Source organism: Anabrus simplex, chromosome 4 (assembly GCF_040414725.1).
Source record: "Anabrus simplex isolate iqAnaSimp1 chromosome 4, ASM4041472v1, whole genome shotgun sequence".
NCBI classification, from domain to species: Eukaryota; Metazoa; Arthropoda; class Insecta; order Orthoptera; family Tettigoniidae; genus Anabrus; species Anabrus simplex.
In genome coordinates, this window is record NC_090268.1 from 139,676,447 (window position 1) to 139,820,625 (window position 144,179).

The following is a 144,179-nucleotide window of genomic DNA, read 5'->3' on the forward strand; positions in this document are numbered from 1 at the left end:
CATAAATCAAACGAACTGTGTGCATTATTGGTTTTAATACGTTTTGTTACCTATACAGGAAAATTAACTTATTAGCTGATTCCAGAAACAGTGAATTTCGCCGATCCGTTATGATCTGCCCAGCCGTTGAAAAAATTATTTCGGCGGGTACCGATATTGCTGGAACAAGAAGATACCAGAGGGCTGCGTCACTTAGACCTCTCGATGTATTTTCCTTCACCCAGTAAGCAACTGGGTCTCTAATCCCAAGCGTGTGTGGTTTTTCTGTTCACTATTGCACACATATAGCTGCGTCAGACGTCGGTACGTTAAATTTGCTGAACCCAAGTTCCCAGTCAGCACTATGGAGCTCAGGGCTCAAGAGAAGTTTCGCGTACTATACATTCATTTGCCATGTGCAACGGAAAGGTAATAAGTACCGAAATTCATATCTTCTCTTGAAATTCTTCACTTTCGACAAGAATAAATGACAACATACCGGCTACAATGAGTCTCCGTAGCATTTCGTCAATCTTTTCCTTTTCCTCGTTAACTTCGCAATATATCACTACGGTGTTAACATTGTCATTATCAGCATTTGATTCAATATTTTCTACATGGAAACGTCTTAAATGGTCCAGAAGATTTGGTGTTCCCCCACATGTTGCATATAACTGACAGCATAAAGTACATTTTGCCTGTTATCTACCGACATCTCCTTCAAAGAAATGCCATATCTATGATTTCCGTTTTGGCATTGGAAAATGTCCGACGCACATTTAACGCAACGAGCGATTGCACGAATCCGTTCCATTGTTTACTGCCGTGGCCAGTTGTACCTCATATAAACTTCGCAGATCCCTCTCCGAGCACTGGCTAGTGTGTAATCGTATGACTATCACCTCCGCTTGCCTTCCCCTCTACGATCTTCCTCGCTACCTTCATTCACAGTTTCCCCTCCGAAAATATGCCCGTCATCCATCGGTAGAAGATGTGATTTATACTGCCAAGTGCCTGTCCACACGATCATATATTACATTCAATAATATAGAGGCGATAGAGATGCTCAGTCGTACATAAATGATTTAAACAGATCCATACAATTGAGGTAATACGACGGCGAGTGTATTTTCCAAAAGCGAAGCACGGTTTGTTACGAATGCCATTCATAAAAGTGAATAGGTGTTTACCTCTCGTCTGTGAGGATCGACGCCATTCCGCATTCCACTGGTCTTTGATGAATCGTCGACGGTGTACCCATAAGTCTGTATGTGGATCTGCTATGTAATAGTCTAATTCGGTACCCATCGCTACCTCGTTTGCTAGTGTGTCAACTTTGATGTTGCCCTGCATTCATAATGTCCTGGAATCCACGTGAAGTTTAACTTAACATTACGGAAGAACAAGCCATAGCTTAATTTGCGTAAATTCTGAATATACCAGTTATTGGTATGTTCGGGGTTGTCTAATGCCACCAGAGTGCTTAATGAATCGGTGCATATTAGAGCTTTTAATATCCCGGAATATATTATATACAATAAGACCTGGCGGATTGCAAATATTTCGGCCGTAAAAGAAGAAGCTAGGTGTGATAAAGTGTATTTCTTTTCCACGCCTAGATGTGGCGAGTAAAATGCTGCGCCTACGCCAGTTGGAGATAGATGCTTTGAACCAACCGTGAAGAAAGTAATACACTGCTCGCGATTGCTTAAAACTAGTTGAATGAGACTTTTTGTAACGTGAGAATTTTTTCTTAGTGGTGAAGTACTGTCTTCGAAGATAGTGTGAAGAATGTCGGCTTTAAATGTGCTAGCTCGGAAAGTATGGAGTATGTAGGGTGGTTTAAGGTTTGTACCATACTAGTATGAAAATGGCCAAATTGGTAAATTGGCTAAATGCCCATAATAGAACCGGTTGATGGTCTTCATTGACATTCCATTTTTGATAATATTCCTGTAAAAGCTGTAATTCCGGGAGAATGGGATGGCAATATTTATTTAATTTGTTTAGAATATATTTGCTTGCGAATAGTCGTCGTCTGAACTTTGATGGCGGTTCCAATGCTTCAGCTAAACGTGCATTCATTGGGGATGAAAACATAGAACACATGATGAATCGGATTATTCTTGTTCCGGGGATACCCGTGGAGCAGAAAGAGATTAAAGAAGGTGCCGGGGTGAATGGGTCTATCTACAATATCAAAATTAAATTAAAACTTTAAAAGGTTATATTTCTTTTCCAAAAAATACAATATTTTTCACTGAGTGAACATAACAACGAAATAGCAATCCTGAAACAAGACAGAAAATCCAAGATTAGAGAATTTTACAGATTCTGGGCTTCAAGCCCCTCGTTTTACAATTCCTCAGCTCCCAGCTCAAATTTACAATTCAAAATGAGAAATAATTTAGTCAAGGGCACATACTCCCAAAATTACAACATCTAGATTTCAAGAGGCATTCGTTACTCTTACAACATTTTGGAAAAAGAGCTAACAGGTTCCCAGTTTCTCAAGCCTACTCAAGGTAACATTCCATGAAAATCTGACAATCCCTGGCCTTTCAAGGCACTACTTACAAACTGAAATATTATTACACAGAGCTATCTCGTACCCAACCTACAGGGCCTTTGCGAAAAAGAACAGGTTTAATAAACGGCCCAAACACAAACATAATGGAGGAATACACTGCCCTCCAGATAATGAATAATAGAGCTCTAGGCCGAAGAAACGTGGGCTAATCCCAAGCTACTTGACGTAGCACGCATGGAAATAACTGTAATACATTACAAAAAAAGGTTGCTAAATCGCAGGCACCTCAACCCAAGATGAAGGGGAGCTCGAGAGGGTAATTCACTCTCTATCCCCGATTTACAATTAAATATTTTACGAAGTTTTTACATTAGCCGACAGAAAATTACATTTTAGAAAAGTATGTTTATATAATTTAAGAGTCGGACCTTCCACTCGAATTAAACTGCGGAGGTAGCAAGAAAGAATTATTTTATGTGGCCATTACCTTATAAATGTTCTTGTTGACCGAAGAAAGAGGCGGCCCCTCCTCTTCGGGGAAGGTTCGAGATCATTAAAGATTAATCAGGACACACCCTCTTAAATTTTATTGGCAGATTCAAAGTGAACATGAAATGCAGGATTGGTTGAAATTTAATCAAAAATTCGTGATTGGCTAGACTCAAAACAGGCGGAAAGAAAAGGAAGTATTGCCAACCCAAAAATAAATGAACATAAATCAGTTATGGAAAACCTAGGAATATGAAACTTCTTTAAGTTATTAGTTCTTCCACCTTGACCAAGAGTGCATGATCATGGTTTTTGGTAGTGTCATCTGTAGAAAAATGACCGAACTTCTTGATGTATAACAAACAAAACAAGGAGAGGTTCAGTCAGTTTAGGAAACTTCACAATGACACGATTCCTGAATATTTAAGTAGTGACATCTTCTGATTAAAGTTCCTAGTTCATGTTGTATAATTTTCCACGTTTGTTCGATAGAGGAGTTTCTTAAGGCGTTGAATTTGAATGCGTGGCGTTCCAATTGAAAAAATTCTAAGTTTTTTGGAAGTTGATTAGTAGAAAAAATTTGTAGATCCAAATTTAGAGTGTCTTTGTGGTCGTAGAAGTGCATTAAATGCTGATAGGTTTGACGGCAAGAACTGCCGCCGATGCCGATACACAGGTGAGGTCGCCCGGACCCCCCAGTACACTCAGATACACCTCTCCCGCTACTATGAGAGGGGTAGTCGTAGTGATGGTCGCCGCAGATTAGAATTATATGTACAGTCTCCAGATGTGTTGGCGGTAGGGATACCGCACTTCAGCCTTTGCCGGGAAGATGGGCTTCGGCGCGCCGTTCCGAAGGAGTCTTCACCGGAGTGGAGTGGGCCCTTACCCCACCACAGTTTCTTTCACCCGATGTTGCAGTACGGCAGCGAACGGCTGAGGGGGTTACTGAAACAGTAATATCTAGACGACAGAGAAGTGTTGTTGCTTGAGAATGGACAGTACGATCTTTATTTGAGAGGTCAAGGAGCGGGCGGCATTGGTGGTGATGTACGTATGAACAATGAGTGGATGCAGGAGGCGGGGGCTTGGTAATGGCCACCAGGGATTTGACAGCAGGACGAGGAGAGGGGTAGATCGTACATGACAGGTCGTATACATAACTAAATAAAACCATTGGGGCACAAGGCCTCAAATAAATAAAGAATATAACCTTCAAACTCCTGCTAAATTGAGCGGGTAACGAAAATAGCAATGCAGTTATACAGGTTTCACCTGAGAGAGGTGAACCCTAAAGATTCTCTCTGTGGCTGGATTACTGACTAATAATGTGACCGGCGTTAAGAAATAAAGAATGACACACGGTCCATGGAATCTGGGGGCAAGCTTGCCCGCAGGAACAAAATTTTTAACCATGACTTGATCTCCGAATTTTAACTTTTAAATTGGTGGGCCTCCGTCCACGATCATATCATTCCCTAACCTTTTCATGAGAAACCTTCAAGTTGTGCTTAGCCTTCTTCTATAGATCTCTAATATTATCGGGATCTATTGTCTCTGGTAAAATATCATTAAGTGATGAGAGGTTAGAGAGCGGCGTGTTAGGAACAAATTTAAACATAAGAGAAGCTGGAGTAAACTTATGGGACTCATGAACTGCCGAATTTAAAGCAAAGGCCAACCAATGCAGGGACGTATCCCACCTGAAATGATCCTCATGATGAAATGCGATGAGAGCCGACCTGAGATTACAATTGTCCCGCTCAGCCAGAGATGGTTGAGGATAATACGCCGAAGTAGTTACATGTGATATAGACAAATCAAAACAGAATTTACGGAAGAGGTCGGATGTAAAGGCTTTAGCATTATCAGAAACTATATATTGACAGGGACCAAAAGAAGCAAATATGGTATTTAAACAAGAAATGGTGGACTGAGCCGTTGCCAGGTTAGACGAAAATAACCAAGAAAATGTAGTGAAACCATTTTCATACACAAGAATTAATTTATTGGCGTTCACCTTTGATTGGGGGAAGGGTCCGACGTAGTCGATATAGAGGCGCTCCATGGGGCGCGACGCTTGATGAGAAGATTATAGGCATAGCTTAGTGGACAAGGTCGGTTTATCAAGCAAGCAAGGTTTACAAGATTTTACCAATTCACGAATTTCACCGTCCACACCTTTCCGAATAAACATCTCTTGGATCTTTTCCGGAGAGTTGAAGATGCCTAAATGCCCCCTAATGGGGTCTCATGATAGTACTTGAAGATCATAGGCACAAGAACAGCTGCAACTACAACTTTCATTTTTTGATCATGCCTCGACGGGCAACACAAAACCCCGTTTCTCAATACATAAGGGACGACATGTTCCCCAGAAGAAAGAGTTTCTAAAACAAGAACCAGCACAGGATCTTGACGTTGATATTTTTCAATATCCCTAAACAACATGGGGGCATCAGTTAGAATGGCATTAATACCCGAAGGTATGGTCGTGGGAAGAGAAAAATTATCTTTCCTCTTCATTGGTCTCCACATCATGAGAAAACATGCGGCTTAGTCCATCCGCAACAATATTTTCAGATCCTCTGATATGCCTCACATGAAACTGGAAGGCAGAAATCCTGATGCGGGCTATACGACCAGTACGACGCGGCCTAGCTAATACCCAACTTAAGACTTGGTTATCAGTTTCTAAGTCGAACTTGACGTGTTCCAGCTAGAGTCGGAACTTCTCTAATTCAAATAAAACTGCCAAACACTCAAGTTCATAGATGAAATATTTGGCTTCTTGAGCCGATAATGTCCTCCCGAGTTCAGTTTCCTGAAGAAGCACAGCAGCCACCGCCGATGATGAGGCGTCGGTTTGAACAATGAATTTCTTCGAAAAATCAGGCATAGAAAGGACAGGGCCGTTGCAGAGAGCTAATTTCCGATCTTGAAAAGCGGCTTGTTGAGAAGGCCCCCACTCAAATTTGACGCCTTTCCTACGGAGTAAGTTCAAGGGCGCCGCTCTGTTAGCGAAGTTAGGAAAAAAATTCTGAAGAAATTCATCATACCGATGAACCTGGCAATACCTTTGATGTGCTTAGGGGGTTTGAAACCACCGATGGCCTGTGTTATAGAATGATCAATAGAAACCCCATCGGGCGACACAACATGCCCTAGGAAGGCTTAGCAAAAGCTACCTTAGATAACTTCACATTCAACCCGGCCTTACGAAGGCGATTGAGTACCTCCTTTAGATGATCTAAGTGTTCTTCAAAGGTCTCAGAAAAAACGACGACATCATCAAGAAGATAGTGATACAATATTCAAATTGATGTCGGAAAAGACTCTATCTAGCTGTCTAGTGAGCACAGCTGCCCCCGTGGGGAGCACGAAAGGCACGCGGTTGTACTCATACAAGTTCCAATCCGTGGCGAAAGCAGTTAGATGTTTAGATTCTTCAGCCAGAGGGATCTGGTGGTACGCCTGATTAAGGTCTGAGATGGTAAAGAACTTGGCATTTCGAAACCATGGAAAACAAGAATGAAGATCAGGAAGGGGCACAGATTGTAACACCACCTTACGATTTAAAGCCCTATAATGAATCACAGGCCTGAAGCCACCTTGGGGTTTCGGCACCAGAAAAATGGGCGATGAATACGCTGACTTAGAAGGTCGAATAATACTATCTTTTAGCATTAGATCGATGATCTCTTCCAGAGCCTTCATTTTGGAAGGAGACAGTCTATAAGGTGGAAACCTAACCGGGATCGAGTCCGTCACCTCAATCTTGTATTCAATAAGGTCAGTAACACCAAGAGTATCTGTACAACTTCATTAAATCGGGAAACTCCAATTACTGATTCAGAGGTGGACAAGAGTATCAAAATCTACGGATATACAGCTTTACATGTTGAATTAATCGACTCAGAAGGCGGAATTACGTATTATATCGTGATTCAACTGATTCGTTAACGTGTCTTTCAAACACATATACAGTACACCGATGAAAAGAATATGTGTGTATTATTCAACATGTGATTTCCCTTAACAACCTTATGACACAAGTGTTCAAACGCGCTCTATGATACAGCAGTAAAATACTGTAAACGATGGAAATATTGAAGTTTCTACTTTAAGTACTCCTCATGCGTGTCTGCTGCCATACAGTACACAAGCAACTTCAGAGGGTGAGCAAGTTGTTATTGATGGCCAGGTTAAAGTTCATTAGATCCTAATGGACATAGGGGCATAGATTTGGGGCCATGTCTGCGAAAGACTTTCCAATGTATTCTGTTAAATAGGCTGTTTAGGTGTTTGGAATATTATAATATGATTCCTAAATATGGCTCCGTTAAAGATGTAGGGGACTGGAACTAATAATGATATAGCATTCAAAATTACTCACATATGTTCAGCACTCCAGTTTGAATATTTTTAGGTCCCGAAATGTAGCATTTTTAGTGATTTTGTGATAATACTGGTAATACACTAGTGTCCAAAATTTAAGCATAATCACTAAACGAGGCCATACCGCCTGATAGGAATATCAGACGGATTGCTGAAAAACGGAAACTGAATCACACACTATATGTCACACAACTTGTCCAAAAAACAGTATGAGAAAGGTTCTGTCAGCTAAGGTACACATTTGACAACAACTAACAAAACTTGGCAATGTCTTCCACAACAAAATATGCTGTTAATATGGCGTTTGATTACTCCTAACGGCCACACGTGCTTCGCAGCAGCGGCGTGGCATGCTCTCTATCAGATGGTCCAAGAGCTCTTGTGGCAGTCGATTCCATTCCTCCAAAAGGACAATGCGAAGGTCTTGGACGGTCCTTGGTGGAGGCTGACGGGATGCAAATCGCCTCCCCAATGCAGTCCAGGTATGTTCTATAGAATTCAGAACCGCAGACCTCGCCCGCCAGTCCATGCGATTAATATCTTCCCCAGTCAGAAATGCATCCACCAGAGCAGCGCGGTGCGGTCTGGAATTATCGTCCATTAAGAGGAACTTTGGACCAAACGCACATCTGAAGAGTCGAACATGTGGTCTCAGTACCTCATCCCTGTATCTCCGAGCGTTAACAATGTTCCTCGGACCACCCATGAAGATGTGCAGGTCCGTACGTCCATTCAACATGATGCCGCCCCACACCGTGACGCCACCACCAACATACTGGTCCCGTTCCACGATATTCCTGTGGTTGTACCGGCTACCCGGTTGTCTCCAGATTAATGTGCGACGGGAATCGTTCTGCAAACTGAAGCGGAATTCATCTGTGAAGAGCACATGCCTCCATTCATTCATGGTCCAGTTTCGATGAAGAATGCTCCATAATAAACGGGCTCGTCTCTGTGCTGGAGTGAGCGGGACGCACACCGCTGGAAGTCGGGAAAACATCCCTGCTGTTCTGAGCCTCCGGTACACAATATCCCGGGAAACGGCAACCCCTGACACGGCTCCAAGCTCCTCCGACAACTGTCTCGCAGGTGCACTCCGAATTCGTCGGGCAGTTAAGGCGATATATCGGTTCTGCTGTGGGGTGGTTACCCTTGGTCGACCAGGTGCTGGCCTACGACTAACACATCATGTGTCTCGAAATCGTCTCCAAAGCCTGGTAATGACACTCTATGGCAAGTTCAAGGATACGGCGACTTCGGTCTGTGTCTGGCCTGCTTCCTGGCGGCCGAGAATTCTATCCTGCAAAACGGAGTCCATATGGCGTCGTTGTGTCATTATGTTGTCACTTCCACCACGACGCCACACTCCGCACACTTTAACAGGGCAAACACCACTGAGGGTATATGGGGTTCAGGCACTGGCTGTGTTTTTTTCTTACGGTTACGCTGCTAGTCAAAGCAGGGAACACTCCTATCTTATAGAGAGCGAACACTTAATATTGGTAGGTGATATGTCGTGCGATTTGCGGTCTATTTCCTGTTGCCCTGCTTACTCATAACTTGTGCTTAACTTTTAGACACTAATGTAATTACTCATGTGAAGTAGGAGGATGTATTTATGATAGCCATCTTTTTTCCAGAGTTGTTATGGGAGAGACATGTTACTTCGACTTTACAGCATAGCATGTAACTTACAGTAGGTGAGGAAAGCATGGAAGTTACAATGCAAAGCAGGGATGTTACAACATAAAGCATGGAAGTTACTACAACTTTTTATGTTATTGATATAAGGCAATATATTTTCATAGGTTGTGGCAAATACAGTAGAGACAATACGTGACACTGAGCGAGATATCGAGGGACAGCTATTGGAGCTCACTCTAGCGGATAGACCTGAACAGTACTGATTCTGTCATAAGAGCACGCGTATTTTGGGGGGAAGTTTTTTGTGTTATTTATGCGTTTTCAGTGAGTTGACGTAATTAAATAGTAGCGTGTATCATTCCTTGATATCTCCTCTCAACATGAGGGGAAAGGTATGTGCTGTGTTTGGCTGCAGTAATCACGAAGTAGAGAAAAATGCGCGGTCGTTCTTCAGGTTCCCTCGTGACAAGAACATGAAAGTAATATTGTGTTTGCATATATATTCTTCCATTGACAGAGATTTTTATAGTACTTCATAATCTTCTGACCTGCTCGACCCATGTTTTAACGGGCTTAAAATATAATACGCATATTTTATTGTATAGTGCAGCAGTTAACCTTCAATACCGATGTGTTGTTGTAGGTGTGATCTTTGGGTTTTTGAAATGTCACAGAAGCGATTTGGATAAAGTGTACAAGAAAGAAGGGACGTTACGCTTGTATAAGGATTATAAGATCTGTTCAGATCATTCCCAGGCCAGCGACTTTAAAAATCCTCGACTATACAGCCAAGGGTATGTTTACATTTTACTCTAATTGTACGTAAATATTCCTCAAAGCATCACTATCGACAACATTTTCAAACTTTTCTTCCTTTTATCCCTCTTCTCAGATTAAAGCCGGGATTTTATAGATTTTCTTTCTGTTAGTAGGCTTCATGTTAAGAGGAAAATTGTCCAGCTATCAAATGTTAAGTCATTGCATCATATGTGTAAGGAATGTGCCGATATTTTTATTGACAAATGTCTTAATGTGATGATACAATGTTTTTAAATGAGGAAAAAAGACAAATCCAACCGTAAGATTTCAGGCAGGTATGCTAAAGCTAAAAAAGCAATGCATAAGTGAAAGATCAAGCCATTTCACAGCAGTCCATTTCACACCTTGTTTATATGTCTAATTTCAGTCTTTGAATAATAACCTTTTAAATAATTCTTCATTCATTTATCCAGAATTGCTTTAGCAACTTCGAAGTTAATATCTCAATACCACTTTCTTTCTAGACGTAATTTATTTATCCATTTCCGTATATACATTTCCATTGATATTTGAATTTAGCGCGATTTGTTCAGGTCAAGTCACTAGGAGCGCCACCGTCGAATTGTCTCCCATTTTAGCAAGGCGAAATCCGGAAGTGTCGTGTATTGTCTCTACTGTATTTGGTTGTGGTATGGTGTTGAGAAGAGCAATGACCTGGAGCAAACTTACGCTCCCAGGTTAGAGCCGTGAAGCGGCTTTAGGCCTGTGGTTTGCACGGAAATTACCATTGGTCTGGACAGGTTGAGGTAGGGCCTGGATTAGGCCACTGGCCTGGACTGGTGAGGATAGAATCTGGAGAAGAACATTGGTGGTGGTGGTGATTATTTTTAAAGAAAGGGAACTAGGCAACCATCCTCTACATAACACTAAACAGAGAGAGAAAATTGAAGGGATCCGACACTCGTGAAAAATGAAGGTATCGGCCAAAGAAAGACAAGGGCCACGAAGGGCGTGAAAATGAAAGACTCCCTAGCCCTCGTAAACCTAATAGCGTCGGGGTCGGAAAATAACAAGAGTAGACCAAGGAAGGTCGGATAGGATAGATGAGAGTGATGAACTTGGCACAAGTAATCGGAAGCAATGGCAGGACTCAGCTAAGAGCCCCGTGGTCGCTAACCCACGCTCCAAAGTTCAGAGCCCCTGGGGCCCTTTTAGTCGCCTCTTACGACAGGCAGGAGGCACCGTGGGTGTTATCCTACCACCCCCACCCACAGGATTAACATTGGCCTGGATAGAGAAGTTATATGGGGACAAACAAAGGGTGCCTGGGGGCTTATGCCCCAGATTAGAACTTCTAGTTTGCGCTGCAAGCAACATTGGTCTGGACTGGTTAAGGTAGGGGCTGGACTAGACAATTGCTCTGGATTCGCCACTCATATGGAGAGAAACATGGAGAGGTCTGGGGGCGTAAACCCCCACGTTAGAGCTGCGAAGCGGTTTTAGACCTCTAGTTTGCACTGCAAACACCATTGGTCTGGACAAGTTAGGGTAGGGTCTGGTTAGACCATTGATCTGGACTGGTTAGAATAGGATCTGTCAAGAGCATTGGTCTTGAAAGACCAGTCATATGGGTACAAGAAAAGGGGATCAGGGGGCGTAAGCCCCCAGGTTAGAGCCGCGAATCAGATTTAGGCTCCTAGTTTCCAGTGCAAGCACAATTGTTCTTGACTGGTTAGTGTAGGGCCTGGACTAGGACATTGGTCTGGACAGTTTAGGTTCAGAACGGGACTAGACCACTGGACAAAACTTGTTAGGATAGGGGCTGGGCAAGATCATTGGTCTGGATAGACCCGTCATATGGGGACAAGCAGTCAAAACTAGAGACCCGAGGCTGGTTCGGGGCATTAACTTTGCCCACTTTGCTTATTTCCAAATCATTGCCTTTCTCAACACCATACCATAACCTATTAAAATATATTGTCGTATATCAATAACATAAAATTTGAAACTTCCATGTTATCCTCATCTTTTTTTAAATTTCCATGCTTTGGAGTGACCAGTATATCCCATAACATCTCTGGAACAAAGATGGGTATGGTATATACATCTTCCTACTTAATTATGAGCAGGGAGTTATTATTTACTCCCTGATTATGAGTAATTATTGCCAATATTACCCATGAAATGACTAAAAATCCTATATTTTAGGAACTGAAAATATTCAAAATTGAGGTGCTGAATCCATCTGAGTAATTTTCAATGCAGTGTTATTATTATTTTCAGTCCCCTACCTCTTTACCACTGTCCTACATATCAACTTGCTTTCACAAAAGGTCGCAGTACACATGACGCCATCAATATATATTTTTAAACCGATATTCTGTTGGCTAAGGCAAGAAAACAAGTTCGCTTGCAGTTTTCTTGGACTAAAAGGGGCTTATGACCTTGTAGATATTGATATCTTGCTGCAACTATTAAATGATATCAATATCCCATCAAATGTCTTAAGCATATTAACAAATATTCATCAATAGAAAGATAAAAATTCGAGAGTTTGAGCCAGTCTTATGAAACAGAAAAACGTCTGTAAGTTTACCACAAGGTGATATATTGAGCCCGATTTGCTATTTAATATATAGAGCGGAATTAGTAGCCATTGCAAAACGTACCTCCAGAATACTCAATTTGCAGATGGTATAGTCATCTATAAAATTCAAAATTCTGCCAACGAATGCCGTCTAAATATTACACAAACTTTAGGAGAAATAACTGTCTTACATTACCTTACTTAAAAATAAATGCATCAAAAAGGTAAAGCCCTTATATTTGCAAACAAAGGAAACCTTGACCTCGAACCACTCCACATAGAAAATTTGGATATTGAATTTACAACACATTTCAAGTATTTGGGAATTAATATCGATAACAAATTTAACGGTTGGGTTTATGTAACAAATTTATCCAGAAAAGTGGCAAAAAGAATTCAAATGATAAGATCAGTGACTGGACGAACTGGGGGGAAGCGACCCTATTACACTTTTAACAGTGTATAAAAATAATATCCGATCCATTTTCGACTATTGCAGCCATTTTACTCACGTAATAACTGATAAAGATCGTCGAAAATTAGAAATTCTTCAATACCAAACCCTAAGAATAATAACAGAAGCTTTAAAATCATCACCAACTAATGCGATTCTCGTTGAAATGGCTGAACCTGCCTTTGCCATTCGCAGAAAACATATGTCGATAAAATATATATTAAACTAAATGACACTTGTTCTATCTCCTATCCTGGCTAAATTAAAATGGTTATGAGAATATGACAACAGAAATTTACTACCAAAAAATAAAATGCCATCACTAGTATGGGCCTACAACCAGAAACGATATTCTTCAAATTAGATTAAATGTGAAATTTTCATTCCCGTACAGACAAAGTTTCTTCATACCACAAATCATAACATCGACCTTCGCTAAAAAGGAATAACATAGTCATCAATAAACTATTTTTAAATAGTCTGAATCCTAAGCAATTTTTAAATTTCTTTACCGATGGTTCTGAACTTCAAAACCCAACACGTATAGGTGCCTCATTCTACTGCCCACAACTTTCAATCAGTAGTAAATATACTTTACCAAGTTCGCATCTTTCCATAAAGCAGAATTATTAGCAATACGACAATCTATAGTATTTATAAAACAAAAAAAGATTCCTACTGCGGTAATATGTCCCGACTCAGTGCATTAAATGCATTATCAAATAGCCGAAATATTTACTGGTATCAACGTGCTCGATAATTGCAGTCACTTAAGTGCGACCAGTGTCCATTTTCACAAAAGGCAAATGCTGGGGCTGTACCTTAATTAAGGCCACGGCCACTTCCAGTACACTCCTAGCTCCTTCCTATCCCATCGTCGTCATAAGACCTATCCATGTCGGTGCGACGTAAAGCAAATTGTAAAAAAAGTAACTGGTATGTACAAAATATACGAAGTATATATGATGAACTTAACACGAGAAACATAACTATCACCTTCACCTGGATTCCGGGACATGCAGGGATATATGCTAAGGAAATCGTGGCTCAATTAACCAACGAAGACACAAATGGTATTGGGATCCAAAATTCTATCGCTGTTCCACATACGGATGTGTGGGAGGAAATCCATAAGTTAACTACAGAAGAATGGAATACACAATGGCGACGGTCGACCACGGAAAAAGTAAACATCTATGTCGTATTCAGAGCTCTATTTCAGAACGACCTTGGTTTGTCACAGTAAAATATACGCAACGATACATCACAACTATCATACGTCTACGTCTCAATCATGCATGTACTTCGGCGCATCTATTTAGAATCAACTTACGGGATAACAATTGTGTCAATGCAAAGAAACGGTAGGTAACATCAAACATATTATGTTTCAATGTTCATTATATGAACATGCACGAAAATGTTTGCTACGTTCCTTAAGAGCAGCAGGTATGCAATTACCTTTAAAAGTGTCTCGTTTAATATGTAACCCTACTTTCCAGATTGCCAACGCGATTATGCAATATTGAGACGAGTGTAACCAAATGCAGTAGAGACAATACGCGACACTTCCGGATTTAGCCTTGTTAAAATGGGAGACAATTCGTAAGTGGCGCTCGTAGTTGCGTGACCTGAAAATCAGCTGTAAATTCAATTATCAATGGAAATGCATATACGGAAATGGATAAATAAATTACGTCTAGAAAGAAAGTGTTCCTAAGATATTAACTTCAATGTTGCTAAAGCAATTCTGGATAAATTTTAACAGTTTATTATTTAAAGACTGAAATCAGACATATAACCAAGATGTGAAATGGACTGCTGTGAAAGGGATTGATTTTTCATTTATGCATGAGTATTTCTACCTGCAATTTCACGGCTAGATTTGTCTTTTTTCTCGTGTAAAAGCACTGTATCATCACATTAAGACACTTGAAAATAAAAATATCGGCACATTCCTTACACACATGATTCAATGAATTTATATTTAAGAGCTGGACAATTTTCCTTTTAACTTGAAGCCTACTAACAGAAAGAAAATCTATAAATTTACCCTCAAGAACCTTCAAAATTTCCCTATAGGTAATACTTGCCCTTAAATTAGGGTAAAACAAATTTGCATCGTCATATTGTTTCAACAAAATATGTACATTTTTAGATCACCCATATTTCCTTCAGTGCTTGACAACGGATTACGGCATTCCAAATGGGGTAACTTGGAACACAACCAGCCACGCACATATGCATATGCATTTTCTTGAATTAAATCAAAACCCACAGATCACACTTACAACAACACATCGGTATTGAAGGTTAACGGCCGGACTAAAATAAGATTATATTTTTATCCAGTTAAAATATGGATCGCGCAAGTCAGAAATATTAGAAGTACTATACAAATATATTTGTAACTGGAAGAATATCTATGTAAACACAATATTTACTTAAATTTTCATGTCACGAGGGAAACGGAAGAAAGACCGCGAATCCTTCTGCATTCATGGTCATTGCAGCCAAACACAGCATATCTTTCTACTCATATTGAGAGGAGATATAAAGGAATAACACACGCTACTATTTACTTATGTCAAATTAATGCAAACGCATAAATAACGCCAAAAATTCCACAAACAAATACACGTGCTCTTATGACAGAATCAGTAACTCTCAGGTCATTCCGCTAGACAGAGCTCCAATTGCTGTCCCTCGATATCTCGCAGAGTGTCGCGTATTGTCTCTACTGTATTTGGTGTAACATTCCTATCTAAATGTCTCCTTAACTAAATGGTTAGCTTGCTACTCTTTGGTCAAAGGTGTCCCGGGTTTGAATCCCGGTAGGGTCGGTAATTTTAACCATCATTCGTTAATTTCCCTGGCACGGGTACTGGATGTATATGTTGTCTTCATCATCATTTCATCCTCACCACGACGCGCAGGTCGCCTACGGACGTCAAATAAAAAGACCTGCACCTGGCGAGCCGAACCCGTCCTGGGATATCCCGGCACTAAAAGCCATACGACATTTCATTAACTTAATTGTCTGTTTTCCCTTATTTGTGACCGGGTCAGTTTGTCAGTAGGGTCACCATATAGGTCAATGGAGTGCAGGCTTTTACCTTGTGTCACTGTGTTGTCTTTTATATTCATGTGTATACCCAGTATATGTAGTTCGAACGGTGAGACTTCACACTAACTCGTAATGGCGCTATATATAGAACCTAACTGAACACAGCAACACGACCGAACACGACTGACTTCTTCACGGTTCGCAAAGTTACAGTAGGATAACGAAAAAATCACGTCAGTGCTATCAAAGTACCAAGACCGACTACAATATATCCAAGACCGACTCCAATCCTAAGACCGTAATATAAAAAACATGGTGGCCGAAGTAGCCGGATTACTAGTATTGGCTAACACGATAATATAACGTACATATGTCAGACTCCATGGCTAAACGGTTAGCGTGCTGGCCGTTGGTCACAGGGGTCCCGGGTTCCATTCCCGGCAGGGTCGGGAAATTTTAACCTTAATTGGTTAATTTCCCTGGCACTGGGCTGGGTGTATGTGCCGTCTTATCATCATTTCACCCTCATCAAGATGCGCAGGTCACCTACGGGTGTCGAATCAAAAGACCTGCACCTGGCGAGCCGAACTTGTCCTCGGACACTCCCGGCAATAAAAGCCATACGCCATTTCCATTTAATTTCATCATGTACCTATTATATAAAGGGGCTGCCTGGCCGAGGCGGTAAAGGCGTTCTCGGTTCGCCCGGAAGGACGTGGGTTCGAATGCCCGTCAGGAAGTCGTAAAATTTAAGAAACGAGATTTCCACTTCCGGAGGTGCACACGGCCCTGAGGTTCACTCATCCTACACCAAAAATGAGTACCAGGTTAATTCCTGGGGGCAAAGGCGGCCGGGCGTAGAGCTAACCACTCTACCCCAACAAGTGCCGAGGTTACGGATAGTGGAAGCCTTTATTTTCCACCCCTCCAAAGGCCTCCATGGCCTGTACGGAGAAGACTTTACTTTGCTTTGCTTTGCTTTGCTTTTACCTATTATATAAACGGCGGTAAATTAATATGATAAATGTAACATCATAGGGAAAATCACTTTTACGCGCATGAAAACGCTTCGCCAACAAGAATCACATGTATTCTACTAGAAAAGAGACCAACAAGCTGATTATTTCGAAATTTCAATTCGTCAAATAACGCTTTTTCTTAGATTTCACTTCGCTGCATAGATGAATAAACATGATAAAACTGTTAAAATGATACTTCTAAGACCATTTTGAATGTTTCAAAATAAATTAAGGTACGAAATTCCTCGACTTATTCGCTCTCGTCAGAATTGTGAAACACAATTTGTTGCCTTAGTTTTGAAGTGGTTGATAATTTCTTAAAATCAGCACCCAACAAATAGGAAGTACACCCGAAATAATAATGTTATTGGCTTTACGTCCCACTAACTATATTTGTTACGGATTTCGGAGATGTCGAAATGCCGAATATTAGTCCTGCAGTAGTTCTTTTACATACCAGTAAATCTACCGACACGAGGCTGACGTATTTGAGCACCTTCAAATACCACCAGACTGAGCCAGGATCGAATCTGCCAACTTGGGGTCAGAAGGCCAGCGCCTTAGCCATCTGAGCCACTCAGCCCAAGTACACCCGAAATGATTATGTTAACCCAATGAACGGCCCTGCTTATGTTAACATAATATTGACATATGGCAAAGCAGCACTTCACACAATGGTGGCAAACTTAGTAATGAAACGTTCAGACACTAAGGAAATAATAGGTTTTTCCACATTAAGAAACATGACTGCAAAAACTCTATTGACTAAACATTGATATTCAACCACATGCAAGAGATTCAGTTCGGCGAAATCTGCTTGATAACAGACAACCACAGAATGAATCGGAAGGTATTGGTAGTGTAAAACCTTACGTTACAAACCTAGCTAATCCCTTAAGTCACTGTTTCTTCTGTGTAACAGTATACAGATTGCTCCAACCGTCACACTTATAACTTTTGTTATACTCCAAGATCCAGCCAAACATTTCCACAGGCAAAGCGCAGATTATTGTAAAATAAACTTGCATCTAAATCACTCGACACTTGAAGCACATAGACACTGACAGGATAACACAATACCAATTATATTCTATCTAAATATTTTTCAAGGAACACGAATGGCTTGGAAGTAGAGAAATGGCTTCCCTAACCTCAGACTTATTCTCAAAATGATGTATGCACGCTGCAGTTTTGTCATGGACTTCAAAATAATCACGATGTATATTCCTAATTCATTTCTATCTTAATGTTCTATTCCGTAAGAAACTTAAGAATAGTTGTATGAGAGGCATTGCCATAGTTAGACTAAAACCTGGTCCACCTAGTGCACTCATGTTCTTTAATGGGTAAAAACACGATCAAAACAAGCATATTCTCACATTACTGCGTATAATTACAGATCATATGTGTCCACTGACTCATATAAATACACTCGCACACTTATATTCTACAAAGAAACTAACATTTATCGTCAACTTTCATAAAATTACACCGACAAGATACGATAACAACAAACCAAAACAAAACCAGTTTTCCAACAATTCCGGCTACTCGATTCGCCATCTTTGAACGATAGAGAGTAGCATTAACCCTCTTGGAGCCAGGAGCCGATCTAGTCGGCCGCTCCCCATCAGCTGGAAGAGGCCAGAGCTCCGCCTCCACTCTACTACTGTAAACTGCCAGGCCGTTTTCAGTGGAAATACATGTATTTTAAAATTCGCGTTTATCTACCGGTGTATAGCAAATACCGGCAGGAAATTTTCTACATATCGACTACGTAGAATATGAAACTGGTTTGGAGTGATATAAAGAGTCAAAAACGTTTTATTGTTGATTTATAGTTGTCGATAACGTTTATTTTTGAGATGAGAAAAATATTTTCGCACTTTCTCTCTCAATATCTACTTTGAAAAAATAATTTACGATACAAAAGAATATACGTAATTATGTATAATGTATTTCTAAATTCAATTCTATAGAATAACTAATTTTAACGAGAAAAATAAAAACGTAAAAAATAAAAATTCAAACATATGTCACTAATAAAAACAAGACAATTTTACTCACCGATAAAATTCGCGTGTATGTATCGATGTTTGGCAAATACTGACAACAAATTTTCTACGTGTGGACAACACAGTATTAAAATAATTCTGAATTATTAAATAAGTAAGAAATAGTAGTTGATATTATAGTTTTTTGTTTTCAGAAAAAGTAGTTTCTCGTTTTCGGTTGTAGTATATATTAGAAAAATAATTTTACAATACAACAGAATTTACGAAATTAAGAAATGTATGGCACTAAAGCCGTGATTTGCTTTGAACTGCTAAGTGACCGCTGCTCAGTTCGGTACCTGCACTTTACGAGGTGAATCGTGGTCAGTGAGACAGATCCTCTCAGTAATTATTCTTGGTTTCCCAGACCGGGGTCCCCTACCCTCAGATATCTCCTCAATTGCAATCACCTAGGGTCACTTAGATTGAGTGAACCTCGAACCAAACCTCAGGACCAGGCGAAAATTCTTGACCTGGGCTGGAATCGAACCCATCACCTCCGGGTGAGAGGCAGGCACGCAACACTTCGCCCGCGGAGTCCGGCATTTAGGTAATGATAGAGGACTATATGTGACTATAAGGTTTAGCAGAGAGTAAGTGAAAAGTAAATAGAAGTGTGATACGGGCGGAGAATCAGACGGTAGGGCATGTTTAGGTCTAAGAACTTTCTTGAAGGAGACAGGAGGTTGAGGAATGTTGTCGGGTTCATTGGGACAAATTTCCACAAAATGTTCTCCAGAGACATCATCATCATCATCATCATATTCGTTATCACTAGTTTCATCTACCACCATATTCAGAGCAGCTTTAGTGCTGTTAGACATAATTAAACGTCTCTCCTTTAGCTGCGGTGATTCCGCGGACGTGTCCGGTATAATTTCGTCGCTACTCTCTGAACTAAATTCCCTATCGCTATCCGATAAATCATCAGCGTTAACTTCGCACTGTTCTAAATACTGCATTAATTTATTGTCATCAATACCTGCTGAAAAATTATCACGTGAATAACATGCCATTTTCCTGTCACAAAACCACTCACTGCAAGGAGCAATCTCTTACTGACCGGTTAGCGGTATTTGTAAACACAGGAAACGACTCTTGTGAAAGGTATAACACCCTCTTAGAACTGCCAAAGCAAGGCCAGGCACACAATGACGTGTAGCCCCTTTACTACAGGTTGTAACAAAAGTATGCACTTCACTATAGGTTGCCTCAAAATTACGTATATCACAGAATTTTAAGCCGGCCGATGTAATCGGCTCTGGCAACTTCCGACTGGATTGTTAACGGCCGACCAGATCGGCTCTGGCAATTTAAAGGGTGGATGCTCGCTCTACCGCCTGGCACCAAGAGAGTTAAGGTCTGAGGATTGGAGTCTGTCTTGATATATCAGACCTTAACACTACTATCGATTGGAAGGAAAATGGTGCTTCGAAGGGCGAACGTTTGTAACATGTGGTTAGTTCATGACTGTGTTTAAATTGTGTTAGAAGTGTTATTTTGATCGAGTGATTGAAGTATAAAGTATATATTTGTTGAAATAGTAATCTATAACGGTTTATTAGTACGATGCAGTGTTAGGAGTGTATATAATTGTATTGTTAGTATATCACTGTTTATATATTGAAATATTGTAACATTCCAAGAAATGGGTCGTTCCTGCTGCGTCCCTGGTAGTAGATCGAGCTATCCTGTTGCGGATACTTCAACTTCTTAATTCCCCAAAGATAGAGCTTTAAGGGAGAAATGTATAAGGAGTATTCATCCGGAAAATTTTGAAGTCAAAGACCAAACTGTAGTATGTGTGAAACAATTCGAACCAAAGTTTGTGATAAGGGAAGTACTCCTTCCAACCGAAAATGGTGTGCCTTTTCGTATCCCTCGTAAAATTTCTAAATTAACCCCTGATGTAGTTCCTACAGTTTTTCCAAATCAACCTTCTTACAATACAATTAGCCTCCCCAAAGGTAGGAGAAATCCAGAAGAACGATTACAACAAGTGATCGACAGGGAAGAGAGGAATTTTGCTAACTGGTGCGAGCAGGATTTAATATAATCTTTTGAAGACTTCAAAAGAATTCTCGGCAGTAAAAAGGTGGCTCCGTTCACAGTAATTTTGAGTAAACTAGTGTTATTTTTATGAAGATAAATGATGGTGGTAAATTTAACGATGTACCATCAATGAATGTGTGTTTCAAAGTATCGAGTTCCTTAGATGTAAAAGTATTGTATAAGAATCTCCGTGTGCCTACTGAGAAGTTTAAGTAGATACTGCAGTGTGAAGGAAATAGTGATCTGAAGTGTAATAGGTGGAGTAAGCTGGACAATTTGGTGAGTCATCTTTCAAATTACAGTGATAAACATGTTTCCACATCTGATAGAATGTATGTCCTAGTGAATTATTTAAAGGAGGCCTTGGTTCCTGACAGTGATCTGGATATAGTGAGACGTAGAAAAGCTATATTTTGCTCTAGAACTTGGAATTGTCAGTAGTAAGTCATGAACAGTATTCGTCAGAAGATTCTTATAGAGCTGCCACAATTTCTTACTCATATCCAGGAGCCTATCCGCCCAGTCGTAAATCTAACCGCATGACTCTCCCTCACTATGTATATCTTCGTCAATTATTAGGTAGAATATGTCCAAAAGGCTGTGGTATTGGTTCTTCTCAAAAATGTTTCCTACTTGAAAATTATAAACTTTTGAATGATGAGGATGAAGTTGTTACAGTCATCATGAATGAAATTTATGCCAATACCAAGCTGACATATAAAGCAGGAAAGATAATAAGGATTGCTGAAAATGGGTCTGAGTCTGAGGCAGCCACCACTATGCAGGTTTTTATGTCTTCATCCTTACATTCGAAGAACAAGGATGTCATAGGTCTCTTCCCAGTAAAAACATGAATGCTGTGACACCACTGAAACTAACAGTAGATGTTCTCAAATTCATGAATGAACTTAACTATGATGTAGTGTGCTTAGTCTCTGATAATCATCGAACAAATGAGAAAACATTTGAACTATTAAGCGGTGGGATCCTAAAAACTTGTGTCCCTAATCCATCTGATCCTTCCAAGTCTGTTTCTTCTCTTTGACAATGTACATTTTTTGAATTGTTGATTGCGATAATATGGGACTGTTGTATGAATCTAACCTTGTTCTTTCTCAAACAGGAATTCTATGGGCAACCGTAAAGAGGTGTTGTTTTGAACTTAGGAAAATAGTTGGAAAGTTTATTAGTATCCGGGTGGTGCATTGAGGATTTCTGAGGTCTGCATAACGTTTTGCGTTTGCGTTAATGAGTTTTTTACGAGTTCGTGCGGAGCATTCAAGCTGTTCACTTCAGTTCACTAGTGCGCTAATTGTATCACGTGTGCTTCCTATACAATTGTAATACTGTGTGTGTCCTTTAATAAATATTAATTGTTAGTTATTTTGGAGGAGGCGGACATATTTTGAGTGATCAAATACCAATGAATGAGGAAGTAGAAGTTTCAATGGAAAATGAATCACTTCAAAGTTCTGAAGCTCAGCATCTTCATAATGAACAAACACCGGATCAACAGAATAACCAAGTGGATAATGGTGCTAATGTTCAAATGGAAAGGGAACTTTTATCCTTCGAATCATTATGGCCCATTTAACATATTCGCAGAATCCAAAAATAACCAGCATCTTGGACAGTTACACCCTATGGAACTTGGGCGATATTTTAATGAAAATGCTTTAAATGTGTAATCCATTACCCGAAAGGGAGGAATCGTTTGCAGGTGACATTTAGTACTGCCTTGCAAGCTAATTATTTTTGTGCCATTCCATTCTCGACACACTAAAGTTAAAAGCATATATTTCCTCCTCAAATGTACTAAGAGTTGGCCTGATCCGAGGCGTTGATAAAAACCTCACGGAAGATGAAATACTCAAATCTACCGTTCCCACTAATTCAGTACAAAGACTCAACAGACGGGTAGTCAATAATGAGCATATTGAGTATATGCCTACAGGGTCTGTTAAATTATTTTCCAAACAATTCGAACAGTTCATTTTCGCAGCCATATTACGTAGAAAATGCCAACGGTATGGTCACACAGAAAAACAGTGCAAAGCTCAATTTGTCAGATGCAGAAAATATTCACATGCACTTCCTACCAATCAACATACCAAACCGTTTCAACAATGTGCGTACTGTAAGAGTAGTCATTCAACCGGATCCATCGGATGTCCAGAGCATAAGTACCAGCAAGAAATAAAAAAGTGATGAGTACGGATTACCTTTCGTTTGAAGAGGCTAAAGCGAATGTTGCGCTACCCATTTACTATCCACAACAGCATCAATACCACTTCCCCCCATTGAACGAAATGACCCCTCTACACATCTTCCTCGGGAAATCCTAGAAAAAGGAAATTCACACAAGTGGTAATGCAATCTTCATGACCCACTCCAACCCTCGGGTTTAATACGGAGGAATATATGGCAATTTTACGCAATGAACGAATCCCACCAAGTAACCCCTACTGAACCTTCCCCCGCTTCTTCTACCGCTCTCACTTCTATGAGTATCAGCACTTCAGAATCACAGCAAGCAACCATTCTTGGTCAGATAAAAATCACCTTCAACACGAAATTCTAAAAATCATGGGACCCCTATTACAAAGTGCCGGAGAAGAGGGGCAACTCTATCATGCTATATATCATTTAAGGGGACAATTTTTGTCAGTTTTATGTTTTAGATCACGATATTATCGTCGGGGACTTTAATTTCCACCATAAGTTATGGGGAAGTCATCGTGATACGCCAAGGGGACTTCATCTCCTGTCTGAGTTTCATCAATATGATTTCACATTATTAAATTATGGATCTTGTATATTCGACAAGTTCTTCTCCCGGCCCAGATTCAATAACCTATACTATGCTTCAATTGTTGCCATCTTCAACCCATAAGATAATACTAGAATATTTTAATAATATCTTAGCTGCTGGACATATCCCCACAGAATGGAACATCCTTCATCTTATACCAATACTTAAACCTGGAAAAACGCCAACAGAACCGGTTCATTATAGGGGAATCGTGTTGGGTTCATGTGTAAGAAAAACATAAACATAAATAATATGATGGCATTGTATGATGCGCATTTTGCAGGGGAATGCAAGAAGCATAGCTCTTAAAATACATGAGTTATAATTATTAATCCGCGAAACTTCTTCTAATATCATTCAAGAAACATGGTGTTCTAGCTCTTCCACATTTCGTTAACCGGGTTTCAATCTGGAACGACAAGATGGACCAGGTAGTGGTGGTGTAGCGATTTTTATTCAATAAAATCTTACCTACCATATTTTACCTCTCACTTACCAAATTCCTCATACTTTCGCCATAGGTGTTACGCAAAATAATATTCATTTCATTAATGTCTACTGCCCTCCTGATGTTTACATTACTGCAAATACACTGACTGACAGAGCAAATGCAACACCAAGAAGGAGTGGTCAGAACTTTATGCCAATTGCAGAGTAGACTGACCTCACTGAGGTATGCTCATGATGTGAAATGCGCCGCTGTGCTGCGCACGTAGCGAACGATAAATGGGACACGGCGTTGGCGAATGGCCCACTTCGTACCGTGATTTCTCAGCCGACAGTCATTGTAGAACGTGTTGTCGTGTGCCACAGGACACGTGTATAGCTAAGAATGCCAGGCCGCCGTCAACGGAGGCATTTACAGCAGACAGACGACTTTACGAGGGGTATGGTGATCGGGCTGAGAAGGGCAGGTTGGTCGCTTCGTCAAATCGCAGCCGATACCTATAGGGATGTGTCCACGGTGCAGCGCCTGTGGCGAAGATGGTTGGCGCAGGGACATGTGGCACGTGCGAGGGGTCCAGGCGCAGCCCGAGTGACGTCAGCACGCGAGGATCGGCGCATCCGCCGCCAAGCGGTGGCAGCCCCGCACGCCACGTCAACCGCCATTCTTCAGCATGGCTGTTCCAATATTGACCAGAACAATTTCCCGTCGTTTGGTTGAAGGAGGCCTGCACTCCCGGCGTCCGATCAGAAGACTACCATTGACTCCACAGCATAGACGTGCACGCCTGGCATGGTGCCGGGCTAGAGCGACTTGGATGAGGGAATGGCGGAACGTCGTGTTCTCCGATGAGTCACGCTTCTGTTCTGTCAGTGATAGTCACCGCAGACGAGTGTGGCGTCGGCGTGGAGAAAGGTCAAATCCGGCAGTAACTGTGGAGCGCCCTACCGCTAGACAACGCGACATCATGGTAGGTGCACTATTGCGTATGATTCCACGTCACCTCTAGTGCGTATTCAAGGCACGCTAAATGCCCACCGCTACGTGCAGCATGTGCTGCGGCCGGTGGCACTCCCGTACCTTCAGGGGCTGCCCAATGCTCTGTTTCAGCAGGATAATGCCCGCCCACACACTGCTCGCATCTCCCGACAGGCTCTACGAGGTGTACAGATGCTTCCGTGGCCAGCGTACTCTCCGGATCTCTCACCAATCGAACACGTGTGGGATCTCATTGGACGCCGTTTGCAAACTCTGCCCCAGCCTCGTACGTACGACCAACTGTGGCAAATGGTTGACGGAGAATGGAGAACCATCCCTCAGGACACTATCCGCACTCTTATTTACTCTGTACCTCGACGTGTTTCTGCGTGCATCGCCACTCGCGGTGGTCCTACATCCTACTGAGTCGATGCCGTGCGCATTGTGTAACCTGCATATCGGTTTGAAATAAACATCAATTATTCGTCCGTGCCGTCTCTGTTTTTTCCCCAACTTTCATCCCTTTCGATCCACTCCTTCTTGGTGTTGCATTTGCTCTGTCAGTCAGTGTATATGGGCACAAGTTTTGTCAATTTTATGTTTTAGATCACGTTATTATCGTCGGAGACTTTAATTTCCACCATACGTTATGAGGAAGTCAGCACGATACGCCAAGGGGACTTCATCTCCTATCTGTGTTTCATCAATATGATTTCACATTATTAAATTATGGATCTCCCGCAAGAATATCCCCCCTGGCGCACACATTAGTCCTGTAGATATAACTCTTTGTAGGTCCCACATGGCTCCCATAATCACATGGCAAACACTATGAGACACATATTCTAGTGATCATTATCCTATATTTATCACACATGGTATTGAAAAACCATGCTTAACGCAGAGAGCAACTCAAATCCGTGGCGATGTCCGCTCATTTCACACTTTCGATAAGCAAACTTACTGCACATTTATACACAATGAACTTAGTAACCTTCAGCAAAACTCCTCTCACGTATAGTAGGTACACTTCATTCTATTATTAATACCTACATTGATATATTTCATCCTTGCAAACCTTGTTTGTTCACGTATTTACGACCCTATCAGTATATACACTGGTGGGATAGTGAGTGCCACCAATTGGTATTAAAACGAAAACGTTTATTTCATATGTACTGAAATGATATGAGGTTACAACATCATTTATTTTTAAAGCGTCATATTGCAATAATGAAACAAGTATTCCATGAAAAGAGACGGACAGCCTGGGAAACCTTCATATCATCTTTGACTTCAAATATGTCCATTGCCTGTTTGTGGATTGCAATTATAATTCTTACGCATGCTGCCCAACAAGGCCCACATTCACCCATTACGGGAGAGATTATTACCCCCTTTCTCACTTCTCCTACTCCAGACTACACCGTTCCCTTCCCTTTTCCTCAAACTGCTTCCCAATCTACTCTATATTCTACTTTATTACAACCCATTCAACTTGATGAATTAACTCAAACACTTGTATATTCGACAAGTTCTTCTCCCGGCCAAGATTCAATAACCTATACTATGCTTCAATTGTTGCCATCTTCAACCCATAAAATAATACTAGAATATTTTAATAATATCTTAGCTGCTGGACATATCCCCACAGAATGGAACATCTTTCATCTTATACCAATACTTAAACCTGGAAAAACCCAACAGAACCGGTGCATTATAGGGGAATCGTGTTGGGATCATGTGTAAGAAAAACATTCCTAAAAATACTATTAAACCGTTTTGTCTGGATTATGGAATATTATCACCTCATACCCACATCATAATATGCTTTCATTAAAGGAAGGTGTACACAAGACCCCCTTAATATTTCACCGTTGATCTTCTGTTAGCTCGATATCGCAAACATAGTGCATATCAAAGGTGCATATGATTCCGTCCTCTTACATTTACTATGAGGAAAAACTTGGATCAGATGGATTTCCGTATAGGTTCATCTTACTCTTATATCAATTACTTATATACCGTACTTTTATCGTTAAATCACCACATACTCCACTTACGGGTCGAAAGGCTTCGACCGGCTTACTACAGGGGGACATTCTAAGCGGTGTTCTATTTGCTTTTTATATGCGTGAATTAGAACGGATAATTTCACCATATGCTAGAGTTTTGTCTTACGCTGATGATTTTGCAATATATCTACCATGAGAGCATCCCCGAGTGCAGGAGGATCTTAGCTGGGGTAATGCGTGACGTAATTAGGTGGTTGGATACTCATGGTCTAACTCTATCGATTCCTAAATGCACAGCAATGCTGTTTACGCATAAGAGGTCGTATGACCACTCCCCCTTAATACTTGATGAATTTCTAGTTCCATTCTCACTTCAACACACATACCTTGGTATCATATTTGATCATAATCTCACGTGGAAACATCATATTAATGCAATTAGGCAAAAAACGGACGGGTATATCCAAATCCTTAAAACAGTCACGCGTAGGAGTTGGTGAGCAGATCCATTAGTAGCTTTATCGCTTTATAGTGCTGCGATTCGCTCTGTATTCGATCATTGTGCATTTTTATAGATATGGCCGCACCTTCTATAGCAGCGCATCTCAATTCCATGCAATACAAAGTGCTTCGAATATGTATAGGTGTATTAGAAACGACTCCAACGATTGCCTTATTTTTGTGGAAACAGGTGAATATCCTTTGTGGATTCGAAGAAAAACTCTAGCGTGTAAATACCTTCTAAAGAAATTTGCTTAGGCCCGGTCACCATTAATTCCAAAATTACAGTTTCTACATGAATATTATACGAAACACCCTCCGAGAGGCGAACGATCTCCTGCTCTCTATCGGGCATACAAACTGTTGTGCAAACAGAGCAATAAATCTTTACGTTAGCCAAAACTTCCTAGGTATTCAATCCCTTATAATAGCCTACATTTCCAACCTAAAATCATAATATCTTCGGCAAATCATTTTTCGCCTTTAGAACACAATTCTTTTCATAGTCCTTCCGCTTCAAAAAAAATTTCCTTACCTGAAAACGAGATCAGCATTTACACCAACGGTTCTAAGTCCGCGCAAGGTGTAGGAGCGGAATTCTTTACTCCCAATTTCAATATAATCGAAACCTTCCATTTACCAAATATTTTTTCTATATTTTCTGCAGAATTATTTGCGATTAGACAAGCACTTATTCACGTTCAGCAACAGCATTATAAACGAACAACTATATATACGGATGCTCAAAGTGTACTTTATGCACTAACCTCTCCCAAGTTCTCTTATAATTGGTTTCTCTACAATGTGAAATATTTTTGTATCAACTCGAACAATCAGGAGTGCACATAACAGTAGTGTGGATCCCAGGGCATTCCGGTATTTTTGGAAATGTGCTAGCTGATTCTGCAGCTAAGGCAGCTAGTACTCAAAATACAGCACCAATGATTGTGTATCTTCCTCCGCTGGACTTCCTTCCTGACCTTTACGATGCAGCATATAGTTCGTGGCAAGAGGATTGGCAATATTCCACGCATACAAAGGCAACCTTTTTAATCAAATTCAGCCGTAAATTCCTCACAAACCTTGCTATTTTTATGGATCATACACTCGTCGGCATATCACAAATATCATACGTCTTAGTTTCAACCAGCACTTACAGCGCAACATAAGTACCCTTTCCACTTGTCTAACCTCTCTACCTGTGTGCGTGGCCACCCACATGGTGACAGTAATCACATTTTATTTCAGTTTCCACAATTTGATTCTCCCCGTCCTCACTTTATGCAATGCCTTGTAAATTTATCTATTCCCCTTCCTACTAGTGTTCTCTGTTTATTGTCAACCCTCACTCCCACTTTAATTGATATATTAAATAAGTTTATTGATGAGTCCAAATTGCAGTTGTGAAGGATGAGGTATTCCCTCCTCTATATTGTCAAAATATGCTTCTTTTTTCCACTGTAAAATTTATTCCAACCTCTACAGATAAATGCATGCAATTCATACAAAGCGTGTGAGATTTTTACAATAATTGGCCCCATAACTTGTATTATCTATCTCACATTCTATGTAAAAGATATATAATAATATTCTGTATTCAAGACACTTGTGTTTACACCTCAGACATAGTGACTGGACGAAATTAATAGAGTCCAACCCACACCCTCAAGAAGAAGAAGTAGAAGAAGAAGGAATTGTCTGTAGTAAGTCATGTACAGTATTCGTCAGAGCTTCTTATATGGGGTGCCACTGTTTCTTACACATATCCAGGAGCCTATTCGTCCGGTCGTAAAACTAACCTCATGACTACCTCACCATGTATATCTTCGTCAATTACTAGGTACAATTGCTCCAAAAAGCTGTGGTATTGGATCTTCTCAAAAATGTTTCCTAATGGAGAAGTCTAAATTTTGGAATGATGAGGATGAAGTTGTTACAGTCATCATGGATGAAAATTTTGTTAATACCAAGCTGACATATAAAGCAGGAAAGATAATAAGGATTGCTGAATATGGGTCTGACTCTGAGGCAGCCACCACTGTGCAGGATTTTAAGCGTTCATCCTTACATTCGAAGTACAAGAATGACATAGTATCTTCCCTGTAAAAATCACGAATGCTGAGACACTACTGAAAATTACAGAAATGTTCTCAAAGTCATGAATGAACTTAACTTTGATGCAGTGTGCTTAGAGTCTGATAATCATCGAACAAACAGAAAAATGTCTGAGCTATTAAGCGGCGGGATCCTTCAAAGTCTCTATTTCTTCCCTTTGACAACGTGCATGTATTGAATTGTTGATTACGATAATATGGAACTTTATTCACAATTCACTCAGCTAAACAGAGGTGGATTGAAGCATCCTTCAGCTTTCCTTCTATCCCTTACTTTTGACATATATTGCCTTTTGCTACCTTTATCCGTGTTGAATATGAATAACTTTTTTGAAATTAGACGAACAGAAAGATGCTGTAGTGAAACTAGGTCTCCAAATGGCTGAAAATACCTTAAGTAATGTTGACTATGTCTGCAAGTGTTGCATGTCATTAATAAAAACTTTGAAGAAGTGCATTGAAGTTATGGCCAACATTCGTGTCAAAAACTACTCAGAACTTCTGCATGACAAAAATGTTTGCAAAGACATTGCTGAAACATCTCACATTCAACAGATTAAGAGGAGAAATACTGAGGACTTAGGAGCGAAGCAGAAGATCCACAAAGGTCTTAAGTTCAACAGCATATAAACTTACCAAGTAAACTGCTATTTACATAACATTACTTTCTATGTTCTACCTGTTCTCTCTTAATAGTCATGTACTATTTATTTGGGGAAAGTTGTTCATCGGAAAGAAGCCTATTACGTGTGGTATTAATGTACTTGGATACGGTATTTCTTTATGCCAGTGTGTGTTATTCATAATGTACCTAACGCTAAAGCAAGTGATTAGACATACCTACATGTACGTGTGTATTTATCTTCAGTAGGTATCCTCTTAGGTACTTGTTCTTTAATGTACATCCATTCAATTATCTTCTTCTAAGTAAGAACGTTTTAACATTAAGCTTGAAATGAAGGTGTTCAAACACGTCAGTTTCGCATCCGTAGTTTTACGCTCGTAAAAGAACTCCTGCGGAACAAAATTCTGACATCTTCGAAAACGTGAACAGTAGTTAGTGGGACGTAAAACATTATTATTATTATTATTATTATTATTATTATTATTATTATTATTATTATTATTATTATTATTATTATTATTATTATTATGGACATGTGGCGGATTATCGTTGAAATTAGTTATTACGTGCTACTTGGTTACGGTCTTGACAGAACCTATAGCAAATACAGTAGAGACAATACACGACACTTCCGGATTTCGCCTTGCTAAAATGGGAGACAATTCGACGGTGGCGCTCCTAGTGACTTGACCTGAAGGAATCCCGCTAAATTCAAATATCAATGGAAATGTATATACGGAAATGGATAAATAAATTACGTCTAGAAAGAAAGTGTTATTGAGATATTAACTTCGAAGTTGCTAAAGCAATACTGGATAAATGAATGAAGAATTATTTAAAAGGTTATTATTCAAAAACTGGAATTAGACATATAAACCACAACCATTTACTAATTATCTTATATACACAAACTATATTTTGATGTGTAAGTGCCCGCCAGTATGTAATGTCCTGTACAATTCTTATGTATGAGCCTGCAGGCTCGTTGGAATTAATTGAAATAAATAAATGAATGAATGAAATGAATGAATAAACAAGGTGTGAAATGGCTTGATCTTTCATTTATGCATTACTTTTTTAGCTTTAGCATTCCTGCCCAAACTCTTTGTCTTTTTTCTCATTTAAAAACATTGTATCATCACGTTAAGACACTTGTCATTAAAAATATCGGCATATTCCTTACACATACGATGCAATGAATTAACATTTAATAGCTGGAAAATTTTCCTCTTAACATGAAGCCTAACTTACTAACAGAAAGAAAATCTATAAAGTCCCGGCTTTAATCTGAGAAGAGGGGTAAAAGAAAGAAAAGTATGAAAATGTTGTCGATAGTGATGCTTTGAGGAATATTTACGTACAATTAGAGTAAAAATATAACATATCCTTGGCTGTATAGTCGAGGATATTTAAAGTCGCTGGCTTGGAAATGATCTGAACAGATCGTGTAATTCCTATAGCGTAACGTCCCTTCTTTCTTGTACACCTTATGCAAATCACTTCTGTGACATTTCAAAACCCACAGATCACACCTACAACAACACATCGGTATTGAAGTTTAACTGTTGCACTATACAATAAAATATGCGTATTACATTTTAAGCTAGTTAAAACATGGGTCGAGCAGGTCTGAAGATTATGGTGTACTATAAAAATCTCTGTCACTGGAAGAATATATATGCAAACACAATATTACTTACATTTTCTTGTCACGAGGGAACCTGAAGAACAACTGCGTATTCTTCTCTACTTCATAGTTACTGCAGCAAAAAACACAGCACATACCTTTCCCCTCGTGTTGAGAGGAGATATCAAGGAATGACACACGCTACTATTTAAATATGTCAACTCACTGAAAAGGCATAAATGATACCAAAAACTTTACACAAAAATACACGTGCTCTTATGACAGAATCAGTAGTTTTCAGGTCTACTCGCTAGAGTGAGCTCCAATAGCTGTCCCTCGATATCTCGCTCAGTGTCGCGTATTGTCTCTACTGTGTTTGCTTATAGCAAGACCAACTCCAATACTCAGACCACAATGCAAAAAAACATGGCTGCCGTACCAGGCCAAAGCTGACATGGCGACGAATAACCTAATAGTCGTAAGAAATTTGTAGTACGAAAATATTTATCCATGGTTATCAAACACGCAATATTTGAAAGATAAAATAGCAGTGGTAATTTAAATTGGGTTTTTTGTATGAGAGTATGTCACACAGAGCGGACTTTGAAAGCTTTACAACAGACTGTAAGTTATAAGTACGACTTCATTTAAATGTAAACACATATTCAAGAAAATTACAGACTAGGTTAAGTAACATAACACCAACAAAAAAATCAGTTTTCCTTCTCTTAACACTAGCACAACATACCTATTAGGTCATTATTCACCCCTCACCAAAATATTGCAGTCGAACAAAACTAGTAGTGTACACTTCCAACAAACAAATTACAGACTCAGTGACATAACACCAAGCACAGAAAAAAATAAGTTTTCCTCCAAACTTATGAACACTAGCACAATATACCCATTTGCTCGTTATTCACCCTTCACCAAAATATTGCAGTCAAACAAAACTAGTAGTGCCCACATCCAACATACAAATTAGGCCTACAGACTAAGCAACATAACACCAAGCACAGAAAAAAATAAGTTTTCCTCCTAACTTATTAACACTAACACGACATACACATTAGCTCATACACCCTTCACCAAAATATTGCAGTCAAACAAAACTAGTAGTGCCCACGTCCAACACACAAATTACGCCTACAGACTAAGCAACATAACACCAAGCAAAGAAAAAAATCAGTTTTCCCCCTAACTTAATAACAATAACACAACATACCCATTAGCTCATTATACACCCTTCACCAAAATATTGCATTCAAACAAAACTAGTAGTGCACACATCCAACAAACAATTTACAGACTAAACAGCATAACACCAAGCACAGAAAGAAATCAGTTTTCCTCCTAACTTATGAACACTAACAAAACATACACATTTGCTCATTATTCACCCTTCACCAAAATATTGCAGTCGAACAAAACTAGTAGTGCCCACATCCAACATACAAATTAGGCCTACAGACTAAGCATCATAACAACAAGCACAGAAAAAAATAAGTTTTCCTCCTAACTTATGAACACTAACACAACATACCCATTAGCTCATTATACACCCTTCACCAAAATATTACAGTCAAACAAAACTAATACTGTGCATATCAAAAAAAATTTAAAGAAAGTTTCTACACCAAAAAATAAACATTATTTAATGACCCTAAATTAATTAATTTATTACCTTAATGTTACTTGCTGCTGAGTTTCAATTCTTTCCTAATGTGCTGTTTCTGCCTGAGAGTTGTTTCATCAGTCTTTCTCTTGGCACCCTGCTTTTCAAGTTTATTGGCAATTTCTTGGGAGATTTTCTTTTCATTTAAGACCTTTGTGTAATTGTTAATAAAAATATTGACCAGAATTTTCACACACTTCTTCATAATTCTGGTCAAAGGAACACCACACTTGCATACATTACTCGCATTATCAATACTACTTTCAAAGGCTTCAACTCCTAAAGCAACTGTCGCATCCCTTTGGTTTTCTAATTTTGAAAATTCTGCTTCATAAGCACTACTTATGAGGACCTGAAAGAGCATGAATATTTTACAAGACACAGAAACCATGATTGGTGATGGGCACTTCAAGCCACCTCTGTTTAACTGCCTAAAATATGAGAGCATTTGGTCAACATCACACTGTATCACCATTTCTTCTTCGGACTGTAGCATCTCAACACAATCAGCACAGTTATTATACTTCTTAAGCTTCTCAATAACCTTCATACTAGTATAGCTGGCAATACAAATGAGAATCCTCTGTGAGTGGGGTGGGATTGTTACACACTCTATGTCACCTAATGCTAGCTCAATCTTGTGTAAATTCTGAACTTGTTTCTTCTGGACATTGTGTAGTTCAGTTGAAAAATCATCGAGTGTGAATTCACCAAGTTTATAAGATTGCATTTTTAGTACGCTCAGCACTTTCAATTTTCTCTCCGACTTAAGAATCTGTTCAACTGAAACATAATAAGCACACCCACTTAACCTTCTATAGGCTCCAAACTTTTCTTCCAAACTATCAGTTTGTAACTTTGCTGTAAGTACATATGACCAGTTAAAATTACTAGAAATGTACCTACACAACTGAACTATTGCTGTCAAAGTATGTGTCAAAGCAAGGTAAGCTTCATTATTCAGTTTCCCTGCAGCATGCGACATGTGCCAAACATCAATGTAAACTTTCAAACTTTCTGGGAAAGTAAGTTTAGGAGCATCAGGACCAGTAATAGGATTGGAGTCAGCATTTTTGGTATATTTTCCCTTCATTGGATGCTGAACATTGGATATTGCCCACCACCTACCAATCAACCTCAAGAACTGAATTGTGCCAAGAGAAATATCAACACCTTCACTCTTCAACACTTCTAGAGCTGCAATATTCTTTACATCAAAAATATTTACTGCCAAGGAAACATTCTGCCGTTCCACTGAAGTAGGAAAAAGTGCTTTTCTTGATAAACTCGGTGCCAGTTTCAAAAGCATGTTTCTTTCTGAGTGGAATACATCTTTCAAGTCTGAAAATCTAGCTTCAAATGTAGAATACTGACAGGTAGCAGTACAATCAGGAATAGTGAGCATGTTACTAATTACTGGAAAAGTCTCTTCAACATTTGGAATAGTGAATGTTTGATTGGACCTATTGAGCCAGTTATTTCTGATACACTTGAGTATGTGAACACTATCAAAAAGAAGATAAATGACACTCGATGAATTAAATTGGTTTGGAATACAAGGTTTTAGAGAACCACCACACAACAATTCAAACATTCTTCTGTTTGTACTAAGATTGTCCGAAATCATACACACAACTTCAAACTCTAATTCATTCATAAGTTTTAAAACCTCCATTGTGAGTTTCCAAAGTGTTTCTGCATTTAGTTTTGTTACCGGGAAGAGACCAATAACATCTTTGTGGTCAGAAAGTATTGAAGAGGACATAAAAACCTGAATGGTGATAGCTGGATCCAGCTCAGAACTATTTTCTGCCACTCCTAAAATCTTTCCAGCTTTATATGTCAGTTTAGAACTGACAAAGACTTCATCCAACATAAATGTCACAACTTTATCATTGTGTTGGAGAAGTTTAGCCTTCTCCTTCAAAAATGCTTTTTGAGAAGGTCCAATACCAGTGCTATTTGGATCTATTTTTGTCAAAAAGTGCCCTAAATAGACAGGATGTGGTAAAGTCATCACTTGTGTATTCTCAACATGCAATAAGCCCCAGGAAAAGAATAGTAAAAAGTTGCTGCCCATATTAGCAACTCAGAAGTATATCTCACTTCGTTCAGTAAACTAAGTTCCAACTGTTCTACTGAGCCGTATCCTGCCATAATAATAATTAGAGTATTATTTGACACAATATGTAAAATTTATTCATAAAAGTTGCAGTCTAATATGTTAAAGTATCGTATCTCAAGATAATTGATACCGGATGTTGAGCAAAACAGTAAGTCGCTGGATATTGCTTCATATTTCCATTTGACCGTGAGAAAGGGTGGCGTAACCAAGCGGTGGCAAGGATCGACACGTGTATTAGATGCTGACCAAGCAAGATATTTAAGCCAATGGGAACTTAAGGATTTGGCAAACATGGAGGCCACACCGCGCCAAATCTTAATTCCAGAATGACCAACGTGCTCAGTTGCTAAAGTCAGTTTCTGTCGGTAATCGGTTTTCCACAGTTTCAGAAGTCAGATATATTTGGAAATGTAACATAAAAATTGGTGGAATCGATTTGCTAGTGTTTGAGCTGTGTTTTGTAAATATATAACATAAATATTGTGTCATCATATACGACGAATTTTCTGATTGGTGGTTGGTTCAGACACCCGGGAACCCCAGTACTGAAATGGCGTCACCGAGGCCCCTCAGTAACCCAAGCTCTGGAGAGCGTCACTCTGTGTTAAATGCTTGGATAGTGCGGAAGCACAAACTCTGGTTGGTGATCGTGATTAACGTAGTGTTATTCCAGTAACAGTAACTGGTTTTTAATTATATTTAAATTGTGCAGTTGGAAGATTTTACTGTTCTTGAGTAAATGGAAGAGTATATTTTGGCAGAGTTTACTTTCAATATATAAAGACGGTGTTTAGTGACCGCTGTGTAGCAAGTGTAGAGGGAACGTGCTATTGTTTCACTACTTCGCGACGGGCGCGTTTCGCGAGGAACTTCCATAACGAACCGTGTGCTGCTTTTCAAACTGTATTCTCACCCTTTAAGTGAAGTGTGTATTATAAAGGTATCAGTGTGTTTAGCTGATCTTGTAAAGAGAAAGGGTATTTCGGCTCGTAGCATTAAGCAGCAAAGATATTGTCAACCAAAGTCTTCTGTGTTCCAGTGAATTATTTTCCAGCAGGATGATGGCTATGCATGCAGAAGAAGGAAGTGCATTCCCACAGGTTAATGCTGTGATTAACATGGTGTAAATCCCTCAATCAGCGGGGATGTAAGATGCTATCCTATCTCGAGAGTCGTCGGATGGAATTCAGTTAAGACGCATGTGTTATTTATGGCATGATATATAAATTATGTTAAGGTACTAGGGCAGTGTAGATAGGATTTTAATTTTCATGTAAAGTAAGCCTGACGGCATGTGTTTGTTTAATTTTGTTATTATGATAGATTCGGATACGAGAATAATGCCTGTTTATTTTATTTTCATTTTGCTTTATGATTAGATGATTGGGAAAATGAGGGATCGATAGGATTAGTTATTGTTTATTTATGCATGTTACTTAGTGTAGGATATTCCGAGTTTTCCTTATATATATGCTAGAAGGGCTAGATTGACAGTTTCATCTTTATACAACGTTAAATACGTATTATTTCATTTTATTTCGGTTATTCAGAGAGACAGGTATAGCTATTCTGCATGATGCATGATTTTACAGAAGCTGATTGAAGGAACTGCAGATCGTCGTAGTTAGAATAAGATCTTTGAAGTTAAGTTGGATTCTGTTTTGCCTGATGGTCTGCAAAGGACACGAACTGAGTCTCATAATGTGGAAGGCCAATGGGATTTCTGAGAAATAAGAGATAAAGATCGCATGCTGAATTATAATGTATTGGTGCTTGCTGATTGTATGCCTGACAAGAGAAAGAATATTGTGCAGATGTGTGTGCCTGCCTAGTGTCTTCTGAGTGTATATTGTGATCAGAATGGACAGTGTTAATTCCAGACTATTGAGTCAGATGTTGTTAAATGGCACAAGCATGCTAAGAAGGTATGAATATACGTGAGTTTCCGTGTAGATGGTAAAAGACGTTATCTCGTGGCAAGCTGATTTCTGGTCTCTGTTTATCTGTAGGCGTGAATGAGACGATATTTCCTTGCGGCAGCCTCGGGAGACAGAATCCAAAATTTAGCACAGTGTTGAGTTCAACATTTCTTTTCAGCTCGTAATCGACCCGGAAGTACATGACGGATGACCGCGCTGTTGAGCGCTCAAATGCAGCAGAAGGAGGCAATGTTGTCCATTGCTTTCTTCATGATATGAAGGGTTATTTATATGTTTTTCCCTTACAGGATGATGTTTCACATTGTTATTTGTGATTGTATACCTTGTCTCGTTGTTTTAAAAGGGAACAGCCCGAGTGCTGAAGTATTGGTGGTTTATCTAGTTCTGTCTAGATCTTTTGCAGTGAACCGGGATTCACATTAGAATCTGTGTAGCATTTGAGATTTTACTCCATATCCGATGTATATATATGTTTAGTTTGATTATTTGAATTGTTGTGAATATAGTATAGGATATGCCCATAGTATTTTGCATAACTTACATAGCGTCTTATGCGTCTTAATTATTTTCTTTGCGTCGTAACTTTTCTTTATAATGTAACTTTTATTTAACGGTAACATTGCGGCGACTCTCGGACTTAACTTTGGAAACCGAATCGTTGTGATGCGATAGTGTGTAACTCCATACGGAAATACCATATGTCAGTGTTTGCGTACACTTGTTGCCATACAATATAAACAATGGACTATAAGAAGAAGCCCAGTCTTGATGTATATAAGTGTTCTTTGTTGAACTTGATCTTTTATTTCAAATTTGGTATTATCATTCAAGTAACGTTTTTTAAATTTCCATTTATTTTCTCTATTTTGAGTTCATTTTTGACATATTATTATTCATTGATTGAATTGTTTTCTCGTAATATGATTTGGGATATTTAGCAATAAATCCATCTTACCCCTCTGATTGTTTCTCGTTCGTGTTATACCTCCATTTCCTGTCATTGACTGATATTTTAGAGTAGAAATTCGACTTTTATCCTGACCCAACCGACAACCAACCCACACTCTGCCCAACCCTGAGTTAGTCGGATGTTCATACAGGAATGGAGGCATCGTCCTAGATGGTATTTACCCTTGGGTACGGTACACTACTGGAAACTTAATTTTATTGTGTTTCAGTTTTTCTTTTTCACAATCTAAAATAAGGGCTTTTTTCAGAAAGTTCACCAAAATAAGTACTCTATCACTCAGTTCAATTCTACTTTCTTTATAATTACCAAGATGACTTACCATAGTTTCGAATTTGCTCCATCTGTCACGCTTCAGGCCATCCTGTCCTTCACATCCTAGTATAAATCTTAATTTTTCTGCAGGTAAAGGAATGTTTTTAAAATGTGCTTTCACTTCTAGGTCACTCATCACTTTAAACCTCACCACTATTGATGGAATATCTTGGTCTTGAAGTTTTAAAAATAGAACACTATCATCTTTTACAATCACACTGAATGGGCTCACATTTCTCTTCTTCACTTGTGTTCTGAAAGCCTGAAAATTATCTATCTTGTCCTCTTCACACCAACGTTTAAACGCTTCTTCCTCTCTCTGTAGCAATTGCTGTTTACGCACCTCAGGGTCCTTTCTTTCTCGAGGCAAACTTACGGTATTATACGAAGGCTGATTGTCAAATATAGTTGGATAGGCATCAGGTGCTAAGGATTCTTCCTAGGGTTGCGAATCGGTTCACCATTCTCAAGGGGAAAAACATCTTCACGCACAATAAACTTAGGGTCAAAATGTTTAATGCAGACAACAGACTTATTATTTACAGTGAACTAATCACGATGAATACACCGAATCCATTTCTCTCGTAAGACTTTATCCTTCGGAAATGTGAAGGCAGAAATTCCCGAAGAATTGCCATAATTAGACTTACAGAGAGGTACACAACACGATCGAGCCATGTTAATCTAAAATATGTACATTGCATTCTAAGACGACACTAATAATATTTACAATTACACACGAACACAAAGATAAACAAACACATAACCTATACGTGACCACGTGTAAATAGGAGTACCTATACTAAAGTTCCAGGGAAAAAAAAGAATCCGACGACTCCTATACTTCCTTGTCTCTATTGAAAGCTATTAAATGCAGCCACAAAAGTAGATCCGAAATACTTCAGTCGCAACGATTACTTTAAACTGGCATTCACGATCACACTGATTTCACTTATGGCCCGCGCTCACCGCCATCTTGCCAATAATCGAAACCTGCCTTGAGGTGTGAGGATTGGAGTTGGTCTTGCCAAATACTGTATTTGGTCTTGCTTATAGTGACTGGTCAAAGAGGCAGTGTTGCCAACTTAGGGGTTTTCCCCCTAAATTTAGGGGGATTTATTCGTCTTAGAGGGCAAGTTGGGGGGATAAAATAGTCAGGGGGAATTTTAGGGGGAAAATTATTTTTTGAGGAATTTTGAGGGGCTATGGGAATGACTATTTATTTATTTATTTATTTATTTATTTATTTATTTATTTATTTATTTATTTATTTATTTATTTATTTATTTATTTATTTATTTATTTATTTATTTATTTCATTGCTATAACATGCTTGGGTCCGCTAGTGTGTCAAATTTATCTTGAGGTTTAATTTTTCACTGTCAGCCAGCCTGTCTCAGACACTGCGGTTCATCATGCAACGTCATATTTTCTCTTCTGCAGCTCTTAACGTACGATCCGTTCACGTGCCTTGGTATTCCCTCTTCTCGCCTCTTTTACGAACCCAGCAGCCGCCTTATTCTTTACATTTTTATTGAACACCAGCGGAGAGGTGTATTCATATAAAATCTACTGATTTTTCAGTTAATTAGAGCTACAAATTACCGATACATCAAAATATTACAGATATGCATATCTCTCACTTTCTTTCTCTCTGTATCTCCTTCTCCTTGGTAACCGCAGCAGCATTGATTCCTATTGGTACATGTTGAGGGGAAGCACAGACTTCGGGCCTCGCACATAGTTCATTGGTCCGTTTTGTAGAATAAACGTCATGTAGGAGGGAAATCCCCGCAGTACCTGATTGTAGCAGTCTGATAGCGTAACTCGAAGCAGTTTTCACTGTGACTGCGCAGTTTATGCAGATGCAAGCTTATTTGCGTGATCTGTTAATAATTCTGTGAAGTGATTTACTATTTTTTATGAATGTGTAGCGGTGTAATATATAATGGCATCCAAAGAGAAGAAGAAATACGTACAGAAGTACACAAAGACGTGGGAAACAGATCCCGTATTGAAAGGTAAGTTATATATGAAATTTATGTAGGGTAGAAGGTTACGTATTTCAGCAATTTGAGTATACCGGTAATTAAAATGTGTTAAATACCACGTTAAAAATGCCGTCATGCGATATTTATTTTATTATCATCTCAAACAGAAAAGTGTACATTTAAACAATATGGTACGATATTGTTAGACATTATGTTTCTAATAAGGGTAACGTAGACCCTACACGGATACAGAGGGTCAGTTTGGTGTCCGGACATTTCGTACCACCTAGGTCGTTATCTGCCTGCGAACGGTTTTCCCGTAATCCCCAAATATTTACTTCAGGACAATCCATTCCACTTGATGTCAAATTGGTATTCCATTTCCACGCCAGCGGGCGTAATGAGTCTGACAGACACACTTTAGAAGTCAGAAACAAAAATAATTTACAACATTTGCTGAAGAAAATGTCTATATTATTTTAATAACTGCCCTTTAAACTATACTTATCACTTATACTTACGTAAATATTATCATAAGAAAGTCGATTGTTTGAAGTATAAATGCTGAAACAAAACAATACAATAGAAATATACATCGTGTTCGGGCGCAATGTGCCTGACGAGCATAAGGTTGGATAATATTACTATTAAAGTGAATATTTATAAACTACTGCATTATTTCATTATCAAGTTAGTACAATAAAATATTCTGATGAATTGGTCGATATGGGCTTGAAGGTCATGAGGAAACAGGAAACTACTGAAAGGTGGAAGTAGCTAGGTCCCGCTAATGACGAATACGAGATAAGAATTAACACGTGTGCCAGTCAGATCAGTTGCGTCCGACGGAAGGTTAGCATCAGTAGTGGTCACACCGTGCGCCACTAGTGGACAATGAATATACAAATGAATACATTATTTTCTTCTTACATTCTGTTTTACGTCGTACCGACACATATAGGTCTTATGGCGACGATGGGATAGGAGAGGCCTAGGAATAGGAAGGAAGCGGCCGTGGCCTTAATTAAGGTACAGCCTCAGCATTTGCCTCGTGTGAAAGTTTTCTGGGCTGCCGACAGTGGGGTTCGAACCCACTATCTAGTGGATGCAAGCTCACAGCTGCGTGCCCCTAAACGCACGGCCAACTCACCCCGGTATTGAATACATTCTTTAGGATATCGTTTTTACTTCGCAATACTTCCCATTCTTTCAAGCGGTACAGAACGTCCTCTCCTAAATACTTTTAAGTCATCAGCTGACACTTCGCAGGTGATCAGCCGGTCAAATGGTACGAAATGTCCGTGGTACGAAATGTCCCAGAACCGTCAATTTTGCTGTTATGGTTAGTTTATAAACATGTTCATTTTCATCTTTGATAATTAGTGAGTAACAACTCTCTTCATCACTTTTCAGACTGGTTAGCACCCGACCCATCTGGCCAGGATTCCAAAGCATTCTGCAGATATTGCCACGCTAGTCTCAAAGCTCATAAGAATGACTTGTTAGATCATGCAAAAACGAAAAAGCATTGCGATAAAGTTCAGATGGAGAGGGTCGTAAAATCATGCCAAAAGATCAAACCTGTAGAAATTGGCAGCACTGTTAAACAGGCAGAACTTAAAATTGCTCTTTATGTGGCTCAACATTCTTCCATTAGGAGTGTTGATCACCTGGGGGAACTTCTTCCTCTCTTAGAGTGTTCTACGTCTACCACTTTACAAAGTATAAAGATCCATAGAACAAAATGTACCATGCTTATTAAGAACGTTATAGGGCCTTCTCTGCAAGAAGATTTGGTCCTCGAAATTAGAAATTCCCCTTATTCTATTATTATTGATGAAAGTACCGATCTCGCAACTCAAAAGCTGCTTTGCGTTATGTCACGGTACTTTTCTCTTATTAAAAAAGACATTGTTTCTACATTTTATTGTATTTTGGAACTGGCTAGTTGTGATGCAGAAACCATTTACAGTTCACTGAAAGGAAAGCTTGAAAGTGATGGCATTAATCTTGAAAACTTAGTAGGCATTGGGGTGGATGGTGCAAGTCTAATGGTAGGGATTAATAACTCTGTAACAGCTCTTCTGAAACGCACTGTCCCTGACCTTATTGTCATGAAGTGCGTGTGTCACTCTCTCCATCTTTGTGCCGAAAAAGCTACTGGAATTTTTCCTCGTCAGTTGGAGTTTCGAATCAGGGAGACCCACAACTGGTTTTCCTACAGTCCTAAGAGACTAGGTCATTACAAGCAACTTTTCAGAACAATGAATAACAATCGCAACCCCAAAAGGATTCAAGGGCTTAGTGGCACCCGATGGCTCGCGAGATATGCTGCCATTGAAACAATTCTGGAACAATGGGAAGAACTGAAATTGCTATTTTCCTTAGCCAGAACTGAGGACAAATGTTTCATGGCTGATCAACTTTATAATATAATGGACTGCTCTGCGTATAAAGCCCTTCTGGTGTTCCTCAAAACTGAGTTAAAAGCTGTATGCAGGATTAATATGATATTTCAAAGTGAGCGAGTTGAAGCAGAGAAAGCACTGGAGGATGTCTTTCTACTCTTTAAATCAGTACTGAAAAAAATTGCTGTTCCCAGTCAGCTGGAAAAGCAGAAAGATGTAGATCTCCCATACTTTGACTTTGAGAAATACGTGATGCATACTTCAGGTATGTATTTAGGATATGATTTTGAATGTTTGGCACAAACTCTGAAACCTGATGAACGCAACGACGTTCATGAAAGATGCAAGAAGTTCTTAATTGAACTGTGCAAGGAACTTCAGAAAAGATTACGAGATAATATAGCAACTTTACAGACGATGGCAGTGCTACATCCTTCTACAGCAACATCACAGAAGAAACCTGAAATACTTCAACTTGTTTCCCATTTCAGTGGTCCTAAAGTGGCTGGGAATGTAGATGACATTGTCTCAGAGTGGAACAGTCTCCAAGATAAACAATGGCACAACACATCAAGTACTACGGCTTTCTGGGCTGAGGTTCTTCAGGATAAAGATGCAGCTGGAAATGATCGTTTCTCTAATATTGGTAACTTTGCAATTAGGCTGCTAACGTTACCAGTATCAAATGCCACAGTGGAGCGCGCATTTTCAATCTTTTCGATTATAAAAAACAAATTAAGGAACAGGTTATCGTTGGAACTAATAAATTCTCTACTTGCAACTAGATATTATTTAATTAGGGAAAACATATGTTGTACTCGTTTTCAACCATCCCCACAAATGATGAAAAAGTTCAATGCGTCCATGTATCATCACAAAAACGTTGAAATAAGTGAAGAAGAAGAGGAGGTGCTAGAGGATCTCAGCAAATTTTAAGACTTCTGCAGGATCATTGAGCAGGAAGACAAGAAAGACAAACTTGTGAGTAATTTTCTGTTAAACAGTAGCATGCATGTTGTCTAATAATTTTCTTGTATGCATCCAATCAACCTTTTGTGTACCGTAGTATTTATGTAGAATTTTGAAAAACATTATGTTTGATCAATATGATGGTGACGAAAATAATAATTATGTTTTGTTTTTTTTTGCCTCATTTAGAGGGATTTTAGAAGTGATCTGGGGGGAATTTGGACTTAGGAGTTGGCAACACTGCAAAGAGGTTCAGTTGAAAGAAATAAAATCCTGGAGGCGGTGGAGGAGGAGTAGTAGCAGAGAAGAAGAATAATGCATTCTTCACATTCTTTTTGCACTGTATTTACAAATGGGAGTTTCGGTTTCGGTTATGTCAGGCTCTAACCTATAGCGTTGTATTCTATTCAGTTTGGTACATGAAGATGTATTTGGCTTGTGAACAAAATTATCGAATTTTGCGTTCTATCTATAAATATTGTTATGCACCTAAGTAAGTGAATGCCTTTAAATAATGAATCAAACAAACTTCGTAAGTGGTAACATCAAATCTCAGATGCAGTTATTACAACAGTTGTACGATGAGGTATGTTAGCTTATTCAGCGTTTATTTATGAAGCAAACTTATTAATGCTTTCTCCTCTGCTGCTAAGTGCGCGGCGTGTATAAATATGTAAAGTGGAGGGGAAATGATTTCGTACATAACCTCTGCTTCTCCTTCATTGTAATCCTAGGTTTCATTAGTATAATAGACATTTTTTTGCATTCAAATATCGTTACACAAACGTGAGCTTTTACTTAACCTTTTACAAATGTGGAAATTGAAAAGGTTTTCCATGGTTTTTATTTTAATGATGTTTTATTATTGCCGTTCAAAACAATCAAATTGAATAATATTTGCTGTTAATAAACCCATTAGTGCATAAAGTTAATTTTTGTGTTTTATTTCAATTTATCTGATTATGATATCCATAGAAGTATTTTAGGTAAAGTCCAATCTGGTCAAGCTGATCCATTCTTCGGATGCCACTATAGGACTTGAACTGTTTTCATTGCAGTACAGACACTGCATATTTTTTTATGCTGGACCACCTTGATGCACCGTTTATCTCTATCTGTTTGTAGTTTGTACCAGTAGTGACAACACTGTTGTCATTCCAGTGCACCAGCAGTGCAGCACCAAAACTCCTGCAGTCATATGGTTTCTTCTGTTTCCTGTCTGCCTTTCTTTGAAGGACGTACTTCTTTGTCTGGTTTTCTTGAAATGACCCTGTTGCACTTATTTTCTTTGATGCCAGATGTCTTCCCATTTTCAGAAATGTAAAGTAGTTGTCAAAGAATATTGTATGCTCCATGTTTGATTCAGTTCCACCTGCATCAATGAAAGGTAGGAGTACACTTCCTGCAAGTCCAGATTCCAAATTATTTCAGTCTTTCATTTTACATTGCTGTATACACTTGGGAAAGTGGAAAGCTATCCTATAGCCACTGGCAGAGAAAGAAGTTAGCGGAATTTCACAATTTTGTGCATTATCTGATGGGGGGGTCAGGAAAACAGTCACCGAATGAGATGTAGATCGTGATCTTGTCCACTTAGGCGTTTCTTCTTTTGTGTTACAGTTTGACCTACTAATGCTTTTGAATTTTCTATCAGGGATATCGGAAACAGGGGTACTGGCCCAGTCTTACTATAGTATGTCACTTTCTTATTCATACAATTTCAGATTGTGAAAAGAACAGTATATTTTGGACATTCAAATGGATGTTATAGTAATTGCCTTTTAAGAATTTATTTCTGGTAGATTTCTTTACAATGCCATACAAAAATAATACTTGTAACAGCATATAGTACAAAATACTCGAGAATATAACAAAACATGACTTTTTCCTACGTCACATTGTTATGCATACAGAAGCGACTTCTTCAACTAAATAATGAAATGAACCATAGCACCAATCCAAGTACTTTGTGCAGGAGTCCTTGGCTTTAATGACAGCTTGACACCTACGCTGCATGAATTTAGTAGCCTTGCACACGTTTCATGGCTGATACTGTACCATTCTTGGGTCACCACTCGTTTTAACTCGTCTTTGGATGAAACCTTTCTACTGTGAACACTATACTTCTAAAATGCCCATAAATGTTCAATAGGGTTTAAGCCAGAAAACTGGGGAGGTGTTTTTAATTGTTTTAGAATGTTCCACATTAGCCACTCCTTGTTCAGAGCACCGGTATGTTTGGGGTTGTTATCCTGTTGAAACATGTAGGTCAGTTGCATTCCCAATTTTTCAGCACTTTGTTTAACATTGTTCCTCAAAATATTATTGTACACTGCTTTGTCCATCGTGCCTTTAGTAAATTGAATGTTCCGTACACCTTGTGCCGACATACACACCCACTTCATAACCGATCCACCTCCGTGTTTCACTGTGGGAATTGTATTGGCGACATCGTTGTCCATATTGGTCTTTCTCCACACCCTACGGGCACCATTGGAACCATACAGGTCGATTTTAGTTTCATCGGACCAGATGACATTATTCCAAAACTGCTGGCCCTTGTTTACTTGTTCTTTTGCAAAGAGTAGTCTTGCAGCATGGTTCTTCTTACTAACATAGGGTCTCTTCCTTGGTACTCGGCTATGGTAACCGTATCAATGTAAAACTCACTGGACCGCCTGAGTACACAGTTTCTTTCCAGTAACATTTTCCAGCTCTGCCTGCATCTTTGGAGCACTTATGAGAGGGTTGGATTTCACTTGCCTCACAATAAGTCTTTCAGCTTGTGGACTTCGTTTCTTTTGTTTGGGTTTTCTTGGCACATTCTTCACCGACCCTTCGTACTTAAACTTATTGACGACATATTGAACAGTGGCATGACTTTTCTTCACTTTGAGTCCTATTTTTGCAGGGAGTGCCCTCTAAGTACTAGATTGACAACTGTCTGTTTCAGCTCATAGCGAATCTCTTTACCCTTGCTCATTTCTACCAGCACTCATAGGTCTAAGATGACCACAACCAGTAACACCTCTCCTCGCTCCTCATCTACTTACGCATGTCCCACTCAGAGTTGTCAGATGACGCCATCTGTACTACTGTACGAATAACAAAGGGACTTGAGGTTTTTTAGTGTATGCATTTTTTATACACTTTATGTTTACATCTTATCATATTCACGACACACAACTATAAATCAATAATTTCCATAAATATACAAGCACATGGAATGCTTTATAACAAAATGGGTTGTGTATGAATAGGAATGTGACATACTGTATGACTCTATTCTTGTATGACAGCTTCCTTATGCATGGTTTTCTGGTTTTTCAGTTCCATCTGTAAACTCAGTAATATTTTGACTACCACTGGACCTAGCCTTCCCTTTTTCATATTTTGTTGAAGCAATTTGCTCCTTACATTTACTCAGAAATAGGTTTCTACCAACATAATTTAGATTACCGTCGTACTCATCTGTCATTATCATCAACCGTTTTACACCTATCATCAGGAGGTTTGATGTGCTGCTCCTCTCCAAATGTCGGTTCTTCCTCGTAAACTTTGAATATTTCACTCACCATCAAACTGGTAAGGGAATACAAATGTTTGAGACAGTAGGACTCCCTGTGCATAACGTCAGATTTTCAGGACAGCTATAGCCTATTTACAAGCCTCTGGATCTCAATAATAAGACATAATTGACATCTTTGTGTGTCGGTAGATTCATAGGAGTGTCAACAATATGGTCCATACCACAGTTTACAATTATTGGAAATATTTCTTAACTCATAAATAAAAATCTCAACTGTTGCACAAAACTCTGTACTATCTTGCTGCCATGCTCGCAATAAGTGTGATTCGACAATGAATGGTAAGGATAAAGAATGATGTATTCTTGGTTCTTGTTAGCTACAAGTTTTCTGAAGCACAAGAAAGTATCACAGGCTTAAAACCATGCATAAATATCACACTTTCTTTTTTTTTTTTTTTTTTTGGTGATGTCCGATTTTTCGGATGCTTTGCACTAATGGGTTAAAACGTTACAGAGGTAATGAAGTTAATATTTCTTCCTAGTTCTAACCAGTATACTTTTTCCAATCCATGATTTTGATCCGGGGCATTACGGCTGATGACCCTGTGGTTAAACTTTTTTTCATTTTTCAATATGGTTTTTTTACGTCTCGCTAACTAGTTTTGTGGCTTTCATAGATGCCGAGTGGTTCTGACTGCAGAGTGCTGGATTTCTGATCCTGAGTTCGTGAGTTTGATCAGGTGGCATTTGAACAAGCTCATGTAAAACTGGCATGTAAAATAACTCCTGTGATGGGACTAAATTCCAATACCTGGCATCTCCAGAAATCATAAAATTAGTTAATGGGATGCAAAAGCAGTAACTTAATTACTATAAATTTTACTTTCCTTATGAATTAGGCCTAATTCCTTAATTCTTTTTTAAATTTAGTTCCGTTTTGTATGACGATAGTGGGGTCAAATTTCGAATGAAGTACAATTTCTTTTTATGTTCCAGATTTTACTTCTTTATATTTTATGTACAACTGCTGTGCTCATCTTTTGTTTCCCTCCACTATATAAAAATGAAAACCTGCAACCTGTTTTCCAGTCATTGACCGGGTCAGGGATGTAATGAATGAAGCAGATATAGGCTGTTATTACGATCGGGTCGCCACTCCCAAAGTGATTTATTAATGAATGATAGATGCTATGAAATGAAAATGGAGAGTGTTGCTGGAATGAAAGATGATGGGGAAAACCGGAGTACCCGGAGAAAAACCTGTCCCGCCTCCGCTTTGTCCAGCACAAATCTCACATGGAGTGACCAGGATTTGAACCACGGTATCCAGCGGTGAGAGGCCAACGCGCTGCCGTCTGAGCCATGGAGGTTCTTTTTTCTCTCCACTATAATGCTCTCTAATTTCTACATTTCATATCTTTATTTTTCCATCATGATACTAGTGTGTGTACTCCCAGGATGGTAATATAAGTGAGATTGAATCAAGGTGTAGTAAAGCTAATGCAGTGAACTCGCAGTTGCGATCAACAGCATTCTGTAAGAAGGAAGTCAGCTCCCAGACGAAACTGTCTTTACATCGGTCTGTTTTCAGACCAACTTTGCTTTACGGGAGCGAAAGCTGGGTGGACTCAGGATATCTTATTCATAAGTTAGAAGTAACAGACATGAAAGTAGCAAGAATGATTGCTGGTACAAACAGGTGGGAACAATGCCAGGAGGGTACTCGGAATGAGAAGATAACGGATAAGTTAGGAATGAACTCGATGGACGAAGCTGTATGCATAAACCGATTTAGGTGGTGGGGTCACGTAAGGCGAATAGAGGAGGATAGGTTACCTAAGAGAATAATAGACTCTGTTATGGAGGGTAAGAGAAGTAGAGGGAGACCAAGACGACGATGGTTAGACTCAGTTTCTAACGATTTAAAGGTAAGAGGTATAGAACTAAATGCGGCCACAGCACTAGTTGCAAATAGAGGATTGTGGCAACGTTTAGTAAATTCACAGAGGCTTGCAGACTGAATGCTGAAAGGCATACCAGTCTTTAATGATAATGTATGTATATATGATACTAGTTCACATCATGTGATAAAGCATGGACCCTTTGACCATTCTGGGTATTTTTTCCCTATAACCAAAACATGTCAGCCATTCTAAATGGCTAAATAATAATTATTAAAAAAATGTTGATTTCCTCCGGAACATAATTTTTGAAATAATAATGTTAGTGATTTTATGTCTCACTAATTTATTTTATGTGCTGGTAAACTGACTTGAGGTTGGCATAGGCTATTCAAACACCTTCAGATACTACCGGACTAAGCTTGGATCTGTCTTGTCAACTTGGAACTCGGAAAGCCAGTGCTCTACTATTTGAGCTATTCAGTTCAGCAAAAATGACTACCAGTGTCATTTTAAACCTGGCATATTTTGAGTTGGAAAATTGAATGCTTGAATACAAATTTTCAGAGCTGCTAATGATGGGGTTTTGAATATACCATTTCTCAAATGCAAACTTGTACAAACATGGCCTGTACTGTGTAGTTAGCTCATTTGATTACTCTAATTTTTATTCCTGGTAACTGTAAGTAGTATAAAGTAGTATCTATTGCCCCCCATTATTGCCTGGCTAAGCCCAGCCAGTGAGCGAGAGATCCCGAGGTGGACCGTTCGTTCCTGGCTTTCCGTTTTCTAGAGGCATTTAAGGAAAAAGGGGTTGACGACCAAGCAAAATAATATAAATTTTTAAAAACAACACTTTTACATTTATTAACACAAGCATTTATAACATAAAATATCCTTGCTGGATTTCTTACAGCGAACTTTCGTAATATCTCATTCTCCAGTAGCATTTTCTAACCAAACGTACTTCTCGTCCTCCAGCATTACTGTTCTGGAATGAAAATTAACAAACAAAATTAGGCCTTTACTGCCTTTAAAAATTAAAGTATTTAACTGAAAGAGTCCAAAGACTTCAATAAAGGTTTGTATAAAATTAGTAGACAGCTATCTCACTTCTTATTCCACAGAAAAATTTGCTAAAGGCTCTGTGAATTTTTATTCATCTCAACACGTGGTCAATGATGAATTCTGATGAATCTCAGAATTCATGTATCCCACTCATCAATAACACCAGTAGATGCTGTAGTGAAAATCAAAATTATTTCCAAAATTTTATAATTAACTTATTATTATTATTATTATTATTATTATTATTATTATTATTATTATTATTATTATTATTATTATTATTATTAATAATAATAATTAAATAATAATAATCTCTAACCTTGTCTGTGCAATATTTTACTTTATCATCACACGATCGTGTTTTCCAACTAGTGTATCTCACTATATAATTCTCATGGCAATTATAATTCACATTTTTAAATGATTATTCTTCAATTAATTACTATTACTCATTATCACAGATTATGCCATTTGTGAACATTTAATTCTTACATTTGCATAGCATTCAAAATTTCAAATTAATTTGAAAATATTTCGGAATAAATATAAATGTATTGGACAATTTCTTATCCACGTGTGAGTTAATTGGAAATTAATTTATGAATTACTTGCCTTTGCGGAAAAATAACGAGACGATCTTTCCCTTAAATCTTAACAGCAAATTAAATCCTAATCTAGTCTTACTTGACACTAATCTCATTAAACTTTTCCTTAAGGTGCGCAAAATAAATCCTCATGGTGGCAAACAACGTTGAACACAATCTGTGCCGTTGCCAAAAATGCACGACCAGATTAAATCACATTGAACAATCAAAGACAAGGAAAATATTTATAATTACAACACACACACCACATTCACACAAGGTAACACATACTTTTTATATACATTATTTACAGCGAATCCTGCCCTTATAGATTTATTCTTTATTTTTAAGCATGGTCACATCGATAGTTTCCGGGAGGATAAGTTCGTGTAAGGAAATACTCTTTCTTCAATAGTGGCTAGTGATTGAAATTCGTGATATCACTTGGGTTGAAATATTCCTCAGACAACGATGTAGATTCATCTAAATTTCCGAAATTTATTTGAAGATTCCAGTAAGATTCCATGATCATCACCATCACATGGGTTACAAGACGCAAGTATCGCGTTCGTGAGCCTCAATTGCATTATTATTACTCCCTATTAGTGAAATATATACACATCATGTGCTCCACTTACAACAAATTATTGTGCTCCCAAAGACACAAGAAGTCATTCATCAATAATAAATCCTCCAATTAATAAATTACTCAATTAACATCCCGCAGGATAGCCGTATTCCAGGCACATCATGAACTGAGCACATTAAATCTCACATATAAGGCATCTAAGAAATTTATAGCTCACGACCGTATAATTCCATTTTAACCCGATCTTTACTTGATTTTATTATTATTCAAGTGATTATTATATCTATCAATCCTCGTGAAATATCATGAAATTAGATGACTCGATCCTAAAGAATACAAGTGATCTTAGAATTACACTAGGTTTGATCCTATCTCACGGAACTCAATCCAGATTGATTCCAATATCACAGGCAAATAAATAAAGTTTGTCGTGTGGTCAGTGATTTTTAGAGATATCTAACTCCAGTGTATGGGAACTCAGTCAAAGACAGACTACACATCTAATCTAATAGGTTCCAGATTTCAGTCACACACATGTAACTCGACTACCATGACACCTCAAGAAATGGAAAAATGAAATATTTATATCTACAACAAGAACTAATAGAGCTACGATTTAAAGAAGAAAGATCCTCTAGTTTCACAAAGATGAGATAGAAAATAAATTTTTAGATGGTACTCAAGTTTTAGATGAGGTTCGATCCCAGGTTGCAGTCAGTCATTCCGGCATTTCCCCGGTCAGTCACCTTCCCTATCCAGAAGCGCCTCACATACTTAGAAGATCATGGAGACACGGCAGAAGACGTCCCATGATGAAATTAAGATGTACATTGTAGAGGAGTAATCCATCTTGATATACACAGCGATCACTGGGATGAATGAAGTCATGTTCCAGAAGCGTAGGCTGTAACTAAGACGACAAATATTTAGATATGCTCACACACGCAGAATTATTGAATGTTCTCCTGGAGAAATACACTTAACTTGGATCTCCTAAGTTGGAATTCACGTCATAAGAGTTGTTAATAAACTTCACTAAATTCAGCAGAACGGATGTCTGCTTGCACGGCAAGGTTCTCCTTCCACGTGGTTACGATGAACAGCAGAGTAGACCAGAGTAGAGTACAGCAGAGTAGAGAGTGATTTACTTTGAACATGGCTTTTTATAGCCTTCGCTCGGGAGGTGTGTATTTTTTTAAGACGATCATTGGTTCACGGGGTCTCTTATAATTGGCTACGACTGCTCTCGAAGCTTGGTCGCAGTCCAGGTCGTCCGCGCGTGGCGGGCTAGAAACACAGGCTCGTCACGTGATCTACCTTGCACTCAGTCGAACGTAGATCAATACATCGCCTCTCTGAATGCCAAAAAAAAAACCAGTTTGGAGCTCGCTTCTTGCTTCTCAAATGACAAATACAGCTCCCGGCGAACAATAAAACTTTCAGTGTGAACTTGTCGTAAATATTCTAAATATCGCCAAATTTGAAGGGGACACTATTGCTGTCAAGAAGCTCAAGGGTGGATCAAGGGTAGTTTGCCAGCCTCTAGATCCACAGATTGGGCCGATGACCTTCGATGTTAGGCCCCTTAAAACAACAAGCAAGATCCCCAGATCGTGGAATCACCCTCAGCAGAGGTAGACAGATTTATAAATGATTGTAAAAATTCATGTGACATTCCATGTTTGAACAAAAAACATACAACAGAGAACGTGTCTCCAATTACAAAATTAAAATATAAGATATATTAAATAATTGTATTCATGATGATGATCATGGTAATGAGATTGGGTTAATGAAATGAAATGTCATATGGCTTTTAGTGCCGGGATATCCCAGGAAGGGTTCGGCTCGCCAGGTGCAGGTCTTTCTATTTGACACCCGTAGGTGACCTGCACATCGTGATGAGGATGAAATGATGATGAAGACAACACATACACCCAGCCCCCGTGCCATTGGAATTAACCAATTAAGGTTAAAATCCCCAACCCGGCCGGGAATCGAACCCGGGACCCTTTGAACCGAAGGCCAGTACGCTGACCGTTCAGCCAACGAGTCGGACATTGGGTTAATGATAGTGAGAAATGAAGAAATTAACATAATGATGGCAAGGATGGTAACAATGTTGTGTAATAATCATTACTAACTTAATTACTGTATAATCGATCAATTTGAAACTTTTTTAGTGCCTAATCATGAGCCTGAGGTGAAGGAGAAAATTTTGTTGTTGTAGCCAATATCTAACTCCGTACTGTTCACGGCCATTCTGTTATAGGCTACTCATTGCATATTCTGTGTAGTGGTAGTTATTGTGACTGGCTGTTATTTTCACAGTAGAACATGAATGAAACTCATGTTTTTGCCTGTGGGACATTGAATTTTAATCATGAAAGAAAATGCAAATTATCAAGAATGCTATTTACAACTTTGTACATAACTATCATATTGCATAAATATCTACGTGATCTAAGGGATTTGAAATGGGCATCTATGAGGAGACACTCGTGGCTTGCATTCAAATGAAATTCACCATATTTTCTCTTGTATAGAAATTTTAGGAAACATTTCTGGACTTTGTCTATTATATTGATACCTTTATTGTTACAGTAGCATATTTAAGTCTAGAGCATTCTAATGTGTTGTAGAGTGTAATAATTGTTGTTATTTCATTAAATAGTTTTACATTACACATGACGAATCCCAGCATTTTATAAGCGCTGTTGGCTGTTCTTTCAGTATGACTTCGGAATATTAACTTGGGCATCGAAAAATATACCAAGGTCGATGTACTCAATGACTTTCTTCAGTTTCTCCCCTAACATTGAATAAGTGAAATTTACTGACACTTTGGCTCTTGAGAAAGAAAGGGTTACACACTTATAAATATTAAATTTTATTTTGTTTTTAATGCTCCATTAGCAGATGTGTTCTATTTAAAGTTGCGAACTTTCCACCTTTCAGTGAACATAATTTTTTATATTGTCATGGATGACACTTAATCATAAGGACATGTTTTATTTCCTATACTTTCATATTACAGTCGAACCTGCCCTAACAGACACCCTTATTCAGCGGACACCTCCCTATACGGACAATTTTCCTTGGAACCGATTTTATTTTACATAAGACAAGTGTTAAATTGGCCTCATTTAAGGGGACGCCTCGAACACCGGACAGCGGACATCACCATTTGTATCGTCCATTTGACTTAAGCGGACACTTAACATGTTGCAGGACAATTTATTACACCGGACCACATGTCATCCTTTCTTTTAAAACCATTCTTCAGACATAAGGAAATCCCTTTTGAATGTTTGTACTATTTTGAGTGCATGGGGAGAGAAGGTACATCGGAATGCAGTTCTACCTAGTGGTGTATATGCCTATTCCGAGAATTCTAATTGTCCAGAAATGCTGCCAGAGACTGTTGACTCACAAGTTACCTGGGGATTTTCTTCCCTTCTTGCATCATTCTATTCATAACTCGGATTGTCGCTGATAAGGTCGAGCTCAGTTAGTCAACTTGAGAAGGAAAAGACAGTACAGGCCCTAATTAGTGAGACAGAAATACCGTAGCATTTCAGTTGTCTGTTAAACATGAGTAACACGGGACGATCGTGTTTAGATCTCAAGGCAAGAAGAAATGTGATTATAGAAAGTGACAAAGAACATTCAGTGGGAAAGCTTGCCGAAAAATTCAACTGCGGGAACACTCAAAATAAACACTATTGTGAAGAATAGAACTGAAATTTTAAAGGAGTGGGAGGAAAATAGGAATCGAGGAGTGAAAAGAAAGTTGGAGTCAGTTTTTTCAGAAGTGAACGTTGCGGTATATGAGTGGTTTAAGTGTGCTCAAGTGAAGAAACTGTGCGTGAGTGGACCAGTGTTACAAGATAAAGCTTGAGAAATCGCAAATAATCTGAAAGGTGAGGATTTTGTAGCTAGCAATGGTTGGTTAGATTGTTTTAGAAAACGTCATAACGTTAGTTTTAAACAGTCTGTGGAGAAGGTGGTGATGTGTCTGCAACTGAAGTAGCGGATTGGAAAGATAGGTTTCCAGACATTTTGAATAGTTACGAACTGAAAGACATTTTGAATGTTGATGAAACTGGTCTGTTCTTTATGGCATTCCCGAAGAAGTCACTAACTTTGCCAAATGAAAGTTGCAAGGGTGGGAAAATGTCTAAAGAAAGAACCACCATCATGTTTTGTTGTAACACGCTTGGTGAAAAGGAAAATCCTCTAATAATCGGTAAATCCTTGAGACCCAGCTGCTTTAAAAACAAGGACTTAAATTGTCTTGGTGTCGAATGGCATGCAAATAAAAAGGCATGGGTGATGTCAGCATTATTCGAGAATTGGCTCCTTGCTTTGGATTCCAAGATGGAGGCCAGAAACTGTAACTTGATCTTATTGCTAGATAATGCTACGTGTCGTCCAGAAATACGGCTTTCAAATGTACAACTCTTGTTCCACCCAATACCACTTCTCATCTTCAGCCCTTGGATCAAGTAATCATTCAAGCATTCAAATTAGACTATCGTAAGAAGGTTTTACGGTCGTTAGTGGCACACATGGATGAAGCAGACTCAGCTTTTGATTTGATGAAGAAGATCAATGTTGGCGATGCAGTTTCATGGACAAAGGCAGCCTGGAATGCAGTCAGCGAAACTGCAATCAGGAAATGCTTTGCAAAATGCGGCATCACTAATTCTACAGTTGAAGAACAAGCAGAGAGGTTCGAAATGAATATGATGAACTTTAGACTTTAACAACGACAGCTGGATTGACATATGATATTGAAGCCGAAAAAGAGAATATTCCTTGCTGTGACAATCTCAAGGGCGACTGGCAGTCCGACTTCAGGACGCACTTTAAGCTTCCTGTGTTATCAAATTATACAGTGATTGTTTGTTGCACGTATCGTAAGGTCAATGTTTGTTGCATGTATCATAAGGTCCATGTTTGTTTGCACCTCAACTCCTCATTCGTTTTCTTCTTATGATAGCTTTCAATTCTTTTAAGCTAAATTTTCAGGTTTAATTTAATTCACTGCACTTCGTATTTCTAGCTATCCATAGCAGCCTTCATTAGTCGTACAAAAGTACCATTTTGAATAAAACTTGTTATCGTTTTACAGAGCCCGAATTAGGAACGAAAAGTGACGATGTCGATGAGGCGGAAGAAGAACGAGAAGTTCTGTCAATGAAGCAGGGACTATATATGCTTAAACAGATAAAGAATTTGTCTGTCACGCTGGACGGCGAGTTTGGCGAGAACACTATGGAACCATTTAACAATTATATTCCGTTTTCGAGAATATTGCAGTTAAGAAAACGTGCTAAATTTACACAGATGAAGCTTCACGATTACTTCACGAAGCTGTAATGTTTGTAAATGATGTAAAAATCACTTATAATAACTCTCTATGAAATACTAGCACAGAAATGACTTAGAATAATAAAAATAAAGATATCTATGCTTATATTTAAGGTGGATGTTCTTTGCCATTAAAATGTTCGATTATTTTTACAAACTTGTTTTAGCGGACACCTTTCGTAATGGACATTTTTTCTCGGAACCAACGGTGTCTGCAGAAGGGAGGTTCGACTGTATTAGGTATCTACATTGATGCTATGTAATTAATTTATCAGGTGTAATTCAGCCAACCAGGCAAAAAACTGATAAGTTTATCAGATGTTTTCTATATCGTGCTGTAGAAGACAGCAGTCCTCTATTGTTGAAATATGCCTGTATAATTTCAGGTCATCCGCTTGAAGTAAGCATTTGTAATGACTTATACAATTTAGAAGATCATCAATAAAAAGTAAAAACAGCATTGGTCCCACATTCAAACCTTCCGGAAATCCTGAGAAGAAAGAATATTCTTTAGATGTACTTCTTGCAAAATGATGTACGTTTTTAGCCTGTAAAAGATCTTTGATGACACATTTAGTGTTGTTTGAGTCATCAGTCCATAGACTGGTTTAATGCAGTCGTCCATGCCACCCTATCCTGTGCTAACCTTTTCATTTCTACGTAACTATTGCATCCTACATCTGCTCTAATCTGCTTGTCATATACATACCTTGATCTACCCCTACCGTTCTTACTGCCTACACTTCCTTCAAAAATCAACTGAACAAGTCCTGGGTGTCTTGAAGATGTGTCCTATCATTCTATTTCTTCTCGTCAAATTTAGCCAAATCAATCTCCTCTTACCAATTCGATTCAATATCTCTTCATTCGTGATTTGATCTATTCCTCTCACCTTCAGCATTCTTCTGTAACACCACATTTCAGAAGCTTCTATTCTCTTTCTTTCTAACCTGGTTATCGTCCATATTTCGCTTCCATACAATGCCACGCTCCAGATGAAAGTCTTCAGAAACATCTTTCTAATTCCTATATCAATGTTTGATGTAAGCAAATTTCTTTTCTTAAGAAAGCTCTTCCTTGCTTGTGCTAGTCTGGATTTTATGTCCTCCTCCTGCCATCATTAGTTATTTTAATACACAAGTACCAATGTTCATCTACTTCCTTAATACTTCATTTCCCAATCAAATATTTCGTGCATCACCTGCCTTCGTTCGACTGCACTCCATTACTTTTGTTTTCGACTTATTTATTTTCATCTTGTACTCCTTTACAATTAAGAGATGAAAGTATATGATTTTCCATCTGTTCAATACAAATTCAAATGTGATATACAATGAAATGTCACATTTTATTCATAAATATTAGGGACCGGTTTCAGCATATCTATGCCATCATCAGCCTAAAGTTAGATACACAAGGACACAGGTAAATTACACATGTCAATACACAAATAAACTTTCTAACATATTGGCAATTCATAATAGCGTTGATATATACAAAATTTTGAATGTATAAAAACTCTCAATTATACCTCTTATAAAATTTATGATAAAGGTAAAATGATCTATTTACAATTCTGTGATATCTATTACCTAGTGATGTTTTGTGTTACAATTGTGTGTTAAATAACAAAAGATGTCTTTTAAAACACTTATGTCTGAACAGCTTATACACCTAATAAAAATTTGGGGTATTGACATTCCTATAGTATTAAAATTTAAGACGTTCTATCACGTAAAAATACTCATGTAAATAAAATTAGTAACAGTGTCCAGTATTGTTACATTGTAAAAGAGAATAGCTGTTCGTTATTTAATGTTTGTTAAAATAGTTCCTCATTAGAATATAGGCGGTAAGCCAAGTTAAATTGAGCGGCTTTAAGAATCAAATAAGTCTTGCTTGAAATAGCGGTAGCTTAGTTGTCAGGTTGCCAGATGGTTTTAAGTTTCTAAATCTCAGAAGTATAAAGAACATGTGAGTGGCTGAGGCCGTAGTTGATGAGTATGAGTTCACAAAGCACTGTGTCATCAGGTGGTGAAATGCAATTCTAGAGATCTTGTTTCAAAACGGACCTAAAAAAGATTGAAAACTGTATCAATATAACGTAAAAAAAACGCGAAAGAAATAATTAATTTTGAAATATAAACTCACCTCATGCACCACATACCAGCAGAACACTTCGTTCATACCATTCAGCAGCTTCTCGAGATCTTCTGCAGTCTGAGATAAAATAACAATATCATTGGCAAATCTCAAGGTTTTGATTTCCTCTCCTTGGATTGTGATACCCTGTCCAAATTCCTCTTTGATTTCCTTTACTGCCTGTTCTATGTAAACATTGAAAAGGAGGGGGGACAAACTGTAGCCTTGCCTCACTTCTTTCTGGATTGCTGCTGCTTTTTCAAAGCCCTCAATTCTTATCACTGCAGACTGATTTTTTATACAGATTGTAGATAATTCTTCGTTCTCGGTATCTGATCTCAATCACTTTCAGAATCTCAGAGAGCTTGGTGCAATCAACATTATCGAATGCCTTTCCTAGATCTACGAATGCCATGTATGTGGGCTTTTACTTCTTAACTTGATCCTCTAAGATCAGATTAAAGTCAGGATTGCTTCACGTGTTCCAACATTTCTTCTGAAGCCAAATTGATCTTCTCCCAACTCAGTTTCAACTGTAAAAAATAAATAATAAATAATACGTGTTAAAATTTTTCAGGCTGAGATACTAAACTAATGGTGCGGTAGTTTTTACACTTGTCAGCACCGGCTTTCTTGGTAATAGGTATAACAACATTCTGCCGAAAATTGGGTGGCACTTCTCCTGTCTCAAACATCTTACACACTAAATGGAATAACCTTGCCATGCTCGTTTTTCCTAAGGCAGTCAGTAATTCGAAGGGAATGTCGTCAATTCCACGTGCCTTGTTCCTATTTAGGTCTCTTACAGCTCTGTCAAACTCTTTGACCACAAAATTGGGTCTCCCATTTCATCAGCATCAACAGCCTCTTCTTGTTCCAGAACCAAATCATCTACATCTTTACCCCGATACAACTGTTTGATATGTTCCTGCCATCTTTCTGCTTTGTCTTCTTTCCCTAGAAGTGGCTTTCCATCTGAGCGCTTAATATTCATACACCTAGTTTTTATTTCTCCAAAGGTTTCCTTGTTTTTCCTGTATGCAGCATCTACCTTTCTTAGGACCATACAACCTTCGACATCCTTGCACTTTCTATCCACTTTATTCTTTAATCGCCCGTATTCTTTTCTGCCCTCTTAATTTCTAGCATTCTTGTATTTTCGTCATTCATCAGTCAGGTCTAGTATCTCCTAAGTCATCCACTAATTCTTAGTTGAACTTTTCTTCCTTCCTAACATTTCTTCAGCAGCCTTAGTGATTTTATTTTTCATGACTATTCGCACTTCCTCTATTGCATTTCCTTCAGCCTTTTCATTTAGTCCTTGTGTTACATGTTCCTAGAAACAATCCCTCACACTCTTTTCTCTCAACTAGTCTGGATCCCATGCCCTTGCATTCCTTCCTTTCTTCAATTTCTTCAGCTTCAGATGGCATTTCATGACCAATTTGTGGTTAGAGTCCACGTCTGCTCATGGGAAAGTTTTGCAATCCAACACCTGGTTTCTGAATCTCTGCCTAATCATAATGAAGTCTATTTGATACCTTCCAGTGTCTTCAGGTCTCGTACACGTATACAGCCGTCGTTTGTGGTGTTTGAACCAAATATTGGCAAGGACTAAATTATGATCAGTGCAGAATTCAACCAGCCGACTTCCTCTTTTGTTCCTTTGTCCCAGTCCAAATTCTCCTACTGTATTACCTTCTCTTCCTTAGCCTACCACTGCATTCCTGTCTCCCATCACAATTAGATTCTCGTCACCTTTTACATATTGTATTAAATCTTCTATCTCTTCATATATTCTTTCGATTTCTTCATCATCCGCTGAACTAGTAGGCATATAGACCTGCACTATTGTGGTGGGCATTGGTTTGGTGTCTATCTTGGCGACAATAATTCTTTCACTATGCTGGCCATAGTAGCTTACCCGCAGTCCTATTTTCTTATTCATTATTAAACCAACTTCTTGCATTTCCCGTGTTTGATTTTGTGTTGATAATTCGGCACTCACCTGATCAAAAATCCTGCTCTTTCTCCCAATGTACTTCACTTACACCAACTTCGTCTAACTTTAGTCTATCCATCTCCCTTATCAGATTCTCTAACCTACCACAATGATTCAAACTTCTAACATTCCACGCTCCGACTCCCAGAATTTCAGTTTCCATCTTCCTGATGATCTCGTGTAGTCCCCACCCGGAGATCCGAATGGGATACTAGTTTACTTCCAGAATATTTTACCCCGGAGGAAGCCATCATCAGTACATCATTCATACAGAGAGAGCTGCATGTAGTTAGTTACGGCTGTAGTTTCATGCTGCTTTCAGCCGTATAGCAGTATTAACACAGCTAAGCCATGTTTAGTATTTTTACAAGGCCATATCAGTCAATCATCTCGACTGCCACCCTTGCAACTTCCGAAAGGCTGCTACCCCCTCTTTCGATGAACCATTCGTTAGTCTGGTCTCTCAACAGATACCCATCCGATATGGTTCCACCTGAGGCTCAGCTATCTGCTTCATTGGGACACGCATGCCTCCCCACCGCGGCAAGGTCACGAGGTTCGCAGACAAAATTAATATAACTCTGCCATAGATTGCCCAGTAGATATCCGTTTCTCTGCCGTATGGTAGAGTGAAATGGAGCGTTGCAATTTTTTTAAAAATTATTTTTTGCTGTTTGCTTTACGTAGCACCAAGACCAATAGGTCTTATGGTGACGATGGGATAGGAAAGGTCTAGGACTGAGAAGGAAGCGGCCGTGGCCTTAATTAAGATACAGCCCCAGGATTTACCTGATGTGAAAATGGGAAACCACGGAAAACCATCTTCAGGGTTGCCGACAGTGGGTTTCAAACCCACTATCTCCCGGATGCAAGCTCATAGCTGCGCGCCCCTAACCGCACGGCCAACTCGCCCGGTAACGTTGCAGTTAAGAAGCAGACTGCCCATATGGCTTCCAATCAAAATGCCCGCGTGCAGTAGCTGAGGCCATATTATAGGATTCATGTAAATTGAAGCAGTGGAAATACCGTACTATTCGGGGATGTGTGCAAGGATAGTCAGGTTTGTACTTTTTGAGAGAGAGGATGTTCAAGTTGATGAATTAGTGAAGGAAAGCAAGTGCTGTAATGAAATTCATAAACATCCCACCGCACTGATGATTTACAATCTTACTGGGGACTGGAACATCAGAATATGATCAAAATTGCTATTTTTCAATCTTATCACTAGTGTGTAGGGGTAACATTCCTGACCGAGCCAGGAGACAGGCTTCTCATATGGCACAGAGAGCTGGAAAGAAATAAGGCTTACGAGCATTGCATGCAATGCAAAAACTGAAAGAACCAGACGTGGAAAAGAAAATTTGACATTGTCATTGGTTTCAGGTCCTTTTTATTGCAAGCCCAAATGTTCTCTTCATAAATTGGTTTACAAATGAAACATTGAATTGACAGAAACAGGGCAAGTTGACTGTGTGGTTAGGGGCGCACAGCTGTGAGCTAGCATCCGGGAGAAAGTGGGTTTGAATCCCACTGTTGGCAGCCCTGAAGATGGTTCTCCGTAGTTTCCCATTTTCATACCAGGCAAATTATGGGGCTTACCTTAATTAAGGCCACGGCAGCTTCCTTCCCATTCCTAGGCCTTTCCTATCCCATTGTCACCATAAGACCTCTCTGTGTCGGTGTGACGTAAAGCGAATTGTAAAAAAAAAAAAAAAAAAGGACAGAAGGCTATTTCCTTAAAGTTGTAAGCTAGGCTGTGTGGCTCAGACGGTTGAGGTGCTTGCCTTCTGAGCCCAACTTGGCAGTTTCGATCCTGGCTCAGTCCAGTGGTATTTGATGGTGCTCAGATATGTCAGCCTCGTGTCAATAGATTTACTGGCACATTAAAGAACTCCTGCGAGACTAAATTCTGGCATCTTGGCGTCTTCAAAAACCATAAAAGTAGTTAGTGGGACTTAAAGCCAATAACATTATTATTATTGATGTTGTAAAATTTTATTTGGTTTGCCGTGCACATATTTGCAAGAAAATTGCGATAATTTTAGAGTATAAAACCTTTTAAATGAAGTTTTACACTATTTACGGTACTGAGTGAATAAAAAAGGTAAAAGATTATGTGTGTACAGGGATAAACTGTGAAATTTGGAAGGCCCTGCTGCAGAGGTATGCCCTTGCCATGCGTTTTGGTGGGTGTGCCATTTATCAACTGATGAGCCCAACTTAGCACACTGGGCGAAACGCTGGTAACCAGGAATGAGTTCGCTGGAAAATTTATAATGTCCAATAACGGACCATTTATATTGGTATTAGTATTGCCAGAAATTTTTTTTTGCATACTTGATGTAGGTATTACTTCAATATTCAATATATAATGTCTCATAGAGACGTTATGAGAGACTGAAATATTCATTCTTTGTGTTTGTTTTGACACCTGCTCACACTCCATGTTCTGAGGTATCCTCTTTTGTGTTTCTCTGCATGAAATTCTTGAACAGTCCTTCTCAGGTTTCCTGTCTTGAATTTCTTTACATTTCCCAGTCACTTTCAGTTGCATTGTACTACTGTATATTTCATGGAAACTACACCTAGAACACTTCATTCCAGTACCGAGCGAGTGGTTGTGCAGTTTGGGTCACGCAGCTATCAGCTTGTATTTGGAAGATAGTTGGTTCATACCCAACTGTCAGCAGCCCTGAAGATGGTTTTCCATGGTTTCCTATTTTACTCCAGGAAAATGCTGGAGCTGTACCTTATTTAAGGTCATAGGGGCTTCCTTCATGTTCCTACCCCATCGTTACCATAAGACCTATTAATAATATCTGTCACCAAGCTGTAAAGCTTAGGAGAAAGAGGTGTTACTTTAGTGATACCTGGGGATGACTGTTACCAAATTTTTTAAAAATATTCTGAACAAGACCACAAATTAAATATTTAAATTGTTACAATGATAAGCTCGAAATAATCTCTTATAAATAGCACCAAAATTTAACTCCCTGAGAAAAAACAAAAAACTTTACCTCTTTATACACCCATCAGATGTCTGTACTAGAAATATCATTTTGATTTCACCATGATCAGCTTCATCATACCTGGTTAATTTTATCCCCATCTGATGGTATCAGCCCCTGTAAGATTAAATTTGATTCAGAGAAGTAAAAGAACACACATGCTTCGTGTAAAGACTTCATTATTCTAAGTACTCCTATCAAGGGTGAAATTTCAACCATAACCCTTTTCTTGTTTCTTTGAAAAAAGGCTTATAATATTTGGTAAACTTTTATAGAAGAGGAAGGAATTTCAAGATGTTATTTTTTTTCTCCAGCAAGGTATCTAGTATTGTCCACACCCTTATACTGGCACTTTTAAGTGCAAAATATTTCTGGTAATTAATAATAACACTAGAGGACCCGTGCTGCTCCACAGCAACCGTTATACATAGGTCAGATAACTCGTCTTGATATGCCTGTCGAAGTTATGTTGTTTTGTCAGTCCTTTTCAGTGGTTTTATGAACATTCAATAAGAAGCACATTATGGTATTCCGCAGTTTATCCATTCTGACATCATCGCATCGTCTGTTTGGTAAAAATCTATCCTTTTATTCGCTTTGTTATTCAGTCGGTTTTGATCGAAAGCTTGGTATACCCCACTGTCGGTAGCCCTGAAAATGGTTTTTCGTGGTTTCCCATTTTCACACCAGGCAAATGCTGGGGTTATACCTAATTAAGGCCACGGCCGCTTCCTTCCCACACCTAGCTCCTTTCTGTCCCATCGTTGCCATAAGACCTGTCTGTGTCGGTGCGACATAAAGCAACTTGAAAAAAAAAAAAAAAGAAGCTTGGTATTGTGTCGTAGAAGGCAATGGTATTTTTAATCGCAGTTCTTCTATATAGAACGGTTGTCTTATGAGCTCAAAGGTTAGTCTCGAAGGAGAGTTTTTTTGCCAGGCAGAAAACTTTTTTAGGGTACTTCCAAGATGCGCACTGGTTGTCTGAGTCAGACAGTCGGCGCTGACTGTCTGACTCCGAGCGGCAGGTGGGATGTGGCCATTATGAAAACTGATTGTCAGCACAGACAGAGCTGCCACAAAAGAAAAGATATGAAATACAACTGATCAGTGTAGCATGGAACTAACAAGAGAACAGGCTGCAGCTCTATTGCTGCTAAGTAACAATGTTAAAACCAAGTTGAAACGAATGAGAAGTGATATACATCCAATGAATGTATTATGATCTTTTTACGGGGAGTACAAACACCTCTTTTCCACAGTTACTTGCCGACAAAAACAGATTTTTCGAATATTTCAAAATGAGTTCAGATATGTTTTATTTTATTTTGTTAAAAATTTAACATAGGTGATGTTCCTATTGGAATGATCTTTAATTCATTTATACCATATCGAAGAATTAAGTTGAACTTTTGAAATCAAATCCTCGATACCCATCGTTAACAAAATGTCAATCACACTCAACACGAAAATCAACAGCCTGCGCGGCAGGTTGTCTGAAACCAGAATGAACGAATCATTCCGGTAAACATCTGAGTCAGACTACCAGTGCGCAGGCTTCCAGCGCGCAGGTGCATTATGGCCAGTGCCGTTTAGCAACAAAGGATATACTTATGCCGACTCGGCGCCGACTCTCTGACTCAGAAAACCAGCGTGCATCTTGGACGTACCCTTAAGGTACATGGCCTTCACTCTTTCTAGTGTAAGTTTAGCTAGGTTATCTTTCGATAGGTGTTCTCAGATAATGTTTAAGGCGTATATCATGATGTGGTCTGTTTGTATGTAGACTTTTTTCTCCAAGCAGCATCTAAATTATTAGAAACGCTCTGCCATCTGTTGAATATATTTGGAAGCTGGAAAAGGTTAGAGAATCAAGGAGTCTGTAGCAGGGAATAGTATTCTTATGTGATCAGAGGACGTGTATAATCTCTGGCTTGACAGGTAGTAATCAAACATGGCTGCATGCAATGACATCAGTAAAAATGAAAATCACATATATAAGAATATTAATGAAAGTGTAAGTCGCTTAACAACCTACTAACTTCAGAATGTATTGCAGGTTAGCTTAAGCCTTCGCCTGCAATTATTGGAGTGATCATTTAATTATTTTATTTTATGATTACTCAAAGTTGGCTGAACTTAGTGACCCATCAGTGTCTCATGATTCACCGGCCAGTAATTCTGGAGAGAGTAAAACAAAAACGAAGCAATTCGGTCCAGTAGAACGGACAGACGGATTTGCCAAAGCTGTTTTTGGTAAACTCTTTTAATATGTAGATACCTGACAGAGATAGTGTGTGGTTTTTTTAGCATATGTCCAGCAGTTTGCATAAAATAACAGCCAAAATGAATAACTGAGTATGTGTATCAACTACAGTCTGATAAGATCTGTGGCAATTCACATAATTTATATGTTGTTCATCTTATGTTTAAAGAAATTCAAAAATAATATCCTTTTATTTTTCTTTTAAAATAAAAAAGGGGTCTTTTCTGTTATTAAGATGTATGTAAAAGAAATATAATGTTGTGTAAGATGGCAAGGATTGCTTTCTGCCTTCTACACTTCTTTCCAAGTTTTTTTTTCATTCATTTTCCTGGACAGTGAGCTGGATAACTCTTGATGTCATGTTACTCAGGAATTACAGAAGACTGAAGAAACTGAGAAACGCTGGACAAAGCTGAAGGAAGACTATGAGTGTCTAGATCATCAGCTAACTGTTTTGCCCAAAGAACTGACCAAAGATGTGATGGTTCCTGTAGGACCCAGGGCTCTTATGAAGGGGAAGATAGTTCATACCAATGAGATACTTGTACGCTTGGGTGAGGATTGGTTTGCTAAGCGAAGTGCAGCACAAGCGTCTGAAATTTGTCAAAGGAGGTTGGCCTGTAAGTTGATCTTTGTGCATATGCATGTGATTATAAATGATTTCTCAGAATTTAAGAATTTGTTAGTTTCCTTGTCCACACTTACTCCAGCCTCCACATATCTTAGTCCATTAAAATTCCTAACCTCGGGTCATTTATTCCTTTTAAGTTGCTACATTTTACATTGGTCCCAAAACCCAGGTCAGCAACTTAAGCCCCATTAAGAAATCAGGCAAGCTCCATCCTATTCCCTGTTATGCCCATGCCTATTAAATAAATAATTTTTATTGTAGTGTCATGGAAATCTGCTTGCTTCATCATAATTATCTTGCTTGGAAAAGCAATACGTTCTTGTTAAAGTCTGATATAAATAACATTAAGAAAGTAAAATACAATTTTATATTTTATAACCGGTACTCAAAACAAAGGAAAGCAGCTCACTGCAGTGCATATATTATCAAGTAATAAGTTCCAGTTGCCAGATAGCATACAACAGTAGTGACAGAGGAAGAATGGCAAAGGAATTATAAGAGACTCGCAAGAGGCCATGTACACAGTAATTTTATTTCTATGAACAGGAAGCTTAAAAGCTATATGTTCTGTCTGTTCATCCTATGCTCATATTCATACATTTCTGATATATTTTTTGAACAATTTATGAACTTCATTCATTTTTTGAATCTAGTGAAATCCATTTTTTAAGTATAGTTTCTATTTTCCAGGAATTGACAACATGTTGTAATATCACTGTTTTCTCGACAGTAACGGCAGTTGAGAACATTGTACCATAAAAATAAATATAAGAACTGAAAACATTCATAAGCAGTACATAATCATAAGGATACATTATATGTAGGCTTGTATGAAATATTTATGTTCGTGATGGCTATATTCATTTTAAACTATTTCATGTACCAGCAGCTGTACATGTTTCTCCTGTGCAGAAAGTAGTTTTGTGTAGAGAATTTAACAGTTGTAATAGCAGGGAAAGATGACCACATTTAAGCATCTATAAAAGTTCAGTGGAATAACTTAATAAAAAAAATCATTCTTGTACCGGGCGGTACACCTCCATGCCGCGAATTCAAATATTGCGCCAGTTGAAACCTCTCTACAGGAGAAACTCTGAACTTTAAAATCTGGATTAAATCAAAGGTTTCTCTGAAGATGTCTCTACTGTAAATTTTGAAGTGTTCTGAACTGTGTCTATTTTGATTTGTGCTTGTTTGCTCCTATCAAGAAGTTTGAACATTCTCTAACAGATGTCGCTACCCAAAACTATGGTAACACACTCTGGTGCAATGGAATGAACTTTCCTGAAGAAATATTGTATTCCTAAGTTTTATTTTTACTAAATTTTGTTCTGTGGTTTGTGGGTTGGCAATATAATCCTTTCCTTCTGCCAGTTTTAGCCAATCATAAATTTCTGTAATTAATTTTCCACCAATAAGGCGTTTCTTCATCGTTTTGTGTATCAGTTTTTGCTGTCGGCCAATAAAAGTTTGTGGGCGGGTTGTTATCATTCATGAAAGGTCTCGAATGTTCCACGAGGGTATATAAACTGCTGATTTTCTTGTCTCGGGGCCACTTCAGTAACATCTTTCGCAGTGTGTAAACATATATAGCAGGGGGCGGGAAGCGCCTCTTTCTCCAAGCAGGAGTTCATCTACAAGGTAATGGCCTGTTAACATCTTCATTTCTTGCTAGCTCAGCAGTTTTAACCCGCGGGGGAAGGTTCGAATCCTTTTTAATGTAAACCTTACTGTATTCATGTAAAGTAGCTGCAATTTGGGATAGAGAGTGCTTAACCCTCTCGAACTCCCCTTCATTTTGAATTTGAGGTGACTATGTTTTCTTTACCGTTTTTCTCTTCCTTCTTAAAGTCTTAAACTTATTTGCCAACTAGTCACCTCCCTAGTATGGGATTAGCCCCTGTATAACTGGCCGAGTGCCACCTAGGTTTTAAGAAGTTTCATGTAGGAGTGCAAACTACGCCTCCAGTCAGTTTGGTTTTTTGGGCCATTTAATTAACCAAGAGTTTGTTTTCTTCATGTGAAGGCCCGGTAGGTTGAGTACAAGATACCCCTGTTTCTCTGTATGTGTGCCTTAAGGGCAGTTAGGAAAGAAGTTTGTTGTAGCCTGTGATAGGCTTGTAAAATTGAGAGTGGGTCTGCTCTTTCCCTCTTAATATTGTAATTAGGAGCAAGTGCTCCTTGTACTTAGGGGTTTTCTGCCCTGTAACTATTGTGGTGGTGAGCTGAGAGCTCATAAATTAATCTTGTGCCTCGAAGCCGAAATCTGGTAACAATTGTAATTTCTTAAATTGTTTTCTGCTACTTCGTACTTGTTACTCTGTAGTTGTTATCTGTTGATTTTGAAAAGAAAATATAACCTTTGTTAAAGTTTTAACTTTAATTTCGTAAGTTGAGACCTATTCCAGCCAGCACCTTCTTTCACCTCTAACTACCACGGATAACTCCGTAACAATTCTAACATAGTCTAATGCCACCCTTCTTACCTTTCTTTATTCCCAGGAAATCCTAGAAATACTAAACTGAAATTTGCTTAACCCTGGCTGCCTAGTATATAGTTTAACGAAATACAAAATAAATTCGTATATTTTCAGAAAATGTTTGGAACAGTATTCATTTATGTTTTTGCTAGTGGTGTAACGTCGTACTAACACATCAAAGGCTTTCGGTGATGCAAGGATGGGAAAAGGGCTTGGATTGGGAAGGCAACAGCCATGGTGTTAATTAAGGTACAGCCCCAGCATTTGTCTGGTGTGAAAATGGAAAACCCACAGAAAACTATCTTCAGGGCTGCTGACAGTGGAATTTAAACCCTCCCTCGCAAATGCAAGCTCAGCTATGCGACCCTAACCGCACAACCAACTCGTTAAATCAGTATTTATTTAATACTCTCCATAGAAAAGCTTTCATTTTAATTTTACAATGTACAGAAACTTATTAACAGAAGCATAATTTTTAGTTGTATATTAATACAAAAGCTTTTCAGATATAGAAACTTATTTTAATACTGTCTCTATGAAGCACTTTTTTTAACTTTTGCTCTCAGTTAGAAAGGTCAAAAGCTCTTTAAAACGCATAATTCTGTTGACACTGCCAGTTCAATGTCATGCTGTATTTGGGCTTGTCTCTTGGAGCACAATAATTTTATTCTTGGCTGAAATTTTTATAGGCAGACATTAAGTTCTACAACACTTTATAGAATGTCATAATTCTCTGATTTTAAGATACAGTAGTAGGAACGCCAGAGACTTTCATTGTTGCCAACTGAGGCTGGTATTGAATGAGCATAAGTGAGAGATACAGTCAGCTGAGGTATGTTGACCAACTTCTTTCAGTGGTATCAGATGGAAGCAAGTCCGTATGTCGAATCATCAGCAAAGTTCATGTGCAGCATCTGCAGCAGAAAGACAACAGTTGATTTATGACAGTTCTTAAATTCATGATTTGTACATTTTTGCAGAACCTCTAACATGACCTTGCAGAACCCCTATTGGAAATCACTGATCTGTAAGTGCAGTAGCATAGCCAGGATGAACTGATAGGGGGAGATATAGTTACCAAATGTTGATGGAACATAATGAAGGTGTTTGTGCGTGTGTGGTGCGCTCATGCATGAGTGTCTTTATAAGGACGCTATACACAAGTTAATTATGATGATATTCAGATTGCAGTACTAGTACACTACAAAATTTTACGTTAAAATACAGAGCAAGAACAATATGATCACAGTGAATAGTTTTACAGCAAATGGTATCAGATTACAATCTAAAATCCAACTTTTGAGGCTTCTTAGAAAATAGATTAAAGAGATCTGTTGGTTTTACAATTATGTCTCTGTGAATGTTCAAAATAGCCAACCCATTGACTCAGTTTTCACTTGTTGATTGTCAGTTTCTGTTTATTTTCTATTTATCTGTTTTTGTTTTGGCTACACTTCTATATAAGTGGCTCATTTGGGCCGTGCTGTCCAAAATGCATCTATATTGCCTTGTCAGGTACCATATCTTTTCTTCTGGTTTCTTATAACTAATGTCCGTGTGTGGCCATCTCTTGTCTAAAATTCAGAATTTTCACTACCATCTGTATAAGTAGGCCTACCCTCTTATTTTGCCTGTATGGAACACTATACCTCAATTTACTTTTTTCCTGCCATTGCTGGACACAGTTAACGAAAGATTGTTTGAAAGTGATGTCCATTTGTTCTGTGTGTTTATCATATGGTAACAACAATTAATCTTTCTTTCTACATTTAACTTTTGACTTGTGTGTTGTAATGAGAATATCAGTCACATTCATTTGAAGTTTATGGTCACTCTATTGGTCTTCATTTGGTAATGCACACCATTGAATGCAGAGTTTCCTCACCCATCAAGCAATGTCCATATCCAATCAATCCGGATAAGCGCAACTTCGTTATCCAGAAGATTCAAGAGATGGAAGGGCAAGGTCTCAATGAACCCTCTAGATCCTGTTGGGCTTCACCTATCATCCTGCCAAAGAAGAAGAAGAAGAAGAAGAATGGGGTGTATCGACTGTGTGTGGACTTCCGCAGGTTGAACGAGAAGACCATTAGTGATGCCTACCCCATGCCTGACCTGAAAGACTTGCTGAATCAAGTAAGTGGGTCTAGGATTTTCAGCACACTGGATCTCAACTCCGGATACTGGCAAGTGGTGGTCAAGGAATGTTATAGACCACTGACCGCCTTCATGACACAGAGAGGATTGTACCAGTTTGCAGTAATGCCCTTTGGATTGAAGAATGCTCCTGCCACCCTCATGCAACTGATGGATAAGGTATTACAGTATCAGGATATGTTGGATATTTTTGCCAAGTGTATCTCGACGATATTTTAATTCGCAGCAAGAATTTTCAAGAACACCTTGTACATCTGAAGAAAGTACTGGCTTAGAAAGGCAACCGGAGAAAAAATCGAACTATTGAAGAAGCTGAACGCCCTCGTACCAAGCGACAAGTACGTCAGATAAAAGAAATAAATTTCATTATAATAGATCCGTATTGAACTGTGATTACAATAGAGTTAAAATAATGTATTATTAAGGTCCACCTTTTCAATACAAACTGCACAGAGTTTAAATTACATATACGTTCAGGGACTAGTTTCGACCTAACAGTAGGTCATCATCAACCTAAAGCAAATTAAATACATAGGTATCGAAGAAAATTAAACATTGTTAAGACACACAAGGTCTAAAAATTGTACATACCATGTGAGAAACTGAGATAAGATTTGAGAGACGTGCTGCACCGTGTTAAAAAGTAGCTCTATGATAGAGATTCATAAAAAGTCCAGTGCGCCGTACAACATTAAAAAAGTTGTTAAAGATAGAAATCCTTAAGTTGCTGGTCAAGGAATTTAAGGATTACTTTTACAACTTTTTTAATGTTATACAGCGCACTGGACTGGATTCTTTTATGAGTCTCTATTTTTTAACATAGTGTAGCGCATCTCTCGGTTTTTAGGCCTCCACATGCAACAATCACCTTCCTTCAAGTTTCAAAAAACAGAAGAGCCTTTCCAGCATCCATGCGTTATTTCATTTATGAATGTCCTAGGAAAAGGACGTGACTTCAGCTCAGTTGTTCTTCGAATGGATAACAGCATCTTTAAGGAGCCAGCATATATTGAATTCCTTGACCAGCAACTTAAGGATTTCTATTTTCAACAACTTTTTTAATGTTGTACGGCACACTGGACCTTTTGTGAATCTGTATCATAGAGCTATTTTTTTTTAACCTAGTGCAGCTGGTCTCTCAAATCTTATCTCAGTTTCTCACATGGTATGTACAATTTTGAGACCTTATGTGTGTTTACATTGTTTAATTTTCTTTGATAGTTATGTATTTAATTTGCTTTAGGCTGATGATGACCGACTGTTAGGTCGAAACTAGTCCCTGAACATATATGTAATTTAAACTCTGTACAGTTTGTATAGAAAAGGTGGACCTTAATAATACATTATTTTAACTCTATTGTAAGTACGTCAGTTCCTTGGCTTGTGTGGATGGTATAGCAGCTTTGTGCCACACTTTGAAGAGAAGGCAATACCACTCACCAATCTATTCCATAACAACCGTCCGTTCCGATGGATCGGCAAGGATGAGGCAGCATTCCAAGGCATTAAGGCTGCAATGTGCAATGCTCCCGGTCTCGCCCATCCCGACCCTCAAGTGAAGATATGCCTGCAGACGGACGCCAGCGACTCCGGCTTAGGAGCAGTGTTATTCCAGGAGAGGAGTGATGGCGGAAGGGACATCATCGAGTATGCCAGCAGGAAACTATCTCCCACCGAACAACGCTACTGCACTGCTGAGAAGGAAGCCTTAGCCATGGTGTGGGCCATGGGCAAATTCAGAGGCTACTTGGAGGGAAGGAAGTTCCAGCTCTACGCTGATAACGCTGCTCTCAAATGGTTATACTTGGTCGCTGGCTCAAAATCTAAATTGATGTGATGGACTCTGTTAATCGCAGAATTTGATTTCAATGTGTGTCACTTCCCAGGACCGACGAACATAGGAGCAGACAGCATGTCTAGGCATCCGGCGATGGAACCTGAAGCTAGGAGCACCATTGTCGAGGGGGAGTTCCCACAAAAACACCAAGAGTGAGCCTAAAGAGCCTGTCCTTGACCAAACACCTTTATTTGTGTGGGCTGTAGCTATTACCACTCTTCTGACCATCAAGAAGGAACTTGATCTGGGAGTGATCAAACAGTGGCAGGAACAAGGCAAGCCCTGTAGGACCATGACTCTGTGGATTAGGAGACAGAACATGATAGTTGACATGTCCTGAGGGAATTCAAGATGTGCTACAAGAACTTCCGGGTTGACAGAGGACTCTTGATGTTCAGGTAACACCTCTCCGACACGCCTTTAGTAGTGGCGATCCCCAGATAGCACACGACAGACATCCTCGAAGTCCCACGACAGCACTGAAGCCAGACATCCAGGAGGTGAAGAGACATTTATCAGTCTATCCAATGAACATTCTTCTGGTGAACATGCGGAAAGACATCCTGGACTACGTGAAGGGGTGCTACATCTGTGCCTGCAGCAAGGCGAGCAACAGGAAGGCAGATTCCAGCCAACGAGGAAGATGGCCACAACGCTTGTGTGAGGTCATAGCCCTGGACCTGTTGGGTCCTGACCCTAAAACACCACGGGGTAAAACAGGACTCCTAGTAATCACCGACCTTTTCACAAGATGAATTGAGGCCTTTCCGATACCTGAAGCCACGACGGGACGCATCACCAGCCTGCTACAAGATGAGGTATTCAGCCGCTACGGTTACCCACTGTATATTCTGACAGGCAACGGGAGTCAGTTCACATGGAGGAAGTGGCAGCAAATGATGACAGAATGGGGTGTGGAGCACTGGACCACCCCTACCTACAACCCAAGGGCCAATCCAACAGAACGACTAAACCAGGAGCTGAAAAGGATGCTACTGGTCTACCCGATAGACAAAGAACATCGACTGTGGACCGTCAGATACCAATCACTCTTTGCTCTGTGACGACGCATCAACCCTGTCACCGGCTATTCCCCAGCAGAGCTGTTCCTTGGTTGACAGCTATACGGCACCGGGGTTTGGGAGATTCGTCCACCACCCACTTCAGGTCAAGATTATGCAGCTGTTTCCCTGGCAGAGTGGCGGCAGCAGAAGCAGCTGAACATCAAGGAGAAGCAAGCTTTAGCTGAGAAGATATCCCTTACCCAGGCCAAGGCTCAAGATGTCTAAGAGACCCAGATCTTCCTACTAGGCCAACAAGTACTGTGACGTAACCACCCATTTAGTAATAAAATTGGAGGGTTTCACACAGGTCTCGCACCTAAGTGGGTCTTGTCATTGTCCACGCATCGGAGTTGTGGTGAGTCTCCTAACCGCTGTGCATACAGAGTAAGCCTGGAGGAGAGGCTACTAATGACACAGCACCATCTGGTCATCGTAAGAAGAATGCATCGACTTATCGAGGAAGAGACTGGCAGCGAGGCAACCCCGACCCCCGACACGGCACAAGCTGGTCAAGAGGAAGAGAGCACATCCAGCGACATCAAGGAAGAAAGAAGATACAATCTACGTTTAAGGCAAAGTCGACAAGTGTGACGAAGTGTGGAAATTGTTTCCAGTTATAGGGGGGATATTGACGCAAGTGTAATAAGCAGATATAACTTGAAAACAGTATTCTCTCACCCGTGAGTAAATAATGCAAGTATTGGGGTAGAATTATGATGATTATTATTATTATTTAATGATTATTATTTTATTATTATTACATCATATGTACATACGATACAATCGCGTTGTTTGTGAGGTTATGTCATGAAACATGCACTATATATAGACATTTGTATCTGTTCAATTAATGTAAGAACCTGTATATAATATTTATTCCTACCTGTACATATAATTTGTAATCCACAAGAAAATTGTGAAACACACTGTAACTTCCAGAATGGTACTGGGTAGGGGAGAATGATGGAGAATATTCTGTACACTATATCTATGTATTAAGCACTCTAGAATTTTCGTGAAGGTATTTTTTTTTGTAACGTACGAGGGCGGTTTGAAAAGTTCTTGGAATCACCGCTAGATGTCAGTGCTGGAGCAATGAGGTTCCCACGCAGTAATCACACATCCTTTGTGAGGGAACACGTGGCGCGTCAGTGCTCTAGCTGCAGGAGTGTGGTAGTGACGACTCTTTGTTGTTGTTCTCGCGTAGTGATTTGTGACAATGGAAAAACTGAGATTCGAGCAGTGATTAAATACTTTGTAAAGAAAGGTATGAAAGCAAAGGAAATTCATGCCGACTTTCAGAACACACTGGGGTCTCTGCTCTTCATTTTCAACTGTTGCCAAGTGGACCAGTGAGTTTAAATTTGGTCGGGAGAGCTTGGATGATGATCTGCATAGTGGACGGCCAAAAAGTGTTACGACCCCAGAATTTATTGCAAAAGTGCATAAAATAGTCATGGAGGATCGTCGACTGAAAGTGCAGGAGATTGCTGAAGCTGTAGGGATATCTTCTGAACGGTTATATTATATTTTAACCGAAGAATTGGGTATGAAAAAATTATCCGCAAATGGGTGCCGCGGCTCTTGACATTGGACAATAAACGCACCAGATTGGAAATGTCCGAACAAAGTCTGGCCCGTTTTCAGTACAACCAACAAGATTTTTTGTGCCGGTTTGTGACTACAGATGAAACTTGAGTCCACTACTATACCCCAGAGACAAAACAGCAGTCAAAGCAGTGGAAACATGCTGATTCACCACCACCAAAGAAAGCAAAGGCAGTGCGTTCGGCCGGAAAGGTCATGGCCTCAGTTTTCTGGGATGCAAAAGGCATTCTGCTGATAGATTATCTTCCTACTGGCCAAACAATTACGGGGCCATACTATGCAAACCTCCTAGACCAACTACAGGAAAAGATACGCGAAACAAGGCCTGGTTTGGCAAGGAAAAAGGTCATCTTTCATCAGGACAGTGCTCCGCTGCACACAGGTGTTATTGCCATGGCAAAACTTCATGAACTGAGGTACGAATTGTTGCCACATCTACCTTATTCACCTGATTTGGCACCATCAGACTTTCATCTATTCCCCAAGCTGAAAATTTTCCTCGGTGGATGGAGATTTTCTACAAGGGAAGAACTGACAGCCAAATTGGACAGATATTTTGCAGGCCTTGAGGAATCTCATTTTCGAGATGGGATCAAGGCATTGGAACATCGCTGGACCAAATGCATTAGTCTACAGGGAGACTATGTTGAAAAATAAAAGCAGTTCCACCGAGGTAAGATACTTAATTCTAGTACATTCCGAGAACTTTTCAAAGCACCTACCTATGTTTCTAGAAGCCTGGCCAGGCACATATATATAAGGAGGGGATCTTGATGGTAGACAAGTTATTTTTCAGCAGAGTTATGAGGTAACAGGTTATACTTGTGACCACGTGTTGTGACATGCTTTTAAGCAGTCATGTGTTTCAACTGTGTTTAAGGTTGCTTTCTCCATGTGCACTGATAGGCAATTGTCAACATGGCGATTTATGATGTGTGTGTTTTGTTTGTGACAGCAGTGATTAAGTTTATGTGCGTGTTTAATTTGTAAATAGATGTGAATAAATAACTGTACCAACTGACAGCATTTCGTGTGCGTCTTTGTGGATATGTTAGTATGCATAATTAATATGATATGTAATAAACAGTATTGAATGGCTGATTGAATGTTAACTTTATTGAATTTTACAAATTTGTATGTTGCAGTGTGTAAAGAGAAATTGGCTGCCATAGATAAGGCAAAACAGTTATTAAACTCAAGAAAGGAGTTCCCAGTGGAAGAGGAAGCATATGGGGAGAAAGAGATTGTGGAAGTTTGCACTGAAGATGAATTAGAGCAGTGGAGAGGTATGTATAAATTGGTAACAATGTGGTCCATGCATATTCTACATTATACCATCTACACTTCTTATCAGCCAGTAGTGATCTTTCTTGTCTTAAAAAAAAAAAAAAGAAATATTATTATTATTGGTACATACACCATTCCTGTATATTGTACCCGTCTAAATGGTACCTCAGTTAATTTGGGAAAGCTGGGAATATTTATTACGGAGCATTGCTTACGAGTGCGCGTGTACCAGCTGTGACATAGTTGTGCGAGAGCGAGCCGGCCGAAACTAGGTCAACAGCTGATCGAGGGTGACCAGAGCGCAGTTACGTCATGACACCAGCAGACGACAGAGGGGAGGAGAAATGTTCTCATAAAATCCACTCGTAGCGGTCAAGGACGAGCTATGGCGCAGGTCGATTACCAGCCAATAGAAATTGAGGAAAGTGCTGGAAATATTAGGATTGTTCTGGAAAAGTCGAAGAAAGTTCTTGTGTATGAACGACAGAACAGTTCAGGAGAAATTTCACGAGACGACGGCCAGAACAGTTTTCCAAGAGCACGTCGGACAGTGGTTTTCTTACGAGAAGTCGAACCGTGTATTCTCTACGGGAAAGAAGAATATTTTCAGACGACGTGAATACTAGTGTAATCCTTGTAGGGCACGATCATTACATTACTTGAATGCCAGTGTAATTCATTGTTAGCTCAACGCAGTATCCAGCGAGCTTATTATAGTCATGCATTCTCCCGGGTGGAAAATGTTAAACCACAGACAGTCAGCGTGCTCATTAAAGCCGATTCTTGCCATAGAAGCTTTAGGAATGTTCCATTGGACATTATGAAAGGAAGTCACGACCTCAAGTGGATAGACGAGAGGAAATCTAACCTTTATTTAATCATCATAATATTCAGCCCTATTATTTGTCAGCCTAAGGCGCATCGTAACTTAATGAATGTGTTCAGAAGACAAAGCTTATAGTAATAATGGACCTGAAGTACATCGTTGCGCCAAGTTAAGTGTTGAAAATAACTTAGTGAGTTATAGCTAGTGTGGATCCCTGTGCTAATAGAATATTTTAGTTTCAGCTATCTCCGAGGAAACCAAGTTGTCGACATGCGGCGATCAAGAGGGAAATCGAGAGATTTTCTGGGACTTTGCTGGAATAAAAGGAAGACGCTGAATAGAGCTACAGTCATGTGGAACTAAATTCCAGAGTGCACGCCAACGCGATGACTTTGTATATCCGTAAACCACCATAGATGAGGCAAGAGATGTCGTCGCCTGGAGCAGCATCCCGACGCCAAGGATTCTCACCGGAAATATGAGTACCCTTGTAAAATTTCTTCTCTTTTAGTAGATGACTAGATTGTATTCTTACGTAGAGTAAAGTAGTTTCCTTAGTAATTTGTATTTAATGGTGATGGGAGAGCGTTCCTTACTTCGTTGATTTGTGATTTCAATATTGTTCTATCTTTGCATTTCCTTGGAATAATGATAGTTTTATTTTGGACGTGATGATGAATAATCCCAGTTGTTCTTGAGTCGACAAGAGTGAGTGATTATGATCTTCGAAAGTGACTTTAAGGGAGTAAGGCCTACTAACAATCATGATAATAATAATAATAATAATAATAAGAATAAATTAAACTCATAAAAATAGTAAATGAAGATATGATTAGATGTAGGAGTACACTATAATTAAATCGTAGTTTTAAAACCCTGTTAGTCATGTGTAGTGATTGATGGTAGAAGGGAAAGTGAACGACGAATGTGAGAAATATTCTTCGAGAGAACGATCTAGGAGCCATTATAGGATAATAATAATAATAATGCTAATAATAGTAAAGGTCGGATAATGTAAAAGTTGTTGAGATTAAACTTGTATGGTCATTGTGATAATGGAGTTCGCCATTAATGGACGACATGGGACTACTAGGGTGCATGTCGGGCCTAAAAGGTATTATGAGTCACAGTGATTGTAATGAATGATTATGGCGATAATGATTTATGAGGATGTACGAATTTAGTGACTAATAATAGGTCTATTTCTGGCTCAACAACTGAAATGAATAATACATGACTTAATCGTTATTAGATGTTTTCGAGGCTCGTGAGCTCTTATCACTGATGATGGTGATAGTTATTCTTCGAGAGAGAAATTTGGCTTTCTGTATCATCATAACTACAGTCATGAGCGAGTTTTTATTCTGGTCAGATGATTGTAAGGATCTTCAATAAAACTCAAGAGGAAGACGAGATAAATGACTGGATGATAATAATAATAATAAATATTACAGATTCATTGTGTGATAAAAATTTACTTAACCAGTTGGTAGAATTGGGTTGTTTGATGTCATTTACTTATATCATTCCAAGGAAACTTATCTTGTATATTTTTTTTTGGTGACTGTGAAGCATTGTTGTTGTTGTTGTTGATTCCGTGTAGGATCTCATGATGCTCTATCCATCCATGAAATGCTAGGTAATTTAGAAAAGTTAAATAGAGAAGGAAAGAATACAGTCAAGCGTAGTCTACGAGAGAGAGGGAGTTATGCCAAAGAAATTGTAAAAATATTTCCCAACACTAAAATGAAATTGTAAAGGAATTTTATGATGACAAGATGAGTTAGAGGATTTTCACAGGTAGAGTGAATGAATTTTCAAGAGATTTCCTCGAACAAGTAAATGCTGAGCTAATAGTAATTTTTCTTCAAAATGTATGAAATTATTTTACCTGTAAATGACTAAACATGAGTTATAACGGGAAATGACAGCTTTGCTAATTTTGTGGTTCATTCGATGTTGCAGAGTAAAATACTGGGTGGAGTTTCATTGAAGAAGCAATGGAATCTAACTCCAGAAGCATGCGAGGACTTATAGTCGTGTTCATTTATTCACAAGCCATTAAAGATTGAGATATTTCTTTTGTTGCAAAGTCACATTGTATTTAAAATTTTTTTTCTTTCATGCATTTGTCCAGACTGAGTTTCCGTTATGTTTTAATAAACGTTGTTGTTATTTGCCCTGATTTTCATTTATATTGTGTCACCTATCCAGTCACCAAGGGTCCTGAAAATATAAACTCTATGAAATTGTCCCTTAATAGCAAAATCGGCCCTGCGAACGGTCCACCCTTTTGGGACTCTCGTTTTGCCGACTGAGCGACCCCGGAGAAGGGGACATATTTCATTGGCGCCCAACTTTCAGGGCCAACCAAAACCCTCATTGCTTAGGCATTGATCGTTTTGGTGAGTTATTTCCAGGGCATATTTTTGTTGTTGTTGTTATATTTACGATCTTGTTGTTTCGGCGAACACTATGGTGGCGCAAAAGCAAGGAGATGGTAATTTTCATTCAGTTAAATGGTGACAATTAAATGGATAGAGATACCAAGGTTGGTAATGACATAATACAGCTGGACATTGCTTCGGTATAGGTCTATTTGTTACAGTACGGAGAGCATGCTTGTTGAGTTCATACTTTGTATTTTACAAATTCTTTGGCAATTTCCGGTGAAATTTAGGCAAATGGGGCAAAGATGTACAGGTTCATCGTTGTTGGCGAGCACAATGCTTATGAATTGTAATGGATTTGGATACTTTAGCTCGGATGATAGCGGAGATGAGAGCCAGCGCTGAGAAATTGGGAGCTGAGAATAAGGCTAGTATTGAAAGACTTGAACGTAATCAATCCGAAATGAGAGCGGAAACTAAGGCTAGTGTTGATTCTATTAGAACTGAGTTTAAGGAGAGTCAAGCACAGATGTCACGTGAGTTCAAAGACAACCAGACTAGGTTAACCCAAGAAATTAAAGTGATGTCGCGTGATTTTAAAGATAGTCAGGCGAAGTTGAAACAAGAGATTGAACGAACGGTTACAAACTCGATAGCTAGCGTAGCGCAGGAGTTTACTGAGAGGCTAGGCACGCTCAAGAAATCAATTATGGATAATATGATCACACAGAAGACTGAGGTGGAAAGGAAAATTTCTGAGCTTAGCAACCAAATACAATCGCATAAGGAAAATACGACCGATGTGCAATTGAGGTGGACTAAACGATTTAAGGAAGTATGTGATAGTATAATTCAGGTCGACAAGGGGGTCAGACAGGAAATTCAGATGAGCAAAGAAGTCATTACTGGTGAAGTAGAAGGTCTGAAAACAGCTGTAAATGACAATAAGAAAGCTATCGGAGAAGTTGTATCCAAGGTGGAACACGAACTTCTTGCGTCCCGTGGGTTAGTAGGACAAATGGAGGATAAAATAAAGGGGATGTCAGACGAAATATCAAATATGACAACGGAACTACAAACGTTGCGATTGCATAGTGACAGCACACGAGTTGTGACTGCGTCCGTAATTGAAAGGCAATCACAAATGGAGCAACAGTTTAAAGCAGGATTCATTTGTTCGACTCCTAATGCAGCACAGGAGATAAAAACTTCCGGTCGAGCTAAGAATAATACCGCATCTTTAAATCAAATGGACGATAAAGGGAACAGGCCGCAGATTGTGAATATTATACGTCTACAGGACAATCAACCCCGAAAGTTCAACAATCAAAACGGACCTACACCTAAAACTTTTATTAAGGATCTACAAGAATATTTTAAAGATAATGACATTCCTCCTGAACGACAATTACGAGTGACGGAAAAATACCTAGATTCGTCAGCTCACACGTGGTTTATGGCATTCCGGTACAGTTTCGATGATTTCGAAGGATTTAAAGTCGCATTTTTCGATAAATTTTGGAACACAGATATTCAGCACAATTTAAGGACGGAATGGTATGCTCGTCGATATGCTTCGACGCTGCCTACGAAATTTTCCGAGTTTGCCGCAAATCAGATCCGGAAAATTCGAGAATTGGACGACCCACTTCCAGAGGAAGAATTATGCCGAGTCATCATTCGACAGCTACCGCCGGACGTACAAAGAATATTAATAGCATCGAACATCCGAACAGCTATAGAGCTGGAAAGAGTATTAAGACAGCTAGATATGACGTCTAGGGATCATACCCGTAATACTCGAGCCTTGAGTCAGGAAATCAATTCGACTTATGTTGAGAAAGAAAGGACGGTGGTTCCACAGAAAAATAAAGAGGTACAAACTAAAGAAAGGTCCGAACGGAGTGAAACAAGGGATGAGCAGAGATTACAGAGGGGCTTCCATGGATTTCGACCGTATTCGATGGGATCAAGAGGAAGAGATCGATATTTTGGCCGAACTTCCCGAGGAATAAAATATGCCGCCGAGAAAAGAAGAAATTGTTATCGGTTTTATCAACCAAGGGGGACAGTTGATGAAAACAAAGAACATGTCCGGGAACTCAAGGAGAAAACAGACGGAGGTGAAATATGGAGAAGAGCTATTTTGAATCAAAATACAGATCCCGACGTAACAGGCGCAGAATCCCTCGCATTTCAGGAAGAAAAAAAAAGACGGAAAGGAGAGGAGGAGACCGTCTGCCAGCCCGGAATGAGTCAAGGGGTGAAAAAAAAAAAAAACGTCAATTTTTGAATGAAGAAATACCCGAAATATTGGCGAATGGTCAAGGTGACCGCTATTTGTGATTTTCCACGTCCACGAAGGATAAAACACGTACGTCAATTCCTAGGCATGTGTCAGTTTTACGCGAATTTTTGCCCGGGTTATACGAGAACGATCTCGCCATTGCAGGAATTATTGAAAAAGAACCAGAAGTGGAAATGGTCGGAAGTTGAAGAACAAGCTTTCATCCAGACCAAGGAAATGCTAAGGAACAATGTTAAGCTTAGCTACCCCAACTTCGAACGACCGTTCATTATTCAGACGGACGCCTCAAAGGTTGGAGTGGGAGCAGTCCTATTTCAAGAAAATCCAGAGAAACCGGACGTGAAAGACTTTATTTCGTTTGCAAGCAGGAAATTACGACCTAATGAGAAAGGATACACTATAACGGAATTAGAAATGTTAGCAATTGTTTACGCTTTGACGCAATGGAAAAAAATAATTTATGGGTTCCCCATACTGATCCGAACAGATCACCATGCCTTGACGTTTATGACGCGCACCACAATGAGTAGCGAAAGGGTAATGAGATGGACACTCTTTGTCCAGCAGTTTGATATCCAAGTCGAGCATTGCCCGGGAAAACAGAATGTGTTAGCAGACTATTTGAGCCGTAATCCGGAAGAAGATGTCGAGGTTTATTGGATCGAGCTAATTCCGGATGACCGGGAGCTCCTACGAAAATTACGATATTTTCCACAGATGCAGAAAAGAGATGCTACTTTAAGGCCTTTGATTGATTATTTGTCTGGAAAGATCGAACCGGGTGATCCCGGGTACAAAATGCTGAGGCGAAAAGCTAAACGATATCTTAACCAAGGGGGCATGTTATGTCAATTCGTGGACCCCATGAGGGTCAATTTAAAGGCCGTGGTGCCCATGAAAATTCGAGAAGACTTAGTATGGCATGTGCACAAAATTACGGGTCATGCAGGACTCGATAAAACTGTAGCAACTATCCAAGAAACCTTCACTTGGGATAAACTCCGCCAGAATGTACGTGAAATTATACGCACCTGTGATACGTGTCAGAGAACGAAAGCCAGCTCACACTTTGCTAAGCAAAAACCTATTCCTATTATTCCAGAGAGACCACTAAGCTTATTCGCAATGGACATATTTGGCCCGATTCCAGCCAGTAGATTTAAACATAAATTCGTAATTGTAACCATAGATGTGTTTTCGAAATTTCTAACCCTTTTTCCAATTCAGAAGGCGAACACAAAATCGATCCTATGGAGATTAAAGAAAAGCATAATTCCTATGATGGGGAAACCCAAAGTCTTGCTGACTGACCACGGATCGCAATTCACGGCTGAAGAGTTCCGACGAGGCTTATCTGAAATGGGGATCAAGCACACCATGAGTTCGATCCGAAATCCAGCCAGTAATCCCGCTGAGCGGGTGATGCAAGAGATTTCAAAATTTTGCAGAATTTATTGTAAAAACAGACACGATAGGTGGATCGCAGTGTTACCAATAATGATGGACGTGGTAAATAACACAGTGCATGAGGCGACGAAATTAATTCCCTCAGTCATTCACTTCAATCAATATCCCGTCCGAACTTGGGACAACGTAATTCCCCACCTGGATCAAAGACGTCCTACTCATGCGGAAGTAATTCTCCAAGCGAGAGAAAACCTTGTAGATCATGCCAACAGAAGACGGAGGAGAGTACGTAAGAAACGATTTCATCGTCCCTTAAATGTTGGAGAGTACGTATTACTCCGTAAACCCGCTATTTCAAGTCCTGTTGAAAAATTCTACGCGAAGTTCGCACCTTTATATGTTGGACCTTACAGAGTAATTAAAGACTTGGGGAACAACGCATACCAGGTAGAGAGCTTTGATGGACACTTTAGAGCTATTTATAATGCTGGGAATTTACGTGTCTATCACCAGTCCCGGAGAAATCCTAGAAATTAATCTTGAAAAGGAGCTGTTATGGTGCACATTTTCCGTGTACATTTAGAAAGTGAATTGAGTTGTTATGATTTAATCTACTAATTAAATCCTAAATCAACCAAGGGGGATTATGTACCCGTCTAAATGGTACCTCAGTTAATTTGGGAAAGCTGGGAATATTTATTACGGAGCATTGCTTACGAGTGCGCGTGTACCAGCTGTGACATAGTTGTGCGAGAGCGAGCCGGCCGAAACTAGGTCAACAGCTGATCGAGGGTGACCAGAGCGCAGTTACGTCATGACACCAGCAGACGACAGAGGGGAGGAGAAATGTTCTCATAAAATCCACTCGTAGCGGTCAAGGACGAGCTATGGCGCAGGTCGATTACCAGCCAATAGAAATTGAGGAAAGTGCTGGAAATATTAGGATTGTTCTGGAAAAGTCGAAGAAAGTTCTTGTGTATGAACGACAGAACAGTTCAGGAGAAATTTCACGAGACGACGGCCAGAACAGTTTTCCAAGAGCACGTCGGACAGTGGTTTTCTTACGAGAAGTCGAACCGTGTATTCTCTACGGGAAAGAAGAATATTTTCAGACGACGTGAATACTAGTGTAATCCTTGTAGGGCACGATCATTACATTACTTGAATGCCAGTGTAATTCATTGTTAGCTCAACGCAGTATCCAGCGAGCTTATTATAGTCATGCATTCTCCCGGGTGGAAAATGTTAAACCACAGACAGTCAGCGTGCTCATTAAAGCCGATTCTTGCCATAGAAGCTTTAGGAATGTTCCATTGGACATTATGAAAGGAAGTCACGATCTCAAGTGGATAGACGAGAGGAAATCTAACCTTTATTTAATCATCATAATATTCAGCCCTATTATTTGTCAGCCTAAGGCGCATCGTAACTTAATGAATGTGTTCAGAAGACAAAGCTTATAGTAATAATGGACCTGAAGTACATCGTTGCACCAAGTTAAGTGTTGAAAATAACTTAGTGAGTTATAGCTAGTGTGGATCCCTGTGCTAATAGAATATTTTAGTTTCAGCTATCTCCGAGGAAACCAAGTTGTCGACATGCGGCGATCAAGAGGGAAATCGAGAGATTTTCTGGGACTTTGCTGGAATAAAAGGAAGACGCTGAATAGAGCTACAGTCATGTGGAACTAAATTCCAGAGTGCACGCCAACGCGATGACTTTGTATATCCGTAAACCACCATAGATGAGGCAAGAGATGTCGTCGCCTGGAGCAGCATCCCGACGCCAAGGATTCTCACCGGAAATATGAGTACCCTTGTAAAATTTCTTCTCTTTTAGTAGATGACTAGATTGTATTCTTACGTAGAGTAAAGTAGTTTCCTTAGTAATTTGTATTTAATGGTGATGGGAGAGCGTTCCTTACTTCGTTGATTTGTGATTTCAATATTGTTCTATCTTTGCATTTCCTTGGAATAATGATAGTTTTATTTTGGACGTGATGATGAATAATCCCAGTTGTTCTTGAGTCGACAAGAGTGAGTGATTATGATCTTCGAAAGTGACTTTAAGGGAGTAAGGCCTACTAACAATCATGATAATAATAATAATAATAATAATAAGAATAAATTAAACTCATAAAAATAGTAAATGAAGATATGATTAGATGTAGGAGTACACTATAATTAAATCGTAGTTTTAAAACCCTGTTAGTCATGTGTAGTGATTGATGGTAGAAGGGAAAGTGAACGACGAATGTGAGAAATATTCTTCGAGAGAACGATCTAGGAGCCATTATAGGATAATAATAATAATAATGCTAATAATAGTAAAGGTCGGATAATGTAAAAGTTGTTGAGATTAAACTTGTATGGTCATTGTGATAATGGAGTTCGCCATTAATGGACGACATGGGACTACTAGGGTGCATGTCGGGCCTAAAAGGTATTATGAGTCACAGTGATTGTAATGAATGATTATGGCGATAATGATTTATGAGGATGTACGAATTTAGTGACTAATAATAGGTCTATTTCTGGCTCAACAACTGAAATGAATAATACATGACTTAATCGTTATTAGATGTTTTCGAGGCTCGTGAGCTCTTATCACTGATGATGGTGATAGTTATTCTTCGAGAGAGAAATTTGGCTTTCTGTATCATCATAACTACAGTCATGAGCGAGTTTTTATTCTGGTCAGATGATTGTAAGGATCTTCAATAAAACTCAAGAGGAAGACGAGATAAATGACTGGATGATAATAATAATAATAAATATTACAGATTCATTGTGTGATAAAAATTTACTTAACCAGTTGGTAGAATTGGGTTGTTTGATGTCATTTACTTATATCATTCCAAGGAAACTTATCTTGTATATTTTTTTTTGGTGACTGTGAAGCATTGTTGTTGTTGTTGTTGATTCCGTGTAGGATCTCATGATGCTCTATCCATCCATGAAATGCTAGGTAATTTAGAAAAGTTAAATAGAGAAGGAAAGAATACAGTCAAGCGTAGTCTACGAGAGAGAGGGAGTTATGCCAAAGAAATTGTAAAAATATTTCCCAACACTAAAATGAAATTGTAAAGGAATTTTATGATGACAAGATGAGTTAGAGGATTTTCACAGGTAGAGTGAATGAATTTTCAAGAGATTTCCTCGAACAAGTAAATGCTGAGCTAATAGTAATTTTTCTTCAAAATGTATGAAATTATTTTACCTGTAAATGACTAAACATGAGTTATAACGGGAAATGACAGCTTTGCTAATTTTGTGGTTCATTCGATGTTGCAGAGTAAAATACTGGGTGGAGTTTCATTGAAGAAGCAATGGAATCTAACTCCAGAAGCATGCGAGGACTTATAGTCGTGTTCATTTATTCACAAGCCATTAAAGATTGAGATATTTCTTTTGTTGCAAAGTCACATTGTATTTAAAATTTTTTTTCTTTCATGCATTTGTCCAGACTGAGTTTCCGTTATGTTTTAATAAACGTTGTTGTTATTTGCCCTGATTTTCATTTATATTGTGTCACCTATCCAGTCACCAAGGGTCCTGAAAATATAAACTCTATGAAATTGTCCCTTAATAGCAAAATCGGCCCTGCGAACGGTCCACCCTTTTGGGACTCTCGTTTTGCCGACTGAGCGACCCCGGAGAAGGGGACAATATGGAATTCAAATGTTGATTCTTCACAATGGCTATTCATGATTTTATTTTCTCAAAAAAAATTTTTAACCAATGTAAGATGTTTAAATGAATCCTTTCAGTGGTAGAGTGTCAGCCTGCAGATCCCAGGATTGCGAGTTCAAACATAGCAGAGGTAATTGGATTTTTGAAGGGTGGAAAAACGTCCATTTGACTCTATGTCCTTTGATGTTGGCACATAGAAGAAATCTGGTGACACATTTGGTGTTCACCTGACAAAATTACTTAAAAGTCAGCCATAGATCACCCAAGATCTGCTTTGCTTTGCTATCTGGTTGAATAATGCAGAGCATTGAAATTGATGAGCAGGCAGTCTAGATGGCGTCCTGTCAAAATGCATGCAGACAGTAGCAGAGGCTGTACAATTATTTATTTTACAAGTTGCAGGATTTCTTTTTTCTTTTCGTTTCCAGATATCATAATAATACATCCTATCCGTATCACATTATTTCATCCACTTAGGACCACAGTTAATACTTGTCAACCAGTACTAAGGATGATCATGTTTTTTCTAACTCTCATATGAGGTCGTTAAGATGATACCTTTAATACCATTCCATTAACATTGTTTGTTTACTGTGTTCTTGATTTGCAAGATTGTTTATTGACATTTAATTTGTCTGTGGATCCGTGGTAGAGTGTCGGCCTCCGGATCCCAAGATAGCGGGTTCAAACCCGGCAGAGGTAGTCGGATTTTTGAAGGGCGGAAAAAAGTCCATTCGACACTCCATGTCGTACGATGTCGGCATGTAAAAGATCTCTGGTGATACATTTGGTATTTACCCGACAAAATTAATTAAATCTCAGCCACAGACGCCCAAGAGAGATCCGGTTTACTCTGTCTGCCATCTAGCGGACCTAGAGTAAAACGGAACGTCGAAATTGACGAGCAGACAGCCACATGGCGTCAAATCGAAATGTCTGCACACGGTAGCTGAGGCCATACGATTATTATTATTATTATTATTATTATTATTATTATTATTATTATTATTATTATTATTATTATTATTATTATTCCAGCTGAACATCGACGCAAAGAAAAGGAGTATCGTAAACAATTAGCAGAACTCTGCAACAAGGAAAAAACTACAATTAACAATGAAGAGGACTTGTGGAAGAGATTGGATGAACTGGAACTTCAGGAGGAGCTTGAAGATGAATTAAACAGGTAATGTTTGTGAACGATTGTAAGATTGTACTGAAATAAAAATAGATGTCTTACATGCAGTACTAGTGGTTAGCCCACAAACTCCCTACGGGATAAAATGCTGACGTTGACAAGTAAACAGGGTCAGACTGAAATGAAATGACAAGAAAATTCTGCAGTGGTCCCTTGAATTGACCGACCTGCTATGACCATGCAACGACAAACTGTGTCAGAGACTTAACGTAGCCCAATGTGGAGAAAGTGAGGAAGGCCCAACTCGTATGGCATGGCCACGTCGTCATCATCATCATCATCATCATCGTTTCTCAACTCCAGTTTTCCGGGTGTGGTGTACAAGCCCTCGCCATCTCTTTCTGTCCTCATACGTCTTCTGTTCCAGTACATCCTCCCATTTGTGTCCTCTCTCTGCCACATCTGATCTTATAGCATTTTCTTGGCCTTCCCTGTGGTCTTTTTCCTATGAGATTAAGGTCAGAATATTTTCTGGCAGGTCTTTCCCTGTTCATTCTCATTATGTGCCCATACCACTGAAGTCTGCATTTCTTTATGACACTGGTAATTGGAACCTCGATACCAGCTACTTTCCTATTCACTTCATGTCCTTTCTGGTAGTTTGGTTCATGATTCTAATGAATCTCATTTCAGTTGCTTGGATTCTACTGAAGTCTTTGTTAAGTAAGGTACATGTCTCTAAACCGTATGAACAGGAGTTGTGTTAGGGCACTTCCTTATTGGACACCTCTCTTTGTTTCAAACCATTTTGATCGTCTGTTGCCTATCTGGATACAGCTGTAGCACTTCTAGTATAGCAACTTGACTTTGTCAATTAAGTACTTTGGCACCTTTAGGTCTTCCAGACATTTCCATGTCTTGTTTCGAGGAACACCATCATATGCTTTTTCAATGTCCACAAATGCAATCACAAGATTTCTTCCATATTCCCAGTATTTTTCTGTCAGCATTTTTATTGCAAAGATAAGATCCACAGTACTTCAACCTTTCCTGAACCTGTATTGTCCTTTCTCGAGCAAAGGTTCCACTACCTTCGTAAGTCTCATTTCTGTAATCTTTTCCAGCAGCTTCAGTGTGTGTGACAACAGCATAATGCCTCTATACGTTAAAAATTAAATAATTGAAAAAGAGGTTCAACCTATTCAATACATAAAAGAAAGGAATGTAGTGATTACATTCTTATTTAATAGTGATTAGAAATGGGACCGGTTTCGACCCTAGTCCAGGTCAACGTCAGCCGTTCAAAACATAAAAAACAAGAAAAACAATGCATATGAAAAAGAATAAGTGAACTCTGGATCGGTATAAGATGAAATATAAATTGATGATGGGGGTAGAAATTGTGAGTCACTTAAAATAAAACAGTACATAATATTATGAAAGGTAGTACGGCACACGCAATGATAAGTAAAGTCACTCAATGTTTATGAATAGTGGAGAACGGTCAAATGGGTCAGTTTTTACACTCTGTCAGGTACAAAGTCACAACACTATCGAACAACATATGAAGATCCATAAATATTTTGAAGTCGCAGACGAATAGATTTATAGAAGCAAACTGCCAGCTCTCGGTGATCAGGGTCGAAACCGGTCCCATTTCTAATCACTATTAAATAAGAATGTAATCACTACATTCCTTTCTTTTATGTATTGAATAGGTTGAACCTCTTTTTCAATTATTTAATTTTTAACGTTAATACTTTCAATACGGAACAATGAAATTTTTATCTTTTAATGCCTCTATAATTTCCATTTCCATCGGTTGCCCTTTTTGAACAGTGGGATGGTGACTCCTTTACTCCAATCTTCTGGGATTTTGTTTCCTTCCCAAATCACTGATAACACTCTACATAGCCAATGAAGCCTGGTAATCCAGCTGCCATTATCAAGTCTGAGCTGAAATTATCAAAGCCTGGGGACTTCCTATTTTGCATGTTCTTTAGTGCTGTTTCTATCTCAAGCCATTTTAATGGGTATTCATTGTTTTTGGGCTTCATCTGCCCTACTGTCATTGGTGGTGGTGTTGCCCCCATCTCCATTTAACAGCATGTTGAAGTATTTCTTCATTTCATCCCTGATCCCTTCCTCTGTTCGTATTAAGCTACCATTATCTGTTTCCAGTACAAGGATGTTTATATATTATACTGTTTACTGCTTTGTGTAGTAGTTTCGTACTTCCTTGAGAGTCTTCCTCTATGCTTGTAGTAAAGTCATCCCAGCACTTTTCCTTTTCTTCCTGGATCAGTCTTTTTACAGCCAGTTTCCTTTTCTGGTATTCCTGTGCTAGTTGTTCATTTTCTAAGTCATTTCGTCCATCTTCTGTTTTTTGTGGTCTAATTTTCTTTTCAGTATATTTCTGTCTTTTACTGCTGTCTTCACTCAGTCATTCCACCAAGGTGTTTCCTTCTCTTTTGGTGTGGCACTTGTTTTTCCACAGATTTCCATGGCTTCATTTACAAGGGTTTCTATGAATAAGGACCATTCTTCTTCTACTCCCCCTTTCTCAGTTTTGGATACTTAGGCTGTTATCCTCGCTTCATAGTTTCCTCTCTTCTCCATGTCCTTCAACAGCCATGTCTTAATCTTTCGCATTTTCTTTTGTTTAATTTTAGCACATGAACATCTTTTAGGTCTGCGATTAATAGCCAATGGTCGCTATCTAGGCACTCGCTGGGTATGACTTTAACATCTGTAACATTTTGACCTGCTTTTCTGTCAGTGATGAAGTCCATCATAGTCTTGAGCTTTCCATCCCAGCTGTATCTCGTTATTTAATGGCTCTCCCTCTTCGGATACCATGTGTTCTTCGCATACAGAAATCAATCAGGTTCTCTCCTTCAGAGCTTCTGTTATCATGGCCATGGGGGCCAATGATGTTTTTACAGCCTAGTCTTTCTTTACCAACTTTGGCATTCAGATCACCCATAATGATAGTGTCCTCCTCTGTTATTTGTTCCTCAAGTTCGATAAGGAATTGCTCTTGCTCCTCTGTGGTACATCCTGTCTGCGGTGCATATACTTGCAGAAGAGTATGATGTGTATTACCAACACTTAGGCTCATCTGGGTGATCCTATCACTCACATATTTGACATCTGTCTGTATGTCTATATCTTTTATGAGGGAGGAAGCCAACTCCATTTTTGGATTAATTACTGTTCCCACTCCAGTATAGCACATACCCATTTCTCAAGGACTTCTTCCCATATCCTTTCCATTTTGTCTCACTCAATCCCAATATCTTCAGCTTACGTCTGTCCATAAGATCCACATGTTCTTTACATTTGTTGGTGAGAGTGAAGATATTGAGTGTGCCAATTTTCAGTCGCTCCTTCATGAGAGGGTTTTATGTCTTCCGATATCTCCGATGAGCATCAAGCTTTTGGCCATCATAAATCCGGACGGGTCGTTCAAGTGCGGCCAGTATCCAGTATTCAGGAGATAGTAGGTTCGAGCCCCACTATCGGCAGCCCTGAAGATGGTTTTCCGTGGTTTCCCATTTTCACACCAAGCAAATGCTGGGGCTGTTCCTTAATTAAGGCCACGGCCACTTCCCACTCCTAGCCCTTTCCTGTCCCATCGTCGCCATAAGACCTATCTGTGTCGGTGCGACGTAAAGCAACTAGTAAAAAAAAAAAAAATCCGGGCGGTACGAGAAGAACTGTCATGTCCGGTATTTAATTTATTCTTCCATCTGAGGCTTGTTTTAGGTTTGGAAGCAATATATTCATACTCAACTGTCGACTTGCTAGGCCTAACACAGGTGAGGATTTTCTTTTGGGGTTTACTCCCTTAGCCTTTGAAGATCCCTCTTCTCCACAAGGCAGTGGTGTCCTCTTCAAATTATCCCCAGTGAGGATGGGTTGCCTCACCCACCATCTCTGCCATTCTGAAGGTCTCCTTCTCTGCCAAAGGTGCCGTTGAGGTCTTCGCCCATAACCCCGGGGCATGGGTTCCACATTATACCCCATGCGGTTGGGTCCCTGCCTGAACTTAACCATCCTTTCACACTGGCCTACTGATGTGGAGGATGCCCACCCCAGCAGCATGGATGCGCCAGGCAAGAATTACTCAAGTGGAGAATAGGGAAGGTGTCCCTCTCTCCCTTGAGCTGGGTTAATGGTTGCGTATGATTCCACAACCAAAAAAACAATTCTGTGGCAAAACAAGTGCTCCAAAACAGAAATACAGTGAAACTCGGTTAAGAAGCTCCCGCATAAAAAAGTTTTCCCACCTAAGGTGTGATATTCTTGGTCCCTTGATTCGTTGCATTAAGATATATATATATTTTTCCCATTTAAAGTGTTCTGATGTAAATATATTTCCCGGTTAAACAGTTCAGATTTTAGAGCCCCTTGAGATAGAAAACGTCCGCTCAAAGCAGCCCATGGTTAGAACCCTCCAGTCTCCGCGCAAGTTGCACCCTGTGTTAGACCGTTCACACGCTCGCGGTGTGTCTCTGGTGTCACGGAACCTGTGCGGGCTTGCCAAGGCCATGCGACGTCACGCTATGACAACACGGACACCAGATGCTCACTCTCACCTTGTGGAATCGAACCGAACCCATCAGTCCAAATTTCCACTCCACCATTCCATCTAGCAGAATAGAAGTGAACGGGATTCTATGTGGGAAACATAAAGCACGCACTGGATGGTTTGATTAAACTTTAATGCTGTAATTTGCAGGCCGCGACAGGGTGAAGTCATTTATCGAGGTGACCTAAATATTAATTAAAAACCATAAAGTGTATTTTTCCACAACATTACTGTTAATCTCCACAAAATTGAATATTCTAACCTGTTTGATTTTTCATTCCCTTGCTTATTTCCTTCCAGGCATTCTCTCTTATGTTGTTGTTGCAATAATACTTATGGGTCTTGTTGTAGAGGAAATTACATTTTTGAACTAAAATGATAAGATTTTCCGTGTCCATTATTAGTGAGGTGAACAAAAACAACTTCCCGACTTTATGCAGGAAACAGCCGACTTGCCAGCAGCCAGCTGATACACATACCGCCAAACAGCCGGCCGAAAGATCCCGATCGTCTATGAAGTTGAACGAATGTTGATAGCCAACTGGGTGTTGGTGGGAGGCACACAGAGGCATTGCAATACCACGTGTTGGCATAAAATTGAAAGTTATTTTTAATTTTACCTTTATACGAGCTAAACATTGTATTATCGTGTCACTCGTAATTATTACATCACATTATTAGAACGTAGCACAAGGATAAGAAGACATGAAATAAAATTCTCGCGGGGAAAGAAACTGTTTACGTTTAGCTGTGCTAGCGTTGCTACTGTGCCTTTATCACTCCGACGTAATACTCCAGATACTTTTCCTTGCACTCATTTCTGCAACTTCGAACCTGTGTTTCTTTTCTTCATTACCTATAGCATGAAGAGGATTGAAGTGGGAAAATAAACTCAATACTGGCTTGGCCATGCGGAACTTGCGAAACAGCAAGAAACTACGCCCGTTGTCGTGAAAACCAGTAGAAATGCAGGGGCGATTTAGGCCTAGGTTCTAAGAATCTCTAAGAATAAGTTGCCAGATTTCCCATTTGCTGCCGTTATCCTTGAAGCAGGTTTCCGGGGTGTGAGGAAGATAGAAAACACATGCTAACAAGCCATCTTGTTTTTGCGTCTTGTAAGCCTAAGCTACGGATTGCCAAGCATAGTGTAGCGTCGTAATTAGTATGAATAGGAGTCGGTGAAGTTAGTTCTACTTGTAATATCAACGTACAAACGTTTTAAGTGAAAATGAGCGGAACTCAGAGGAAAGAGATCAAGCGAAAGGCACTAACAATAAAAGACAAAGTGGAGATTGTAAGGAAAGTGGAGTCATCTACACTTTCCTGTGTTGTTTTGGCAAAGGAGCTGGAGATGCCGCTGTCTACCTTGAACGGCATTATAGCGAAGAAAGAAGAGATATTTGCTTCTGCAGGGAATACTTCAGCAAATTGCAAGGAAGTTAAATTTGAAAAGTACGATGAAATAGAACAAGCTGTGCTAATATGGTTTAAACAGCAGCAAAGTTTAAAGATAGCTTTCAGTGGGACTATTGTGGAGGAGAAAGCCGAAAAATATGCATGCAAATTAAGGGTACCTTTTACCGTGTCAAACGGGTGGCTGGACTGCTTTAAAAATCGAGCCGGCATCGTTTACAAAACAATTCGTGGCGAATTTTTATATTGTGGCTTTCTGTTAGCAGCTCTTATGTATCGGCCTATTTCGCTATTGTTCACAAACAAGGAAAGCTGTTGGCTGTGTGTTTCACATGTATTTCAAAGTATAGAATAAGTTTTTGGGCGTTACCCCTTTTAAGAAGTTTCCTCCTTAAGAAGATTTTTTTTTTTTTGCAGTCCTTTGAAAAAATTCTAAACAGAGTTTCACTGTATCACTGTGCTAACCTTTTCATTTCTGCGTAACTGCCGCATCCTACATCTGCTCTAATCTGCTTGTCATATTCAGACCTTGGTCTACCCATACCGTTCTTATTACCTACACTTCCTTCAAATCCAACTGCAAAAGTCTTGGGTGTCTTAAGATGTGTCCTATCATTCTATCTCTTCTTCTCTTCAAATTTAGCCAAATCAATCTCCTCTCACCTATTTGATTCATTATCCCTTCGTTCGAGATTCGATCTATCCATCTCACCTTCAGCATTTTTTTTTTATTTTTTTATTTTTTTATTATTTTTTTTTAGGAATCAATAGCGGTACCTAAAGCACAAAAGCTGTCCTAAGTACTTAGGTGTGACATTGGACATGACATTGACCTACCGAAATCATATTGGAAAAATGGCTGGAACATCATGGGGTGCCGACTCCAGTACACTCAGGTCTACTGCTGAATATTGTGCAGGCATTTGGTTAAATAGCTCTCATTGCCAACTAGTAGATATTCAACTTCGCCAGATAACGTGTATCATCTCTGGTACTCTGCGTTGTACTCCCTCCCAGTGGTTGCTTGTACTATGTAACATTGTTCCACCCCATCTTAGGAGACAGCAAGCTCTTGTTCACCTATGATGTAGGATCATGGAAAATGATGCTCTTCCAATTCATCATGATGTCAAACATCCTTCTAAACCGAGATTGAAATCAAGAAAGCCAGCTTGCAAGACGGCTGTAGATCTTTTGTCAACCAGGTTCAACCTCCAAAATGCCTGTAGAGATGAATGGGTATACTCGACACCCCATGGCCTACTTTCAGTCACTGATCCCAATACAAGGTTTGCTGGCTTTAATGTACCTCGGACATTTTGGTCAAGGTTAAACAGGATTTGATGTGTTAATGGTCGAACTGGTGCAGCCCTATATCAATGGGGTTGGATAAATTCTCCCCAATGTGATTGCAGTTTTGAATTGAAACCGTCAAGCATATTGTGCAGGAGTGCCCTCTACGTGTGTATCCCGACTCATTGGATGAACTCCACTTATCATCTCCAGAAGGAATTAGATGGATTGCAGACCTTTCTATCCATATTTGAAAAGTGGTCCTAATGCTGTAAATTGTATATATCGTCGCTGCCGGGACAAAACCTCCTATGTGAAATATTTTAGCTTAGAACTTTGGTCGGTAAGATTCTGTCATCTAAGGTGCAATATTGTGTGAATATTGTCAAGGCATTCTCGGTCTTCATAATGTATGTGCTCCGGGTCAGTATATCTCCAAAAATATTACCACATAGGAGGTTTTGTCCCGGCAACGACGATATGTAACAATATAATTTAATGTAATTCTTATTGTCTTGTAAGCTTCATACGCTAAATAAATAAATAATAACCTTCAGCATTCTTCCATAACACTACATTTCAATAGCTTCTATTCTCTTTCTGAGCTAGTTATCATCCATGTTTCACTTCTATACAATGCCACACCCCAGACGAAAGTCTTCAAAAAACATATTGCTATATCAATATTCGAAGTGAGCAAATTTCTTTTCTTAAGAAAGACCTCCTTTGCTTGTGCTAGTCTGCATTTTATGTCCTTACTTCTGCAATCGTTAGTTATTTTACTACCCAAGTAACAATATTCATCCCCTTCCTTTAGGACTTCATTTCCTAATTTAATATTAACTGCATCACCTAACTTTGTTCGACTGCACTCCATTACTTTTGTTTTGGACTTAATTGTTTTCGTCTTGTACTCCTTACCCAAGACTCTGTCCATACCATTCAGCAATTTCTCCAGATCTTCTGCAGTCTCAGATAAAATAACAATATCATCAGCAAATATCAGGGTTTTAACTTTCTCTCCTTGGATTGTGATTCACTTCCCAAATTCTTCTTTGATTTCCTTTACTGCCTGTTCTATATAAACATTGAAAAGTAGAGTTGATAAACTGCAACCTTGCCTCACTCCTTTCTAGATTGCTGCTTCTTTTTCAAAGCCCTTGATTCTTATCACTGCAGGCTGATTTTTATACAGATTGTAGATAATTCTTTGTTCTCGGTATTTGATCCTGATCGCCTTCAGAATCGCAGATAGCTTGGTCCAGTCAACATTCTAAATGCCAAATTGATCTTCTCCCAACTCAGTTTCAACTTGTCTTTCCATTCTTCTGTAAATAATACATGTTGAAATTTTGCAGGCATGAGATACTAAACTAATGGTGCGGTAGTTTTTACACTTGTCAGCACCAGCTTTCTTGGTAATAGGTATAATAACATTTTGCCGAAAATCGGATGGCATTTCTCCTGTCTCATACATTTTACACACTAAATGGAATAACCTTGCCATGCTGGTTTCCCCTAAGGCAGTCAGACTTTTGTCGTTCATCAATCAGGCCTGAGTATCTCGTGAGTTGATTCTTAAAGTCGGTCTCCACTGATTAACATTTAACAACAACATGTTAAATGTTAACTGGTGACACCATCAGCAAGTTAAATGTTAAACACTGTTTCATTTAACATTGTGTCTACACTTAATAAACATGTTATACTTGACTTCCTTTGTTTATATACAGGTAGTTCATTATATCAGTTTGTAGTAATACATTTAGGTGGTGTCTAGTATTTTCAAACAAGGACAATGGAGTCAGATGAAGAGGATTTGGCCTTTGTTATTGTCACGGTTGCTTCTTGTTATGATTTATAATGCATTTTAAACACATTTCCTCCGCTCAAACTGCACATTGCTTCAAAAGCAAACCACTTTGAAGTATAAACTTTGTCCACTCCCGACTTCCGACTTTTCTGAACTTTTTGCAATTCTCTACTGTACTGGGAGCGGAGGGACGCTAGTTTTTTTCGATGCACTCGCGGGAACAATAATTATAGATAATTTCAAGTTCCTAGAAGCTGTCGGCTTTCTTCGCTTTATCTTTGTACTCCTTTGATGAGAATTCCTACAAACAAGGTCTTTCTATTATATCATGAATTAAGTCCAGAGTAATCTCCTTGCTCTACTCCATTTCTGACTATGATTTTTAGTATAGTGCAGAGAGAATGACATACGTGCGCGTACTGTATTTGTAGCTTATAAAAAAGAGAATGAGTGTTGCGGAGTGTTGTAACTATAATCTTACTTCACGAGAAGCACGTCGTTTGCATCGTTTAGGCTATCTGTTGGCATCAAAACAGCACGGAAGTTGCCGAAGCTGTGCCGACATCTCATGAACAACAAATTGATTTGACATATTTTCCACTTTGAGCGGAAAACACGCCAACATGTTAAAAGTGTTAACCTCAACATTCTGAGTTAATTTGCGAAGTCAATTGGAAGACACAGTCACAATATACGTGGAATTGTAACATGTTAAATTTAACATGTTGGTGTTAAATGTTAATCAGTGGAGATCGGCCTTTAGGTGATCTTTCCTTTCTTCCTATCATTTCTTCAGCAGCTCTAGAGACCCCATTCTTCACGACTGTCTGTTCTTCCTCTGTTGTGTTTCCTTCAGCCTTTTCATTTAGTCCTTGTGCAACATGTTCCTTGAAACAGTCCCTCACAATCTTTTCTTTCAACTTATCAAAATCCCACCTTCTTGAATTCCTTCCTTTCAATTTCTTCAATTTCAGGTGGCATTTCATGACCAACAAGTTGTGGTCAGAGTCCACATCTGCTCCTGGGAAAGTCTTGCAATCCAACACCTGGTTTCTGAATCTCTACCTAATCATAATGACGTCTGTTTGATACCTTCCAGTGTCTCCAGGTCTCCTTGATGTATACAGCCGTCTTTTGTGGTGTTTGAACCAAGCATTCGCAAGGACTAAATTATGATCGGTGCAGAATTCTATCAGCCGACTTCCTCTTTCATTCCTTTGTTCCAAACCGTATTCTCCTACTGTATTACTTTCTCTTCCTTGGCCTACCACTGCATTCCAGTCTCCCATCACAATTAGGTTCTAGTTACCTTTCTCATATTGTATTAAATCTTCTGTCTCTTCATATATTCTTTCGATTTCTTCATCATCTGCTAAACTAGTTGGCATATAGACCTGCACTATTGTGATGGGCATTGGTTTGGTATCTATCATGACAACAATAATCCTTTCACTAGGCTGGTTGTAGTAGCTTACCCGCTGCCCTGTTTTCTTATTCGTTATTAAACCAACTCCTGCATTTCCCGTTTGATTTTGTGTTGATAATTCTGTAGTCGCCTGACCAAAAATCCTTCTCTTCCTGCCAATGTATTTCACTTGAACCAACTACATCTAACTTCAGTCTATCCATCTCCCTTTACAGATTCTCTAACCTACCACAACAATTCAAACTTCTAACATCCATGCTCCGACCCATAGGATGTCAGTATCTATCTTTGTGATGATTGCCCCCTCTCGTGTAGTCCCCACCCGGAGATAAGAATGGGGGAATATTTTACCCGGGAGGAAGCCATCATCAGTACATCATTCATACAGAGAGAGCTGCATGTCCTTGGGAGTTAGTCACGGCCGTAGTTTCCCATTGTTTTCAGCCGTGTAGCAGTATCAACATAGCTAAGCCATGTTGAGTATTATTACAATGCCATATCAGTCAATCATCTAGACTACCGCCCTTGTAACTTCCGAAAGGCTACTACTCCCCTTTCGATGAACCATACCGATTAACATAGACGAAGATAAGACGAAAAACATTTGCAAATTGATAATGCTTTTATCCATGCTATGTGACACCTTTATAATTTAAGAAAAGCGTATTTTAACATACATCATTCATGTACATGTAGTAATGTTAAATTTTAATTATTATATTAGTTATTGTAGACGATTATTTGAACTAGAACATATCATGTGACATTCTTATTGTGATGTTTTAATTGTATGTCATGATTGTCAGCTGAAGATGACCTTTACAAGGTCGAAACCGGTACTGTAGAACAATAATATATAAATATATGTATTGATTAGGTGGAAGCTTCAAAACTTCATATTTGTGAATATAATCAATACGGAAATGAATCTTATAAATTTGAGCTTGCATCCGGGAGATAGTAGGTTCGAATCCCACTATCGGCAGCTCTGAAGATGGTTTTCCGTGGTTTCCCATTTTCACACCAGGCAAATGCTGGGGCTGTACCTTAATTAAGGCCACGGCCGCTTCCTTCCAACTCCTAGGCCTTTCCTATCCCATCGTCGCCATAAGACCTATCTGTGTCGGTGCGACGTAAAGCCCCTAGCAAAAAAAAAAAAAATCTTATAAATTATGAACCATTCGTTAGTCTTGTCTTTCGACAGATACCCATCCGATATGGTTGCACCTGCGGCTCGGCTATCTGCTTCATTGGAACACGCAAGCCTCCCCACCACAGCAAGGTCACATGGTTCGCAGGGGAAGGAATGCAACCCATGGTTTAAAAAAAACAATTAATTAATTAAATTTTTTGAATGTAACCCATGATTTGAAAAACAAAACAAATCTATAAATCATTAGCTTCAGCAGTAATCCCCAGGAAGTGTAGCTTATTCTCAAGATACCACTCACACCTCTCAGGGAAAACACCAGTAAATTTTAAAAGTTCAGTATGTCCTAACAAACCAGAAGCCCTCTCCAGAGATTACTTAGCCACATTGATTACACATACATTCATCAGTGTAATACGGATTATCAGGTAGTATTTGCATACACAGAACATGGGTCTGGTAATTTAAATATACAATGAGAGCATTGGGACCAAGATCCAGCCATGCAGTATTTTTACTATTGCCTTGGCGAGAATGACAGTTGATACCACGTGTCAGCAGAGTTCGGCAGCAGTGCTGCAGCCATACAACAGTATCATGAGCTATTGTTACTTACCAACATTATGAAAAGAGATGCTAAAACTGCCCACCTTCATTGTGCTCACATTTTTGACACCCCTTAAGAAATTTGACACCATTCACTTTAGTTCACATTGCAAAATGCTGTCATTTTCGTGGCAGACGTTTTGTTTTATTTCTTCTAGAGTGTGCAGATTCGTCTTGTGTACGCAATTTCTCATGGCCTGAAATTAGTTGTATGACCTGGAATGTTTAGACCCAGGAATCTTTCTTGAAATCTTTTTTTGAACTTGGTGGTCTGACTGAGTTAATTCATGTGAATCTGTACTAATATTATAAAGAGGAAAAATTTGTGTATTTGTTTGTAATGGATAGACTCAAAAACTACTGAACCAATTTTAAAAATTACTTCACCTACAGAAAGTTACATTGCCAGTAAGTAACATGGGCTGTATTTTATTTTCAAAACAATTCGAGGGGGGTGACGGGGGAGATATAAAAATATAAAAATAATAGACTAATATAGGGAAATCAAATTTGTCGTACAAGGACGAGTCAAAGCTCATTTTAAGCCCCTTGATGCAAAGAACAAAACTTGGTAAGTCCTACGGGCCCGAAAACCATGTTTTAAGGCCCTAAATCCAACCGTTATGGAGATATTGGAACCACACTACCTCTGATTTAGGAATCGTATAAAGAAACGAATGGCCGTAACCATGGCAACGTCAGCTCCAGGATTCTATACCAGCGAGATTATGCATTTACGTTTGGGCATAGCTGCCAACCGATATTGATACACATATGACTTACTATCTGGAAAAAATAAACTGTTGTGTAAGATGCTCATAGCACTCCTTTGGGCGGGGATGGAAAGTGAGTGAAGTATAAAAATAATACTCCTGGAGATCTCCGTTGTACTGCGGCCAGCGGATGCTGACGGGCCTCCGTTTTTACGTACTGGCTTAGGTTTCAGCATTTTTCGGAGTCTGTTACCTATAGTTTAAACTATTTGCTATCAAATCATGGAGTAGTAGGATCACTGGTGTTATTAGTGCCGATATTTTGGTCCACTTTTACGATCATTGTAACCATGAAAACAACCTATATACACAACTGTCAGCTTGACACAACTTGACAAAATATTTCAACATTTATACTCAGATTCATTATATGATGTGCGACATGAGCGACAAGCCCTGAGAATTAGAATTCTCGATAATTATAGTAGTTTCTTTTATGCATCGCGTATTTCCTTGATCATTTGTAATAGTTACGAAATGTTGAATCAAACAAATACATTCAATAATATTTATATTTGTGGTACTATCTCATGGCAGTATACTTAACACTATCATTTCAAAAATGATAATTTCTATGTACTTAAGTAAATCCACCAGTGATATAAATATCTAATGAAGTCTGTCACACTGATAGTGTAACTAAAGCCAGTTTCTGATAACCCGTACGAAGAACGGGTACTTCTGCTAGTCATAAATAAACTCATGCTACGCAGTAGTAAACGTGTACTGAGCTTTAATACAATTTGTGATTTAACACACAACCCATAACCTCATTTATCACTAGGCACTCACTAACAAGCTTGCCTTGCATCCAAGGCCAGGACAGATGCACTCGCACCTCTTGTGCTTTAAACTCGGCATAATGGCTGTTGTGTCACCTATAGGAAAAATTTGGCATGGCTGGTTCTTAGCTCTTAGGGCTTTTAGCCGCTTATAAGGAAAGAAAAGGCCAGCTTTTAATATTTAATTAGATTATTCAGTAAGTAAATCAGTAAGTCAATTCACTGCAGTTGTTCTGTTCTGTTCTTGCCCATTCAGTCCCTTCCTTCAGCGAAGGCCTCCCCTAGCTTCTTCCAAATTCCTCTGTCATATGCAGTTTTCATCCAAATTGGTCCTACAACCCGTTCCTGGACATCTGGTTGGGGGGCGGGGGGGGGGGTTTCCTGACTTGAAATTCCTAGCAAACTTCTTTCCAGACACTCGGTTTGTTACTGTGTGTTAGAAACCAAGTCAGAGCACTATATACAAGAACAGGCAGTACACACACACGTTGAATGTGTCCCTTTTAATGCTCATGAGAAAATAATTTTTTAGGGTAAAGCTTAGTGACCAGCTGAGATAGACTGTATAGTTGAGTACCAAATTTAAAATAGTCATATCACTGGCATTTAAAATTTTTTGCATGTATTGACCAGAAACAATGCTGTTTGGCTTTCACGCCCTTATGAAGTTTATTCATTTCTGTGAAGGGATATCAATATAGTTACCATTGATCTTAATTTCTTCTTCAAGGCTGTAGTTCATGAGCTTAGTTTTTGTTTCATTAATCATGAATCCAACTTGCTTGCTGTATTCATTTAGATCTTCTATCGTCTTCTGAAGTTCTAGGGGACTCTGTGAGAAAGAGACTATGTCATCAGTGAACCTCAGATTTGAGAGTTTCTTACCATCAATGTTGATCCCATAAATATTATTCCATTCCATTGTCTGCAAAACATCCTTTAACAAATATGTGGATAGCTTAGAGAACATAGGTCTCCCTGACAAACTCCCCTATTAATTTTAGAAGATCTTCCAAAATACTCAAGCCTGATCCTTGCGTTACTGCAGTTGTAAATAGCCAAAATACAAACCAAACTCTGCGATGCATCCCGATGAGAATTAATTGGATAACTTCATTCTGGGGCTCTCAGCTGGTTCAGATGGAAAGTAGCATTCCTAATGCGGACTGAACCAAGTTTACACTCCATTTTTCCTTTCATTGGCCTTGAGAGGATTCCTAGTCATTATTATGTCCTGTAGCCCTTCTTTTATTTTCATTAAATTAAGATAGATTGTATAGCAGAGTAGCAGATTTAAGTCATATTACTGGTATTTAAACCGTGGCCACTGGGTGAGAAGCCAGTGACAATCCTGCTTGGTTCTCACGCCCGTATTAAGTTTATTAATTTTTCTTTCTGAAGGGATATTAATATAGTTAACTTTACCATTCCATTATTCAACATAGGTATACAATGGTATGATTAGAATACTAACAGAAACATATTGTTATGGTCTGGAATAATTTCATGTATCTCATTTTTAGGCTGCATGGTGATGATGATCAAGATGAGGATGAAGATGATGATGATGATGACGACGATGACAGTGGTCTCTCCGATGATGCAGAGGATGACATGGTTAGTGTCACTGGAAATGATAGTCAAGCAGAATATGGAAAAATCCTCAGAAAAGTTGTTGTAGAGAACTCTGAAACTGCTGCAAATAAACCAACAACGGCGGGTAGGCGTGTTTCATTTCCAACCAATCATTCAGAAGAAAATGAAGAGACATCGAATCAAATACCAACTTCCAGCTCAGGAAGACGTGTATCCTTTGCTGATATACCACCTGAAGAAATCTCTTCTCATCCCAATGATAATGATAAATCTGATTCCAGCATACAACTTCCAGGCTCACAGTCAGCACCAGATCTGACATCTATGAGCATTGGAGAGAAGAACAGTAATAGTGACCAAATTTCTTTGAAAAGTCCTAAATCTATTCTCAAAATTAAAAATAGTGATCCTTCAACAATATATACTCAAGAACCTGACAGTTCTGTTATGAGTTCTCTTATGGATGATGAAGATTTAGAACCTGAGATTGACAGTGTGATCTTACCACCTCCGGTGAGTATGTATTGATCTTAATATTATGTTGTTTGTTACTTATAACTTTATGATGTGGTTCAGAATAGTTGAGATGTGTGCAACCGATTTGAAAGGAAGACAGTATTAGTATTGATTATGTTATATTTTCACATACTCAGACTCCCCTATTGCGAGACTTTCATCATAATGTTACTGTGCTGCTGTGAAGATCTGCCAACTGAGTCAAGCAGGCAATTACCAGTGTGTGCTTAGGAACAGCAAAGAGCACACTAGGTCGCTGGGGCTGGGAAAATGGGATGATCAGCTTGTAAGCAAACTGGCACAAACAAAACCCAGCTATGCTAATGATATGGGAAAACGTAAAAGGAAATTGCCCTGCACTTAACACTGAAAAGTGGGTAGTGTTTTACCAAGAAACAAGGGAATGATTTAACATGAAAAATTCTCCCTTTTATTGATATAATAAATCCTATTAAGTTAAAACAAAGTTTATTATATGGTCAACCTTTTCAATAAATTACATTCATAAGAATGCTTAAGATTTATATATTATAATCAATTGGGACATGTTTCGCTCTTATTTTGGGCATCCTCAACTAAATCCTTTTCCCCAAAATCACAGATCGTCGGGATCCCAATATTCTCATCATAAATTACCTTAATACTGATTGTAAGAATACTATGTGTTAACAAACACATTTTACTCAAAACTATACTAACAGTCAAAGCAGATTATTAAAATTAAGTGACACTCCTGAAACAGTCTTAAAACTGTTCATTGAATGTCTTTTGACACTTATTAAAATTCTTCTTATATTTAGGTACTGTTCTTTTTAAGACAACGTTCTTAAATAAGAAAATTTAAACACTTGGATACACTCCCAAAAAATAAAACACCCATGTAAGGGCACTTATGTATAATCATAGGAAATGCAGAATTTAGATAGAAGTTAATCAGGTGTTATCTAAAATAGTAGTCTGACAACATCTAATCAATAGTATGAGAAGGGTGGGTTTGGCTGAACCCCTTCAAAATATCTTAACTCATGGCACAATATGTTTTCTATTCTCCGGACCACCTTTTGAGCAGACTAAAGCGGAAATGACGTCATTGTCTCGTCACACTCGCCGTGGTTGCCAAATGAGCCAGCGCGCGATTCAAAGTTGTACTCCACCACTATAATACAGCACGGCTCACGGATTGAACGTCGAATGAACTTAAAATAATTAGTACATTAACGTATGCGTGTTAGAATCCCATACAGTTTTTTAACGGCTTACATCTTCAAACAATTAATTTACTGAATTACATTTTAAATATGAAAACCTACAGTCTGTTTTCCAGTCAATGACAGGGCCAGGGATGGAATAAATGAAGCCCCATCTTGCGGCGAGGACAGGAATTGAGCTGGCTGCCGAAGCCTGTTTCACTCCTCTGGGGAGGATAAAATTAAATGATACTGGAGAGCGATGCTGGAATGAAAGATGACAGGGAAAACCAGAGTACCCGGAGAAAAACCTGTCCTGCCTCCGTTTTGTCCAGCACAAATCTCACATGGAGTGACCGGGATTTGAACCACGGAACCCAGCGTTGAGAGGCCGACGCGCTGCCACCTGAGCCACGGAGGCTTTCACAATTTTAATGTACTAACTACAATTTCATAGCACAATTTCAATAAATTAGTTATTACAAATATATTTTTATAAAAATATTCTTCTTAATCTGTTTACCCTCCAGGGTTTGCTTTTCCCTCGGACTCAGCGAGCGATCTCACCTCTGCCGCATCAAGGGCAGTGTTCTGGAGTTTCAGACTTTGGATCGGGGATACAACAGGGGAGAATGACCAGTACCTCGCCCAGGCGGCCTCTTCTGCTATGCTGAACAGGGGCCTTGCGGAGAGATGGGAAGATTGGATGGGACAGACAAGGAAGAGGGAAGGAAGCGGCCGTGGCCTTAAGTGAGGTACCATCCCGGCATTTGCCTGGAGGAGAAGTGTGAAACCACGGAAAACCTCTTCGAGGATGGCTGAGATGGGAATCGAACCCCCCTCTACTCAGTTGACCTCCGAGGCTGAGTGGACCCCGTTCCAGCCCTCGTACCATTTTTCAAATTTCGTGGCAGAGCCGGGAATCGAACCCGGACCTCCGGGGGTGGCAGCTAATCATGCTAACCACTACACCACAGAGGCGGACTATAAAAATATTATTACATATTATTATTATTAATATATATATATAATATTTTATTATTTATTATTCACTATTATTATCTAAATATATGGTCTGATTTCTGATTGAAATGAGTTGCTACTCACGAGTGATTTATGAAAAAGGGAGAGAAGTGAGGATTATATATGGGCCTACTCGTACTGGGATTAACTTGGAACTGACAGATGAAGTTGTGGATCCAGCAAAAACCTGTCCCACCTCCGCTTTGTCCAGTACAATTTCAATAAATTTGTTATTACAAATATATTTTTATAAAAATATTATTACATATTATTATTATTATTATTATTATTATCATCATGCAGGAGGTTTCAGCGTCAGCTTATCTTGTGCCGCAGTAATTAATCTGTGTCACTATCGAGTGGCTGCACACCCAAGTCGAAATCAGAACCGGGGTCAGCACACGAGGTAAACTAATCCCGCCGTCAATACTATTCGCTCGGAAATGCTTATAAACAGACAGAATCATATTTCTCTCGCCAGAAGTAAAAATCTTGCGTTTTATTCTTCAACTGATAACAGTCTGGTGAATTTTTGTTCGGATCCATTGCACAATTATATCCAATAACGAGTAAGAAGAAACCTACAAACGTACAAGAGACTACAAGAATTATGAATTAGCACACAGTACGCACATACACTGTTTTTGTAAAAGCGAAGCACATTGATAACATTCTCTCACTGATTTTTTAAACAGACTGTGATTGAAACTGCACTCACGTGTTCAGGACATCCACTGAGTGAGTAAGTATGGCAGCTCCGCATAGACTGCACCATTGCCAAAACTCGCTCTGAGGAGCGCACCCCTCTTGCCCCTCACCTATCGTGTGACAACACCGAAGGCGCTGCCCCTGTCGCCCGCGCCACCCCTGGTCTATACACTCACTTCCGCTTTAGTCTGCTCAAAAGGTGGTCCGGAGAATAGGAATATGTCCTATTTGTAGTAAAAAACATTAACACCATGCATAATACAAAAAAAAACTTGTGCGGTTAGGGGCGCGCGACTGTGAGCTTGCATCCGGGAGGTAGTGGGTTCGAAGGTGGTTTTCCGTTGTTAACCATTGTCACACCAGGCAAATGCTGGGGCTGTACCTTAATTAAGTTCACGACCGCTTTCAACTCCTAGGTGGTGGTGGTGATTATTGTTTTAAGAGGAAGTACAACTAGGCAACCATCCTAGGCCTATCCCATCGTCGCCATAAGACCTATCTGTGTCAGTGCGACGTAAAGCCACTAGCAAAAAAAATTTTTTTGGAGCTGTATACATTCATACACTGGATTCATATTCAATTAGGCCACAATATTAATAGTATATTTAGTTGTCTGGTGGGATAATTTATGCATGTAAACAATAATGGCCTTGAAATCTTGATCCTTAAGCTCGTAATAAGAAGTGTTAGTTCGATAGTGTAATGCTAGTCTGAAGCATTATATTCTAAATTATGTTGATTTTGTTGTTTACGGAGCTTTGTTACTTGGCCCATGTCACTGGTCTTATTGACTGCCAGTGACACGGGTGATACTATCTTGCCAAGCAAGACAAGAGGAGACATACTCAATGCTTATTTCCTACGAAGAAATTTTCATTCTTCCACCTTTAAGAAAGTTTTCTGTGAGTCTCCCATTTGACCACCATCAGCACTGTGGCAAGACTAATTTCATCTGCATCTTGGAATTTGATCTCATTCTACCACTTATCAAGAGTAACAAAGCTCCTTAAACAACAAAATCAACATCATTTAGAATATACGGTAATACTTTGGACTAGCATTACACTATCATACTAACACTTCTTAGATTAAGGTTCAAGCTTTCAAGGCCATTATTGTTTATGTACATGCATAAATTATGTCACCAGACAACTAAATGTACTATTAATATTGAGGCCTACTTGAATATGAATCCAGTGTATGAATGTATACAGCTCAATTTTTGTTCAATTATGGAAGGTATTAATGTTTTTTACTAAAAATTAGGACATATTCCTAGAAAACAAATTGTGCCATGAGTTAAGATATTTTAAAAGGTTCTATCCAAACCCACCCTTCTTATACTATTGATTAGATGTTGTCAGACTAGTATTTTAGATAACACCTGATTAATTTCTGTTTAAATTCTGCATTTCCTATGATTACACATAAGTGCCCTTATGTGTGGGGTTTTTTTGTATCCAAGTGTTTAGTTTTTCTCATTTAAGAATATTTTCTTAAAAAGAACAGTACCTAACTATAAGAAGAATGTTAATAAATGTCAAAAGACATTCAGTGAACAGTTTTAAGACTGTTTCAGGAGCGTCACATAATTTTCATAATTTGCTTTGACTATTAGTACAGTTTTGACTAAAATGTATTTGTTAACACAAAATATTCTTACACTCAGTATTAGGATAATTTATTACTAGCAGTTTCCCCGCTGGCTCCACCCGCTATGTACAAAGTATGGTATTGTTTGTTACTGTCCTTACGGATGTATTTGCAAAGTTTCGAGTTAATGAAATAAAGCACATGATCTGCTGTGGTAATAGAATGTAGTATTATGTCAACAAAACACTTGAAAATAAATCACACAAAGAAATTTAATTAAACGTTCCTTGGAACAACAGTACGCACCAAACTGTTAAAAAGTCCTTCAAAGATCTTTGTCATGGAGACAAATGTACTCATAACTTTTCTCAGAATCTACCAAGTTAAGCAGTTATTACCCAAAAAGAAAGCGCTTGATCCACTGAGTGTTTTTAGACCAACACGAACTGCGTACCTCAATTAGAATAAAATGTATGATTGCTTCAATGAGAAAAAATGTTGAAGAAATGAGATGTCAAATTGAATGTGCACTCATAACTTTCCTCAGAATCAACCAATCTGAATAGTTAAGAGCTGAAATGAAAGGGATTGATCCACTGAGTGTTCTTAGACCAAATGAACTCCGTACCTCAATTATAACCAAAGATATGATTGCTTCAAAGAGACAAAAAATTGAAAAAATCAAATAATTTGAGGAAGGCAGAAGTTAAGTGATTTATAGTACCCGATGACAAATCTGTGCATGAATACCTTTTAGTTTTAAAAAAGTGAAGGAAATCGACCAGATAGAATGGCTGGACTGACTGACTTTAGTTTTCATAAAAATTTTAAATATATAGATGAGAATATTGGGATCCCGACGATCTGTGATTTTGGGGAAAAGGATTTGGCTGAGGATGCCCACAATAAGGGCAAAACATGTCCCAATTGATTGCAATGTATAAATCTTAAGCATTCTTAAGAACGTAATTTATTGAAAAGGTTGACCATACAATAAACTTGATTTGTTTTAATATATAAACATTGAATTGAATAGGTGGCTACAATAAATTTTATTTTAATAGAATCTTACTTATAATAAATCCTGTTGAAACAATATAGTATAACAAGAGTTCACTCTCCATAGGTAGTGAAGCAACAGGATTAGCAACAATAAAGCTATCTTGCAATCTAGGCCCTGAAGGGAGAATATTATTTTAAGATATATACAATATTTAATTTCTCGGAACCAGCGCACATAAGATGATAGGAACCTAAGCCTAAATTCTTACAACTAAACCGTAAAAATATAGGGTGGGGGGTGAAGCCTGAAGAAGAAAGGATTGGGGGGGGGGGGGTGTAAGTCCAATAATCATTATAGACGAGAGCTTATTATTCTACCATTCGCAAGACTTAATTGTGAGACCCTAAGATAAGATTCCACAGTTCAAAACAATTTCACCTTCATGAGATGTCATAATTCAACTCTGTACATGTTCTTAATTAAATAATAGAATAAACAGTTCTCAGGCTTTCACTATTTGTAGCACTCTTGGACCTAACGTCCCACTGAAAGTTTATTCCATCTAGCAAAACATTCAACATTAACAATTTGTTAATAAAAGTTTTTTGACAGACTCGATCAAGACCCAATGTGGGATGCTGTGAAACCATGCAGAAATGGAAAACAACACAGTTTTTCCTTGTTTCTGTTTGACCTATTTGCTAAAACAAAGTTTGAACTTGAAAGGACTGCACTTGTAAACATTATTTTCTAGTCAGTTCCCCCCTCCCGAATTGCCAAAGTGCCCAAGCCGTCCAACAAGTTCATATTTAAGGCACAATTGGGAGACTGGACTCCTATTTTTCACATTCTAGTGACTTTTGGGTGGATCTTCTAGTATATCTCTTATCTACATTCCTTCTTTCTCACCATCATTTTCATTTTCTGGGGCTGATACTCAGGTGGATTATTGGTGCATGTGATAAGAGACATCTGGAGACATTTGAGATGTAGTGCTGGAGGGGAATGGAAAAAATCTCAAGGACAGCAAAGCTCGCAAATGAATAAATTCTTAAAAGAATAGGTATAAAAGAAACTACTACCAACAGAAAGGAAAAGAAGAGACCAATTAATTGGCTGCCTCTACAGGCACTCGCTAGCATCAAGTTTAATTACGGAGTTCACAGAAAATATTTTCTTTTTGAAATAATGGACTCTACCATCATCAGCAGTACCCCTGCCCACCTTTTCTGTAATGATCCTGCATCACCTTCAACCGGCATACTGTTATTTCTGACCTCGCAAACCACTAAGATGATGCTGAACGAAGTTTAGGTGATATGACTGTACTATATATACCGATGTAGAAAGTAGTAAGAACATGCCAGAAGTTTCTGGCATATAGATGATGTCTAATGAAAAACAGGTGCTGTGAAGGTCATGTGATGTACGGCGAGCCAACAGGCGAGGTAGTGAAGAGGTGTTGCAGCCAGTTAAATGTGGAGCACTGTTGAGTATGAAAGATCTTCATGGGTGGAATTAAGGTTCATAGGAACAGGATTTCTTGCTCGGTGTGTAATAGAAGTGCAATGTTCGTCACTGAGCTGGATGATACTAGGACAGACGTGGGTGAGTAACCATCTCATCATCTTCTTCGTTATAGATTGTTATGCCTTTCAGTTCTCAAGCCTCTGTGAATTAAATAAGTGTCTCCACAATCCTCTGTTAGCAACTAGCTTTGTGGCCTCATTTAGTTCCACACCTCTAATCATTAAATCATTAAAAACTGACTAACCTTTATCACCTTGGACCCATTTTGCTTCTCTTACCCTCTGTAACCAAGTCCATTATTCTCCTAAATAACATATCCTTCATTCATCTCACATGATCCCACCCCTGAGTAGATACCCTCCTGCTGTTGTTCCCTCATGTTTGTACCAGCAATTATTCTCACCGGGGCAGTAAAGATGGTTTCATCTCAGAGTTGTCCTCTTTTCTAGAGAATACAAGCTCACTGCATTAGCTTACCTGTACCTTGATGCAGTTGTACCACTCAAACAGGTAAATACCTGTACCAACTTCGGAAGTAAATTAGAATACAACCTAGACTACAATACAGAGACAGACCGGAGAACATGTACGAGCAGGCTCATATGAGGAAATGATCAGTGGAGGAGGAGAATTGTTCATGAACAACTGGTAGTAGGGGAAGGCTCTAGAACTCCAAAGACTACCTGATGCCAGAGACCTGCGGAACTTCTACGCGTGAATAAGAGATCTACGGCCCATTTTGCTCTTCAGTTGAAACTCTGAAAACAGTTGATGGTGCTAACACCCTTACCGATGGTAGAGACATCCTGGAGGGTTGAAAGGAACACTTCTCCACTCTTTTAAACCGAAGCTCCACTGTTGCTGATGACTTTCTACGGGGACGTGCCACAACTCCCTCCTCAACCATGGATGACGATGCCACCAACGTATCAGAAATTGTGTGTGACACTTGATAGGCTGAAACCTAGGAAAGCACCTGGATCAGACAACATCCCTCTGGAACTAATTCAAGGTGGAGGCTTACCCCAGAAGACAAGGCCCTTTACACTCATCCTCTCAATTTGGGAATCCGAAAAGTACCCAGCGATCTCAAAAATGCCAATATCAGTACTATTTTCAAGAAAGGTGACTGTAGTATATGTGACAACTATCGTGGCATTTCTCTGTTATCTATTGTAGGTAAACTTTTTGCAAGGATCCTGCTTAGCCGCCTGCAAGTCTCAATGTAGTTTCCGAGCCTCCAGAGGTACTGTTGACATGATCTTTTATGTAAGGCAATTGCAAGAGAAATGCAGAGAATTAACAGAAGCCTCTCTATTTTGTGTTTTATGACCTGGAAAAGGCCTTCGATAGTGTTCCAAGACTCGCTATGTGGGCAGTTCTGAGACGCTTTGGTTGTCCTAAGCATTTTGTGGGCCTGGTGCAAACACTTCTTGGTGGTATGACTGGACAGATTCTCCATCAAAAAAACTTCTCCGAACCATTCCCAATCACACATGGATTGAAGCAGGGTTGCATACTTGCTCCAACTCCTTTTGCCTTGTTCTGGCGGCCATGCTTTATGAAACAACAGACAACCTCGGCGTAGAGATTAAAATACCGTTTTGATGGTGGCCTCTTCAACTTGCCCATACTTCAATTGCGAAGACATACCATTGTTACTAGAGTAACTGAAACGCAGTATGCTGATGATACCACATCACCGGCTCTTATACCTGAGGAACTGCAACAGTCAGTCAACAGTTTCAAGGATGCATATGACCTTTTTGGCCTCACCATCAGTGCCAAAAATCCAAGGTACTTGCTCAGCGTGCACCTGGGACTAACATTCCAGAATTTAACATTACCATCTCAAACACCAAATTAGAACAAGTTGACCACTTCACTTATCATAGGAGTATCTTGTCCAAGAGCTGTACTTCAGAACAAAACCGGATGTGGAAAACAGGCTCTGTGCTGCCCATGTGGCCTTTGGCCGAGTATCACACAGAGTCTTCAGGAATAAAATCCTTACAATTCACACAAAACTAATGGTGTACCAGGCCGTAGTCATCTCTACAATTCTCTATGGCTGTGAAACGTGGATCTTATATCGCCGTGACATCAAAAAGCTGGAGAGCTCTCACCAGCAAAAATACTCTCCATCATGAACATCAAGTGGGAAAACTATGTCTCTAATGTTGAAGTTCTTGAGAAAGCATGTGCTAAGAGTGTAGGAGCACTGGTCGTTGGCCTTCGCCTCAGATGGGCAGGACATGTGCGCCGTATGAATGACACCAGACTACCGTGCCAGATCATCTATGGTGAACTTGACTCCGGTTTAAGACCACGGAGTGCCCCCCTGAGACATTTCAAAGACTACCCGAAACAAACCTTAAAGGTGGTAGAAATAAACCCACAAACCTGGGAAATGCTTGCCAAGGACCGTTTACCTTGGCAGCAAAGTGTCTGTGCCTCAGTTCAACACTTCCAACAAGAACGCTGCAGACATGAAGATATCAAGCAACAGGAACACAAACTTCGCCAAACCCAGCCAAGATCTCCCCCGTCCCTCAGCTGCGCGATGTGTGGACATATGTTCTACGCAAGAATTGGCCTGTACAGTCACCAGAAGTTTAAACACAAACTGCTGTTAATTGAAATGAGCTATTAGCCAGAAAATCTGTAAACTTGGAAACGAGTAACTGCCGCCGCCGCCGACCTTGATTCAATTTCCCTTAGTATATTACAATCCTGGGAGAATTAAGGGTTATAAATTTCATGTTGTTGGTCCGTATTGAACTGAGAATAACATATAACAACACAGTAAAGGTTTCCACCTATTCAATACAAAATATATTCACAATATTTTAAAATAACATGGAACTAGTTTCGACCCATCTAGGGGTCATCATCAGCCACATCAAAGCAAAGATCACTCTTGACGAAATCCTAAGAACATGTTAATTTTAACAGTAAGATTATTATGGAATAACAAGTGAATGTGGTAAATGAAAAGAGATGTTAGTATGGGACAGGTGAGTAATAGCTAATAAATATACAAGGAATATACCTGTCCCATACTAACATCTCTTTTCATTTACCACATTCACTTGTTATTACATAATAATCTTACTGTTAAAATTAACATGTTCTTAGGATTTCGTCAAGAGTGATCTTTGCTTTGATGTGGCTGATGATGACCCCTAGATGGGTCGAAACTAGTTCCATGTAATTTTAAAATATTGTGAATATATTTTGTATTGAATAGGTGGAAACCTTTACTGTGTTGTTACTCATATGTTATCCTGGGAGAATACACATACTTATAAATAAATAAGCCTTTTGTGTGTACTTTAGTCAGAATATTTAAAAAAAAAAAAAAAAAAATTGTGTGTTGGTCATGTCCAGAATGAAACTCATATTTTTCACATTCTAATGACTTTTGGGTGGATCTTCTAGTATCTCTTATCTACATTCCTTCTTTCTCACCATCATTTTAATTTTCTGGGGCTGAAATTCAGGTGGATTGTTGGTGCATGCAATAAGAGATATTTGAGATGTAGTGCTGGAGAGGTTTGGAAAAGATCTCAAGGACAGCAAAGCTCGCAAATGAATAAATTATTAGAAGAATAAGTATTTAAAAAAAACTGCTACCAACAGAAAGGAAAAGAAGAGACCAATTAATTGGCTGTTTCTACAGGCACAGTAGTTTTATTGTTAATGTAATGGAAGGAATGATACAAATCAATAATACTCGTATAAGGTTTGCTGATAACATAACTGTCATTGAGGAGAATGAAGAGAAAGTACAAAAAGCATTAGCAAGAATGAACAAGATCTTGAGAGAGAAGTATAACATGAAAATTAATACAAAGAAGACTGAAATTATGGCATGCAACCACCAACGTATTGCAGTCAATATTAGAATCAATAATGTACCACTTAAACAAGTAAATACCTGTACCAACTTAGGACGTAAATTAGAAGACAACCTACGCTACAATACAGAGACAGATCAGAGAAAACGTACGAGCAGGCTCATGTGAGGAAATGATCAATAGAGGAGGAGAATTGTTGCCAACTAATATTTGGTTTGAGAATACAGAAAGAAAGAAGGTACTTATGACTCTTAAAACATCATTATGTGTATTACAATACCAACAAATGCCCTAGTCAGACCTCTTAATAGTTATTCAGATTTGCTGGCTGACATAGCTTAGAGATCTTATTGAATATTGTAAGGAAAAGTAAAAGGCAACTTGCAGTTTTATGTGAAATCTGAACCAGGAACATGACTTACCTTTTTTTTTTTTTATTCACCACACATTGAACAGGAATTAAATTACTGCTGCCATCCTGAGAATCAAGAGACTCACACACCTACCAATTACCATATTATAAAAGCAGTATTGCACAAAACATATGCAAGATTGGGGATCACTCCTGATATGTGAGAATGACAGATATAAAAAATTAAACAATAATGGGATTTTATTCCAATGTTCTATTGGCGGGCAACTCATAGGTTTGCTGCTCAAACTTGTTCATCTCCATGACCCTACCAAAGTTTTAAGAGTCTTCTGCATTTCATCTGTGTCTTTCGTTTCTCACTTGAAGTTTATAAGGCATAATTTATCTTATAATTGTTTTATTTGGTGCACTTGTTAGCATTTCCACTCATAGAAATGGCATTTTAAAATTAGTTTTGTTTTAATCTGTACTTTTCATTGCTGTCCAATTTAAGGTGTCATCCGCAGTTCTGGAGCATAATCCTGAGAATATAGAACAGAATGATTCTTCTACAGAGCGTCCCATTAGTCGATTCCGAGCAGCAAGGAAAAACAAGAGGTAGCATCCACATCAGTGAACTGAAGAAATTTGAATTATTACATGTGTATCCTTAGAAAATATGAAGTAATAAATATCTTTTACAGTATTCTGAGCTTTATTTTTCCTGTTGGCTGGTTACCCTGTAGGATATATTTGAAGTTACTAATTACAAAATTTGTGCATTTTACACAGTACAAGGTAGAACATCGATTAACTGAATTGGTACCAAAAGGAGGAGTGCAGTTTTTCAAGAGTGTGGGAAACGTATACAACATCTTAGGTACTTGAAATAGTTCCCTATTCCTATTTCACATTTCCCACCTGGAATTAAATAATCTTTGCTTTCTTCCCAACAAACAGATTCTTAATATAAAAATTATTGTATACTGATATTGAATGTTTATGACCTAAACAATAGTGAAATATACATATAAAAACTCTATACTAATTGGAGCAAAACAGCATGTGTGTGCAATTCCCAGTGGATTTTTTTCTAGGTGATGAGATTTTGTGGGCTTAAAAGATTCTGTGAAAGTGTAAATTAATTTTTAACATCAAACCCTGGGAAATTATTGAGAGAAATGTTCTAAATTCTCGAAGGTTAAGGATAAAAATATTGATCAATAAAGAAAACTCCATTGAAGTGATCCTCTTCATTGGCAGTAGACTAAGTAGACTAGGGAATCCGTTACGTATACAATATGGAGTAATAATCTGGATTAATTAAAATAACTGAGGTACATGATATCATCCGTTTGCACTTACACTGGTGGAAAATGAAATCCTCTCACTAAGAAAGAGTTGTGCTAGATAAACGAAATTTGGGAGGTGTGTTACCTATTCAAATTTCCGTGCTAGTCGACGAAGAATAGTGCTAGTAACGCCACTATGACCTCGCAAAGCAAGTTTGCTTTAAATGTGCGCTGTACACTCATGAGCATTGGTCATCATCCGGTGTTGACATAATAAGGTAGTTATGAATAAACCATGCCTTTCAGGAAATGAAGACTACAGTATCAGCAGCTTACTGACAAGGGGACATTCCCTACTCGTCACCACCAATTTCGCTCAAATTTATAGAACACACAGGGCTTGGCTAGAAATGAAAGAACCCAAAGTGGGAACTCCAGATGGCCAAACGTATAGAAAATAAAAATGTTGACGCAGCTCTCGCACCGTATAAGCCACTTACATTAGTGCACACGTCGAGCAGTTGTTGGTGTAGTGGTAAGAGCTCGGACTTGTAATTCGATGGTCGTGGGTTCAACTCCCCGTGTGGAGACTGTCTTTTTTTCCTCTCAACTTTTATATTATTTATTTTCCAATTAATCAAAGAGGTGAATAATTCATTTTATTTATTTATTTATTTATTTATTTATTTATACGCAAAAGGCATAGAAAAGGTAAAAAATTGGGATTTCATTGTCAGACTTTTTTCTACCTGCACCAAGAATCTATTGTTTGTGTACAGCAGACAGGAGCAATCTTCACTTGTCAGGTGAAAACAAATCTTACAGTGAAACGACTATTCATGTTTATGGCGCATTCCCCAAAGAGAGGAGATAGCCAATAAAGGAGAAAAAAAGAAGAATTTCTGTTTGAACACGTCGGGAAGTTTGCAACTCCAAATGTTCTACAATTATGCGCTCATTAAAAAATGACGTCCTATATGCCTTTTGCATATAAATAAATAAATAAAATAAATTAAAATAAATGAATAATATAAAAATTGAAAAAACCAGTCTCTGCACCGGGGGTCAAACCCACTACCATCGAATTACTAGTCCGAGCTCTTACCGCTACACCAACTACCGCTCGGCGTCTGCACTAACGTAAGCGGCTTATACGGTATGAGAGCCATGTCAACATTTTTATTTTCTATATGCTTGGCCATCTGGAGTTCCTACTACTTTCATTTCTAGCCAAGTCCTGCATGTTGTATAAATTTGAGCGAAATCGGTGGTGACGAGTAGGGGATGCCCCCTTGTGAGTTTGAATCAGGACATGAAATAGGGCTACAAGACTGTGAATGTTCTTTCCACGATATTGCAGAAAGACTTGGCAAGGATGTGTCCACAGTGAATTGGTGTTGGCAACAATGGACCCAGGAAAGAACTGTCTCAGGAAGACCAGGCTCCAACCGCATACGGGCCACTACAGAGAGGGAAGACCGCCTTATTCACTGAATGCCTGTGGTGGATCGTACTGCATCTGTGGCAGCCATTAGAGCTTCAGTTGGCACCAGAGTGACACAGCGAACTGTAATGACCTGGACAGCTCCGAGTCAGATGTCTTGTAGCATTCATGCCACCAACTCCAAATCACTGCCATCTTCGACTTCGGTGGTGTAAAGCTAGAGCTCATTGGAGGGCGGAGTGGAGATTTGTTGTGTTCTCAGATGAGAGCCTTTTCTGTCTTGGTGCCAGTGATGTCTGTTGTTTGATAAGGAGGAGGCCAGGTGAGCACTTGGAACCAAGCTATCTGTGGCGTCAATACACTGGACCTAGACCAGCAGTTGTGGGCTGGGGAGTGATTTCCTTTGACAGCTAGAGCTCTCTTGTTGTTACCCCAAGACCTTCGACAGCAGATTTGTATGTCACACTAGTGATTGAACCGGTTGTGCTGCTATTCATTTGCAGTATTCAATGGGGTGTTTTCCAACAGAATATCGCTCACCCAACGTGCTCTACAGAGTGTCAACCCGTTGCCTTGGCTTGCAAGATCACTAGATTTTTCGCCCATTGTGCACATATGGGACTTTCTGGGATGACAAATCTAGGGTCATCCAATACTAGCATTAATTGTTGCTGATTTGACTGACCAAGTGCAATAGGCGTGGAACGCCATTCCACAAAATGACATTCAGCACCTGTACAACACAATGTATGCTCGTTTGCATGCTTGTATTCAAAATCATGGCCACTACAGTGATTATTAATGTACCACCATGTCACATATCTTCTCACGCATACTTGAACCTGTATGTGAGAACTTAAATATGTTACATAGACAATTGCTTAGCCTAAATTTCATTTCTCTGAATTTTTATAATGTGTATAATACTCTTGCCAAACAATAAGGTACAGCCAAACTTTCAGGACACATTCCTCACATGTAGAAGAAGAAAATATTTTACATCGACATGGGCCCCGAAATGCTTTATTTCAATAGTAGAACTCATTTTCTACAACTCTACAGAGTACATTAATCATGGTAAACACATAAGAACCGAACGTACATGAAACGGCCGCTTCCTGACCACTCCTAGCCCTTTCCTATCTCATCGTCGCCATAAGACCTATCTGTGTCGATGCAACGTAAAGCAAGTTGTGGATTCCCAGATGGGCTGGGATCCATGGCACACTGGTACGTTCTGTTCCTTTGCATTTGCCATGATTAATGTACTATGTAGATTTGTAGAAAACAAACTTTAACATGCCAATAAAGCATTTCCAGACCCATATCCATATAATATATTTTCTCCTTCTGCATACAAGGAATGTGTCCTAGAAGTTTGGCCTTACCTTATTGTTGCACCTTATATGTGCTGAACAGCAGACTACATAAAATGGGATCATAATTATTTTATTTCTTTTAAGAGGACGTGCTGAAAGAGTTCAAAGTCAAATCGATAATTGACTACATTTACAATTATCAGGCAAATAGAAAATTCCATATCCACAGGATGGAAGCTGGAAGACCATCAAAGGAAGTTCTTTGCTATCAAGCTAGGGGAAGATGACTCGTAGGACATTCGATGAAGCGATGGGGAGAGAATGCAAGACCATAACGTGCCACATGATAAAGTAATTCAAATGTTAAATGAATCTACAGAAGAGAAATTGTATGTATATCGGGCAAATCAGCCTCAATGTATTTTAGCCCTTCAGTTTGAAAAATGCTATGGACCTGCTTCATCTGTTTATTAATATTACTTTGTACCACAGTCTATTACATTTGCAATATGCATTTATTATTGAACTCTCCTTAGAACTCATTATGATTTGTATGTGCAGTGAAGCACGTAATATTTTTAGTATTTATTTTTAATATTTTTATATCATCATCATGAGTCGTGTAACTCATTGCCGAGCGTTATGACCCCATTTGACTTCACACAATGTTCTTTGTACTGGGCGGTACACCTCCACGCCGCTAATTTAAAAATTGCGCCAGGTGAAACTCCTCTGCTGGAGGAAGTCTGAACTTTATCTACGCTGTTAATTCTTTACCTTCTCAGAAGATGTCACCACGTGGAAAATTTTGAGTTTTTGAACTGTGTCATTTTTGATGTGTTTTTGTTTCGCTTGAAGTAAGAAGTGTAAACTTTCTCTCCTAGAGGATACTACTGAAGATCAACAATAGTGCACCCTAGTGCGGAGTCAAAGAACTATTTTGTTGGAGAAATTTTTATTTCAAATGTTTGTTTCTTGTTAAATTTCCTTCTGTTATTGTTTAAGTTGGCTGTATACCCCTCTTTTTCCCCTTGTTTTAGGTTTATCCAATCCCGAATTTCTTTTAGTATTTCCGACCAATCCGATGTATTTTCCCCCAACTTGGATATGTTTCTGTACCCTAGCCAATAAAATTATTGTGGGCGGGTGTTTTCATTCCCCTAACGCCTAGAACCTTCCGCGAGAGGATATAAACTGCTGATTTTTGGGTCTCTGCGCCACTTCTGATCCATCTTTCAGTGTGTAAAGTACATAGCAGGGGGCGGGAAGCGCCTCTTTCTTCGGCAGCGGTCAACAACAAGGTAATGGCCGATTTATAACTTCTTTCTTTGCTAGCTCAGCAGTTTAACTTTCGGGGCGGGTTCTAAGCGTTCAACCATGTAACCTTTTCCTAAAATGTAACTACTCCTTTCATATATTCTCTTTTAAAGCTTCATACTGGGATAGAGAGTGCTAACCCTCTCGAGCTCCCACTCATATTGTTGTGAGGTGAACTTAGTTTTCTCAACCTATTCTTCGTTAACGTAAAACAAATTGTTCTCTTCTTAAGTCACCTCTTTAGTATGGGATTAGCCCTTGTATTAACGGCCTAGGGCCAAGTAGGTCTTAAGCAAAGTGTATTGGGAGTGCAAGTTCGCCTCCTCTCAAATTGTATTTTAGAGGTCATGCATTAACCTTCTTGTCATTTAACAGACCTCAGTAGGTTGGGTATTTTACCCCTGTGTATATGTCCTTGGAGGACAGCTTAAAGGTGGAGTTCGGAGTGGCCTATGATAGGCTTGTATTTTAGGGGGAAGTTGCCCTTTCTTGAAAATTGTGTTTCTGCCTCAAGGAGGCTTTTTGGGTGTAATTGGAAGCAAATGTTTCTGGCATGTTTGGGGGTTTTCGGCCCCTTTGTTGTATGGTGTTCATTGTAAGGTTGGGCTCATTGCTCAAGAATTATGTTTCTGACTTTTGAAGCCCCAAATGGGGTACCTATGTAAATGTATTTTTCAATCGTGTTTCGGCTACTAAGTACCTGTTCTATTTGTTGTTACCTAATTTTGAAAAGAAAATATAACCTTGTTAAATTTTAAAATTAATTTCACTTTAGTAGCTTGAGACCTATTCACCACCCAGCACCTTCTTTCATGCATAACTACCACAAAACACGGTAACATTCTTGATTAAACGGCACCAACTTTGGCAGTGTTCAGCTTCTCGTAAAGCCTGCTGAAGAGTCAGGCCGGTGGTACGCTTAATTTTTGTTACGGAGTTATCCGTGGAATGCAGAGGTGAAAGAAGGTGCGGGCTGGAATGGGCCCTACCGAGCTCGATAGCTGCAGTCTCCTAAGTGCGGCCAGTATCCAGTAATCGGGAGATAGTGGGTTCGAGCCCCACTGTCGGCAGCCCTGAAAATGGTTTTCTGTGGTTTCCCATTTTCACACCAGGCAAATGCCGGGGCTGTACCTTAATTAAGGCCACGGCCGCTTCCTTCCACTTCCTAGGCCTTTCCTATCCCATCGTCGCCATAAGACATATCTCTGTCGGTGCGACGTAAAGCAAATAGCAGAGAGAGAGAGAGAGGGGAATGGGTCTAGCTACAAGTCCGAAAGATGAATTAAAATTTAAATAAAGGTTATATTTTCAATAGACAACAAGATTTAACAAATTTTCACTAGGTGAAATAACAATGAAAGCACAAGTTAAGGGATCTTTACAAATTCTGGGCTTCGAGCCCCAAGTTTATAATACCTGAGCCCTCAGCTCACAACCACAAATTACCAAAGGGCAGAAAACCCCTCATTACATGGAGCACTTGCTCCCACCTAGTAATGTTCGCCGTCAGCAGTTATTTTGGAGCCCAAGTAGATGGAACGATGAACCCCCTCCTTCTTTTAGTAATCCCCGGCCTCCACCTCGCCGACCAGTCACACCCCGTAAATGTTATGCTGACCATCTTCGCAATAAATGTCCATTGGTCAAATCTAGTAGGACAAATAATGAAGCAGGTTCATCACAAGGCTGTTTTAAATGTGGGGCTTTCTCACATATCACCAAGAATTGCCCAAATTTGAATAGCACCCCCTCCTGCTCAACTTCTGGTGCAACTTCCACCAATGCCAATAATAATAAGTGACTAGTGGCTTCGGCTGAGTCAACTAATCCATCTTACCGAGGCTCAGCCCCTTGTAAACATGTCGAAATTTCAGGGAAAACTCTGTCGTCAAATTTATCCTTTGAAGGTCCCAAAGAATGTCTTAGGATTGCGGCGGATACCTCCGCACCTGTGCCTTTTCTCAAAATTGAGTTAAATAATGAACCTGTAACAGCTTTACTAGATTCAGGCAGTGTGGGTTCTATTATTTCAGCTGAATGGTATTCCAAATTGAAAACAGTTTGTAAACTTCCTGACTATTGCTCATCTTCTGTTCAATATGTTTCGGCTAATTCATCTCCATTAGAAATTTTAGGTTCCTTAAAAGCCAAAATTCGTATTTCTAAATTTACTTGGAAAGTTAAATTGTTTGTGGCTAAGCATTTGTCTTGCCCCATTATATTGGGAGCCGACTTCATGTCCCATACTGGTCTTGTGCTCGATCTTCAGAGTAGGTCGTGCACTTTCAAATTTGCTTCTGATTGTAAAATCCCCTTATTGAAATGTAATTCTGCACCATGTTCATCTATTTCGCCTACCCAGGATGAGATGTTGTTAGATCTTAAGACATCTACCTGAGGAGCAGGCTGACAGTATTCGTTAGTTGTGTCAGTCGTTTCCAGAGGTGTTCTCTGATACTCTTGGTGTTACTGACCTGATCGAATACAAAACTGAGGTCACGGATTCGATTCCTGTCCGTTTTCCACCTTATAGGCTATCTTCACCTAAAATGAAGGCATTGAAAGACATCATCGATCAAATGTTAAAGGATGGTATTATTAGGCCCACTAAGTCGGCGTATTCTTCGCCTATTTTTCTAGTCCCGAAACCCCAAGGTGGCTTCAGGCCTGTCATTGATTATAGGGCTCTCAATCGGAAGGTGGTGTTACAATCTGTGCCCCTTCCTGACCTCCATTCTTGTTTTCCATGGTTTCGCAAAGCTAAGTTCTTCACCATCTTGGATCTAAATCAGGCCTATAATCAAATTCCTCTGGCTGAAGAATCCAAACACCTTACAGCGTTTGCCACGGATTGGAATTTGTATGAATACAACCGCGTGCCTTTCGGGCTCCCCACCGGAGCAGCTGTACTCACTAGACTGCTAGATAGGGTCTTCTCCGACATCAAATTCGAGTACTTGTACCACTATCTCGATGATGTCGTCGTATTTTCGGAGACTTTTGAAGAACATCTAGATCATCTAAAGGAAGTTCTCAATCGCCTTCGTAAGGCTGGGTTAACTGTGAAATTGTCTAAGGTCGCCTTAGCTAAACCCTCTATGTCATTCCTAGGGCATATTGTCTCGCCCGATGGTGTCGCAGTCGATCACTCTAGAACACAGGCCATCCGTGATTACAAGCCTCCCAAGGACATCAAAGGTATTGCCAGGTTCATTGGTATGGTGAATTTCTTCAGGAAATTTATTCCTAACTTTGCTAATAGAGCGGCGCCCTTGAACCTCCTTCGTAGGAAAGGCATAAAATTCTAGCGGGGGCCTTCGCAACAAGCCGCTTTTGAAGACCTGAAATTAGCTCTCTGTAATGCCTCTGTCCTTGCTATGCCAGATTTCTCGAAGAAATTCATCGTCCAAACCGACGCGTCGTCGTCGGCGGTCGCTGCAGTCCTTCTTCAAGAGACTGAACTAGGGAGGCGCCCCATCGCCTATGCATCTAGGACTCTATCGGCTCAAGAAGCCAAGTATTCCATCTATGAGCTTGAAGGTTTGGCAGTCTTATTTGCCTTAAAAAAGTTCCGTCTCTATCTGGAACATGTCAAATTCGACCTGGAGACTGATAATCAAGCCTTAAGCTGGGTCTTAGGTAGGCCGCGTCGTACTGGTCTTATAGCCCAATGGGCCATCCGAATTTCTGCCTTCCAATTTGATGTTAGGCATATCAGAGGTACTGAAAATGTTGTCGCAGACGGACTCAGCCGTATGTTTTCCAATGACGTCGTGACCCATGAATCGGTCGATAGTTCATCACCTCCCGAGTCCATTCTATCTGAGGTTAATGCCATCTTAACAGATGCTCCCATGCTCTTTAGGGATATTGAGAAATATCAACGTGAAGATCCAACGTTGGCTCCGATCATGGAAACCCTTTCTTCTGGGGAACATGTTGTCCCTTATGTATTGAGGAATGGTGTTTTATGTTGCCCGTCGAGGCATGATCAAAAAATGAAAGTTGTAGTTCCAGCTGTACTTGTGCCAATGATCTTCAAGTACTATCATGAGACCCCATTAGGGGGGCATTTAGGCATCTTCAAAACCCGGGAAAAGATACGTGAAATGTTTATCTGGAAGGGTATGGACGGTGAAATTCGTGAACTAGTTAAAGCTTGTAAATCTTGTTTGCTTAGTAAACCAACCATGTCCACCAAGGTAGGCCTTTTGTCTTCTCATCAAGCGTCGCGCCCCATGGAACGTCTCTACATTGATTACGTAGGACCCTTCCCCCAGTCAAAGGGGAATGCCAACAAGTTCATCCTTGTATGTGTAGATGGTTTTACAAGATTTTCTTGGTTATTCCCGACTAAGCTGGCTACCGCTCAGTCCACCATTACCTGTTTAAATTCAGTCTTTGCTTCTTTTGGTCCATGTCAATATATTGTGTCTGACAACGCTAAGGCTTTCACATCCAATCTATTTCGTAAATTCTGTTTTGATCTGTCCATATCTCATGTGACTACTTCTGCTTATTATCCCCAACCATCTCTTGCCGAAAGAGTCAATCGTAACCTCAGGTCGGCTCTTATTGCTTATCATCATGAAGACCATTCCAGGTGGGACACGTCCCTCCATTGGTTAGCTTTCGCTCTGAATTTGGCGGTTCATGAATCACATAAATTTACTCCAGCTTCTCGGATGTTCAAGTTTGTTCCCAACACGCCGCTCTCTAACCTCTGGTCTCTGAGTGACATTCTACCCGAGACAATAGATCCAGATAATATTAAAGATCTCTGTGGAAGAAGGCTAAAGCCAATCTTAAAGTGTCTCATGAAAAGGTTAGGGAAAGATATGATCGTGGACGGAGACCCACCAATTTGAAGGTAGGCGACCAGGTGATGGTCAAGAATTTTGTTCCCGCGGGCAAGCTTGCCCCCAGATTTCATGGGCCGTGCATAATCCTTGATTTTCTTACGCCGGTTACGTTGTTATTAACGTTAAAAATTAAATAATTATTTAATTTTTAATGTTAATACTTTCAATACGGAACAATGGTATGTTGATAAACGGGGCTAAAAGTCAGGTTGTGAGTTTCACAAATAGGAAAAGTCCTCTCAGTTTTAATTACTGCGTTGATGGGGTGAAAGTTCCTTTTGGGGATCATTGTAAGTATCTAGGTGTTAATATAAGGAAAGATCTTCACTGGAGTAATCACATAAATGGGATTGTAAATAAAGGGTACCGATCTCTGCACATGGTTATGAGGGTGTTTAGGGGTTGTAGTAAGGATGTAAAGGAGAGTGCATATAAGTCTCTGGTAAGACCCCAACTAGAGTATGGTTCCAGTGTATGGGACCCTCACCAGGATTACCTGATTCAAGAACTGGAAAAAAATCCAAAAAGCAGCTCGATTTGTTCTGGGTGATTTCCGACAAAAGAGTAGCGTTACAAAAATGTTGCAATGTTTGGGTTGGGAAGAAGTGAGAGAAAGAAGAAGAGCTGCTCAACTAAGTGGTATGTTCCGAGCTGTCAGCGGAGAGATGGCGTGGAATGACATTAGTAGACGAATAGGTTTGAATGGCGTCTATAAAAGTAGGAAAGATCACAATATGAAGATAAAGTTGGAATTCAAGAGGACAAACTGGGGCAAATATTCATTTATAGGAAGGGGAGTTAGGGATTGGAATAACTTACCAAGGGAGATGTTCAATAAATTTCCAATTTCTTTGAAATCATTTAGGAAAAGGCTAGGGTGCAACAGATAGGGAATCTGCCACCTGGGCGACTGCCCTAAATGCAGATCAGTATGATTGATTGATTTTTAATGAAATTTTTATATTTAAATACGTTGTTATTAAGCAATCCAGCCACCGAGAGGATATTTAGGGTTCACCTGTCGCAGGTGAAACCTGTGTAGCTTCCGCGCTAACGTAGCTGATTTTATAATTATTTTAACATTTTGAAAGTATTCGGAAGGTTATATTTTTTTGGAGGGGTTTCATTTTGAGGCCTTCTGCTCTTGGAATCAGGTTCTTTAAGCATTTACTGTACACCTTCCCTGACCAGTTAAACTGCCATCCTGTCCTTGCCATGGCCATTACCATGCTCCCGTCTCCTGCTTACATAAAACAGTGGCTATTTAAATGAAATAAATTGCTCCACGCCGCTGGCCCCTCAACCTCACCACTAAGCCTGTGCCCTAAAAGAATTATGGTCCAACAAATTCTGCCGCCGAGATCTTAATGTTTCATTCCCCCCGCAGCAGCGCGGCGCCGTACCGCCACTGAGGTGGGGTATGGGCCTGCCCCTCTTCAGTGAGGCCAAGCAGCATACGGCGAGCCGGAGCCCTCCTCCCGGCCAAGGCTGATGTGCGGCGCACAACCGGCAACTTGCCCGCGACCTGTATGTGCTTCAACTCCACGGCTCCTGGCGGGCGGTATCTCAGGGTACTCGAGGGGTCCGAGCGGCCGCCTCTGGACACAAGCAGCAGCGGCCGGTCTGGCCGTCAAACTTAATCAACATTGAATGTACTTAATCAGCTACATGGACATTTAATATCAACAATTACTACATTTTTGAATTCAACTGCAATATTTGGTGGACTTAGAAAATTTTCCTTCACTTTCAAGTATTAAAAGTTTTTCCTTCTGAATTCAACTTCTACAAGCATAAAGACATTCCTTCAAAAGTTACTACAAAGAAATTTTGAAACTGGATCCAATCATTTTAAGAAAACTTGTTTGTAAATCCTTCTGCAATTAATTTCTATTTCTACAGCATAACTTGGACCTTGTTTTAAAAACAAAAGTTTATGTTCTTCTGTGTTACCCCTTGGAGGGACTTTTGGGGGGGGAGATCTGTACCGGGCGGTACACCTCCGCGCCGCTAATTCAAACTTTGCGCCAGTTGAAACTCCTCTACTGGAGGAAGCCTGAACTTTAACTACAGTGCTAATTCTCTAGTTTCTCAGAAGATGTCCCTACTTGTAAAGTTTGAAGCGTTCTGAACTGTGTCTTTTCGATGTATTTTTGTTTTGTCTGTAGTAAGAAGTGTGAACATTCTCTTCTAGATGGCACTACTGAAGGACTACAATGGTGCACCCTAGTGCGAAGTGAAAGAACTGTTTTTTTTTTTTTTTTTTTTGGAGAAATTTTGTGTTCAAAAGTTTGTTCTTTGTTAAATTTCTTTCAGTCATTGTTTAGGTTGGCTGTATAACCCTGCTCTTTCCCCTTGTTTTGAATTTACCAATCCCGAATTTCTCTAATTAATTTTCCACCAATAATGTGTTTCTTCTTCATCTGGTGTAGGGGTTTTTGTTGTTAGCCAATAAAATGATTGTGGGCGGGTGTTATCATTCCTGAAAGGTCTCGAATGTTCCGCGAGGGTATATAAACTGCTGATTTTCGGGTCTCTGCGCCACTTCAGTAACACCGATCGTTGTGTAAATTATGTAGCAGGGGGCGGGAAGCGCCTCTTTCTTCGGGCAGCAGTTCAACCACCAGGTAATGGCTGTCTTATAACTTATTTTCTTGCCAGCTCAGCAGTTTAACCCTCGGGGTGGGTTCGAAACCTTCTACCATGTAACTTTCCTCTAAAATGTAAAAGACTCTTGATTTAAATTCTGCCTCTGTAACTACAAATTGGGATAGAGAGTGCCTAACCCTCTCGAGCTCCCTTTCATATTGTTTTTGAGGTGACTACGTTTTCTCAACCATTTTTCTTTGTTTCGTAATGTAATAGTTTTCCTATCGTCTCACCTCTTTAGTATGGGATTAGCCCTTGCATAAGCGGCCTAAGGCCAAATTAGGTTTTAATTAAGTATATTCGGAGTGCCAGTTACGCCTCCACTCAAGGTTGTATTTTGGGGCCTTGTAATTTTCCTGTTTATTTACTAAATCGGCCTCAGTAGGTTGGGTATTTTTACCCCTGTGTTTATGTCCTTAGAGGACAGCTTGAAGGTGGAATTTGGTGTGGCCTTTGATAGGCTGGAACTTTGAGAGCGGGTTGCTCTTCCAAAAAAAATTGTTTCTGTGTGCCTCGAGGAGGCTTTTACTATGTAATTGGGAGCAAGTGCTCTTGAGCATGATTGGGGTCTTCTGCCCCTTGGTTGAATCTTGTATACGAGTAATGTTGGGCTAATTGCTCAAGAATTGTGTGTCTGGCTCTCGGAGCCCAAATCCTGTAACACTGTAATTGTACATTCTCGATTTGTTGCTAGGCTACTGAGTACCTACCGGGCGAGTTGGCTGTGCGCGTAGAGGCGCGCAGCTGTGAGCTTGCATCCGGGAGATAGTAGGTTCGAATCCCACTATCGGCAGCCCTGAAAATGGTTTTCCGTGGTTTCCCATTTTCACACCAGGCAAATGCTGGGGCTGTACCTTAATTAAGGCCACGGCCGCTTCCAACTCCTAGGCCTTTCCTATCCCATCGTCGCCATAAGACCTATCTGTGTCGGTGCGACGTAAAGCCCCTAGCAAAAAAAAAAAAAAAAAAAAAAAAACTGAGTACCTGTTATATTTGTTATTTCTTGATCTTGAAAAGAAAATATAACCTTGTTAAATTTTAAATTAACTTTAATTTCGTAGATTGAGACCTATTCATCCCAGCACCTTCTTTCACCTCTAACTACCACGGATAACTCCGTAACACTGAACATTGTTTTTCTCATTGACTATCCCTACTGTAATATGTCAATATTATTCCTTAGTATTCATAATTCAATTACAAATCAGGTACCTGATTCATGTCTTGAGGTAGTACTGTGACTGATGATGCCTTCAATGATAAGGCGAAACATGTCTCATATGGAACTAAAGATAAATTCCTAATTGTTTAAAAAAATTTATGTATTGAATAGGTGATATTATAAACTAATTAGCACCCTACATTTATAGTATCTTCAATACGGATCCATAATGATATATATCACTTGCAAGACTTACCTAGCCAAATCATAAGAAGAGGGCATTGAACAGGCCTTGGCTTATAAGAAGAAAGATTCGACTAGAATACACATTTTAGCTAAACAAATACAACTAGCAATTACAACTGAGATAAATATGTAAAGCTAAAGCAGACATATTGCTAGTATGCATAGAATTTTTGAAAAACATAAATATCTATCTAAGCCAATACTTAAGACCATTATCATACAAGAAGGCTTTGCATTTGTCAATATGTTTCCACTAATCTCTTCTATGATTTCGTATTTCCCAATTGCACAAGACACGTATGTCTTGGACCTATAAAGAAGAATATGGGGGAGCTGTCCGGAGGAAACCCAGCCGATTTGATGGGCAAATCAGAGCTCGCTTCCTGAAGAAATCCCGACGACTGGCGGCGGAAAATGAGGCTGATCAATGCAACTGATGGCTAAGCAGGATTAACGCAATCCCGACAGGCAGAGAATAAGATAACTTTCAGAGTAATATCAATTGAATTCCATAGTTTCCATGCATTGTAGATTGTTTGTATTTTGATTATCACGTGATAGATCATTTACATCTTCGAGACATATCAATCTAAGCTATTTTCTCGCGAGTGACCCAATAGTGTGTCGTTTTAAGGAAGGAATTGGACAGTCTTCTTAAAAAAATAAGATCACATCCAATTAGGGAAGAGACTATATTATATGATAGTGTGATTTCTACGCTATCAATCAGTTATAGTAGGCCTATATCATGCCATAACGTGTGAAATATTTTTAGAATAGGACGCCGTAGGAAGTTAGGGGAAATGTAGGATATCGTATTTAAAAATATAGGTTACCATGTTGCCATAAATGATGATAATGCTTGTTGTGTAAAGGGGCCTAACAATGAAGGTCATAGGCTCCTACCGGGCGAGTTGGCCGTGCGCGTAGAGCTTGCATCCGGGAGATAGTAGGTTCGAATCCCACTATCGGCAGCCCTGAAGATGGTTTTCTGTGGTTTCCCATTTTCACACCAGGCAAATGCTGGGGCTGTACCTTAATTAAGGCCACGGCCAGTTCCTTCCAACTCCTAGGCATTTCCTATCCCATCGTTGCCATAAGACCTATCTGTGTCGGTGCGACGTAAAGCCCCCTAGCATAGGCTCCTTGCTATAAATGAGTGAGATAAGGTTAGATATGGATATACAGATAGACGGAAGACATGTTGATATTGAAAATGTAAATATTGATGCGGAGATTGATTTATTTTAAAGATTAAGAGATTTTTGCGTCATTGTGGGTTATATAAGATGAACATTGAAATGTGTTACAATAGATATGATGTGAAATATGAGAATAGAGATATGAGATGATGTTTTATGAAGATAGGAAGGAAAGGGTTGAGAAAAGGTGTTAATGCTGTAAGGATATAATTGAAATGAATGAAATATGAGAAGAGAAAGGATAAAATATTAGTGCAGACATGGATCATTAATATTTATTGAAGCAATAAAGATGTTTCGTTGGTAGATAATCCATATCACATAATAAATGATAGCATAATATGATACTTATGAATAACACGGCATGAATTGATCATCAAAATAAATCCTAATATGCATGATTAGTCATTTAAATGAATATTTCAACATTACATACCTTATAGGTTGCAGTTGATAGTATATCAAGTATGGCAAGCATTTATTGGCATGTATAGTCATTAAATTACATACTTATTTAAGAAATATGTATTTATATGTATTTATAATGTATCCTTGTTTTGCAATATGAAATAAATAACATAAATACATTTTATTAATAATATTAAGAGGTTGGTAGTCATTTCAAATCTTCATCCATGGTATTCCCTATACTTAAAGTTGAACTGCATGAGGTCATACGTTGGATTTCCAATTCAATTGAGAAGTTATTTGGTTATTTATGATATGTTTATTTGATTTTGAAACATAATAGATGTCTTAATGCAATGCTAATCACTAGTAATATTTTAAATTTAAATGAATTGTAGATCATGAATGCTACACAGGTACGATACTGATCTTATTCTTTACGCCAAGGTTGTGAAAAGTTTAATATGAACAACGAAAGTCATTGTCCTTGAAATCAAACATGAACTTACGATAAAATGAAGAATGTTTTGTGTGAGCAAGACTGAACAATTAATTTAACTGGATGTAACTCACGCGAATTTGTAAATAACTTATTTCTTTTATTTTCTTGTGTAACGTTAGACAAATATGAAGCAGCTATCCATTTCAGTGACGATTATATTAAATCATACGACGATCAATGATTATATACAAATAATTTGAAGAATGTAATCAGAATCAATTGATTAATTTTGGGATGTTCAAGCAGATACTTTACAATATATCCATCATATTTCCTTTTCATGAATAAATATTAGTAAATAAATAATTTATAGTTGTTGGAATAGTACGTAAGTTAGAGTTAAGGTAGCCCAATTTATGATAACCGATATCACTATTGAAAGTTTGGTGAAGATGTCCATCAATATTTTCTTTTGGATCGAAGAAATGCGTACTTGCGAATCTGCATCGTCTGGATCCACGTAAAAATAAAAAATAAAGGATAAAAAAAATTAAATTTAACTTCAATATTTACCCTGAAATGCCTACCAACCCTGGCTGGAGTTTTCCTCGACGCCAATCATCTTGGACGCGGGAGATAGCGCAATATAAATTTCCATAATCAAACTCAAATAATAGAGTTCAATGATTTAGGTGCACATTTCTGGCAGATACAGTATCTCTGCCCTTTCCACACCTTGCCCTTACATAACACCACTCCTGATATCCTGATCTGTTCCCCTTCCCACTAACTACTTGTATGGTTTTCAGAGACTGTGAGTTGCTGGAATTTAGTCCTGCAGGAGTTCTTTTACGTGCCAGTATATCTACTGACACAAGGCTGATGTATTTGAGCACCTTCAAATACCACCGTATTGAGCCAGGATTGAACCTGCCAGCTGGGGCCAGAAGGCCAATGCCTCAACCGTCTGAGCCACTCGGCCTGCCACACACCATCCAAAAGCTTGTTCATATAGGGGGTTATCATACCCCCATTCTTCCCGGAATCCTTCCCAATAAACAACAATCAGCCGCTAGAGCCCCTCTCACCAGACAATTTTGTCGTATTAATTGGACTAATTATAGAAATACAATTACAGATTCACAACTCACCTCATCCCCGCCCTCCATACCGTACATTACTACCTATCCTCCTTTCCCTAATTACTGCTGACAACCTTCATGTACCCCACTGTTCGTAGCACCCATCTAAACCTCTGATACTCACTGAAATCTTACAGCTACTTTAGGTAGCACCACACTACTACTACTACTACTACTACTACTACTACTACTACTGCTGCTGCTGCTGCTGTTATACCAGCACAGAAGACCCTACCACACTACAACACCGAAAAACATTATATCACGCTTGTTCATATATAAAAGCAATCAAACAAACCATGGACAGACAAATGCAACAAGCTAGCCACCATGAACTGGAACAATTTTGGAGAACATTGAAATGACACTTACTAAAAGCTTCCTTCAGTTTATCCCAATTTTTTCTGGGGTCACTAGAACCACAAAGGCTCATTTTGGTTTTGCCCAGGGGTTTAAGACCGAATACCCTTCCTGACACATGATTCTTGAGATGAAAATGACGAACCAGAATCAACCAGGATTTGAACCTCATCAGCCTTCCGGGTGGGAAGCCAGGAGCTAAGCCACTGAACTAATCATGGCCCCTATTCAAATGACTTACTAACACCAGTAAACCTCCCTACCAACCCCATCCTACACCCTACCAGCTGATCTTTTTGCATATTATCACAAGACAGTATTCTCTCCATCCCAAGCACCTGATTTCATACATACTGAAGAACCTATTATTAATAACTATGCCTATCCTGATATCCCAAAACTTACCCTACTTTCTACCTTTCCTCAAGTAGATAATAATTATTATTCCATGTATACTCGGGTACAAAACATGATGACCTTGCCTCACATCACTACTCACCAGCGGCAGCCTAGTGTCTATTAGCGGCTTATACGATGTACGACTACTGTAGCTGAGTTTATTAACTTAACCATTGTGGTTTGATTTTATAATGGTCCGTATTGACTACAGTCTCTACCCCAATAAATACACATTTGACATTTACACTCAGCCTTGTCAATACTTAGTTATTTAATTAATTATTCGTTATCACCTGATACACCGTACACGTTTTGAGGAAATTATTGTCCTCTTCGTCAGCGGTTTTCTCACACTACCACATATCTCTTGTTATGATTTAGATGACAACCAATGGAGGTCAAGGGCATAGTGAATGCACTAAACTTTAAATAGAACAACTGACAGAGTTTCAGATTTGAGTGTCAAAAATAATCGTCCCATTTGCTAATAGAGGAGAAAGATATTGATCCCGATATTGATGTTCTAATGGCAGGCATGTTGCACAATGCTAAGGTCAAGGCCAATTATGTTTATGTATGGACAACAGCATATTCATTTAGGTTAGAGTGAAGAGCTACCACTCTAGCAAGTATTCGAGGACAGATAGAAATACCAGCAACATTTAACTGACGTGATCTCTGAACTGGAAGATTTTTAGTAAACTTTTAAGAGACGCTAATTTTAATAGATTGGTTATATTTTTAGGTAATATGGATGACATTTTCAGAAGATTGCAAATAGAATAGTGTAGTTTTAGTGTTCTTTTATGACATTTGTGATATATTTTATTTATAACACATTAGATTTCAACTAACAGATGTTTAGAACTTTGGTGTTGGGCATTTAATAATAAGTAAAGAGGTCCAAGAGATATTTGGTAGTGCAAGAAAACCGCTGAGGAAGAAGACGTTAAGGTCCTTGAAACATGTACAGTATATTAGGTGAAAGCAAATAATTAATTAACTAAATATTGACAAGGCGGATTGTAAATATCAAATGTGTATTTATTGGAGTACTGTAGCCGAGTTGCAAAACTGTCTACTGCACTCGACTGAAGACTGAAAAGAGTGTGGAAGAAAGTGGTTTGGCAACTTCTTCACACCCAACAAGGATCAATTAGAACTCATTAACACAGCAGAGTACAAGGTTTGATTGACTGCCGGCTTCCAGCTTGCTTTCAGGAACTGAGGCCGACACGTTTTGTCCCCAACTATAACTATTGCTACCCTGGTGCTGCCCTTGTGAGGTAAACCATCTGACAAGGGTGGCCAGCATCTGACACATATGGGAAGCTGCTTGTTATTGTACAGGAGGACAGTGTTATGTGTGGTATGCGAGTTGCAGTGATGTTGAGAACAGTACAAACACCCAGCCTCCCAGCCAAGGTTAAAATCTCGGACTTGGCCGGAAATACCCAGGGCCCTCTGAGCTGAAGGATACTATGCTGACAATTCAGCCAAGGAGGCAGGCCTCAAGTAGATTATTCACATCCATTAAACATCCCTACTATACACAGTGAAATTATTCAATTTTTAAAACACAGAAAAAATACCTGCCCAGCTCCGATGAAATCTCCTACCATCACCTCCAGGATGCCCCCCAACCCTCCTTTACGATCTCCTCAGTATCATCTACACCTTTATATTATACACTGGCATTTACCCTACACACTGGGTAAGGCCAACATCCTAATTGTCTTAAAACCCAATAAACTCTGATCCTATTGACCTATTAACTTACTTCTTGTTCTCTCCAAAATCCTAGCAGGAATTCTGAGTAGGAGGATGTCCTCATACCTCAATTCCCTAGGACTCCTGACAATTCCACAAATAGGTTTTCGTACCTACCACACCACTCAAGACCATCTATTCTACATTTTGGCCTACTTTTGCTCTTACCTACAACCTAGAAGAACTGCTGCCCTAGTGTGCCTGGATGTCAACAGAGCCTTCGTCTCTGTCCAGAACCCAGGACTCCTATACAAACTCTATCTTATTTCCCCTCCTATCACAATCACCCAGCTGATCTCTTTCTTAAACACTGAACAGCCCACAAAACAATTCATGGAATGCATTCCAACCTCTTTCAAATGACTGCCAGCCTTCCCCAAGGCTCCCCACTTTTGACCTTCCCTCTATATCCTCTTTACCTATGACATCCCATCATCCTTTCCAACCCTACCAATACGATGATGATCTTGCCATTCTAGCCTTAGCTCAAACCACTGCCTCACTAATAGATACCTACAAAACTATCTAACCATCTGGAAACCTGTTGCAATACCTGACATATCACCGTCAATCCCTCCAAAACACAATTCATAGTGTTCCGTAAAAAATCCTACCTTTGCTAAACAAGATACCATGTACAATTTCCTCATTAATCAAAACTAACCTCCTTACCTATCTCTGAATAAAATGTCAAAACATCCTACAATGGAACCATCACTTCACCCACATTTATAAAAAAGCCCTCCTAAGTTTCCGAGCCCTGCATGTACTAACAGGCAATCCATAGGGGAAACCTCCAATATCTCCCCCCTCACACATTCATCACTGCTCCCTCAAATACTTACAAAACTTATGATTATTCACTGGCAGCTGCAGATGTTCCTAGCTGCAATAGTGCAATCTTCATACCTGCTGTTTTTCTGAGTTCTTAAGACACCAAAAATGCCATTGCTAATTATTTCCAGCCATAAAACATTCAACCTCATCTCAAACACCATTTATATTGTACTCATTCATTCCATTGTAATTCACAATCATATACATGAACTCTGCCAACATCATAATCACTTTTCAATATGTACAAAAGAAAAGTCATCTCCATACAGCCCATGAAGGGCCTTGAGGGGTGGAAGGTAAAGGCTTCCACCATCCATAATCTCGGCACTTGATGGGGTAGTGGTTAGCTCTACGCCCGGCCGCCTTTGCCCCCAGGAATTAACCTGGTACTCATTTTTGATGTAGGCTAAGTGAACCTCGGGGCCATATGCACCTCCAGAAGTGGAAATCTCGTTTCTTAAATTTTACGACTTCCTGACAGGGATTTGAACCCATGTCTTTCCGGGCGAACCTTTTCAATATGTATGTATACTATTTTATTCTTATCAACACATAACATCAGTATCATCCTAGTACTATTACCTTACCTTACCCATCATCATCCTAGTACTATTAGCTATCTTAATTTTAATCTTGCTGTACCTGCTATTTATTTATCAGGTACAATTATTATTAATACTGTTACTATTAATTTTTCTCGCTGTAAATATTATAATGTGCCAAGGTAAATAGGCATAATGAATTCTTTAATTTTGCATAATCTGTATATACCAGATGAGTCAGATTCGCCTGACCTTTTCTGTTGTTAGGCATCCCAATGAACATCATTGGTGGCATGATGGTCGTTTCTCCTTTGCTGTACACCAAGCAACAATCGCCTTTAATTACTTATTGCACCATCATCTTTGCAAAAACATGTACCATATGTGACAGGTATTTACACAATGCATCAAACTGTCTTACAGTTATGTCAAAAGTATGTGCCAATCATAAGCTTTCAGTAGGGTATGAAATGAACGCTAAAAGTGATGGCATATGGATAGAAAATGGGTGTGCATTTGTGAAGCAGAGGTAGTTGTCCATCTAGTAGGCTTTCCATTAAACTACTCGCTGGAGTCACCGTGGTATCATAGGTTAAGTGGGGTACTGCTAATACAAATGTGATAGGTAGCTGGGTTTGAATCCCACTTGAGCCTGATCATTTTATTCACATTTTGTACTTCAAGAATCATCCACAAAGCCAATGTATCCAAATGCCCTCATGCTGTGGGTAATTATGTAATTAATTCATTCATTTCTTAATACGTTTACCATTCAGGGTTGATGTTTCCCTTGGACTCAGCAAGGGATCCCACCTCTATCACCTCAAAGGCAGCATTCTGGACCATGAGACTTTGGGCGGGGGATACAACTGGGGATGAGGACCAGTACTTCACCCAGGCGGTCTCACCTGATATGCTGAACAGGGGCCTTGTGGGAGGATGCGAAGCTCCGAAGGGATAGCCAAGGAAGTGGGAAGGAACCGGCCGTGGCCTTAAGTTAAATACTATCCTGGCATTTGCCTGAGGAGAAGTGGGAAACCATAGAAAACCACTTCAGGAATGGATGAGGAGGGAATCGAAACCCCTTCTACTCAGTTCACCTCCCAGGGCTGAGTGGACCACGTTCCAGCCCTCGTATTTTTCGAATTTCGTGGCAGAGCCAGGAATCGAATCCGGGCATCTGGGGGTGGCAGCTAATCACACTAACTGCTACACCACAGAGGTGGATTTTATTTATTCATCTATTTATTTTGGCACTATTCTAGGCCTTCACGGCTGCTTATGTGGATGCTTTATAAGCAGGGCTGGATGAGGAGAGAATAGTTGGGGGTTTGAATCCGCTTGACTGAGCAACAACCTGTTAGTGCAGTAAGTGTTCAAATAGATGGTCTTCTGCAGTAATGCATGTTGCAGCACGCCGTTGAGCTGACATTCGGACTCGTAGCATTCTAGGTATTACAAATTCACAGGCTTCTGTAATAAGGTTTCGAAAGCTTTCATGATTTTCTGGCTGCTGAGCGTACACTACATCCTTAAAATAGCCCCATAGGAAGAAATCCAGTGGCGTCAAATCAGGCGATCTAGCAGGCCAGGTGACAGGTCCTCCTCTTCCTATCCATCGACCGGGGTGTGTAACATTCAGGTAGTTGCCAACATCTACTGACATGTGAGGGGGAGCTCCGTCGTGTTGATAACACATGGTTACACGCTCACCCAGAGGTACATCCTCTAGCAGCAATGGTCTTTGAAGAAACTGTACATACTGGACTCCTGTCAAATGATCCTCAAAGAAATATGGTCCAATTAGGTGATCATCCAGTATACCATACCAGACATTTACTCCCCATCATGCCTAAAATGCTACCTGCCTTACCCAGTATAGATTTTCAACACTCCAGTAGTGCATATTATGATGATTCACAGAGCCATTATTATGAAATCATGACTTGTCCGAAAAGAAAATGTGAGATACAAACGCGGGATCATTTGCCATTTGCGTCAGTATCCACATACAGAAATTAATGCGAGTTTCGAAATCTCGTCTGTGGAGCTCTTGATGTAGCTGCAGTTGATACAGACAAGACAAACTGGAATGCAAGATCCATACAACAGACGACTCGCTGATGTTGGGCTATTGTGCTACTGCCCGGGTACTCGTGTGAGGAGTCCCCCAGATAATGTCCAAAACCATCTCAGCAGTTTCACCGGACATAACTGGTGCCTCTCTAACACAAACTGTTTGGGAATGTGACGAAGTTATATGCAAATGTTGCTCCACCCTCCTAAACGTATTTGTGATTGGTTGTCGCGTCGTCTGTGTGGAAATCTTTCGTGGTACAGGTGCTGTGCTTCCTGTGCGTTCTGTCTTGCTTCACTGTAGATGAGGAGCATGTCAACTTCCTCATCTGTTGAATACATAGCAAAGAAATGACTGAGCAACAACCTGTTAGTGCAGTTAGTGTTCAAGTAGATGGCCTTTTGCAGTAATGCATGTTGCAGCACGCTGTTGAACTGACATTCGGACTCGTAGCATTGTAGGTATTACAAATTCACAGGTTTCTGTACCAAGTGTCAGGCCAGTACACATGCTATTGGTCGAATGTGGCACAGATGGCTTTGTATTTGATCCTCAAAGCTTAAAATGTGAATAAAACTATTTAACGCTCTTGGAATTCAAACCCACTTACCAACGGCACACGTGTAAGCATAAAAAGTGTAAAAGTACTTCCCGCTTCACAAACTCTCACATGTTTTCTATCAGTATGCCATCGCTTTTAGTGTTAATTTCATATCCAATCAAAAGCTTATAATTGGCACGTACTTTTTACATAACCGTATGACAATTTGATGCACTGTGTAAATACTTGTCACATACACGTTTTTATAAAAGTCTTTGTTGTGATGATGCACAGTAAGTGCTTTAAAGGCGACTGAAGCATGGTGTACTGCAAAGGAGAATCAACCGTCAGACCACTGACGCTTGTTGGGATGCCTAACAACAGAAAAAGTCAGGTGCAGTGGACTCACCTGGTATTATAGTCAGGCACAGTGTTAACTTTTAATTTTAATCATTATCATTGTAATAGTGTTATTTTTATTTTTCAACCCTTGCCAAAGAAACCAGGCACAAAAACTCTTGTGTGTTTATAACCCACCCATCTTCATTCTGTATGTGGGACTCAGACACCCACAGACTTTTAAAAGTGCATGTGAAGATCATATTACTATCTGTATAATATCACTTCTTAACTATTATTATTCCAATATTGATCAGCGATTTTGACAATGTAAAGTGTTCCTCCAGAATGAAGAAATGGTGCAATGAAGTATACCAAATAAATCAATGCTAGTATATTCATTTTGTAAAACATGTTTATCACACATGGAATATAAGCCACCAAAATCTAGCACATGCAACTTTTGCCATAGATACAGAAAGGCGTGAAAGTAGTCGCATTACAGAAATTTAAAACCTGTACAGAAGTTTCTATGACAATAAACAGGCTGGGAAGACTTGGGAGAAAGAAGACAAGCTACTCGACTAAGTGGTATGTACTTATAAGATTACTAATTAATTTATTATTTAACCACCTATTCAATACATTTGGGTCTTAAATTAGGATTTTATCCTTATTACATTATAAAAATATGAGACATGTTTCGCCTTTCATTGAAGGCATCTTCAGTCACTGTATCACCTCGAGATTAAATCAGGCACATGATTTAAATTAAAATATAATTACTAAGATTTAAAATTTACACACTTAAAAATAGAAGCAGTCAAAAAGAAAAGTTGGTTAACAATTTTGGTATTATCTTGAAAAACAACATATCAGCCGTTAGCTGTAATTACAGTAATTAATGGTTGTATCAAAAGTACATAATACAATGCTTTATAGCAGTAGTCTATCTTGATGTTTTTATGTTATAGAATGTTTAGGAAATACATTCCAACGATATGGAATCAGTTAATTAAGACCATATTTAGAAATAATGTCATTAAAGTTGTAAAACCATCTGGTTAAAGTCTTTGGTTCGAGAAATTAAGATTTGTGATTATTGACTTGTAAATATGTAATTGATGAGTTGGCATTTGACGTAATCCTTGACGAAGTGAGCTATGCAGTGAAGATGAATAAATTAGAGTTATCACTTACCCCTTAGACCGTTAAGATGTTACCTATTCGTGTTGAGTGTTTTTGGACTACTGGAGGTCGCTCGGTTCCTACTTCTCGTATTGTATCCATGAGATCGTGGTGGAGGGAGGAGCGCTTGCGAAGGAGGAGCTATAGGCTTTTTGTCTACGCGTGGAGGAGAGTTGATGGAAACGGGGGAGGCAGAGGGGAGGGGAGTACCTGTCGACTTCACCTTCACTGCGTAGCTCACTTCTTTTGAGTGGTAGGCTTAATAATAAAGTTCTTTAATTACAGACAGTCTACACACGCTTGGCATCTTATATCATCCATCACAAGTTAGATGTCCCTTTTGACCAACACGCTATTATTCAACATGTACCAGCCCCATCAAGCTGTGCTACTTACAACTTTACTTCTTTAACAAGATCAATGATAGCCTATTTTAATTCAAGATACTCCAATGAAGTTGTCATCATACTTTAACATTTGATCTCTTCGTCAAGGACTACGTCAAATGCCGAATCATCAATTATGTATTTACAAGTCAATAATCACAAATCTTAATCTCTCGAACCAAAGACTTTAACCAGATGGTTTTACAACTTTAATGACATTATTTCTACATAAGGTCTTAATTAACTGATTCCATATCGTTGGAATGTATTTCCTAAACATTCTGTAAAAATTGTAACATAAAAACATCAAAATAGACTACTATTATAAAGCATTGTACTAAGTAATTTTGACACAACCATTAATTAATTACAGCTAACGGCTGATATGTTGTTTTTCAAGATAAAACCAAAATTGTTAACCAATTTTTCATTTTGACTGTTTCTATTTTTAAGTGTGTAACTGTTAAATATTAATAATTATATTTTAATTTAAATCATGTGCCTGATTTAATCTCGAAGTGATACAATGACTGAAGATGCCTTCAATGAAAGGCGAAACATGTCTCATATTTTTTTAATGTAATAAGGATAAAATTCTAATTATATAAGACCTAAATGCATTGAATAGGTGATTAAATAATAAATTAATTAGTAAATCTGGTAAGTACAGTAATCTTCAATACGGAACTACAATGATATTCATCACTTGTAAGAGGTATGTTCCGAGCTGTCAGTGGAGAGATGGCGTGGAATGACATTATTAGACGAATAAGTTTGAGTGGTGTCTTTAAAAGTAGGAAATATCATAAGATGAAGATAAAGTTGGGAAAAAAGAAAAAGAAAAAAGATCCTGGTTCCAGTCATTTGACCGCGTCAGGAATGGAATGAATGAAGCCCCCTTCTAGCAGCGAGGACGTGAATTGTGCCAGCTGCCGAAGCCTGCCGCACTCCTGTGGAGCAATGATTAATGAAAGATGACAGGGAAAACTGGAGTATACTCGATGAAAAACCAGTCCCGCCTCTGCTTTGTCCAGCACAAATCTCACATTGAGTGACTGGGATTTGAATCACGGAACCCAGCGGAGAGAGGCTTCCCCGAAATCTTGATACACACACATCATTACTTCACAAGACGGACGGCTGCATCAGTCATTGCTCCTCCAAGGACACAGTAGGTTTGTTGTAACAACAAGATTTCGGGGAAACTTTTT

The 144,179-nt window shown here is 39.2% G+C and overlaps 1 protein-coding gene across 2 annotated transcripts; it reads left to right on the forward strand.

Moving 5' to 3' along the window:
- The first annotated feature begins 44,815 nt into the window (after window positions 1-44,815).
- LOC136872505 (unconventional prefoldin RPB5 interactor 1) lies at window positions 44,816-117,750 on the forward strand. Of its 2 annotated transcripts, none has more exons than XM_067146313.2 (6): window positions 44,816-45,125; window positions 67,372-67,621; window positions 77,924-78,064; window positions 89,727-89,874; window positions 105,200-105,785; window positions 117,559-117,750. In XM_067146313.2, exons 1-6 carry the CDS (start codon window positions 45,054-45,056, stop codon window positions 117,664-117,666), a joined length of 1,305 nt encoding a protein of 434 aa, XP_067002414.2. In that variant the 5' UTR covers window positions 44,816-45,053; the 3' UTR covers window positions 117,667-117,750. The 2 variants fall into 2 exon arrangements, with proteins under 2 accessions (XP_067002414.2, XP_068083295.1); XM_068227194.1 differs by having other exon boundaries at window positions 44,816-45,032.
- The last annotated feature ends 26,429 nt before the right edge of the window (window positions 117,751-144,179 follow it).

Bases quoted from the DNA above. Each gene is read 5' to 3' on its own strand.
- LOC136872505 (XM_067146313.2), top strand. From the start codon at position 45,054: ATGAATCAAACAAACTTCGTAAGTGGTAACATCAAATCTCAGATGCAG. The intron at 78,065-89,726 runs GTATGTATAAAT...TTATTATTCCAG, and splicing joins TGAATTAGAGCAGTGGAGAG to CTGAACATCGACGCAAAGAA. The intron at 89,875-105,199 runs GTAATGTTTGTG...TCTCATTTTTAG, and splicing joins CTTGAAGATGAATTAAACAG to GCTGCATGGTGATGATGATC.